This window comes from Lissotriton vulgaris, unplaced genomic scaffold (assembly GCF_964263255.1).
Source record: "Lissotriton vulgaris unplaced genomic scaffold, aLisVul1.2 SCAFFOLD_501, whole genome shotgun sequence".
Classification (NCBI taxonomy): Eukaryota; Metazoa; Chordata; class Amphibia; order Caudata; family Salamandridae; genus Lissotriton; species Lissotriton vulgaris.
In genome coordinates this window covers 129,093-273,271 of record NW_028251408.1, presented here as the reverse complement: position 1 = coordinate 273,271, position 144,179 = coordinate 129,093, and the positions used below count along the sequence as shown (strand labels likewise).

The 144,179-nt window shown below is 45.6% G+C and overlaps 1 protein-coding gene across 3 annotated transcripts; it reads left to right on the top strand.

Moving 5' to 3' along the window:
* The first annotated feature begins 90,116 nt into the window (after nt 1-90,116).
* LOC147662904 (uncharacterized) lies at nt 90,117-143,115 on the top strand. Of its 3 annotated transcripts, none has more exons than XR_015305473.1 (5): nt 90,117-90,385; nt 133,920-133,991; nt 137,180-137,233; nt 137,771-142,136; nt 142,260-143,115. XR_015305473.1 is itself a non-coding variant. In XM_086950802.1 (4 exons), exon 4 carries the CDS (start codon nt 138,886-138,888, stop codon nt 140,281-140,283), a length of 1,398 nt encoding a protein of 465 aa, XP_086806928.1. In that variant the 5' UTR covers nt 129,478-129,659; nt 133,920-133,991; nt 137,180-137,233; nt 137,771-138,885; the 3' UTR covers nt 140,284-143,115. The 3 variants fall into 3 exon arrangements, 1 of the variants encoding a protein (XP_086806928.1); XR_015305472.1 differs by lacking the exon at nt 90,117-90,385 and adding an exon at nt 129,416-129,659; XM_086950802.1 differs by lacking the exon at nt 90,117-90,385 and adding an exon at nt 129,478-129,659 and having other exon boundaries at nt 137,771-143,115.
* The last annotated feature ends 1,064 nt before the right edge of the window (nt 143,116-144,179 follow it).

The window sequence follows — 144,179 nt, the reverse complement described above, 5'->3', positions numbered from 1 at the left end:
CGCCTGCACAGAAAAATCGATAACCAGAGAGTAAAAGGGGGTTTATACAAAGGTGAAATCAATAACGGCCTCACACCCTCTCCTACTAAAGGTGGGAGTAATATCTGTTTTCCCCAGAGGCAGCGTATTTATTACAGATGTTAGATCAAATTCAAGCAAGATGAAGTTAAGCTCAACACCCTTGGGAGTATGTTCCATGTGTAAGCCTGCTTGTCGTGCACAGCCCATAGCTTCCACTCCTTACATGATGTCCCTACACATGTGTTAAAATCCCCTGTTAAAAAAATGTAGTGATAACTCTGACCTTTCAAGATGCTATGCTGAAGTACAGACCCCAGCAGAGTTATATTTCCCTCAACCGGGTGTGTAACTCCAGCGTTGAAAAAGTTACCAGAGCAGCTTGCTCCTTCCACTGGGCAACAACATCACATGTAAATTGAGAGAGACATACAGTGAGGTATTGTAAGAAACTGGCTCTGTATACTGCACCAAAGTGAGGTACAGTGTGTTTAGAGTCCAAGGGTCTCCAGAGGTGGGCAGAGGTTAAAGTTAGATAGAACCTTACTCTCTGAAGTGGTAGCTTGGTCGAGCAGTAAGGCAGTATCAGAGGACAGTGTTAAGCATTTGATGTACACACTCAGTGAGAAAACAAATTCACACACTCAAGAACTGAACTCTAGGCCAATTGTTTTTGTATAAAAAAAAATATTGTTTTATTTCTAGAACCAAGCAAGCCTGGCACAGGAAAGCATAAAAATACTTTGCGGTAATCATTTACTTGTATGAACACAGTTCAAGTAGGCAGTAGAAATTGTACTTTATTTGATTTACAGGGGAGAAGAAGTATGCAACACTTAGCAAATACAGTACATTGATATGAATAGGCATTTTCACTAAATTGCAGTTAATAACTTTTTGCTTTACTTTTCTAATTCAGTGCTGGATGCCTGGATTCAGCACTGGGACATTTCCTAGGAACAGCTAAGTAATTACGTTTTGGTTATTTGCATGATTTTTATAGAATATTTCCAGTTTTCAAAACTCCACACTTGGAAACATTTGGAGCAGTACATTGAAATGAAGGTAAGTTACTTTTCGTGTTACTTTTCTAACTCCGTGCTGGATACCTAGATTCCGTCCATCATCCCCTTTTGTATCGCTTTGTTTGCCCTAAGTTGGCAGGGTATGCTCAGACGTGAGTCCCTTGCTCACTTTGCCACTTGATTCAAGATAGCCTCGTTGATGAGGGTTATGAACCCGAAACCGGTCCCAGGTTGCTTGTTTCCGGTCCAGGAAAGACATGGCTTGGCAGTTCGGGCTGGACTGTTCCCATGAGGCACAGAGTCAGACTGATTTGCATATGGCCATGTCTGAACGGGGGTGGCGGAGTGAGCTAAAGAATGGTGATGGATTAAACCCAGATCAGTTGACTGGGGATGAGTGTTTGATTTGCTCAAACGCTCCGTCCATCATCCCCTTTTGTATCGCTTTGGATACCTAGATTCAGCACTGGGACATTCCCTTGAAACAGGTAAGTAAACATGTTTTGGTTATTTGTGCAATTAAAAAAAATATTTTTAGATTTAAAAACTCCACACTTCGAAACATTTTGGAGAAAAAGTGTCCATGTTATCCAACGGTGGGAAAACAGGTTAACGGTTCTCAGGTAAGTAATTGACTGTCGGAGTTAAGTTTCTGGGGTTAGACTCAGGGGGTCTCCCAGGGTCAGTGATGCACTGTTGTTGCACCCTCAGCGGCACTAGGACAGACGGGTGCAGAGTGTTGAGGCCCAATGTTATCCTATGGAGGATAGGGGGGCTTCGTTTGGTGGCGGCTGGCAAGCAGGCCACAGGATTGTGGGAGCAAAGCTCCTAGGGTTTAGCTCAGGGCAAGTTGGGGACCAAAGGTGCACCCTCAGCGGCACTAGGGCTGTTTTGAGGTCGGGTGCCCTGTTGATTTCAATGGAGATTCTCCGGGACAAAGAAACACTGCAGGCTTGTGCACGAGGATCTTCCAGGAGCGACCACCACTTCGAGTGGTAAGTTGGGATCTTGTAGGTTGGTTAGGCACCGATGGGTTGGGCACACAAGGCCGTGGGGCGTTGGATGTAGGGGTGCCTTTGGACGTCGCATTTTCTTACCCGCTCCGGTCACGGTAGAGGGAGTCCTCTGGATTGAGGCTACAGACGTCTTCTGGAGGCTTGAGGCAAGTCATGGGTCACCAGATCTCGGGTCAGGATCGCCGGGGGGACCTCCTTGTGGTGTTTTTCCACTCGAGCTTGGGTCGGGTTCGGCGGGTGTGGAGTGGGCTGGATTCTCGGTTTCTGGCTGGCACCAGAAGCTGCAGTTTAAATACGTCAGGTGTTCACACGAGAAACAGTCTTGAAAGTGAAGGCAGGCAGGTCCTCTGGGGTCTGTGAGGGTGCTGGCTGCTGGAAAGGCCGGGGTTTCACAGGAGCAGGTTCAAGGGGAGACAGGGCTGGGGCCAAGTCAGTGGACTTCGCCCTCTTGTTAGCTCTGCACGGCTTCTCATCCTTCTTCTCTTCTTTTCTTGTTGTTGCTGGATCTCAGGAAGGAAGGTTCAGGCTGCCACTAAATACTATATTTAGGGGTGTTACAGGTAGGTGAAGGGCAGGGACCAATGGGTCCCTTCCCTGGAGTGGGTACACCCCTTATTCTGTCACTCTCCAGTGGAAGGGGGGCAGGAGCCTGTCCCTGGTTGGCTGGCTCCCCTCCATCCTCAAGATGGTAGGGACTCGAGGTTGTGCTTCACCTCGCCTCCCCCACCTTAGGGGTGGAGTTGGCAGAGGTGGGCACACCTCTCTTCCGCACTTGTTTTTTCCGCCGGTTCTCCCGCCCAAAGTGGGGGGTAGAACCACTGGGGACCCATTGCTGAAAGCGGCAAATGGTCTGGAGAGTCTCAGAAAGGTGAAGCTTCCCCTTCTTGAACCCTGCCTATCCTGGGGGAGGAAGCTTGGCACCTCTTCCCAGGATGTGCATTGTTTCAGGCCCCCGAGAGCAGCAAGCTCTCGACCCAGGCGTCCCGAAACATGTCTGGTGGTGGCAGCCTAAGCAGCCACTCCGTCAGGTCACTAGGAGTTGGTCTGAGTTTCAGGGGGCATCTCGAAGATGCCCTCTGTTGTGCATTTTACATTAAATACCACTCTGGCATCAGTGTGGGTTTAATGTGCTGAGAAGTTTGATACCAAACTTCCCAGTCTTCAGTGTAGCCATTATGGTGCTGTGGAGTTCGTAATGACAAGCTCCCAGCACCATATATACTTAATGGCAGCACTGCACTTACAATGCCCAGGAATAGACCTGGGCACTGTAGGGATATAGGGCTCATGCACCTGTACACTCACCACTGGCATAGGGCACCCAGCTAGAGAGGTGACAGATGTATGCCAGGGCAGTGGTTTGTGGGCATGGCACACAAGGATGTGTGCCATGTCGACTCTTCACTTTGTTCTGCACCAAGTTACTGCAACAGAAACCCACTGTTCGAGGCATATGAGCTGCAGAATTCACACTTTGTGCATAGATCGCCATCTGGTGTTTGATTTGGATGCTTGCACCTTGTTGACTTTGAAGAAGTCTTTTGTAGTCACGACATAGGTGACTCCTCCCTTGGACGATACTGTGCATGGGCATCGACTCCATCCTCAGGTGGTTTTTTCCGCCATCGGATTCGGATGTAACTTCTGCTCTCCGGTTCGGCACCATATCTCCAAACCTTTTCGACGCGCAAACCATCATAAAATTCGACGGTATTGTTTCTCGATCGTGTGACCTTCGACGCGCTCCTCAAATATCCCATTCCGGTCGTCGACACGGGCCGCTGGGCCTATCTACGCCATTCGGGCCTATGGCTCATGGAAAGGACCCCACACAGTGACCACCACAAGGTCTGTAAACTGGGTCTCTCGACAGAGCACGGCGAGAATAATTGCCATACCTGCGCCTCCTTTCTATCCAAAAAGACCACCTGTGATTGCCGGGCCCGATGACACATCATGGCGCAGCAAGCAGCTCTGGTACCGGTGGACATTTTTGATGAAGGCCCAATGTCCCGGAGGAAGATTCTGAGGAACTGGAAATCGTGTCCGAAGCAGACGACTCCAACGCAGACCACAACCCTCCCTCCAGATCAACGAGTGAGTACCACTGCCGCAACCCCAACCCCACCTGCAAAAAAGAAGGCCCTGGTCAAGACTTTGCCTGTTGACCGAAAACAATATTCAGAAGCCCCGCCCCCGGGCTGGCTCCAAAGACAAAGGACAAGTCTTCAGGCAGCTCGTGACCGAGCAAGCTGCATGTTAGTGTCCCACAGGATCCATCGCCACCGAAGTCGGGAGCACAGCCTACTCCCAGAAAGAAATTAGCATCGACCACCCCGACGCCGAAAGAAGAGGCATTTGATCCGGAATGCACACATTCAGAACCGAAAAAGATTTCCGCCTCCACATCGAAGCCGAAGAATCCAAAAATACCTTCCAAGGCTCCGGAGCAGAAATCCAAACCTCGCTTGGACCCGAAAAGATCGGCACCGAAAGCGTCTACCGAAGAGGAAGAACTTTTTCGACCGGATCCTATCGATCCGAATAATAAAAACACTCCACATTCCTGCAGTGCCTGTTGAGGAAAAAAACGGTGCTACTAAACCTATACAACCCTCTTCTCCTTTTCTTCCTACCAATCCTATCTCTCCTCCACACTCTCCTATACTTCCACCAAACTCACCATTACCACAGGTCGATGATGATTTAGAGGATGGGGGAGGCAACAATGACCCTTTTACAGACCCTGATACCAACAGACGTACCACTGGACGACTGGGACGATTATGATGACCCGGTCCACCCTCCAGACCTCCCTGATCCCCAGGCATACCCAACAGGCATACCCAGGCATATCCAACAAAGCCATCTCCCCAGATGACAATATTAGTTTTAGTCAGTTGGTAAATAGGGCAGCTACATACCATGGTGTTTCAATGCATTCAGACACTTTTGAGCAGTCACTGAAGACTGTACAAACCCTGCCAATGTTAAAAGGTGTCATTAAACATGCCCCTGACATATTTAAAGACCCTGTTAGGGCTAGAATTCTCAATGTGAGAATTGACAAAAAATATAAACCTCCTCTCAATGATCCCGCCTACATCAAAGTCCACTCCCTTAAGATTCTCTGGTGGTAGCTAATGCTAGAAAACGGGCTAATTCTCAGACCTCTGGTGAGGCACCACCTACGGCAAGAAGTATAAATTATTAGATGCTTCCGGCAAACGAGTTGCTGCTCAAGCAGCTAATCACTGGCGGATAGCTAACACACAAGCATTACTTGCTAGGTATGATAGGGCTCAATATGACCAACTAGAAACCCTATTGCAACATTTACCAGATCAATACAAGACCAAGGCCAATGATCTCATCCAAGAGGGTAAATTAATAACCAATGCATCAATCAAGTATGCCCTTGATGCAGCAGACACCGCCTCTCGGGCCTTTAACACTAGCATGTTACTCAGACAACATGCTTGGTTGCACATTTCTGGCTTCAAACAGGAGGTACAAACAACTATCCTCAACCAGGTGTTCAATCAGCAACACCTTTTTGGACCGGCTGTAGACACCAAAAAATTAAAAAGGACACGGAGACTGCTAAATCCATGGGAGCATTACAGTCTCCATCCACACGTGGTTCCTTTCGCCGCTCCTTCTACAGAGGATAATCCAAGAACATTAGTAGAGACACTACGTCCTCTTCATACAAAAACACCACACAAACATATACCAGTAGGGGATATTTTAGAGGTGGATACAGGGAAAGTAACAACAAAGGGAGAGGTTGAGGTAACAACAACACTCGCACCTCCCCCGCTAGTAAGCAGGGACTTCCCTCCAGCCCATTCCACTCCGGTCGGAGGAAGACTATCACAGTTCCTACCTGTCTGGAATTCCATCACTATGGACAAGTGGGTAAGACATATTATCCAGTATGGCTACTGCCTAGAACTTTCTGCTACTCCCCTCAACTTACCACCCAAACAGCGTCCAATATCCGGGGAACATCTAACACACCTCAAACAAGAAGTTATTTCACTGCTTCAAAAGCATGCAATAGAACCAGTTCCCATACAACATCAATGAACAGGGGTTTACTCCCTGTATTTCCTAATCCCCCAAAAAGACGGGACTCTAAGACCAATACTGGACCCTAAACCTCTTAATTTCTACGTCCAATCAGATCATTTTCACATGATCACTCTTTAGCAGATCCTTCCACTGCTTCAAAGAGGCGACTTCCTTGCCACACTAGATCTCAAGGACTCCTACTTCCAAATTCCCATTCACCCTGCTCACAGGAAATACCTAAGATTCACAGTGGCCGGCCAGCATTATCAGTTCAAGGTCCTTCCATTTGGGGTGACCACAGCACTCAGGGTGTTCACAAAGTGCCTTGCAGTAGTAGCAGCGCACTTAAGAAGGCAGCAAATCCACGCATTTCCATACCTGGACGACTGGCTCTTAAAAGCCAAGTCATACGTCAGTGTGTTCATCACACTTATCAAATGATCCAGCTATCACACGACTTAGTGATCACACTAAACTACACCAAGTCACACCTTCAACCCGCCTACGTACATCAGTATCTACGAGCTACAACAGACACTTGCAAAGCTCTAGCATACCCTAATCCAGCCAGGATACCCAGCATGCAAACCCTCATCACCAAGTTTCAGCCTCAACACTCTCTCTAAGCACAAGTGTTTATGCAGCTAATAGGGATGATGGCCTCTTGCATTTTCATTGTACCTCACGCAAGACTTCAGATGCGCCCTTTACAAGCATGTTTGGCATGTCAGTGGAATCAGGCTCTGGGACAACTTATAGATCTGATGTTGGTAGACAGCCAAACACATCGCTCTCTGCAGTGGTGGAACACACAAAACCTTTCCAAAGGACGGCCGTTCCTAGTGCCAGTTTCACAAATAGTGCTAACAACAGATGCACCACTCACCGGCTGGAGAGCCCATCTCCTAAATCACACAATTCAGGGCAAGTGGACCACACAACAAAAAGCGCTCCACATCAGTCACCTAGAACCACTGGCAATATTTATAGTTCCAAGTACATCTTCTCAACAAGGCTGCCTTAGTCCGGATGGACAATATGACAGCAATGGACTACATACAAAAGCAACACATTCTTTGCAGCTGTCTCACCTAGCGCAAAGTATATGGAGGTGGGCCATTACACAAAACATATATCTCCTGGTAGAACATCTTCCAGGAGTAAACAATCAGATAGCGGATCTGTTAAGTCGTCAGACTTAACAAATACACAAATGGGAACTTCATCCACAAGTCCTTCAACCTTTCTTCCAAATGTGGGGTCAATCTGAGATAGATCTGTTCGCAACACACTCAAACGCAAAATGCCACACCTTCGCTGCCAGGTTCCCAAACCTGCTGTCCAAGGGCAATGTAATATGGATGAACTGGTCAGGGAGATTTGCGTACGCTTTTCCGCCGCTCCCATTCATCCCACTAGTAGTACGCAAGTTCAAACAGCCGTCTCTCAAGATGATCCTGGTTGCTCCCATATGGGCATGGCAACCATGGTTCACAACACTCCTCGAACTCTCAATAGTTCCACACCAAAAACTACATCTGTCCCCAAAACTGCTGACGCAGAACCATGGAGAGATAAGGCACCCAGATCCAGCACAACTGAATCTAGCAATCTGGCTCCTGAAATCTTAGAGTTTGGTTACCTGAACCTCCCACGGACTGTATGAATATTATTAAAGAAGCCAAACGCCTGACTACTAGAGCTTGCTATGCAGCTAAATGGAAAAGATTTGTCATTTACTACAATAACGACAAAATTGACCCATTAGATGCTTCAATTCAGAACATTATTTGCTATTTACTACATCTACAAAGATGAAATCTTGCATACTCATCAATCAGATCACATCTACCTGCAGCCTACTTACAAAACGGGCAACATTTGTCATTGTTTACGGTACCTGCTATCAAAGCCTTCATGGAAGGCCTTAAAACAATAATTCCAACCAGACTGACACCATCTCCAGTGTGGAACCTAAACATTGTTCTTACTAGGCTCATGGGTCCCCCGTTTGAGCCTTTACACAAATGTGAATTACAATTCCTTACATGGAAAGTAGCTTTCCTTGCCCCAATCACCTCTCTCAGGAGAGTAAGTGAGATTCCGGCTTTAACCGTACAAGAACCATTTTTACAAATACATCGCAACAAAGTGGTTCTTAGAACATTTCTTCCAAAGGTGATTTCTCCATTCCATCTTAATCAATCAGTAGAGTTACCAGTATTTTTCCAAAACCCTGATTCTGTAGCGGAAAGAGGTCTTCACACCCTTGATGTCAAAAGAGCTTTACTTTATTACATAGACAGAACTAAACCCTTTAGGAAAACAAAACAACTGTTTGCGGATTTCTCACCACCTCATAAAGGCAACTCAATTTTCAATGCTGGAATTGCCAGGTGGATAGTAAAATGCATTCAAATATGCTATCAGAAAGCAAAATGCATGTTAACAATTCCCCCTAGAGCGCACTCAACACGCCAACTAGGGACTTCCATGGCATTCTTAGGCAACATTCCCCTAGAAGACATTTGTAAGGCAGCAACATGTTCTACTACATACACCTAAACCAAACACTATTGTGTAGATGTACAGGCAAACACTTTTTCAAACCACTGCAACAGATACAGGCAACCACTGCTAGGGGAGACACAGCTGTACAATCTATGCACAGAGTGTGAATTCTGCGACTCATATGCCTCGAACGGAAAATGCTACTTACCAGTATGCATCGGTTCTTGGCATGTATAGCTGCAGAGATTCACACGCCCCCCACCTCCTCGTAACCTGTATCTGTTCCAGTGTTATCTTAGATACTTTCTCATGGACATCTCTGTTTCTTACAAACTTCATCATTTCCCTTCATGGCGAAAAACAATCTGAGGATGGAGTTGATGCCCATGCCCATCGTCCAAAGGAGAAGTCCCCTATCTTGTGACTACAAAAGACTTCTTCCGAGACAACAACAAGGTGCAAGCATCCGAGCCCCACACCAGATGGCCATCTATGCTCAGAGTGTGAATCTCTGCAGCTCTACATGCCAAGAACAGATGCACACTGGTAAGTAGCATTTTCCTTCCTACAGGGAGCGGAGATTTGTATTTGTATTTGTAGTTGAATTTATAGGGCGCGCAGCTACCCACAAGGGGTCTCCCGGCGCCAATAGAGAAATGATTACACATCGTGATGCTAAGGACAGCTAGAGAAACAAAGGTGATAAGCCCCCTCTTGGCTCTCCCTGACCTGGATGGGGTAGCTGGAACAAAGAGGGTTTTATAGCCATCCAGGTGCTAATTATTGTCTCCAGCCCAAGTTTGCTGGAGGCATATCACATCAAAACTCTTAACAAGGGTGAACCATTCGGTGTTCCCAATCTTACTCTTCAGCCCCGCGATATTCCAAGAAAGAAATGTACACCCTCCATTCACACTCGATACCTGTTCCGGGGGCGATACATTTCCCTGGGATGCGGGTGCCACAGGGTCCGAGGGACCCTCACATCGTCAATCGCAATCTTCCTATGAGCTCATAGGAGTAAACCTATTTGATGTGCTTACCACTATAATCCCCTCTGCTCGACCCCTATGGCCCACCTCTTGGAGCCGCTCGCGCTGGGACAGTAGTTGGTAATAATTGGGTCTGTAGAAGTATCCCAGCGGGAGTGTCAAGATTGCTGAGTTCCATCACCTGTAGTTAGACTGGGCAACCGTGCTTAAGATTCGGTTTACCATGACTGGATTGTTAAAATTGATGATATTGTAGTCCCCAAGCCAGGATTTCTTGGCGCTACCAACCCTCTGTGTCTGGCGCACCATGAGAATTTGGTTTTCCACCCTAAGCACAGGGGCAATGTTTTAATTGAGCCAGTGCACCACCTTATTGTTCAGCTGGTAAAAGTCTTCCTTGGTCCCGGGGTTGAGGCATGGTACTCACACCACAACAAGCGTCGTGGACTCTGGTAGGAGATTAACAGTGCCCAAACTAGGAGAATAGTTATTCTAGTCCCGGGGGTATGGCTTCCAGCCCTTCCCACCTATCATCGGAACTGTACAATCCGCCCACTTTGAAACCCTGAGACTGAAAAGATACTGGGTTCTGGGTGCCCCCGCCCCCCTCCGGTTGGCTAAACGGTGCTGGGGGTCAGTCCTGGGCAATAGTTGCAGTTGTATCTCCTACCATGTGACTAGGCTGCTTCGTGATAGACACTGCTCTGTCTCCTGCTTCTGTGCCACTACTACTGGGACTGGAAATGGTGGTCGAGATCGTAGGCCTTGTAAGAGGGATACTTGTGGAGAGAAGGACACGGTCCCTTTGCAATTAGGTATCAGTGCAGACAGGTTGCTTTCCAGTGCAGAAAGTCGGAGTAGGATGGGGTCCAATTTAGTTCCAAATGCTGACAGCAAGGCTGCTTTGAGCATGTCTAACAAAATTGCATCCAGGTTAGGCACTTCTGGTTGCATGTCAGGAGGACACATTATCCAGTATTAGGAAGCACATAGAGCAGAAGATTGTAGAGCTGGAATTGTTTAACGTAGCCCATGAAAAAACTCAGGTCTTCCCCCTTACTTAATTTTATAGTAACACAATAGAGAGGTTGGGCTCGTTTGTTATTATCAAGGAGCCTAGAACGCTGAAACTGAACCTTGTAAAATCGAGTAACCTCTGCAACCACATGCAGAGGAAAGAGGAAGGCTTTAACTGTAGCTCTGGGCAAGAAAGACTTGACATTAGTAAGAGGAGGCAGAAAGGAGTACTCAAGAGCCACAGTTTTAGCGAAGCGTGACTGGGAGGAACAGCACTGGCAGGAGCTTAAATCTGCCTCCCAGATGAAAGACCCAACCTTATTTTGGGAGTTAATTAATAAAGCCAATAGAAGGGGAGCTGATCCTAACCCAAACCACATTACAGAGCAACAATGGTACACCCATTTTCTCAACCTGTACTGTGGCGTACGAGAATCTCAGTCCCCACAAAGCGCTCCTGTAAGATCTGGATCAGAGAACTCTGTACCAGCAGAACCCTTTTCAATCAAAGAGGTACATGTGGTCATTAAGGGTTGAGGTACTGGGTTTTTCAGAACCGTTACTGATCCGGTAACCCAGCGGTGTCAGGGGCAACACCCAAAGACCTCGAGTACTTTCCTGATTCAGACCACAGAAACACGAGTCTTCTAGGTGAAGTCAAGGATCAAATGTATTGGCTGCAACAAAGTAACAAGCGTCCTAGAAGTACAACAGCATGTAGGTTCTCAGGAGACTGCTCAAATGTACAAAGCCTGGCTTCTTCTTTTATACAGATTTTTAAGCTTCAGGCAAGCATTCTTAGATTTACTGTGCAAACATTCTAGGATTTACAGTGAGCTATTCACATATTTTCATTACAAAAGAAAAAGCAGAGTCATGATGACAAGTATACATTTAGTGTGTCCAGTTCGTGATCAATTACCCGGCAGGGCCCAACATTTCCATCAGATATCGGTGTACCCTCAATAAAACCGGGCTCCTCCTCATCAAAAAAGCAAAAGGAGAGAAAAGAGCAGGGACAGGTGTGAGCAAGATTTAGGCAGGGTGTGTGCGATGGAAACAGTTTATGGCCTGTTGTGCTTTGATGCTATCTTGTTCGGCCACTGGGAGAGAAACTGACCAAACAGGTTTGGCTTGGGGCAATGGTTCCAGCTTGCCCAGGTCACAGAGAAGTCAATTAAGGTGTATGTGTCCTTTGATATCGAATTCAGCTGTGGTTACAAGCCTATGTGAAGGGCAACTCACAAAATGGCTGCCAAGCGTAAAATGGAACCCAAGGGTTCAAAAACGAAAATGGCGATTTCATGGTGAAATCGTTACTCGATTATGACTAGAATGCTTGTGCATAGTGTACTAGCCATTATCGGTCTTTTGACACCAAAATCGTCATGCTACGACAAAGTTTGTTGCACGAGTCCAGAATTTTCAGATCTACAAACCCTGCTTTTGCCCTAACATAGGCAATTTAACCTAATCTCATGCTAGTCTGAGTCCAGGTCTATATTCCTAAAGTCATTGAGATGTTGCTGCAACATCATTCTGGTACTTAGTTTGTCTTTTGACACAGGCTTCCTTACACATGATGTAGCACAGAGGCTACATATTGCAGGAGCGCACTGTACGCACAGACAGAACAGGAAAAGAATGGCTAAGACCATCCCAATGACCATTAGAATTTTCCATCCCCAGCCGGATATCAGTTCCCAGAACCATCCCATAAAAGACCAATCCCCTTTATCCATAAAAATAGATTCGGAAGTTTTATGCAGTTTGGAGATGGCCTGGTACACTGTTGGAGCGTTATCTGGAATGAATACACAGCAACTCGATTGGATCAGTTTACATACCCCACCTCGGTCTGCAAGTATGACATCTAATGCGACCCTGTTCTGAAGGGTCATAAGACGGTCCGATTGGAGATCAGCAGTCAAGTTACTAAGGGCACCAGCAGTTTCAATTACGGTGGATTCAACCACCCTTGCTAATTGCCTTATGTTTCTGCTGTTAACCATGGGCCCCCAAAACGGCAGAAAACCTTTTGCGAAATCCCCAAACTCCTGTTCCGCGGTGTCGTCTTTACTCACAACACCCCTAACTGTCCTTGTCCGATGGTAATCTGCCGCGGCCGTGTAGGTGGGAGGCAACAGGAACGAAACAAAACATGTGCCCGAAAAGTCAGGGGGCAACCATGTATAGGCTCTATCATGGCAGATGAAATAAGTACCCTTAGCTGCTAAAAACGAAGGGGAAGTCTGAGATGCAAAAACATACGTTTCAGTACAGACACTCTTCCCTAACTGAGCTCTGGGATTCTTGCCAGCACCTTGCAGACACAGATGACCCTGATGGGGTACAATCCAAATCGGGGAAGATCTCTTAGCTTGCTGTTTCTCAGTCACAGTAGCTCCATATCCGGTCACGTTCCATCCTATGTATACTAGTGTCTCATCTCTAGGGATAGTCTCATAGGAAATATCTTCCTTAATTATGTCGACTATACCCTTAACTAGAGCACTATTCTTAGGATTGTCGGTTATAGAACGTAGGGGGTAGACTTCACGTGGATAAATGAACATTGTCCTGTATGCCCACACAGAGCCATTGTGACTGAATGGCAGGACACGGTAAGGGGTGCCTTTATCCGTTGTGTGAGGCATAAGACCACACACCCAGCAGTTAGTCGTGTTCATTACTAGTTGGTGTTGGTGCAAGAGCTGGATGAAGGAGTTATTAATAAACTCTAACCTCCTAACTGACTCATGTTCAGGAAGGGGTTGAAAAGAATGTGCAGAAATAGTAGGAGGAGGTATGGGCGATGTAGTTGGTGCAAAGGTTACTTGTAAAGAAAACAGTATATATCCTATTAAAAACATCATTGCACTCAATAACAGGAAAATGCATAATAATAAAAAACGTTTTTTTGTCATCAATCCACATATTCTTGTTTTAAAGTTCGTAGGTCTGGCAGGTCTCTCCATCTTGGGAAACTCCATCCTCTAAGTTGCTGCCCGCGGTGGGAGGTTGATTCTGCTAAGGAGTGCTTCTGTCAACAGAACTGTTGACCTAACCGTCTCCAGCTGCACTCCAAAGACTGTGGCAACCGCGTCCCTAGCAGCAGAACCCGGATGGCAGTTCGAAAAACAAAAATAAGCAAGTTTCTCAGGTGGGAGAGCTGCGCTTTCAAAAATAGTACGTAGGGGAAAAAAAATGTATTAGTCCAATTTTATTAGTTCGTATTTCTCGGCCTCAGATTATACCGTTGTTTTCCCGGTATTGTATGGTCTTGAAACAAGGCTTCAGGTTCTGTAGTGTCCAATCGGGCTGATGATGGTACAGCTGGTTGCAGAATATTGTCACTCTCTTGCTCTGTAATTGTTCCTTTCACACGAGCATCACTGAAAGGGCTGAATCGTGGCACAACACCCTCCTGGACCCACCGGTCATAAGGCAGAGGCAGAGGGATCTGTTTGCAGTGGGTGCCGTGAACCCAGTGTTTTTTACCCTCCACTCGGACGGCGGATCTCGTCGAGAGAAGGACCAAATGAGGACCGGTCCACCGGGGCTGGTCGTTCTTTGTCCGCTGGAAGTTTTTCACGAGGACATATGTTCCAGGATCAATAGGGTGTCCTGGAGCTTCAGAGGCTTGAGGTAGTGAGTCGTGGACCTGTTGGTGTAAAACACGCAATTTAGCCGTCAATTCATACAAATAGTCAAGCAAAACAGGATGCTCTATTTCACTAAACTTTGTGTGTCTGGGCACCCCCCATATGTTGGCCGGACGGCCGAAGACAATTTCATAGGGACTAAGTTTTACTCTAGAATGCACTGTCATTCTGGTGAATATTAGTGCTAAGGGCAGAGCATCAGGTCATTTAAGACCAGTGCTTGCTTGGATCTTGGCTAGTTTTAACTTTAGGGTGCCATTATAGCATTCTACTAATTCAGCTGATTGGGGATGATTTGCAGTGTGGAACTTTTGTCGGATGCCTAGCCCTTCACACACTTCCTTCATCACTCGTCCCACAAATTCACTCCCATTATCACTCCAGGCATTCCGAATCTAGGGAAAAACTCTTTCACAAGGGCTTTCGCGTGTGAACAAGGCAGTATTGTCCTTTAGGGGATATGCTTCTACCCATCTGGAGAAGGCACAGACAACAACGAGTACATATTTTAGATTGTTGCACCTCTCCATGTGTATGAAGTCTAGCTGCAAAACCTCAAACGGATACGTAGGAGGTGCAAAATGACCAGCTGGAGTTGGGGTTCCCTTACCAGGATTGTGTTTCAGACATACCATGCAATTTTTAACCACTTTCTCTGCACACTTCGGGTTTCCAGCATTTTGCCACACTGGAGCCAACAACTTGCAAATCCCTTTCACGCTGATATGAGCCATTCCATGAGCCATTGTAACAACTGCAAGCACGTACGCATCGGGTAGCAACCATCTCTGATGCTCTGACAATTCGACCCAACAACCATTTGCATCCATTCTGCCCGTACTTTCTCTCCACGTGTTCAACTCTCTCTCTGTAGCCTCAGATTGAATCGATTTCACACTCTCTATCGTGTCCTCACACATTCCAACATCGCCAACCCATCTCGCAGAACCTGTAACATACATTCGGCTCATTACATTCCTGGCGGTTTCTTTTGCAACTTCATCAGCAAATGCATTCCCACGACCAACATCATCAGTCACCTTCTTGTGAGCACTACATTTTACAATCGCAACTTGTAGAGGCAAAGTCAGTGATTCAAGAAGCTCATTCACCAACTGACCATGCTGGATCTTCGTGCCATGCGAAATCAGGAACCCACGTTCACACCGCAATCGTCCAAAACTATGAGCCACACCGAACGCATACTGACTGTCAGTGTACACATTTACTTTCATTCCTTTCGACAACACACACGCTCTTGTAAGTGGAATCAATTCTGCTGCTTGGGCGGAATTATGTGGAATACGTGCAGTTTCAACGACTATGCAAAGTGGTGACAGCATATGCTGCAGTCGTGTCACCATTCGGAAGCTTGAAGCATGAACCATCCACCCATAAGGAACCATCACATTCAGCAAGAGGAGTATCTTGGAGGTCTATTCTCCCTTTTGTTTCTTCTTCTGTTCTAAGAAAACAATCGTGCTGTTCTTCAGCACTCTCTGTCTCAACTGAAATTGGCAACAACGTGGCTGGGTTTAATGTGCTACATCTTTTGATGTGCACATGGCTTGCTAACAAAGTTAGTTCGTAACCAGACAATCGAGCACTAGTTAAGTGCTGTGTCTTGGTTCCGTTCAACAACGTGTCCACTGCATGTGGAACCATAACCACTAAAGTGTTATTCATCACTAAACCAGCAGACTGTCGAATAGAAACAGCTGCTGCTGCTGTTGCTCTTAAACAACTTGGCAATGCTTTAGCTACTGGATCCAAAGTCGACGAGAAATATGCACATGGACGCTGCTTGTCTCCAAACAATTGTGTCAACACTGATAATGCACAGCCTTCTTGCTCATGGACATACAATGTAAAGGGCTTACTGTAGTTGGGGGTACCCAACACAGGAGCCGAAGATAATGCTGTGCGCAATTCAGAAAAACTTTTCTGACACTCTTCGGACCAAGGCACGGGATTGGGTGTATCTTTACATGTTAACACCACCAATGGTTTGGCCAGTAAAGAAAAATTTGGAATCCACTGTCTACAGTACGATGTAATACCCAAGAAGGCACGCACGTCTCTCTGTGTTTTTGGCACACTTAATTTTGTTATTGCCTGGATTCTTTCTGGGGTCAGTTTCCTTCCCTCCTTCGATAAGAGATGACCTAAGTAGGTCACTTCTTGTCGACAATATTTATTTATTAGACAGGGACACTTTATGATGCAGATCACACAAATGACGCAACAATGACAACGTGGCTTCTTTACAGATTTCCTCAGAATCTGCAGCAATAAGCAAGTCATCAACATACTGAATGAGTGTAGCGCCTTCAGGTAAAACAATCGTATCAAGCTGCGTTTTTAGAGCTTGACTATATATTGATGGACTTTCACAGTAGCCCTGGGGAGCGCGTTTAAAGCGGAAGCTTCGTCCTCCTAAACTGAAGCCAAAAATATCCCTACTTTCTTCAGCAATTGGGATGCTGAAGAAAGCGTTCTTTAAGTCAATTACCGAAAACCAGGTTGCAGAAACTGGGATCATAGTCAGCAGGGCAGTAATGTCAGGAACAACTGGAAATTGTGGCACTACTATTGTTGCGTGTTTATCTAGGTTCCTGATCGATACTGTGACCTTATGCCCCTATTCGGCTATAAATCCATTTATTCCCTATATTGGCATAACCGTTCAAGTGCGATTTTCAGAAAAGTCATCTCTGGCTTCACACGAACAGAGCCACATTCCAGCATAGTTCTCTGCCACTTCCTTTGCGACCAATTAGTGCAATGACAGAGCAGAAGTCACTATCTGATATTCCTAGATTAACAATCCGAGTTCTTCAACAAGATAAAAACTCAGCAAACCTGGAAATCCCCGCTTGCTGTGTTTTGATTAGTAATGGAACTCTAATGAGCAACTGATAACTATCACTTCCTAGTGACATCTTTAATTGACGTCTTATGTCCAGCAAACTTGCGTCAAACCCGGCACCTGTCAGGTATAAATATTACCAACGTTGCCTTAAGCAATGAGCTACTGTTGCTGATGCTAGCTGCCTGCAAGACCCCGTGTTGGTGAATCTAGCACTCTGTCGCTGCAGCCTGCTGTCCCTGTGGTGGTGAAGCTACTGATACCATTATCGCTGCTAAAGCGCGAACGATGGTGCAGTACGCTTAGGAGCTGAACAGCCGTCCCTCTGCGAAGACATCCAGCAGATTCCAGCTGCCCGCGGACGCTGTCCCCCCTCCTTCCTCGACGCGCTGAAGAGACCCGCTGCCTTTCTCGTGCAGAGAAATCCAGCTCCGGCGTTTCCGGTCTACCCTCGCGGGTGACTGGGATATCGAGAGTGACCCCTGAAGGAGATACCAATCCTCCATCATTCTATTTAGAGGTATGGTGTTGACTAAACCCTTAGACGAGAATTCTTGAAACAAATCTTGGCAAAACCAACTTAACTTAAAGCTACTTACTTACTCCCCTTTCACGTGTTAGGCTTAGGTCAGGCACACTGGAGTAGGCTTAGTTAGAAGCACCAGTTGAGTATGTTAGCCTAATGTATATATGACTGCATATATGTTTTATTACTTTTAAACCATTGTATGGCTAAGAAACCATATCAATGCTTTTACAGTTCTATTTCGCAATACTTATCTTACTGTACGTACTTTTTATAATAACAAGTCTTGCAATTGTGGCAATACATTTCTCTTGTACGAGAAGAAAGACTGTTCAATAAATGTTAACCCTTTATTGACAAACGCCCGTCTCTCTATTCTCTACATCTTGTGAAAGTAAACTGCACTAGACTGACTGAGTGAAATACATGTCTATTGTTTCACACGACCCTAGAGATTGACTCTTGATCTGAGGAGCAAAGTTGTCATGTTGCACGGTTGTTGGAAAACTGAATCCCTTCTTGTCTGTGCCAAGGAAGCTGATCACTTCCTATGCAGAGAAGAAAGTTTCCAGTGACCTCTGTGCTAGTTGGTAACACACCCAATTAGGTTTAGCATAGTCAGTGGAGGCCTGGAATATCCGCAGTTCCACGTCGATACTACTGTTTATGTTATTCCAATGCGCAGGGCCTAGTGGGAAACTAGGAACTACACTACATGGCGCCCAAACGTTTGGTAAGGCGATAAACTAACGCAAGACAGTTAGAGTAACTCAGGCGTGCATATTTCACACAGACCCCTTTCTCCCGTAAATACTCCAATAGACGTCTGGAGTGGGTGAAAGGTTAAAATCCGCCCGACCTTAGTAGGAAGAGATTCCTATGTAAAGCTCTGGTTTATTCAACGTTGAAGGATACAGTGTTCCAAAATATTGTGCACCTAATCTTTGTCTCCTTGGAGACCTACTCTGCAAACCTTGCATTTTTACAATGCCAGAGAATAACGGAACCACTGGGGCCGCAGCAGATGCGACTCAGCAAGGTCCCGAATACACAGACCCGGATGCTATTATCATCCCGGTCCACTTAAGAAGATCTATATCTTTAAAACTTATAGAAAACGGACTGACACCTCAAGGTGGTACAGTAATTTTCGTGATAGAGGCTCACGAGTATCGGCAGACAGAGGTATTCTATTCATGGATAAACTTTCCAGCGGTAAACGCTAGAACAAAAGAGTTTCACTATTACAAAATAGAGAAACCTCCGGAAGAGTACGCTCCTTTTGAGGAGATTGAAATTCCACTCAAATTTCAAGAGCACCTGCTCTGGTTTAATGGCGCCCTAAAACACAATGATCACATTACCAGGCTCGGTCCACTAGGTAGACCAGGAGCCACGTGGCCGGTTCTAGCCAGCTACACACCACATCCTGACATTGTAAAAATGTCTAGAGAAGAGCTGTTAGTACAGCTAAACACATTAATAAAAATACGTAGGCAATTAGTCCAATATGTAATGCGGACTGCAACAGTCCAGCCAGCTGTTAATACACCACAGCTGACCCCTCATCAGGGGAACACAAATAAAATTACACCACAGAACATACAGTCATGTCTTGGTAAAACACCCGTAAAACGGGAACAAATTCCTTTCTGGTTAGCACAGAAAATCACTCAAATAGAGGCAGTATTTCCTGATACTACCCCTATTGAGAAACACAGAATCTTGACCATCTGCCTTCCTATGGGAATCGCACCACACGTGGAGGACTGTGACACTTGGGGCACAGTCTTTGCTTCCATTTACACAAAAACACACGGTGTTCCGTCTATGGCGGTAATACCAGAAGTGCTAAAACAGATTCAAAATGAATTCGGTCCAGAGCCCGCTTTAAATCTAGGTATGAAATTACTGAAAGACTTCAAGCAGGTCACGGCTATATTATTAGCCAAAATTAAAGGAGAAGCAGCATCTGTGGCGATCCGCCAGAAGTTGAAGGAAACAGATATAAAAGATCCTGTTGAGCTTGCCAAAATCATAGAAAAATGCTATGAAGAATTAGGTAGAGACAGCTTGGGTGGAAAATCAGTTAAGCCCCAACTGCTCGAAAATCCTGAAAAAATTATTTATTAAAAATAATTTAAACACTCCTAAAAAGAGCTGGGATGGAAATAAACAATCCACTCCCAAGGAAAAAGTTTTCCAGTCCAGAGGAAGGTCTCCTCGACGGAGGGAAAGATCTCCGACTCGACAACGCCAGTCTCCCCAGAGGGAGCCCTCTGAGAAATGATATAACCTTAGAAATAGGGATAATCTGAAAAAACCTGATAGATATCAATCAATCAATCAATCAGTGACACTTATAAAGCGCGCTACATACCCGTGGGGTCTCAAGGCGCTGGGGGGGGGGGAGCCGCTACTGCTCGAACAGCCAGGTCTTCAGCTTCTTCCTGAAGGAGAGGTGGTCTTGGGTCAGGCGCAGGTCGGTCGGGAGGGAGTTCCAGGTCTTGGCGGCCAGGTGGGAGAAGGACCTTCCTCCTGTAGTCGCTCTTCGGATGCGGGGGACGGCGGCGAGGGCGTGGTTGGCTGATCGGAGGTGGCGTTTGGGAGCGTAGAAGTTGACTCGGCTGTTGAGGTAGCTCGGGCCTTGGTCGTGTAGGGCTTTGTGTGCGTGGGTGAGGAGGCGGAAGGTGATTCTTTTGTTGACGGGGAGCCAGTGAAGGTCTCGCAGATGTCCGGAGATGTGGCTGGTTCGTGGGATGTCGAGGATGAGTCTGGCTGAGGCGTTCTGGATCCGCTGGAGTCTCTTCTGGAGCTTGGCGGTGGTCCCGGCGTAGAGGGCGTTGCCGTAGTCCAGTCGGCTGGTGACGAGGGCCTGGGTGACGGTCTTCCTGGTCTCGGTGGGGATCCACCAGAAGATCTTCCGTAGCATGCGTAGGATGTTGAAGCATGCCGAGGAGACGTTGTTGACTTGCCTGGTCATGGAGAGGGAGGAGTCCAGGATGAAGCCCAGGTTGCGTGCATGGTCTGTCGGTTTGGGTGCGGTGCCCAGGGCGGGAGGCCACCAGGAGTCGTCCCAGGCGGAGGGAGAGGAGCCCAGGATGAGGACCTCCGTCTTGTCCGAGTTCAGTTTCAGGCGGCTGGTCGTCATCCACTCGGCTACCTCTTTCATCCCTTCGTGCAGGTTGGCTCTGGCGGCGGCGGGGTCGTTGGTCAGGGAGAGGATCAGCTGGGTGTCGTCGGCGTAGGAGATTATGCTGAGGTTGTGTTTGCGTACGATGGCCGCGAGGGGGCTCATGTAGACGTTGAAGAGGGTGGGGCTCAGAGATGATCCTTGGGGGACGCCGCAGATGACTTCGGTGGCCTCTGACTTGTACGGTGGTAGGCGGACTCTCTGTGTTCTCCCGTCGAGGAAGGAGGTGATCCACTCCAGCGCCTTGTCCTGGATTCCGACGTTGCTGAGGCGCCGTACTAGGGTGCGGTGGCAGACCGTGTCGAATGCCGCGGAGAGGTCTAGGAGGATGAGGGCCGCTGTTTCTCCGTTGTCCATCAGGGCTCGGATGTCGTCGGTGGCGGCGATGAGGGCGGTCTCGGTGCTGTGGTTGGCTCGGAAGCCGGACTGTGAGGGGTCGAGGGATCCGTTTGTCTCGAGGAAAGCGGCCATCTGCTTGTTGACGGTCTTCTCGATGACTTTGGCTGGAAACGGGAGGAGCGAGATGGGGCGGTAATTCTTGAGGTCGGTGGGGTCCGCTGTTGGTTTCTTGAGTAGGGCGCTGAGTTCGGCGTGTTTCCAGCTCTCGGGGAAGATGGTGGTGTCGAGGGATGTGTTGATGATGTCTCGCAGGTGGGGTGCGATGACAGCGTCGGCTTTGTTGAAGACGTGGTGAGGGCAGGGGTCGGTCGGTGATCCGGAGTGGATGGAGTTCATCGTGCGGATGGTGTCTTCGGTGCTGATCGGGGTCCAGGCGTGGAGGGTGGTGGTGGGGGGTGGTTGTTCGGTCATGGTGTGCGTTGGTTGGTTGTTGAAGCTGTTGTGTATGTCCGCGATCTTGTTGTGGAAGTATGAAGCCAGGGAGTTGCAGAGGTCTTGCGATGGGGTGATGTCGTTGTTTCCTGCGCTGGGGTTGGAAAGCTCTTTGACGATGTTGAAGAGTTCCTTGCAGTTGTGTGCGTTGTTGTCCAACCGGTCCTTGAATGCTGTTTTCTTGGCGGCGCGGATCAGCTGGTGGTGTTTCCGGGTGGCAAGTTTGAAGGAGGTCCTGTTGTCCGGTGTCGGTTCCCTTCTCCAGACTTTCTCGAGGGCTCGGCAGTTCTTCTTGGAGCTCTTGAGTTCGTCGGTGAACCATGGGGCTTTCTTGCTGCCGGGTCTGCTGGGCGGGGTCCTCAGTGGGGCGAGTTCGTCCGCGCAGTTGCTGATCCACTTCGTGAGGTTGTCGGCGGCCTGGCTGGGGTTCGCTGAGCTGGCAGGAGGGTGCTGGCTCAGGGAGGTGGCGAGCTGGTCTGCTGTGATCTTGTTCCAGCTTCTGCGGGCGGTCTGTTGCTGGTGGTGGTGGGTCGTTGTTTTCTTGAAGGTGAAGTGGACGCAGCTGTGGTCCGTCCATTGAAGCTCTGTGGTGTGGCTGAAGTTGATGTCCTTGCTGGATGAGAAGACAGCGTCGAGTGTGTGTCCGGCGAGGTGGGTGGGGGTGGACACCAGTTGCTTGAGTCCCAGGTTGGTGAGGTTGTCGAGCAGGGTGCTGGTGTTGCGGTCGTTGTTTTTCTCCAGATGGAAGTTGAGGTCTCCCAGGAGGATGTAGTCAGCGGAGGGGAGGGCATGTGGGCTGACGAAGTCGGCGATGTCCTCGCTGAATTGTGTGCGTGGTCCAGGGGGTCGGTAGATCAGGGTGCCTCTGAGGGTGGTGTTCGGGTTGGTGTGGATCTGGAAATGCAGGTGTTCGGCGGTGGTCAGGGAGTTGTCGGTGCTGGTCGTGAGACGGATGGTGCTCCTGTGGATGATGGCGATGCCTCCTCCCATCTGGTTGGCGTTTCGGTCCCTCCGGACGATCTTGTAGCCCTCTGGGATGGCGATGGCGATGTCGGGAGCTGAAGAGGCGTTCATCCAGGTCTCCGTGAGGAAGGCAACGTCAGGGGCTGTGGTGTCGAGGAGGTTCCAGAGTTCGATGGCATGTCTGTGGATGGAGCGGGTGTTGAGCAGGATGCACTTGAGGTGGGTACTGCTGGTGTTCGGCTTGGTGGGTGCTGGTGCGAGGCAGGTCCGAATGCAGGTGAACTTGCAGGCGTGGCAGCTGAAGGGTCCGTGGGTACGTCGTGGAGAGGCTTGATGGCATTCTGGGAGTCGGCGGTGTTGAGAGCGGTGAGGGTGGCGGCAGAGTACGTCAGGCGGGTCGGTCGGGGTCTTCGTGGGCCAGGGGTCCTGGCGCTGGTCGCGATCCGGTCGCGGACGGGCGTAGACGGGCTTACCTTTGGCGCGCCTTCGGCGCACAATCGGCGCGCCCGCTGCGCGTGACCGCTGCGCGTCCGCACGGTCGCCATTTAAGGCGAAGTGCGCGGGTGGGCGGAGCAGCTGGGAGGCGGGAGCGGGGAGGGAACAGAAGAGAAAAAGGGGCGGGGCCAATGTCGGTGGCGGGAGGCGAGAGCGGAGGGCGGCGAGGAAGGCGGCCAATCAGGAAGGAAACTGGACACGGCACAGGGGATACAAAGAAATTAACAGGCACAAATTTAGGGCAAAACAAATAAAAACGGCAAAATACGCGAGCAGACGGCAGAAACAGACAAGCACAAATTTAGGGCAAAACAAATAAAAACAGCAAAATACGCGAGCAGACGGCAGAAACAGACAAGCACAAATTACGGGCAAAACGAGGAAAAACAGCAAAATACGCGAGCAGACGGCAGAAACAGACAAGCACAAATTACGGGCAAAACAAGGAAAAACAGCAAAATACGCGAGCAGACGGCAGAAACAGACAAGCACAAATTTAGGGCAAAACAAGGGAAAACAGCAAAATACGCGAGCAGACGGCAGAAACAGACAAGCACAAATTTAGGGCAAAACAACTGGGAAACCAGAGGGGAGCGACCACGGCGTCAGCGAGGCCGCGGCGAGGCAGAAGGCAGGCAGAGGGGAACACACGCAGCAGCTTGATACACGTCCCTCTCGATCTTTTCCACAGAATTCGGAAAGAAGAGGACGGTCAGACCCAGGAGAGCACACCAAGTCCAAAGACAAGGAACCTGCTCAGAGTAAAAAATCTCAATTTAAAAAAAAAGAAGGTAGCCAGTATTAGAGTAATCAACCATGCCGAGAATACTGAGGACACAGTTGAAAAACGGGGAGTGGGCATTGACAATGTTGGACAGTGCAGCAGAAATCAGTATAGCGCGCAAGATCTTGATGAGTCATCTGGAGACAGTGGACACGAATGAATACATTCAGGTTGAAACTGCCGACGCCAGACTTAGCGAGCCCCATAAAATATACGAAATAACATTGCGTATAGAGGGTGATAAGACTAGGAAAATTAAGGGTCTATTTTGGGATAAACTCTCAAAAGGCTAGGATATTCTGTTAGCTGAAAAAGATTGGCCCCCAGAGTTTGTCAGGGAGTGCCCTCGTGGCGAAGAAGTGATTATGCCTGCCTTCTCGAATCACAGTCCGATTCACAAAAAAATATACATATGCAAGGAAATGGGCAGTAGCCCAGGCACCTGCATTATATAAAAATTATGTAGGATGGGATGAGGACTCTCCTCCTCACAAAATCCAATTAAAAAGTGAACCAACTGCCCAACGGCAGTATCCCATAAAGCAAGAAGCTAAAAAACAAGTCAGGGAGATCTTAGATCAACTTCAATACCAGGGGGTGATTAAAACATGCACCTCTCAAATGAACAATCCTTTGTTTCCTGTCTCCAAGCCAGACAATTCATATCGTCTAATTTTGGACTACAGACACCTTAATACATGTTGCAAAACCTTTGCAGTACAAAACTCGCATAGTGCAGCCCTAATGAATAATATAGTTAGGAAAAAATTTAAAACGACATTAGACATATCTAATGGTTTCTTTTGTCAAAACATTGCACCAGAAAGCAGATATTTGACCGCTTTCTCTGCATTTGGGTCACAGAAAAAATTCTGTCGACTCCCACAGGGGTTCAAGAACAGCCCAGGACTATTCTCAGCTAGGGTAACAGAGTTACTACAAATCTATGATGATGAAGCGTTGTCTTACGTAGATGATATTTATCTCACAGACGATGACTTGGATACTCACTTGAAAAGAAGTGAACACCATTATACTTGGGTTTGCAGCAGAGGGTTACAAATTCAACTTTATCAAGTGAAGGGAAAAGCCTAGCGGACAACTTCTTAGAGAAGAGCGCTGTACTCCAAGCTCCAAAAACGCTGAAGAATTTACAATCCATACTAGGTTTTCTGAATTTCGGAAGAACTTACATTCTAAATTACGCAGAGAGGGTTAAACCTCTCTACGAACTAATTAAACCTGATTTTAAACAAATCAATTGGACTCAAAAACACACAGAAATGTTGAGATCGCTGCAAACAGACGTGTTAGCAAAAACAAAATTAGATACACGTGACAACACACGTGATCTTGTAATCCGAGTCATCCCAGGAAGATGCGGATTCACGTACCTAACCTCTAATGAGGGAGAAAAGGTACCAATAGCTTACAAATCACATTTGTACACAAAGGCTGAAATAAAATTCAGTTCAACGGAGAAAATTCTAACTGCGGTTCAGACTACTGTAGCTAAAGAAAGGCCCCTAGCACAAGGTAGACGAATAATAATCGTAACACCTATACCGGCTTTAGAAGCGGTAACTAAAGCAAGCATTCCTAATGCTAAAGCTTTGCATCCGAGATGGATTCAGTGGGTTAATTCTCTTGCTGCAACAGACGTAGTTTACGAATTTGATCCTAACTTAAAAACACAGGAATTTTTACAATATGAATATGAATGTCCTCTGCCAATTGAAATCCTGCCTCTCGAAGAATACGGAAGTATTATATATACTGACGGATCAGCACAACCCGCAGTTGGGGGTAAGCAAGCTTACAGTGCTGCGTGCGCGATTGTTAAAGGTCGATGGCACAAAGGAAAATTTAGACCATTGGTCACTAAAACACAATCTCTAGGAGATTACTCGGCTCAACGAGCTGAATTAGTAGCATTTAAGATGGCGCTAGAAAATACCGATCGCGAATTCCCCACACTAATAGTGTGCGATTCTTTTTATTGCGTACAATCTTATAATGAATACTTGCAGAATTGGGTGGAAAATGGTTTCAAAGATGCAAAAGGTGGCACAATAAAGCATAAAATGCTTTGGGAACAGGTAGTTCTTTTACAGAAAGAACTACAAAAGACTCACGTGATACATACACTGAGTCATCAACGTGATGGCGTTCACGTTGCAGGGAATTCATTGGCTGATGAAGCCGCAAAGGCAGCTGTGCAAACGGCTTCCGTAGCTGCGATAACTCGGTCACAAACAAAAATAGACAGCGATATTCTACAAGCTGTCAGTGCGTCAGTAAACAATGATAAGAAAACACTCCCAAAAGGCTTTCCTGAAAAGTACTTGTACTTAACTGATACAAATAATGTTCCTTTTGCTCGAATCCCTGGAGTGGGGGATAGAGTAATTCCAAACAGGGAACACAGATTAGGACTAATCAAAGCGGCACACGAAGGGCTTGCTTCTGCACACGCTGGCGTTTCCGCAACAATATCACTATTAAAACAGAGATATTGGTGGCCTCGCTTGAGAATACAAACTAAAAAGTATGTATTAGAATGCGACATATGCCAAAGGATAAAAGTATCAACAGTAAAACGACCAGCGCAGACACCCCTTCTCATCTCGGATAAACCATTTGCATGCGTTTACCTGGACCACTGTGGTCCCCTACAAAAGGGACGGCAACTATAGATATATCATGGTAGCAGTGGATTCCTGTACGAGGTTCATATGGATGTGGCCCCAGCGCTCGGCTGACGCTAGAACGGTTATAAAAGATTTGCAAGTCTTTATCGGCACATACGCAATTACCACGTTCCATTCTGGCCTGGGTCCTGCTTTCAGCTCTCGAGCTTATAAGGAGGCCATGGCCAGCATGGGAATTGGGTTGCGGTATTCTTGTCCGTCGCACCCCGAAGGGAACAGTGTGGTAGAAAGAAAAAACCGTGACATAAAGCAATCTATAACAGCGAAGGTATTAGGTTCAGGCGCTGGGTGGGTCAAACATTTAATAAGTGTCCAGACTAGTCTTAACAACATGCCAAGAAATTCTCTAAAAGGTTTCAGCCCATACGAACTATTGTTCGGAATTAGAATGCATGTTCAGGACCTCGATAGTCAGATGTCAGTGGTACAAGAAGAAACAACGCACTTTGATGTAAAGGATCGTTTGGCTGTTTTACAGGAACTGAATGAAACAAGAAAATCATTAAGCAACATAAAGTTAAAGCAACAGCCAAGTACCACTGACGAGGCACCACCAGCAACAGCCCCAGCAAGGCCTGTCTGGATTCCAAAGATTGGGGATCTAGTCAGAGAAAAGATCGCGGTTAAGAAGGAATTTGGGCCTTCTTACAGAAAAGCAGTACCTGTCTTAGCAGTCACCGGAACAAGATCAGTTGTGCTACCGCCCCTTGCTGGTAAAAAGGAGAACAGAGTTGTGTCTATCGATCTGGTAAAACCACAAGCATGTGGCCTATAATCAACAGTAGGCCCAGTGGACTCCCAAGAAACAACAGAATACCCAAACTTGCAACAATCCAAGAGGTTCAAACTGAAAGACTAATCACATTCGATCAGCCTGCAGTGCACAATGAAGGACTATGCAATAATGCCATGGAACTCGTGCCTCTTGAGACACAGATTGAAACAGTTCGTCAAGAAACAACACCAGTCTACAATGATGTGGCATCAGAAAGTGCTACAGAGAGACAGATTGAAAGAACAATCCCATCAATTGACAGAACTGCCTCTGGTTATTTCATCAACTTCAACAACTTCTCTGAAGATTTAAATGACCCCGAAGTGATGCCAGAAACAAAAAAAACTTTTAAAGAAAAAGCAACGGAACTCTTTCATCAACTGAAGGAAATCTACCTAATTTCCCCTTGGATAGAGTTCTGGTTCGGTCTAGGTGTATTTTTCCTCCTGCTTTGGCTCATCATGGTACTGTGTTTGGGAAAATTCATTGAAGGAAAATATATTACAATGGACACAGCAAGTCAGAACATCAACCTAGTCCTGAAACCACACAGATCATCCCACGTGAAAAAAAGAGAACTGTCAACAGTAAATGTCACAGCAATTCCAATACCTGGTGGGGTAGTATGGGAGAAAACAGACTATGAGATCCATGGTCCGGTCGAAATCCTGAAGTATCCTCATCAACTAAAGGTTTCCTTAAGTGACTTTGTAACACCTAGTACATTCTCTGATGATTGGGACTTTAACAGTATTAATGACATGATGTCTGATTTAGTAATGTCAGCTAGATTCACAGATCATGATTATTTACAAGGTTCATCTAGTTATGAGCAATTATTCTGTTACACCCACTATGGGGATCATTACTTGCATAAATCTGCACAGCCTAGAAATGTTTTTATGTATAATCAATGGGAACATTGTTCTACACCACCTAAAAGCAGTTCTAAAGCATTTTTTGAGAAATTCAAACACTTCTCAGGGTTTAACACCAGTGATGCAGAAACGTTTTATTACAAACTGTTAGATAAAACAGGAATGAAAACAATGCTGACAAATTCTAAATTGATATATTCAGAAGCATTTTATGACAAAATGATGACATTTGGTTTTGATTATTGGAAAAATAATATTGAAACGAAAACAATTTGGGGTACAAAAGATTGGCAGGTGCAAGGCATTGAAGCACTATTTAGAACCTGCATGATACCAGAACAAATGTTATTTTTAAATGACACAATACACCAAACATCTTGTCTTGGCCTAGCTAAGATCAAAGACCTTAAAACACCGTCTATACCGAAGCCAATACCTGAGAATACAACCACAGATATTGAGTTAGACGTGTCACAAATTTTACATTTCAACAGAACACATCCTGATTGGAAAAAGTGGTTAATCTGGCCTACAGACACAAATAGCTGTCAAGATAGATTCCTGAATAAAACACAGGGGTTAAAAATGACCAGATTAGATTCGAGATATTCCCAGAGACAACATCCAGGGATTATAACAACATACAGTGTAGGGAAACTCTGCCTTGAATGGCTAAAAACATCCACACTGGCTGAAATTAAGCAACACTTGTCTTTACTAAAAGATGGTGCTGATTTGCGCGATTTCATTCTTGGACCACGCAAACAGCGTCAAAAGCGTTTCATAGCGACCAGTATCTATGCTGCTTACAACGAGGCTTGGAAAGTAAAGCAAATTGAAACTGCTGAAAAAATACGAGAAATTGATCGTATTAAGTTGGAGAAATCACTTTCTGTGGTAGACAATGGGTTAATGACTCTGTCTTCCAGAATATATTCGTTGGACAATATTGTATCCTCTGCCTTTGATGTGATAGACAGAGACTTGCTAATGTTACAACATGGCCAGTCGCAATTACGTTCTATTATAGAATTAGGCTGGATGAAGTAGTGTGGCTCACTGGTTAGAGGCGGCAGACCCGAGAGCAGAGGACGGCCCGGGACCAGGGTTCGATTCCCGGCGCGGCAGGTTTCTGGACCAGGGTCAGCGGACTCGATAATTCTCTCGCCTCGGTGCCCACTCTGATCAGCAATCACACTCGGCAACTCTGGGCATTAGCTTGCCTCATCTTCACTAACGGCCCCACCAGACCGCCGGGGATGCCTGGTCTCACCCTGGAGATACCCATTAAGGGACCATCTCTCAGGGAAGCCAGGAAGGGTTTCGCAGCGGTCGAAGCGCCTTGGGACCCTACGGGTAAGTAGTGCGCTATATAAATGCCTATACATTTACATTTACATTTACGCTGCAAAATCTTCGTTCAGGCTATGTGCCTTGGCGTTTAATCAACACGACGTCATTATTTTCCAGTTTTAACCTTACTGATAAACAGATCAGTTTGGCACAGAAAGGAGCAGACTATACAATCCTGAGCATCGAAAAACTCGAGAGATTACCATTGACAATGTCAGAGAGTCCTGTCATTGAATGGATAATACACGGAATTATCACAATTCCGATAACAACTTTCCGATTTAAAAAGTGCCTTGAGTACATACCTGCTGGCCAATATGAACAATTGGGTAAAGGATATATAAAATCTGAATGGAAATTACCATACACTCATTCTTGCTATAGTGACAGTGACAAAAATGTATTTCTTAGTGGTGAGAACTGTAAACATTCACTAAGCGGTATACTTTTGTGTCAGGGTATTAATTTACACGGAGCATGTGATGGAAATTCAAACAACCTTTCATGCCACCAGCTAGTCACACCTGCGACTCAGATAGAGCCCTTCTTTATGCAACTTTCGAACGGGAGTTACATTCTTAGAACGGATCACAGATGTTGTGGCCTCGTGCCAGGGAAAAGTTATCTAGTAGAAGTAACATCCATGGTCAAATGCTATATGCAAGCATTGTTTCCGAGTGGGCCTGCAGACACAGTGACTCCCATCTGGCCTCGTCTGAATCTCTATTCTATACGAATTGATACATTAAGCACAATGAAATCTGTACTTTTACAGACAACAGTGCCTATAACGTCATCTAAAGAGACGTATGATCTTCTAGTTGCAAGGACAGCTACTGAAGTTCATGACCTTTTATCAACAAATTGCCCCGTGCATTTCGTAGAAATGTTGAACCAACTCCTTAACATGTCTAGTGCAACAAGCATCCCAGGCATATTTAAGACAGTCTTTACGGGACTGCTAACACCCTTCCAGGCAATTTTGGGAATCGTTCCTAATTTTGTACACTCTGTTTTTGGCGGCATACCATTATTTTTGGGACTCGTCGCAGGGATTCTTTTTTTGACCCTCCTGCTTCGTTATGGCAAGCCAAAACTCAGACATAGCTCCCATGGGAATGGAAGAGACAATCCTAGCAATGCGCTACCGGGACAGGATAACTAACGTCCTTGGATTGGCCAGGCTGAGAGATCTAAACATGACCTGGTTCCTTTCATTCAGACCGATATGGCAAAATTGCATTTTACCTGTGCTACGGTGTATGCTTTGCGGCGATGAATGTGTGTTGGACATCTGTCTTTCACTTCCATCAGCAGTACCAATGGACGTCGATACTTTGCTCAGTCCAATAACGGCTCACGCATTGTGTTGTCCCCAGCGGCTACCAATCCTGATGACGGCATTCGTGGAGACTCCTGTGCTACAACCAAGTGGTAACAGTGGAGTGAGTGACAAAAGCAACATCATCCAGGTACAACGTTCTGTGAGCATTGCTGGTCCCGACTATGATGACAGCAATCATTCTCACACCTGCCAAGTTACAGCGCTATCTAATTTGGTTGAACTATCACCTGAATTTGTAGACCAATTCTTTTAGAGCCTGTCTGATACGATGTTCTCACCCGTACAGAAACAATAACTTTTAGAAGCTTTTCCGACACACAGCGTTCCCATGAACTCTGAATTCGGCCTTCAGTTTTGATCAACAAAAACTGCAAAAAGCTTTGGAACTCTATGTTTCCCCGTTCAAGCATTACATTTTTTTTTGATTTGGACAATTTTTCTAATATTGACTTTTTTTTTTGGGCACGAACAATTCTTTGCTTAGCGTAAAAACTATTCTTAGAGAACAGAAGCTTCACACTTCTATTTCTAAACACATCTAGAGACATAACAATATTACACCAGCCTCTAGCACATGTTATTACAATGCATTTATATGTGATGATTTATCTCGCCCTTCTTCTGTCAGAGATACTTCATGTGTAATTCTTTTGCATAATCGTTCAATAATTTCATATGCAATAATTTTTTGAATGATTTCTATGCTTTAAAAAACGTACAGTACCTAAATTTCATGTATTTCAAATACGCCTATTTCGAATGCATTTATGTATTTTGGGGTGGGCAATGTTACACATGCATCTAATTGCTTTAGTTTTAGTAATTTGATGGACATGAATACGTGGAGTGGGTGTTGCGTGTTTATCTAGGTTCCTGATCGATACTGTGACCTTATGCCCCTATTCGGCTATAAATCCATTTATTCCCTATATTGGCATAACCGTTCAAGTGCGATTTTCAGAAAAGTCATCTCTGGCCTCACACGAACAGAGCCACATTCCAGCATAGTTCTCTGCCACTTCCTTTGCGACCAATTAGTGCAATGACAGAGCAGAAGTCACTATCTGATATTCCTAGATTAACACTCCGAGTTCTTCAACAAGATAAAAACTCAGCAAACCTGGAAATCCCCGCTTGCTGTGTTTTGATTAGTAATGGAACTCTAATGAGCAACTGATAACTATCACTTCCTAGTGACATCTTTAATTGACGTCTTATGTCCAGCAAACGTGCGTCAAACCCGGCACCTGTCAGGTATAAATATTACCAACGTTGCCTTAAGCAATGAGCTACTGTTGCTGATGCTAGCTGCCTGCAAGACTCCGTGTTGGTGAATCTAGCACTCTGTCGCTGCAGCCTGCTGTCCCTGTGGTGGTGAAGCTACTGATACCATTATCGCTGCTAAAGCGCGAACGATGGTGCAGTACTCTTAGGAGCTGAACAGCCGTCCCTCTGCGAAGACATCCAGCAGATTCCAGCTGCCCGCGGATGCTGTCCCCCCTCCTTCCTCGACGCGCTGAAGAGACCCGCTGCCTTTCTCGTGCAGAGAAATCCAGCTCCGGCGTTTCCGGTCTACCCTCGCGGGTGACTGGGATATCGAGAGTGACCCCTGAAGGAGATACCAATCCTCCATCATTCTATTCAGAGGTATGGTGTTGACTAAACCCTTAGACGAGAATTCTTGAAACAAACCTTGGCAAAACCAACTTAACTTAAAGCTACTTACGTACTCCCCTTCCACGTGTTAGGCTTAGGTCAGGCACACTGGGGTAGGCTTAGTTAGAAGCACCAGTTGAGTATGTTAGCCTAAGTTATATATGACTTTATATATGTTTTATTACTTTTAAACCATTGTATGGCTAAGAAACCATATCAATGCTTTTACAGTTCTATTTCGCAATACTTATCTTACTGTACGTACTTTTTATAATAACAAGTCTTGCAATTGTGGCAATACATTTCTCTTGTACGAGAAGAAAGACTGTTCAATAAATGTTAACCCTTTATTGACAAACGCCTGTCTCTCTATTCTCTACATCTCGTGAAAGTAAACTGCACTAGTCTGACTGAGTGAAATACATGTCTATTGTTTCACACGACCCTAGAGATTGACTCTTGATCTGAGGAGCAAAGTTGTCATGTTGCACGGTTGTTGGAAAACTGAATCCCTTCTTGTCTGTGCCAAGGAAGCTGATCACTTCCTATGCAGAGAAGAAAGTTTCCAGTGACCTCTGAGCTAGTTGGTAACACACCCAATTAAGTTTAGCATAGTCAGTGGAGGCCTGGAATATCCGCAGTTCCACGTCAATACTACTGTTTATGTTATTCCAATGCGCAGGGCCTAGTGGGAAACTAGGAACTACACTACACTATTTTATTCACCTCTCTAAGGTCAATCACAAATATGTACACAGGTGGCTGGGACGGGTCAGTTTGTTTCAAAACAGGCAGAACAGGACTATTGCAAACATTGCCTCTTGTCTCTTCAATCACATCTTTTTCAATCAAATCATAAATGATCGCTAACAACGCTTTTTCACCTTCACTGGAGATCTTGTATTGGGGAATGCGCGGCATTCTAACATTGGCTTTCAATGTCACAACATATGGTGGTATTTCCAAGAGACCTACATCGTTCGGACCAGTAGCCCAAAGAATATCAGGTAGAGACAGTAATTCTGTTGGAATTCTATCCCTTGACAAATACATTGGAGAAACCACTTTCTTACCTAGTGTAAGTTGTACTCCCGAAGGAGTACAACTGTCCCTCAGACTGAGTGGTCGCTCCCCAGTGTCCCCTCGTGACACTCGGTATCGTTGTGCTGCTTTTGCCCTGATTTCTACCTATTTGCATTTGCCTGCTGTGTGCCTGCCTGCCGAGTTGTTGTATCTGTTAATTAATTAATTAATCGTGCCGCTTTCACCGTACTCGGTAGCGTTGTACCGCTTTTGCCATTGTTTTCTGCCCAATTGCATTAGCCTGCTGTGTGCCTGCCTGCCGAGTTGTTCTCTTTGCTATTTAAATAATTAATAGTGCCGCTTTCACTACATTTGCGCGCTCTGACTAGCGCGACGCTGTGCTCCCCCCTCCGCCTCCATTTTGTTGTTGTTGTGATCCCTGGAGCCCGCCCCGCCTCCCAGCTGAGCCGCCCTCGCCCCTCCCCCTCCACTATCCATATATGACAGTAGTTCCCGCGCGCAGCGTTTACGCGCAGCGACCGCGCCCCATCCGCGCCGAAGGTGCGCCAAAGGTAAGCCCGTCTACGCCCGTCCGCACCTGGACCGCTCCCAGCGCCATACCCCCTGCCCCTCGCGCTGCCCAGCCCTCCCGCATTACCTACGATGCCGCCACCCTCCTAGCCCTTAACCCCGGTCGAGCCCCCAACTGCGTCCAAGCCGCTCCTGGACACACCCATGGACCTTTCTCCTGCTACTCCTGCAAATTCAGCGGCACCGACAACATCTCCGCCACAACTACACCACTGACTCCCGACCCCAACCACCTACAATGCATCCTTCTCAACACCCGATCGGTGCACAGGCACGCCATTGACCTATGGAACCTACTAGACACCTTCTCTCCAGACGTCGCCTTCCTTACGGAAACATGGATGAATGCTTCCTCCGCTCCAGACATCACCATTGCCATCCCTGAAGACTATAAGATCACTCGCAAAGACCGTACCAGCCACACAGGAGGAGGAATCGCTATCGTCCATAAGAAATCTATCCGCATCTCAACCAGCTCTGACACCAACCTCGCCAACTCCGAACACCTTCACTTCCAGATCCACATCGACCCCAAAACCACACTCAGAGGCACTCTCCTCTACAGACCACCAGGACCCCGCGCAAAATTCAGTGAAGACATCACGGACTTCATCTCTCCACACGCGCTCCCCTCCAAAGACTATATTCTTCTGGGAGACCTCAACTTTCACCTTGAAAAGATAAACGACCACAACACCGCCACCCTCGTGGGCAACCTCGCCAACCTCGGACTTAAACAACTAGTCACTTCCCCCACCCACATCGCAGGTCACACACTCGACCCCATCTTCACTTCCAGCAATCATGTCTCCTTCAGCCACACTACGGATCTCCTATGGACCGACCACAGCTGCGTCCACTTCACCTACAACAAGCCGAAACCCATCAACCACTCCCAACCTACCCTGCAAAGAAACTGGAACAAAATCACCACGGACCAAATCTCCGCATCGCTCCTTCGAAACTCCCCAGCCCTCTCCTCTAACGCCAACGAAGCCGCCGCCAACCTCACCCTATGGTTATCCAACACCGCCGACACCTTAGCACCACTGAAAAAACGTCAAAGCAAACCTGGCAGCAAGAAGGCCTCATGGTTCAACGATGATCTTAAGAAATCCAAGAAACTCTGCCGCTCCCTTGAAAAAGCCTGGAAAAAAGACCCAACCACCAGCACCAAAGACGCCTTCAAAAGCGCCACCCGCACTCACCACCAACTGATCCGAAAAGCCAAGAAAACAGCATTCAAGGATCGACTTGACAACAACGCCCACAACAGCAAGGAACTTTTCAACATCGTCAAGGAATTTTCCAACCCCTCGGCCAACTCCAACGACATCACCCCCTCTCAAACCCTCTGCGACTCCCTAGCCTCTTTTTTCCACAACAAGATTGCAGACATCCACAACAGCTTTGACAACCAACCCGGAAACCAACCCACCCTACCATCTGCTGACCATCTTCCCCCCATAAACACCCTTGACGCCTGGAACCCAATCTCCACTGAGGACACCATCCGCCTGATGAATTCCATCCACTCTGGATCCCCCACAGACCCATGCCCTCACCACATCTTCAACAAAGCAGACTCCGTCATAGCACCTCACCTCCGAGACGTCATCAACTGCTCCTTCAACTCCGCTACCTTCCCAGAAGACTGGAAACACGCTGAACTCACCGCCCTTCTGAAAAAACCAACAGCGGACCCCACCGAACTCAAAAATTACCGCCCCATCTCGCTTCTTCCATTCCCGGCCAAAGTCATCGAGAAAGCCGTCAACAACCAGCTCGCCGCCTTCCTCGAAGCCAACAAATCCCTCGACCCCTCACAATCTGGCTTCCGAGCCAAACACAGCACTGAGACCGCCCTCATCGCAGCAACAGACGACATTCGAACTCTACTGGACAATGGAGACACAGTCGCCCTCATCCTCCTCGACCTCTCTGCAGCATTCGACACAGTCTGCCACAGCACCCTTCTACAACGCCTCAATAACATCGGAATCCAAGGAAAAGCACTCGAATGGATCACCTCGTTCCTCACCGGAAGAACCCAGAGAGTCCGCCTTCCCCCATTCAAGTCCGAGGCCTCTGAAGTCATCTGCGGCGTACCTCAAGGATCCTCACTCAGTCCCACCCTCTTCAACGTATACATGAGCCCCCTCGCGGCCATCGCCCGCCAACACAACCTCAACATCATCTCTTACGCGGATGACACTCAACTGATCCTTTCTCTCACCAATGACCCCGGCACCGCCAAAACTAACCTACACGAAGGAATGAAAAAAGTCGCCGAATGGATGAAACAAAGCCGTCTGAAACTGAACTCAGACAAAACTGAAGTCCTCATCTTAGGTACATCCCCCTCTGCTTGGGACGACTCCTGGTGGCCGGAAGCCCTCGGAAAAGCACCCATCCCGACAGACCACGCACGGAACCTTGGCGTCATCCTGGATTCTTCACTCTCAATGAACAGACAAGTCAGCGCCGTATCCTCTTCCTGCTTCAACATTCTTTGCATGCTCAGAAAAACATTCCGCTGGATCCCCTCCGAAACAAGGAAAACAGTCACCCACGCTCTGGTCACGAGCCGACTGGACTACGGAAACACCCTCTACGCAGGTACCACCGCTAAACTCCAGAAGAAACTCCAACGAATCCAAAACGCCTCAGCCAGGATCATATTAGACATCCCACGCAACGAACACATCTCTGGTCACCTTAAAGACCTCCACTGGCTTCCCGTCAATAAGAGGATCACTTTCCGACTGCTTACCCACGCACACAAATCACTCTACGACATTGGACCAGATTGCCTCAACTCTGGACTGTCCTTCTACACCCCCTCCCGTCAACTACGTTCTTCCAGCCAAGCCCTCGCCACTGTACCTCGCATCAACAAGACCACCATGGGAGGCAGATCCTTTTCATACCTGGCTGCTAAAACATGGAACTCACTCCCCGCTTACCTTCGCCTCACCCAGAACCACCTAGCGTTCAGAAAGCAGCTTAAAACGTGGATATTTGACAAATAATCCTCCTCCCCTTCCTAAGCGCCTTGAAACCCCCTGGGTATGTAGTGCACTATACAAATTTTATGACTTGACTTGACTTGACTTGACAATCTTTTTAACAGGTCCAATCCCAACAAGTTTTCACCACAACCTGTTGTTAAAATAAGGGGTGCTTCGAATTCACAAGGACCAACAGACAGGGACATAGGACATGAAATCGGGTTTCTAACCGGGGCGCCAGTAAAACCTACAGAAACATTCATTTCGCCAGACAAAGGTGCGCTAGGGAGTTTTGAGTGCATCATGGAACTCTTTGTAGCACCAGTCTCCAACAGAAAAGGTTCTGACACACCTGATGTAATCACCTCAACGTATGGTCCACTCTGATCTACTGGAACTTAAACAACTCCCTCTCTTTGTCTATGGCTGTCCTAGCAATCATTACCTTCCATGTATTCATCTTCTGCATAGTAATCATCAGCATAGTACTGAGCTGTCCTAGCAGATGCGTTATTCTGCTGATCAAACGTATTCATAGAATCCTGAGGCGGAAAGGAGCATGCATTCTGATGGACGTTTCCACGTCCTCTACCTCTAGGTGTTTGCTGAAAACCTCTACCTCTTGTGTTTGACACACCATTTGCGAGCTGTAACAGGATAGGACAGCTATACTTAAAATGACCCTCTTCCTTGCAATACGAACACTGATTGGGACCCACAGGAACACGTGGCTGAGTATACTCTACTCTTGGCTTTTGAAACTGTTGAGGTTGCTGATAATTATTCTGATAGTTATTCTGACCGCCATGATTCTGGCCACCACCACCACGTGGCGGGTATGCTTGATGTAACAGGACCTTCGTTTTCAACTCTTTAGTTTTCTTTTCTACTCTATCTTTCTCATCTTTGTCTCTATTTTCATAATATTGCACAGTAGCCAATATCTGTGCTGAAGAGGAAACTGCCCATGAACTCTCTGAATCCTTCAACTTCTTACACAACTCTGGAAGCCGATTGTGCACGAATTTATCGACGAACAGTCGCTGACCACCTTCTGTGCTCATATCTTGACCACTGTGGTCGACAAACGTTTTCAAACCTGGTGAAGAAATCCGACACCGTTTCATCTTTCTTCTCCTTACATGCAGACAACTTATCCCAATTTACTCGCAATTCGAGCATCAAAGTCTTCATATACGTAATAATTTTACCAGGGAGCTCTGCTACTAAAGGCTCTGGTTTAGCACCACCAACTTGTCTATCATCAGCAGCGGTAATATTTCCCCATGTGTCGCCTAGCTCTTGATCGTGATCCGTATGACGAATCTTTTCCCATAAAGGCTGTGGAACAACATTTCCAAACAACATGTCTACATCGGCTAAATTCATGATACAGGAGCTTGCAGTCTGGTTTAACTCCTTATAATATCCTGCAGGATTTTTACGGGGATCAGGCAATGTCTGCTTTAAAGCCAAAACCTCAGATCTTTTCCAAGGGACATGTACCCATACACGTTGGAAATGTGGTGGAATGGCTGGATTCGCGTTCGCATCACCTTCCCTCCAAACTGGGGGAACTTCTCTCATGGGATACTGTCTTCCCTTTTTCTTGACAGAGGAATCATAATCAAACAATGACTTGGAAACACCTTCAGTCCTAAGTGATAACAACGTCACAACGGCTTTCCTAACATCTGAACCCACAATTGTACCTTTTGAAAATTTGAACCGCACATGGTTCAACTCGGGCGGGCTAGAGTCCAAATCATTCTCCTCTAAATCCTCGCATAGGAAAACACACATTTTCTCGAAAACGTACCTCTGCTTTGATGCTTCCCACTGATGGAAAACATCCATAACAGATTCTAGATCATATATTGTCGGGTTAGTCACCCATCTATGTGCCAAACGATCCAATATTTCTTTCTACCTAGAATCAGGCTGTTGGCTACGCAACTGCTTGTGTTCAGGGGCATGAGTCGGGCTTGTCACTCCAAACAAAGGATATAGAAGACTAGAAACAGTGCTTGCCACTCTCTGGCGGACAGACGGAGAGGTCGAGGAAAAGACAAGTGGGAAGGCAAGGTGAGACGAGGCAGATGCAGAGGCACTGTCAGTAGGAGTACCAGGAGTGGTAGTTGATACAATAGTTAGAGTTGGAGGAAGTATAGGAAGAGCAGGTGTAAAAGCCGTTGGCCCTTGGGGAGGCTGCACCGGAGGAACAGGAGCCAGCTGAAGAGCAGCTGGTGGGTGCTGTGGAGGAACAGGACTTTTTAATCGTAACAAGGGAACCCAAGAGGTACCTAGGGACCATGGGCAATTGACTATTACAAAGAACAACGGTCCTTAGGATTAAGAACATGAACAATTGAATGAAATATAGACTGCAGTCAGTACTATATCAAAATATTTCAGTGCCCAGCCGGGCCTGAAAAGTTTTATTCGAAAATAGGCATAGATAAGCAAGACCGCCAGAGGGGTCCAATTCATTAACTGATAGGGTACAAGCCTGTACCTATCCAGAGGACACACGAACAAGGTTCGGGAGTGAGAAAAATAGGAAAGGAAAAAAGGTTTAAAGAATATCAGGCAAAGAGAACGTGGGATCCGGATTCTCGCGGAGTCGAAACAGTGCCATTGAGCACGCCGACTGATCTCTGCCTGATTCGTGAGCAAGGCAGCAGCGACTGCAAAATAACGCGAATGGATTAATTTTAGTCCATACCCCCAATTGAAAAAGATTTTACCTCAAGCGACTGATAATAATCAGCTCTCCACTTACTAGGATTTTGAGGAACCATCCCTCAATCCACCGGCGTCAATCCACCCCTATCTAGACCTACTGGAGCATCACAGCTCTGACAGGCTCTTCAAAAGTACAAACAGGCAAATTAATACAAAGTCCTGATGATGATCCATGTTCACTAGGAGCCAGGGATCGAAACGTCGTCGACACTTTTAGCAATTCTGTAATCTTTTCCATTGTGTTAAATTTTGTTACAGTAATTTTCTGTCCGAACTTGCTTTAAAATTGTGGTAATAATGCAAGGGACAGTTGGCTCCCACGTTCTCTTTGCCTGATATTCTTTAAACCTTTTTTCCTTTCCTATTTTTCTCACTCCCGAACCTTGTTCGTGTGTCCTCTGGATAGGTACAGGCTTGTACCCTATCAGTTAATGAATTGGACCCCTCTGGCGGTCTTGCTTATCTATGCCTATTTTCGAATAAAACTTTTCAGGCCCGGCTGGGTACTGAAATATTTTGATATAGTACTGACTGCAGTCTATATTTCATTCAATTGTTCATGTTCTTAATTCTAAGGACCGTTGTTCTTTGTAATAGTGGAGGAACAGGAGGCACAATAACCATGGGTTGCACAACTAAAGGTTGTGGAGGTGCTGTAGCATTTTGCGCATATGGGGGTGGTGAACTTAACAAATGCGACATTAGGGGATCTTTTTCAAGCTCTTTTGCTGCTTCTTGCTGAAGAGGCGGCAAAACTGGATAACATTTATCTATTACCATTTTACGTTGCCTGTGCAACTGCTCACTCATCTGTTCTTCTTCATTGTCTTTATACTGCCTAGCAGCTTGCATTATCGAGATACCCCTTTCTCTCTTATTTGTCTTCTCTAATTTAATTTCTTTTTGTCATCGAGAAAGCGGTCAACAACCAGCTCGCCGCTTTTCTCGAAGCCAACAAATCCCTCGACTCCTCACAATCTGGCTTCCGAGCAAAACACAGCACTGAAACCGCCCTCATCGCAGCAACAGACGACATTCGAACTCTACTGGACAATGGAGACACAGTCGCCCTCATCCTCCTCGACCTCTCTGCAGCATTCGACACAGTCTGCCACAGCACCCTTTTACAACGCCTCAGCAACATCGGAATACATGGAAAAGCACTTGAATGGATCACCTCGTTCCTCACCGGAAGAACCCAGAGAGTCCGCCTTCCACCATTCAAGTCCGAGGCCACCGAAGTCATCTGTGGCGTACCACAAGGATCCTCTCTCAGCCCCACCCTCTTCAACGTATACATGAGCCCCCTCGCGACCATCGCCCGCCAACACAACCTCAACATCATCTCTTACGCGGATGACACTCAACTGATCCTTTCTCTCACCAAGGACCCCAACACCGCCAAAACTAACCTACACGAAGGAATGAAAGAAGTTGCTGAATGGATGAAACACAGCCGTCTGAAACTGAACTCCGATAAAACAGAAGTCCTCATCCTAGGTACATCCCCCTCTGCATGGGACGACTCCTGGTGGCCGGAAGCCCTTGGAAAAGCACCCATCCCGACAGATCACGCACGGAACCTAGGGGTTATCCTGGATTCTTCACTTTCAATGAACAGACAAGTCAGCGCCGTATCCTCATCCTGCTTCAACATTCTTCGCATGCTCAAAAAAACATTTCGCTGGATCCCCACTGAAACCAGGAAAACAGTCACCCATGCTCTGGTCACGAGCCGACTGGACTACGGAAACACCCTCTACGCAGGCACTACCGCTAAACTTCAAAAGAAACTCCAACAAATCCAAAACGCCTCAGCCAGAATCATATTAGACATCCCACGCAACGAACACATCTCTGGTCACCTGAAAGACCTCCACTGGCTACCCGTCATTAAGAGAATCACTTTCCGACTGCTAACCCACGCACACAAATCACTCTACGACATCGGACCAGAATGCCTCAATTCAAGACTGACCTTCTACACCCCCTCCCGCCAACTACGCTCCTCCAGCCAAGCCCTCGCCACTATACCTCGCATCAACAAGACCACCATGGGAGGCAGATCCTTCTCCTACCTGGCTGCTAAAACATGGAACTCACTCCCCACTCACCTTCGCCTTACCCAGAACCACCTAGCTTTCAGAAAGCAACTTAAAACGTGGATATTTGACAAGTAATCCTCCCCCCCCTCCTTAGCGCCTTGAGACCCTCTGGGTATGTAGTGCGCTATATAAATTCTCTGACTTGACTTGACTTGACTCCTTACGCCATAAGCGGAAAGAGTCAAACATTGCCGGCCGGGTTTTCTTCTTAAAAAGTTTAACTTCGAGATTGTCTAGGATTTCCGTATCAAAGCTACCATATTGAGGCCATTTTAAAACACCATCCTTGTGGGTGTATTTGATCCACACTTCATTGTATGTGATGGGGCCTACTCCATGTTTCACATACAATTCATAAGTTGGAGTTCCAATCGGAGGAACCGGACACGAGTCCTCCAGTCGGGAGTCCCTATTATTACAACCAAGACAAAACAAATTTCCAAGTCTGCTAAGACCAGGCATCTTCGCTCTCTAGTCTAGCTTCAAACTTCAAAGGATTATCGATTACGATATTTCTTGTGAATACACGAGTCCTTCGGCTTTGGCGCTTGCAAGTTCCAAATCCAAGCGGTCCCAAAGGGGACACCAAACAAACTAAGGACTGGGAGACGCTCCACTTATACTTAACTGAAATATCGATGACGTCACCAGAAGACTCGTCTATCGTTCCGCTCTACCAAACATCAAGGATCCAAATCAGGGCGATAGTCAGGGCAGCAGTCCTTCGTAGCCGTCGGGAAGCGGGGAACCTCGCAGCAAAGCCCTTCGGAACCACGTCGACATACAGGGGTCGCTGAAGTGGCTGGCCGTCCTCCGGAATTTTCACACAAAGCTCCTCACGAACCTCTGGCTTGGACCGGTACCGCTGATACCGCCCCACGTTGTGCGCCAACTGAGGTACTGGGTTTTTCAGAACCGGTACTGATCCGGTAACCCAGCGGTGTCAGGGGCAACACCCAAAGACCTCGAGTACTTTCCTGATTCAGACCACAGAAACATGAGTCTTCTAGGTGAAGTCAAGGATCAAATTTATTGGCTGCAACCAAGTAACAAGCGTCCTAGAAGTACAACAGCATGTAGGTTCCCAGGAGACTGCTCAAATGTATAAAGCCTGGCTTCTTCTTTTATACAGATTTTTAAGCTTCAGGCAAGCATTCTTAGATTTACAGTGCAAACATTCTAGGATTTACAGTGAGCTATTCACATATTTTCATTACAAAAGAAAAAGCAGAGTCATGATGACAAGTATACATTTAGTGTGTCCAGTTCGTGATCAATTACCCGGCAAGGCCCAACATTTCCATCAGATATCGGTGTACCCTCAATAAAACCGGGTTCCTCCTCATCATAAAGCAAAAGGAGAGAAAAGAGCAGGGAGAGGGGTGAGCAAGATTTATGCAGGGTGTGTGCGATGGAAACAGTTTATGGCCTGTTGTGCTTTGATGCAATCTTGTTCAGCCACTGGGAGAGAAACTGACCAAACAGGTTTGGCTCGGGGCAATGGTTCCAGCTTGCCCAGGTCACAGAGAAGTCAATTAAGGTGTACGTGTCCTTTGATATCGAATTCAGCTGTGGTTACAGGCCTATGTGAAGGGCAAGTCACAAAATGGCTGCCAAGCGTAAAATGGAACCCAAGGGTTCAAAAACGAAAATGGAGATTTCATGGTGAAATTGTTACTCGATTATGACTAGAATGCTTGTGCATAGTGTACTAGCCATTATCGGTCTTTTGACACCAAAATCGTCATGCTACGACAAAGTTTGTTGCACGAGTCCAGAATTTTCAGAACTACAGGGTATAGCCCCGGGAAAGGCTGCCGGCCTGATGGTCTTCCTGGAGATCTACTCTTATATGATCCTGTGCTTTGGTCCACATTTATTTCCCTCCTAATGAATCTTATTGCAAGGGGCCACACCATCCCCGATTCGTGGAAAGGAGCTGAGGTGGTAACCATATATAAAAAAGGTGCTAGAGAGGACCCTGCCAACTACAGGCCGATTAGCTTAATCGATGTAATCCAGAAGGTAGTTGGCAGGGTCATTGTCTCCAGGATAGGGTCTTGGATGAAAGAAGGGAACATTCTCTCACACTTCCAGGCAGGTTTCAGACAGAAGGTGGGCACGATGGACCAGGTATTCAGATTTTTTATGGTTTACTGGAAAATCGTGACCATCGGGAAAGGCAGTCTATACCTGGCCTTTATAGACCCAAAGACCACCCTCGACTTGGTGCCCCGGGATAAACTTTGGCAGGTGCTGCAAGACCTGGGCCTCCCCATTTCTCTTCTTGATTTTATTAAGAAACTTCACGAGGGGAACTGTGCCAAAATCAGATGGGGAATCCGGGGCAGTTGACAGAGAGGGTGGCAGTGAACAGGGGGGTATGCCAGGGCTGTGTGTTGGCCCCGACTTTGTTCTCTCTCTTCGTTAATGGCGTGGTAGACCATTTGAGAGAGGACCCAGCCGATGCCCCAGTCCTGGCGGGGGAGAAAACACCTACCCTGCTCTTTGCCGATGACACCCTCCTGATCTCTAAAAGCCCAGCAGGCCTTCAAAAACTGCTGGATAGGTGTCGGTTGTGAAAAAAAAACTGCTGTTATGTTATGTTATGTTATGTTATGTTAAAAAAATGTATTGAGCGTGACAAACACCATTAGGTTTCTTGGCGCTTGTGCTGAGGGAGCAGTGAAGAGAGCGTGAGAGCAGAAACTAATTATAGGACTCGGTAAAGAGGAAGGTTTTGAGAAGGGATCTGAACCTGGAATATGGAGAAGGCAACCTAAGAGGAAGGGGAAGGGAGTTCCAAAAAGATGGAGCTAAAAATGAAAACCTAAGGCCACCGTGTTTCTTCCTCTTAAATCTGGGAACTGATAGCAGTAAAGTCCTGGAGTCGCATGTAACTCAAACCCTTGGCACTTTTGTTGAGGACTCGTGCGTCTTGGACCCCCAGCAGGCCGGGTTTAGACCTGCGCATTCCACAGAGGCTGGATAGGTTTAGCTCGTTTTGTGTGGAAAGGGGCCTAACCATCAACACCACCAAGACCAAGCTAATGACCCTGTCACCTTCAAAAAGATTTAGGAATAAAATCTCCCTTAATGGTATTCCACTAGAGGTGGTTGAGTCGTTTGACTATTTGGGAGTTCGGGTTAATAACAGGATGAATTGGAACTCCCACATGGCCAAAATGCTTCTCAACCACACACGAGTGTCAGGAGCAATTCTAAGAGAGCAGTGAGCGTCTACTAGTAAACCAATAGCTCTGGCCCTTATGGTGTACGAAGGGAAAGCATTGTCTTCGGCAGTATACAGGTCTGAATTATGGGGGTTTGAGAACACCATTGACCTGGTTAGATCTGAGAATAAGTTCCTTAGAGTTCTGGTTTCTCTTCCAGCCGCCACCCCTTTAAAGCCCCTCTGTCAGGAAAAGGGTAAACGCTTGATTAAAGACATAGTACGTCTTCGCCCTCTATTATTTTGGGTACGTTTAAGAAGGATGCCTGAACTGGCAAATTATGCAGCAGCCTTCGACGAACTCATTAAATTGAACACCTGTAATAAGATCAAGTGGATAAGCAAACTTAGGCAGCTTGTCTCAAATGTAGGGTTGAGCGAAACGTGGGCCAGCCAGCGCCCGCCACCCAAACAAACAATTAAGAAAGTATATTGGGAATGGGTGCAGGTGGAGGAGTTACATAGTTCCAAATGGGGGCCCCTTACCGAGCAGTTTCTGGAGCACAAACCTGTTAGGAAGCTCGAACCATTTCTCGACTACATTCAAAATCCCAGAGACAGGACACTCTATTTAAAGCTGAGGTTTGGAACCCTCCCGATTAATGTAATCACAGCAGGCTGGAACAAGTGTAATTCTCCATCTGTTCCCTGCCCAGGGTGTACAGCTCCCACGGAGTCACTGGCCCATTTTATTTTTGCATGTAAAGCATATAGGGTGGCGAGAAGAACATGGCTGAAACCAATCAGCAAAGAGCTGGGTTTTAGGCACCACAGGATGGCTCAACGTATCTTAGCATCTGATACTACGTCCTTGGTCATTGTCTGCGGGGTAGCAAAGTACCTGGGTAGTGCTTGGCATACCCGTACAAAGTTGTTAAAGAAAAACATGAGTTAGGAGATAGCGGGTCCACTCCGATTGCTTTTCCTCGATTGTACTGTAGCGGTACTTTAGGTTTTTATTGTACATATTCTTTTTATTGCATTTTATTGTCCTGTATATTGGTTGTATCTATAAATGGATTGTTTTTATGATTGGAGGATGTACATACTTATATGATAACATTTTTATCGAATAAAGTACATACAACAACAACACTTCTAGGTGGACTGCTGAAGATGACTGTGATCCAATGTTCTTTTTGCGTTTACAAGGGCCCACAACTGAGGGGCGCTTCCTCTTAGCGCCTCCTGGGCCCCACCCCTTGCCAGGGGTCATGTCAGGGGCTGACCTAAAAATTGGAGACTGGGCACCGACCCGTGTGACAACTGGTGTGAGGGGGACGATACCCCCAGCCTGGTCTTTAGGCATATCTTGAGGTATGTCCACCAAGCCTACTTGAGGAGACTGAGTATGGGAACCAGCATATGGAGCAACAGAAGAAACCCCTAGGGAAGGGTGGGAACGTGAGCGAGATAATTGTCTAATAGCCAGTTCAATCTCCTTGTCCAGAACCCCAGCAGCATGCTGCAAAAAAAGCATCCTATCTATGACTTTTATGGTTTTTTCCATTTATAACACCGAATAAACTTTGTTGAATCCCCTAGTGTTTAGAAGAAACATAGATTAGACAGTACTGGACCTTAAAGTAAGCCTTTTCTGCCTGCTATTGCTGCATTTGGTGAGCCAAGTCTACACAGGAAGTAACTTGATTGGTATGAAATAAAATCTTAGGCATCGCTATCACCTTATTATACCTTTAGGGTCCGATGTAGGTAATCTCAATTTTCCGATTCTTAAATACTGAATTTTACCGATTCGGTATTTAAGAATCGGTAAATATGATGTAGGTAAAAAATAGGTAAAATTTACCGATTCGGTAATATTCCTTATTACCGAATCGGTAATACCGATTCGGTAATGAGGAATACCTTCCCATTCATTCCTATGGGCCTGGAATAAATAGGAAGCCATTCACTATTACCGATTCAGTCAATATCGAATCGGTAATAGCGGAAGCATATTCAAGGGTAAAAGGGTTCATATTGACACCATGTTACACCCCTGAATCGTGCATGTGTGCACATGTGGCGCACATACATGCCCTTTAGGGCATGTATGTCTGCCACATGGCACTTTGAAAAAAGCAAATAATTGCTTTTTTAAAGGTATTTGGTACAACAAGTTGGTGGTAAATAGAGAATGCTTAAAGCAAAAATGAACTCACTTTGTTGTAAATGAATCTCGGACCCTAGTATAAATTTCCCGATTCATGCCCTTATATAGGTATACTTTATCATTCCCTTATAGAGGCATAGAAATCATTACCATATTTGGCCCAAACCATACAGCCCAAATACGGCATGGATACTTCCATTAAGCTCCAAGAATTAACAACGTTTTCTTGGAAAAACCCGCCTTCAGCAGCCCAGGACTTCCCCCTGCTTGAATATTAAGTTCTCCTAGAACTCCCGGCGTTTTCCAAGAAATGAGCCTTTGAGTGACGTTATTAAGTCCAAAATGCGTCAAACTCGGCACCTTCAAAGTATAAATATGCCTTGATTTGCCTAAACAAACACACGATGGTTTGGAGCAGATCGACTATCTACTTGCCCAGCGCCCTGCAGCAGCAAGTGCCAAAGGAAGCCGACCCTCCAGCAGACGCACTGCGAGACTCTGTCATTTCTCTTGCTGAGAAATCCAGCTCCAGTGTTTCCGGGCAACCCTTGCGGGTATCTGGGAAATCGAGTCCTGAGAACGAGATACAAGACCTCCTTCATTCTAGAACAAAGGTACGGAGCTGATTAGACCTCCTAGAGAATTATTGGAATCAGATTCCTGGCAGAGAACTCCTAGACTTAAACTCCTACTCTAATACTCTCTCCCTCTTACCAGACTTAGGTTAGGTACACCGGGGTAGGCGTATTCTAGAAGCACCAGTTGAGTATTTTAGTCATCCTTTTATCACTGTATGTATTTTATACATTTTATACTTTTTATTCACTTTATGGCTTGGAAACCATATCATGCTTTTACAGTACTACTTTATAATACTGTTCGTATTATATGCATTGTACTTCATAGTAAGCTTTGCTATTGTAGCAGTTCATTTTCAATGCTTGAGAAAGAAGACTGTTCAATAAATACCTTTTTATTGAAAATGTCTGTCTCTCTATTTCTCTTGAACCTCTGGTCAAACTAAGCATGCACGATTGACTGAGTGAAATAGTTATCTATTGTTTCCGCGACTCTAGAGATTTAATTTCTTATTCTTGGGAAACAAAGTTGTCATGTTTTATGCGGTTGTCAGAAACTAATCCCTTCTTGTTTATTCGAGAACGTTTCTAGTGACCTCTGAGCTAGCTGGCACTCATAATTAAGTCTAATATAGCCGGTAGAGACCTAGTAGACCTCAGTCCTACATCTCAACTACAGGATATATTATTCCAATGCGCAGAGCCTATTGGGAATATAGGAACTACACTACATGGCGCCCAACGTTGGTAAGGCGATAATTTAACGCTAGATACTAGAGTAACTCAGTTGGGCTTTTCACACAGACCCCTCTTTCCCGTAAAAACTCGAATGGACGTCTGGAGTGGGTAAACGGGCATAATATCCGCCAAAACTTAGAAGGACGAGAATCCTATGTCTTAGTTTTTGGTTTATTCAACGTTGAAGGATACAGTGTTCCAAAAATATTGGGCACCTAATCTTTGTCTCCTTTAACTCAAAATAAATAAAAATGAGTGACGACGAAAGGAAAAGAGCTAGAATAGACGCTCAAGGAGTGTTAGACAACACAACCTTTCCCTGAAACAGACCCGGATGCTAGGGGCATCCCGGCAAATGTAAAGAAAAACCATAACTATAACACTTATAGAAAATGGGGTATCATGGAGAGGTGGTAAAGTCATATTTGTGATAGAGGCACACAAATATCGGCAGACAGAGGTATTCTACTCTTGGATTACTTTTCCACACGCAAATCCAGTAACAAAAGAGTTCCACTACTACAAAGCAGAGGAACCTCCAGAGGAAAATGTTCCTTTTGAGGACATTGAAATTCCACTAACTTACCAGGAGCATCAGCTCTGGTTTAAAGGCACCCTAAAACATCAAAATCACATCACCAGGCTCGGTCCACTAGGTAGACCAGGAGCTATATGGCCGGTTCTAGCCAGCTATACACTTCATCCTGACATTGAAGAAATGTCAGACGGAGAACTTTTTAGCTCAGCTAATACAATTAATAAAAGCATATAGACAATTAGTTCAATTAACAATTGACAGTCCAACCTGCTACCAGAAGTTAAAAGAAACAGATATAGCAGACCAACCTTATGAGCTTGCCAGAATTATTGAAAAATCATATGAAGAATTAGGTAGAGATAGTTTGGGTGGAAAACCATTGACGCCCCAACTAACTGAAAATCCTGAAAAAACATTTATTAAGAATATTCTCATTACTCCAAAAAAGAAGTGGGAGAGTAATAAACAAACTCTTCTTAGAGAAAAATATTCTCAACCCAGAGGAAGATCTCCCCAACAGAGACAAGTCTCCCCGAAGGGAGCCCTCTGAAAAAAGATATAATCTTAGGAATAGGGATAATTTGAAAAAACCTGATAGATAACAAGATAATGATAAACGTCCCTCTCAATCTTTTTCAGACTTCCTCGCAGAAATCGGAAAGAAGAGGACGATCAGAACACAAGAAAGAACGCGTCAAGTCCAAAGACAAGGAACCCGTTCACCAAAGTAAAAAAGCTCAGTTTTCCAAAAAGAAGGTAGCAAGCATAAAAGTCAGACATGCCGAGGATCTTGAGGACACAACTCAAGAACGGGGAATGGGCTCAGAAAATGCTAGACAGCGCAGCAGAAGTAACCATAGTTCGCAAGATCCTGAAGGACCATCTGGAGACAGTGGACTTGAATGAATGCATTGAGGTTGAAACTGAAGACACCAGGGTTAGTATACCCCATAAGTTATATGAAGTAACACTCCGGATGGAGGGGGACATAACTAGAAAAATAAGAGCACTCTTTTGGGAGAAGCTCTCTAAGGGCTATGACATCCTTCTAGACTGGCCACCTGAATTTGTCAGGGAGTGCCCACATGGCGAAGAGATAATTATGCCAGCCTTCTCCAATCATATTCCAATTCATAAAAAAAATACATATGCCGGAAAATGGGCAGTAGCCCAAGCTTCAGAATTCTATAAAAATCACACAGGATGGGATGAGGTTTCTCCTCACCATAAAATCCTGTTAAAAAAACCAGATAACTGCACAAAGGCAGTACCCAGTTAAGCAAGTAGCTAAAAAACAGGTCAGGGAGATTTTAAATCAACTTGAATACCAAGGGGTGATTGAAACATGCACCTCATCTATGAACAATCCTTTGTCTCCTGTATCCAAACCAGACAATTCATATCATCTCGTATTGGATTACAGACACTTAAACTCTTGTTGCAAAACATTTGCAGTACAAAACTCACACAGTACAGCACTGATGAATAACATCGTGCGCAAAAAATATAAAACGACATTTGATATTTCAAATGGATTTTTCTGTCAAAATATTGCACCAGAAAGCAGGCATTTGACCGCTTTCTCAATATTGGGGACAGAGCGACAATTTTGGCGTCTCCCCCAAGGATTCAAGAATAGCCCAGGGTTATTTTCAGCAAACGTATGATGATGAGGCATTATCTTATGTCGATGACATCTATCTTACGGATGAGGACTTGGACAAGCACTTGCGAAGAGTGAACACCATAATACTTTGGTTCGCTTCTGAGGGGTATGAATTAAATTTTTAAAGAATCAAGAATTGCCCACCTTAATGTCATATTCTTGGGATATGAATTGTCAAGTGAAGGCAAAAGCCTAGCAGCAAACTTTCTAGAGAAATGTGCGCTGCTCCAACCCCCAAAAACGCAGAATAATTTACAATCAATTCTAGGTTTCCTGAATTTTGGAAGAACTTACGTTCTGAATTACGCAGAAAGGGTTAAACCTCTCTACGAATTAATCAAACCCGATTTTAAACCAACACATTGGACTCAAACACACACAGAAATGTTGCTTTCAGTCCAAATAGACATGTTAGTAAAAACTAAACTAGACACACTCGAAAACGTGCGTAACCTTGCAATCCGAATCATCCCAGGAAGATGTGGATTTACGTACCTAACCTTTAATGAAGAAGAAACGGTACCAATAGTTTACAAATCACACTTGTACACTCAAGCAGAAATGAAGTTCACTTCTACAAAGAAAATTCTGACAGCGGTTCAAACTGCTGTAGCAAAAGAGAGAGCTCTCGCGCAGGGTAAACGCATAATGATCGTTACACCTGTACCTGCCTTAGAGGCAGTGACAAGAGCAAGCATTCCTAATTCAAAAGCTGTACATCCGAGATGGATACAATCGGTTAACTCTCTTGCTGCAACAGACGTTCAATACTTTTTTGACCCTAGTCTAAAGACACAAGAATTTCTCCAATATGAACACGAATGTCCTCTGCTAACCGAAATTCTTCCTCTTGAACATTATGGCTGTATGATATATACAGATGGATCAGCACAGCCCGCAATTGGGGGTAAACAAGCCTATAGTGCTGTGTGCGCGATTATTAAAGGTCGCTGGTACGAAGGCAAATTTAGACCTATGGTCACAAAAACTCAATCACTCGGAGACTGTACAGCTCAGCGAGCTGAACTACAGGCTTTCAAGATGACACTTGAAAATACCGATCGGGAATTCCCCACACTTATAGTGTGCGATTAGTATTACTGTGTCCAATCTTACAATGAGTATCTGCATAACTGGGTTCAAAACGGATTCAAAGACGCTAAAGCTGGCACAATCAAGCATAAGTTGCTTTGGGAACAAGTAGTTATTTTGCAGAAAGAACTACAAAAGACTCACGTGATACATACACTGAGTCATCAGCGTGATGGCGTTCACGTTGCAGGGAATTCATTGGCTGATGAAGCCTCGAAGTCAGCTGTGCAAGCGGCTTCTGTAGCTACAGTTAAACGCTCAAAAAGATCGATAGATGGTGAAACACTATTAGCTGTAAAAGCCTCAATGGACGGCAATCAAGCAGCGTTACCTCTAAACTATCCACTTGGGAATACATACATAATTGATGCAAACTCCGTTCCTTTTGCTCAAATCCCTGGAGTGGGGGACAGATTAATTCCAAACAGGAAGCAGAGAGTTTTCTTGATTCAAGAAGCACATATGGGAGAGGGTCTAAGACATCAAGGGATCTTGAAATCTTTAATAGAATTACAAGAGCTGTAATGGTGGCCAGGAATGAGCATGCAAGTTTACGAATTTGCAATTAATTGCCCAGGCTGCAACAGAGATCGCAGTAATGAACCGCCCCAGACACCTGACTACAGAGTAGCCAGCCAGATACAGACACCTCTGTTAGACAGCATTAGGCTATCTACCCGCAGGCGTCCCTACAGACAAATGAGGTCCCACAACTACTAGCACAAGATTTATTTGGTTATGGCCCCAGCGCTCGGCTGACGCCAGAACTGTTATAAAGGATTTGCGAGTCTTTATCGGCACATACGCAATAGGCACATTACATTCTGATCAGGATCCTGCGTTTAGCTCTTGAGCTTACAAAAAGGCCATGGTTAGTTTGGGAGTTGCATTGCGGTATTCTAGTCTCTTCCATCCTGAGGGTAATGCGGTAGTGGAAAGAAAAAACCGTGACATAAAGCAATCCATAACAGCAAAGGTATTAGGTTCGGGTGACGGGTGGGTCAAACATCTAATAAGTGTCCAACGTAGTCTTAACAATCTGCCAAGAAATTCTCTGGGGGAATCTCTCCTTATGAGCTACTATTTGGTACTAGAATGATAATCGAGGATCTCAATTGTCAGACTTCAGTGGTAAAACAGAAACCCTTTGATGTCAAAGATCGTTTGGCTGTCTTACAGGACTTAAATGAAACAAGAAGAATTCTGAGTAACACAACACAAAAGCCAACAGCCACTGAAGATAAACCACCTGTCCCAGCAAGACCTGTCTGGATTCCAAAGATTGGGGATCTAGTCAGGGAAAAGATAGCGTGAAGAAGGAATTTGGGCCTTCTTACAGAAAAGCAGTACCTGTCTTAGCAATCAAAGGAACGAGATCAGTAGTACTACCGCCACTTGCTGGTAAAAAGGAGAACAGAGCTGTGTCCATCGACCTGGTAAAACCACAACATGTGGCCAATAATAAGTAGTAGGCCAAGTTGACTCCTAAGATGTAGCAGACAGCCAAATCTTGCTACAATCCAAGAGGTTCAAACTGAAAGACTTATCACCTTTGATAAACCTGCAGTAAGAAAAGAAGGACTATGCAACAAAGCAATGGAACTCGTGCCTCTTGAGACCCAAATATCTGTTCGACCAGTAACACCAGTCTCTGGAACTCATTACCAGTCCATATCCGTGCTCTTAATGACCTTCTTTTGTTTAGGTGGGTGCTCAAGACACACCTTTTTCCATCCAGGATCTAACTTCTGCTACTGCCCCTGCTACTGTTATTGCTGCCCTTTACCTTCGCTGGTAGCTAGCCTCTCTGCTGGTCAAAGCGCCGGGACGCCCCTTTGATGGGGCAGCTGCACGCTATAGAAGTTTAATTAACATAACATAACATAACAATGATGTAGCACCTGAATACACTAACATGACAAAGGAGAAATCAGTTCCAGCAATTTCAACAAACCCCAATGCCATTTAAATAATTGACAGAACTGCATCTGGATATTTCATCAACTTTTCTGAGGATCCAAGTGAACCTGAAGATAAAACAACAAAGAAATCTCTCAAAGAAAAAACGACAGAACTTTTCATGAACTTGAAAAAATATATCTGGTTTCACCATGGACTGAATTTTGGATTGGTTCAGGTGCATTTTTCCTCCTGCTCTGGCTAATATTGGTTTTAAGCCTGGGGCAAATGATAGATGGAAAATACAGTACAATGGACACAGCAGGTCAGAAAATCAACTTGGTCCTAAAACTGCACAAATCATCACATGTTGAAAAAAGAGAACTGTCATCAGTAAACATCACAGCCATCCCTATACCAGGAGGTATAGTATGGGATAGAACTGATTATGATATCTATGGCCCGGTAGAGATGCTGAGGATTCCACATCAGTTCAAGGTTTCTGTGAATGACTTTGTTACACCCAGCAGATTCTCTGATGATTGGGACTTTGAGACAATTAATAATATGATGTCAGATTTAGAAATGTCTGCGAAATATACTGAACATGACTATTTAGAAGGGTCATCAGACTATGAACAAATGTATTGTTTTAACCATTTTGGTCATCACTTTTTGCACAAATCAGCAAGTTTTTAGGTATAATCAATGGGAACATCGTGCAACACTACCAAAAGGCAGTTCTAAAACATTTTATGAAATGTTTCCTTACTTCTCAGGATTTAATGTTACAGATCCAGAAACGTTTTATTTCAAAAATGTAAATAAGACAGAATTGAAAACAATGTTGACTAATACCAAACAAATTTATTCTGCAAACTTTTATGCTAAGTTGTCCACATTGGGTTACGACTTCTGGAAAGACAACATCAAGACAAAAACTGTCTGGGGCACAAAAGAATGGCAGGTGCAAGGTCTGGAAGCTTTATTCAGAGCCTGCATTATACCTGAACAAATAAGGTTTTTAAATGACACTGTGCAACAAACCTCTTGTCTTGGTATAGCAAAAATAAAAGATTTAAATAAACCGTCTATACCAAAGCCCATACCTAAAAATAACAAAACAACAGAAGTGGAGATAGACGTGCAATATGTTTTCAAATTAAACAGAACAAGTCCCAATTGGAAAAAATGGTTAATCTGGCCCACAGACACCAATAACTGTCAAGATAGATTCCTGAACAAAACGCAGGGTTTAATTCTTAACAGGCCAGATCCAAGATACTCCCAGAGACAACATCCAGAGATAGTAACAACATATAGTGTAGGGAAACTATGACTTGAATGGCTGAAAATGTCTACACTTCCCGAAATTAAACAACACTTGACTTTACTTAAAGAAAGCAATGATTTGCGAGATTTCATATTGGGACCTCGCAAACCACGGCAAAAACGTTTCATATACACCGGTATATATGCTGCGTACAACGAAGCTTAGAAAGTGACACAATTAGAAACTGCAGAAAGAATACGAGAAATTGATCGTATTAACTTGGAGAAAGCTCTCTCTGTAGTGGACAATGGGTTAACTACTCTGTCCTCCAGAATATATTCATTGGACAGCATTGTATCCTCTGCAATTGAAATAACCTGAGCTTTCCCGCTCCTGCTCCTGCCGCTGCCTCCCCTGTGGCCCCGCCCCCGCGCCTGATTCACCACCCGCTCCCCCTCCCAGCTGCTCCACCCTCCCTCGCACCCTTCTTAATGAAGGCCGCTGCGCCAGTCCGCGCTTAGACAGACCCACCAAACCTCCTAGAACTAGACCCAACCACCTCCGCTGCATTCTGCTCAACACCCGCTCCGCACGCAAACACGCCATCGAGCTCTGGGACCTGCTCGACACCTTCACCCCAGACATGGCCATCCTCACCGAGACCTGGTGGAACGACTCCTCCGCACCCGACATTACCAAAGCCATCCCGGACGGCTACAAGATCACCCGCAGGGACCGCGCCAATGGAGTCAGAGGAGGAATAGCCATTGTCTACAAGTCCACCCTCAAGGTCACCACCCACGCAGACGACACCCTCAACACCGCCGAACACCTGCACTTCCGGATCCACACCGACCCCAACACCACCCTCAGAGGAACACTCGTCTACAGACCCCCCGGACCCTGGGCTCAGTCCAGCGACTCCATCGCCGACCTCGCCAGCACCCACGCACTCACCTCCACGGACTACATCCTACTCGGGGACCTGAATTGCCACCTCGAGAACAACAATGACGCCAACTCCGCCACTCTGATCGAAAACCTTGCCAACCTCGGCCTCAGACAACTCATCACCGCACCCACCCACACCGCAGGCCACACGCTAGATGCCGTCTTCTCCACAAGCACCCACGTCACCTTCGACCACACCTCCGAACCCCACTGGACCGACCACCGCTGCATCCACTTCACCTTTAAAAAACCAACCACGCACCATCGCACCCAAGAGCCGCCGCGCTGCTGCTGGAACAAAGTCACTGAAGACCAGCTGACCACCCTCACCCAGAACCCACCCATCAACCCCACCTGCCCTGACGCCGCAGCCCGCATCCTCAGACAGTGGATCGACGACTGCGCCAACACCCTCGCCCCACTCAAGAGACCATCCAACAGCAGCGCCAGCAGGAGAGCCACCTGGTTCACCGACGAGCTCCTGACCTCCAAACGCGCCTGCCGTAAGCTGAAGAAGAAATGGCTCCACAAACGAACACCAGAAAACCACGCAGCCCACAGAGACACCACCCGCAGACATCCCCACCTCATCAGACTAGCCAAGAGATCCTCCTTCAAAGACCGCCTGGACAACAACGCACACGACAGCAAAGAGCTCTTCCGCATCGTGAGAGAACTCTCCAATCCCGACGCCAGCGCCAACGACATCCCGCCCTCACAAGAACTGTGCGACTCACTGGCCATCTTCTTCCACTGCAAGATCGCTGACATCCACGACAGCTTCAACTCCACGACCGCACCAACGATGCACGACTCCACCACTCCCACGATCACCAACAGCGCCAACCACCTGTCCTCCTGGACCTACACCAACGACGACGAGACACGCAAGATCATGAACTCCATCCACTCAGGATCTCCGTCAGACCCATGCCCACACCATGTATTCAACAAAGCAGACGCAGCCATTGCACCCCAACTACAGAAGGTCATCAACATCTCCTTCGAAAAAGCAACATTCCCAGAAAGCTGGAAGCACGCCGAAATCAACGCCCTCCTCAAAAAGCCCAAAGCAGACCCCAAGGACCTCAAGAACTTCGGACCCATCTCCCTGCTCCCGTTCCCGGCAAAGGTCATCGAGAAAATCGTCAACATTCAACTGACCCGTCACCTCGAAGACAACAACATCCTGGACCTGTCCCAATCCGGATTCAGACGAAACCACAGCACCGAGACAGCCCTCATCGCCGCCACAGACGACATCAGATGCCAAATGGACAACGGCGAAACATAAGCCCTCATCCTCCTGAACCTGTCAGCCGCATTCGACACAGTCTGACACCGCATTCTAAAGACACGCCTCCAAGAAGCCGGAATCCAAGAGAAGGCCCTTGACTGGACCACGTCCTTCCTCTCCGGCAGAACCCAGAGCGACCACCTCCTACCTTTCTGGTCAGAAGCCACCGACATCATCTGCGGCGTCCCCCAGGGCTCATCCCTCAGCCTGACACTGTTCAACATCTACATGGCCCCCCTTGCACAAGTGGCTCGCCACCACAACCTCAACATCATCTCCTACGCCGACGGCACCCAGCTCATCCTCTCCCTCACCAAGGACCCGCACACCACCAAAATCAACATTCACGAGGGCATGAAGGCCATCACCGACTGGATGAGAAGCAGCCGTCTGAAACTGAACTCGAACAAAACGGAGGTCCTCATCCTCGCACCCACCCCCTCAGCCTGGGACGACTCCTGGTGGCCGACCGCTCTAGGGACAGCACCGACACCAACCGACCACGCACGCAACCGAGGATTCATCCTCAACTCCTCCCTCTCCATATCCAAACAAGTCAACGCTGTCTCCTCCTCCTGCTACAACACCCTATGCTTGCTCCGCCGGATCTACAAATGGATCCCGACCAAAACAAGAAGAACAGTGACACAGGCCCTCGTCAGCAGCAGACTGGACTACGGCAACGCACTCTACGCAGGAATCCCAGCCAAACACCAACGGCGACTACAACGCCTCCAAAACGCCACCGCCCGACTGATCGTCAACGCCCCCCACCGCAGCCACATCACCCCCCTCCTGAGAGACCTGCACTGGATCCCCATCGACAAGAGGATCACCTTCAAGCTCCTCACCCACGCACACAAAGCACTCCACAATGCCGGACCAGCCTACCTGAACAGCAGACTCAACTTCTACACCCCCACCCGCCAGCTCCGCTCCGCCAGCCTCGCTCTAGCAGATGTCCCCCGCATCCAAGGTACGACCACCGGCGGCAGATCGTTCTCTTACCTCGCCGCCAAAACCTGGAACACCCTCCCAACCCACCTATGCCAGACCCAAGACCTACTTTCCTTCAGAAGACTCCTCAAGACCTGGCTCTTCGAGCAGTAGCGGCACCCCCCCCCCCCTCCCCCAGCGCCTTGAGACCCTCACGGGTATGTAGCACGCTTTACAAGTACCCTGATTGATTGATTGGATTAATGGAACAAGACTTGCTAATGTTACAACATGGCCAGTCTCAATTATGTTCTATAATGCAGCTAGGCTGGACATTGCAAAATCTGCGTTCAGGCTACGTGCCATGGAGGCTTATCAACACAACGTAATTGTTTACTGGGTTTAACCTTACAGATAAACAAATCTCTTTGGCACAAAGAGGAGCAGACTATACGGTGCTGAGCTTTGAAAAACTGGAAAGATTACCATTGACAGTTTCTGAGAAACCTGTAATAGAATGGATAATTCATGGCACCATCATGATTCCAGTGACGATTTTCCAGTTTCATTATTGTCTACAGCATATACCAGAAGACCTGTATGAAAGCTTGGGTAAAGAATACATTAAGTGGAAATGGACTTTACCATATACACACAGCTGTTGGAATAAGGGGAAAGAAGTATTACTTAGTGGGAAAAATTTTAAAAATTCACTAAGTGGTACACTTCTGTGCCAGGGTATTAATTTACACGGAGCCTGCGATGGTTCTGCGAATAACCTTTCATGCCACCTGCACGGTACTCCCTCCACACTGATAGAACCTGTTTTCAGGCAGCTATCCAATGGCAGTTAGGTTATGTTAAATGATCACAGCTGCTGTGGAATGGTGCCAGGAAAAGCTTATCTGGTTAGTGTGTCGTCCATGGTCACTTGTTGTATGCAAGTATTGTATCCAACTCGCAAGTCAGACAGTCAGACGGAAATATGGCCTTCATTGAATATGTCTTCTATACGAATTGATACTTTAAGCAGACTAAAGTCTATTCTTTTGCAAAAATCTGTGCCACTGACATCATCAAAAGAAACGTATGATCTGCAAGTTGCAAGGACATCTGCAGAGATACATGCATTATTATCAACAAACTGCCCTGTACATTTCGCAGAAATGTTAAGTCAAATCTTAAACATGTTTGATACCAGTGGCATCGCACATGTATTTAAAATGATTTTTTCGTGACTGTTAGCACCATTTGAAGCAGTCCTCGGCATTTTCCCAAATTTTCGTGCACTCTGTGTTTGGCGGCCTGCCTCTCATCTTAGGACTCGTAGCAGGAATACTATTTTTATTTCTTCTGCCCTGATATGGCAAGTCCAGTAACCGGCGATACCCAGAACCTCATGGAACAGACTGTCCGTGCTCAGAGGTATCATGAGAGGATAACACAGATTCTCGGCTTGGCTCGTTTAAGAGATCTGAATACGACATGGCTTCTATCATTCAGACCAATCTGGCAAGATTGCATCTTACCTGTTCTACGATGCCTGCTTTGCGGAGAGGAATGCGTGTTAGACATTTGTCTTACACTTCCATCAGTCCTGCCATCGGATGTCGACGCCTTGCTAGGTCCTGTAACGGCTCATGCATTGTGTTGCCCCCAACGGCTGCAAATCCTGATGACGGCATTCATTGAGATCTCACCAGTAAGTCTAACTGAGGGTGAGGTACGAGAAAGACCAGGCACACAGGTACCATCTGATATGACCATTGCTAACGCGGCAACAAGCGATGAAAGCAATGCTTCTCATCTATGCACATTTGATCTGCTGGATCAAATGGTTCCACTTTCACGTACTGTGGTAGACGATTTCTTTGCCAGCCAAGACGACTTGATGTTTTCTCCTGACACCAAGAATAACTTTTGAGTCATGCACACAGTGTTCTCTGAACTCTGAAATTCGGCCTTCGTTTTTTTTTTTTTTTTAAACAATGACTTCTAACATTTGGAACTCTATTTTTACAACAAAGTTGTAATTTTTTTCTCTTTCCAAAACATTGAACTTTTTGGCACAGACTAATCTGCTTAAAGTAGAACTATTCCTAGAGAACAAGTCATTTTCTGAAGACTGACTAAAAGAATTATTTAGGCCTCATCCTTATTAATAGAAAGATTGCTATGAGATGTTATGTTATTGAATGATCTCGTCTTTTTCTTCTGTATTTAAGAGACGTTTTTATGAATGTAATCTCATGATTCTTTTCAAATTGCATAAATTAGACTAAAAGACTGTATGCTTAGAAATGTTTCCCTTAAGTATTTTGTGTACTGTAGAAATGCTAAAAATATTTTTCTACTTACCCAGTTCAAATGCATTCTTTGTTTTGGGGTGGGATTGTAAACACTACCTTTAGATATGTTCAGTTCTTGCTATACTAGCTTTATTGAACTTAATATCCGTGGAGTGGGTGTTATAAATGAATCTCGGACCCTAGTATAAATTTCCCGATTCATGCCCTTATATAGGTATACTTTATCGTTCCCTTATATAGGCATAGAAATCATTACCAAAGTTCGCCCAAACCATACAGCCCAAATACGGCATGGTTCTTCAACTAAGCTCCAAGAATTAACAATGTTTTCTTGGAAAAACCTGCCTTCAGCAGCCCGGGACTTCCCCCTGCTTGAATACTAAGTTCTCCTAGAACTCCCAGCGTTTTCCAAGAAATGAGCCTTTGAGTGATGTTATTAAGTCCAAACATGCATCAAACTCGGCACCTTCAAAGTATATATTTGCCTAAACAAACACACGGTGGTTTGGAGCAGATCGACTATCTACTTGCCTGACGCCCTGCAGCAGCAAGTGCCGAAGGAAGCCGACCCTCCAGCAGACGCACTGCGAGACTCTGTAATTTCTCTTGCCGAGAAATCCAGCTCCAGTGTTTCCGGGCTACCCTTGCGGGTATCTGGGAAATCGAGTCCCGAGAACGAGATACAAGACCTCCTTCATTCTAGAACAAAGATAGGGAGCTTATTAGACCTTTTAGAGAATTATTGGAATCAGTTTCCTGGCAGAGAACTCCTACACTTAAACTCCTCCTCTAATCCTCCCTCCCTCTTACCAGACTTAGGTTAGGTACACCGGGGTAGGCGTATTCAAGAAGCACCAGTTGAGTATTTAGTCATCCTTTTATCACTGTATGTATTTTATGTATTTTATACATTTTATTCACTTTATGGCTTAGAAACCATATCATGCTTTTACAGTTCCACTTTATAATACTGTTCATATTATATGCATTGTACTTCATAGTAAGCTTTGCTGTTGTAGCAGTTCATTTTCAATGCTTGAGAAAGAAGACTGTTCAATAAATACCTTTTTATTGAAAACGCCCGTCTCTCTATTTCTCTTGCACCTCTGGTGAAACTAAGCATGCACGATTGACTGAGTGAAATAGTTATCTATTGTTTCCGCAACTCTAGAGATTTGATTTCTTATTCTTGAGAAACAAAGTTGTCATGTTGTATGCGGTTGTCAGAAACTAATCCCTTCTTGTTTATTCAAGAAAGTTTCTAGTGACCTCTGAGCTAGCTGGCACTCACAATTAAGTCTAATATAGCCGGTAGAGACCTAGTAGACCTCAGTCCTACGTCTAAACTACAGGATATATTATTCCAATGCGCAGAGCCTATTGGGAATATAGGAACTACACTACAACTTAAGTGCTACCTACATAGGTTTTAAGGATTCGGTAATTTACTGATTCCTTAAAACAAGGAATCGGTATTTTACCAATTCTTTAAAATAAAAAATCCGTAAATTACCGAATCCTTATTTACAGCCTCCTACATTGGAAAGGGCTAAATACCAGGCTGTAACGGAAAATTCACCGATTTTTGGCTGTTACCGACCGGTATTTAGCTACCTGTATGTGGCCCTTAGACTCTTATCGGTAAACACTTTGAGTGCTTGGAAACTGGCTCTGTTAAAGTAGTGAGTGCTTAAAAAAAATTCTTGTGAACCCCCCCCCACCCCACCCCCCAAGAAGGTGTTCACTGGTTTGGGCAGCCACAAACCTCCCTCATTTATTTGTGGCTTCAACTCCTTTCCAAAATATTGTGGTTGAGAACTCTCTATTCAAGGTCTGGGCAGCTTGCACTTAGTGGCATTTCCATGATAAGAACAGTCCCGAGCTCACCATCACAGACAGTGACATCCACTAAAAAACTTTCATGCCTGCCTAGTCTCCGTGGACGATACAGACGAACTTCCGATACTGAGACCATTCCAAAATGGCCATGCGGCATTGTGCATGCGCGAGGGGTCGAGCCGGAACTTAAGCTCGCTTCCCCAGGTGCTCAGCGCTTCACGCTCTAGTTCTTCTCCTACGAGTTGACGCTTCTGCTGGCCCTTTCCGTTTACTCGCCCTCGTCTCATCTTAGGCACTCGTCCTTTGATTCTAAGCTCGGCCTCCTATTGCTGTGCACCTTGTTTGTTTTTGTCCTGATTCGGGGTTTACAGTATTTCAAGTCATACCTCTCCCGATCTAACAAGCGATTGTTTTCTGTGTGTCAATTCCGTTTTCTTGATTCTTTCGTGTTGCTCATTCCCTTCCTGATCCACCCGCCGAGAGTCGTCAGGCAGCTCACTCTCCTCAAGTGTCACGGAAGGAGTCCTAGGCAATTTCAGCAGTACCAAGTGCCTTTTAGGCATGGGCGGAAAATCCGTTCCGCTCGCGGATTTTGCGGATTTTCGGGAAATCCGCAATCCGCGAGATTTGCGAATCTCCCGCAAAATCCGCAAATCCGCGAGCAGCGGATTTTGCTCGCACTGCTCGCACTGTTCGCGTGAGTTCGCGTGAGTTCGCGCCCCGCGAATAAGTGCAAAATTGCAGAAATACGATCTTAGCAAAACTGAAAGTAACTACTTACCAGGTTCAAAAGTTCAGGCTCATCATTAGTAGCCATTTCCTGTAGTGCTTCCTGAGGGGCCCCTCCAGAGTTCAGTTGCCAGTTGAAACTATTATGTGACCCTGCTCTGAACCTCAGAATAGTTACACATATGCCACAAAGGTCCTGAATTACAGCTAAGGGAGACAAGCAGGAGCCAGGCTGGAAGTTAAAATCCATTAATCAGCCCTTAATTCATTATTGTCAGTTGGGGCAGGGCAGGTGTTGTAACTAATTTTGCAACAATGAAAGCACTTAGCAAGTGCAAAAGATCACTAATCAGGGCGCACTAAGGAAGCAGGTGCCAGCTAAAAAAATATTCTGTGACACATTAATCAGCCCCAAATTAATTCAGGTCACTTGAGGCAGGGAAGGTGTGCTTTGCTTTGCCGAAAATAATGTACACTGGACAACCAGAGGGTGTGGTGATGAAACAGAGGGTGGCATGGGTGGGCCAGAGGGTGGCATGAGTAGTCAGAGAGTGGCAGTGGTGACAGAGAGTGGCAGTGATGAAGAAGAGTGTCCCAAACAGGCTGGACACGTAGAAACAACAAGTTCGCGAAACTTGCGACCCGACAGGTAAGTTCGCAATTTGCGAAAGTGTACAAAACCCTCGCGAACTGGCAGAAACACGGGCGAACACAAAAAAAAAAAATCCGCAAATTCGCGGGAATTCGCGGATTTTGCGGATTGCGAATCCGCAAATCCGCAAAATTCGCGAACGCGAGATCCGCAAAATTCGCTCATGCTTAGTGCCTTTTGCTTAACTTGGGCATTACTTCTTATTTGTCCCCTCGCTCTGCGCCGGCTGTCTTAACCCCGGTGTCACTGTGGTATTCTTCACCCTGTTTCTTGCAGACTCGTCATTGGGCCGGACTATGGTCCCGCCGAACGGCCGGTTTTGTGGATGCAGTGGTGAGGAGTGTTGCGTGGCATTGTGGGCTTAGTGGTCTGCCAAGCGATATCCCGTACTCCCCTTTATTATCCGTATTATCTGTTTGTTTTCTGGACTTCCCGGATTCTGGCATTCATCACAGTACTGAGACAAGAAGAACCGGTAAAGCGCTTGTAGCGCACTCTATTTACATCGTGTTCTTACTATAAAGTCTGTAGGTGTTGATGTATGTAATTTTGACCCTCCAGGCTACTACTTATGTGATCCTGACCTTTTTTACACTACAAAACCTTTCGCCCAGAGATGTTTCTAGTTAGGTAAGAAGTATACTCTGGCCACTATATTGGTATGTACCAAGGTCTTTACCAGAGATAATATCCTACATCCCTTAAATCTAGGCCATAGTCGATGTCCATAGTTCCATGGTCTCATATGAGTTTCCAGGCGGGTTCCTATTTGCGTTGATTGACAAACTTTTGTGCTCTCAGGTAAAGAGTGGTTTATGTATTGATATTGGGGAATTGTGGGGTGACTGTTGTTGTTTTAATCCATTATTCCTTGTAGCTTCACCTTCAGACAGAAGCAGAAGAGAGCAGTGTCCGAAGAGTCCAGTGTTTTATCTCCCCCTACTTTCCTTGTTTTGTTCCCTCCTTTCCCTCCATATCACCCTTGTGTCCTAGAGTTTGATAGGCACAGGTGGTGTAGGGGGGATGGGTTGGGGCTATCGTCGGCTCCTGGCACTCCTGAGGAAACCACATTCAGAGTCTTTACAAAAACAAGATGGCATCTATAAAACCAGGAGATTTGTTGTTTTTCTTAATTCTCAGCCTACCCTTGTGACAAATTGTGTTCTCAAGATCAATCTCTTCGTTTTGAACAGTTACAGGAATAGCTTATCTCAAACAAAACATTTGAAGTAAGTTTGTAATAGAAAAACAGGACTGAAACCTTGAGTAGTCTTAGATGCATACTTCGTATAATCCCACTTGTAGGATACAGCAAGCGGCAGCTAAACCGCCACTCAACTGATCGGCCATCTTACACAAGGCCTTTGAACATTGCAGAAACGTGCATGTACACTCTGCGGCTGCCAGCTGCGTCCTGCTTATGTTGTAGGTCTTCTCTGCCGTGTTTCATTAACCAGAAGCGCAGAGAGAAGCCACAATGATTTATTCGTTCTTCAGAAATCAAAGACTCTAAGTTCCCTGACTGATTGTATCAAAATGTAAATTTGAGCTAGGACAAGTGCCACACTCAACGTGACTTCCTGCAAATTCGTTTTTCTACTGCCCTGCACTGAAAAACTAGGAAAGATTACATCAAAGATGGCATTATGAACTTTGGCACTGTATCTTATATAGCAATCCTAATTTAGCTAATTTTCCAAATTATGTTACTTTGCCCCATGGACAAAACATTGATCCACAGTTTTCATCTCATCCCGGCTGGTAAGTGAGTCTTAACATGCTTTCTAGTGTTGAGATGAATGCATCTAAGGTAGTTGGGTTCTTTCCTGGGAGTAGGGTTGGCGGGCCGGATGCTGGTGAAGCTGCAGTTCCGGCAAGAGAAGGGTCCTTGGGTGCGTTACGGGGCAGCCAGGCAGCAGGTGCATGATCGTCCAGGGTTGAGTGCGTGGAGGGAGCTGAAGTAGTAGCGGAGACGGGCGTCGTGGCGTTCGCGGGGGCCAGGTGTTCTGGCTCTGGGCGCGGCCCAGGCGCGGACGCCATAAGAAGGGGAGGTGGAAGGGAGGAGCAGCTGGGTGGTGGGGGCAGACAAATGGGCGAGCGGGGAGGCGGTGGCGCAGCGGCGGGAAAACGGGGGAGGAACGGCGAGGGTACAGAAGGCAGAAAAGGCACAGAAATGGCACAAGAGGAAAAGGAGGAATGGGAAGGAAAACAACTAACAATCCAACAAAATGCAATACAAAATACACTAAGGCGAAGTGTAGCAAGTGGAGGGGTGGGGCCGGCGGGGACGCAGCGACGGAGAAACCACAGGAGGAACGGCGAGAAGGCAGAAGGGCACTGGGCACAGAAGTAGCGCAAGAGGCAACCGGGGGAATGAAGCAAACAAAATAAACAATACAACAAGCAATACAATTACACAAAGCAACCTACCACTGGTCACCAGGGATGAGGCACGGGTGGTAGCCTGCGGGTGGAGGAGGGCCCGAACTCGTGTCCAAGGCAGCTGCAGCGAGCTGGGAGACACAGGCAGACAGGTGGTGCTGTTGCGGCGTGGGGAGCCACCTGCCTGTGAAAGGGTCAAGGGTCGTTCTCCGCACAGTGCAGCAGCCGCCATAAGTAGGGAAGATGGGAAGGAGGAGCATCTGGGAGGTGGGGGCGCATGAATGGGCGAGGGGGGGTTGGGGCCGCAGGGGGCACAGCGCTGGGAAAACTGGGAACGGCGAGTGTACAGAAGGCAAAAAGGGCACAGAAATGGCACAAGTGGAAAAGGAGGAATGGGAAGGAAAACAACGAACAATCCAACAAAATGCAATACAAAATACACTAAGGCGAAGTGTAGCAAGTGGGGGGGCAGGGCCGCAGGGGACGCAGCGGCAGGGAAACCACAGGAGGAACGGCGAGAAGGCAGAAGGGCACAGGGCACAGAAGTAGCGCAAGAGGTAACAGGGGGAATGAAGCAAACAAAATAAACAATACAAGCAATACAATTACACAAAGCAACCGACCACTGGTTACCAGGGATGGGGCGCAGGTGGTAGCCTGTAGGTGGAGGAGGGCCTTGAACTCGTGTCCGAGGCAACAGCAGCGAGCTGGGAGACACGGGCAGACAGGTGGTACTGTTGCATTGTGGGGAGCGACCTCCCTGTGACAGGAAACCTATTGTCCTACCTTCCCCTGCTCGGCCATGGCCCAGCAGCGGGAGGGCAGAATTGTGTCTGGCATCGGCAGCATACCTAGGTTGCTGTTAGGCTCTGTAACGTTGGTCCCGGGAGCAGGGAGGGTTCCCCGAAAGAGCTCTCCTGTGATTGGAATCATACCTTCAACACCGGATATGGTGTTCATGTATGATTCCAACAGGTTTGATACCAAACATGCCCAGGTTCGTTCCAGTCAGTTTCGAGATTGTCATCGCGTAATGACTCTTGGCCTCTCTATTTCAGGATGGCTGTTCCACTTACAAAGCCTGGAGAATGGACTCCAGAGTTTGTAGGGGTGTCCTGCTCATGCAGGGGCACCTCACACTTAAAACCAAGCACCCTGCCTATGGGGTTGAAAAGGCCTGCCAGAGGGGTGACTTATAGGGTCTAAGTGCAGTGAAGAGAGATATAAGGAGCTTATATCTCTCCTGAAAGGTGCAGGCATCAACTCACACAGTCTGCAATGGCTGGCCTGTAGTCAGGATTTAGAGGGACACTCATGGGTGGCATAATACATGCTTCAGCCCAGGGAGGAACCCTGGCGCACCTATGCCCCAGGTTCTTCAGTACCATATACTAGGGACTTACAAGGGTGCACCAGTAGCCAAACAGGAATGTACCAAGGTACTTGCCATAGCCAATTTAGGGAAGAAAGAACAGAGGCTAAGGTCCTGGTTAGCAGGATGCCAGCTAGTCAGACACAGTATAACACCGGGCAAAAAGGGAAAGGAGCCATAGAAGCAGATCCTACTTTGCTACACTGCTGCAGACAGCCTTTTTTTCGAGCGTCACCATCCACAATTTATGGTGTTTGTTGGAGCAGAGGCTGTGCCTCTCACTCTCTGAGGAGGACTCCCGTGAACTTTGGAAAGACCATGTCATTTCCCTCCAAGAGGCCAGGTTGAATGAATGAATGAATACGCACTTGTATAGTGCATGGCTACCCAAGGGCATCCCAGCGCTTCTTGTGACACCTTATCATTCACCACAGCTTAAGGAAAGAGAAACGTCTTCAACTGCTTCCTGAGCCTAAGATAGTTATGTTCAAGACGAATATGGTCCGGAAGCTGGTTCCAAAACTTGGCCACGTTTTAGGGGAACTGTCGACCTCCTGTCTGTGACTGTTTAATCCTAGGGACTGCAAGAAGTTGTTTATTGTTAGATGTAAGAGTCAGATTGGTGCGATACAATTGCACCAAGGACTGAATCAAAAAGATTGAAATTCAGTTAATTCAAGTTCCTACACCACTGGCACTGGAAGCCAGAGTGGGTCAATAAAGCACATGTGGCAGCGGATTCCAAGTCCTGGAGGTGCTGAAGGTGTGGTTCACTGGCCTGTGACATTTTGCATTTCCTGTGGGACTGTATAGTACTTTTGTGCTACTGGGGCTCAGTTTGGGATACCTTAATGACCAACCTAGGGGTGACACCACAATTCACGACCCGTCTGACCTTGCTTCACAAAATGTCAATATTCCCAGATTTAAGCCACCACGGCCTTCGTAGAGCCAAAGGTGGAATGTTATGCCATTGGTCATCCACCACACTACCGTCTCATAGTACATGGATCTTTGGCATGCACAGCATGGCCACTTACAAAAGACCTATGTGTAAGCTGAAAGACTAACTGCAGAAGTTTGGGGACCCTTCCTACATCGGTAGCAGTATACGCTGACACCAATCGGCCTGGTTCCGTCCTCTTTGCCTGCCCCTTGATTATTATGGGAAGAAGTCGGCTTCTTGAGGGGCTGCCAGGTGGCCTGGCTCCCTGACTTTTCACTCCTGTTCCCATGGCCCTTCCCCTCGTGTCCCCCCTCGTCCTCCTTCCCTAATCATCTGCAGGATCTTCTGGGCCGTATCACCTCTATCTCGAAGGGTTATGCTATTTGTTTTTCCTTTTCTCCATGCATTCTCATAAGTTCCAATTTACACAGTATCTTGGACTCTGCTTCATAGATGATCTTTCATACCTCTTGGGCCGTATCACCTCTATCTCGAAGGGTTATGCTATTTGTTTTTCCTGTTCTCCATGCACTCTCACAAGTTCCGATTTTCACAGTATCTTGGACTCTGCTTCATAGATGATCTTTCGTACCTGTTGGGCCGTATCACCTCTATCTCGAAGGGTTATGCTATTTGTTTTTCCTGTTCTCCATGCATTCTCACAAGTTCCAATTTACACAGTATCTTGGACTCTGCTTCATAGATGATCTTTCGTACCTCTTGGGCCGTATCACCTCTATCTCGAAGGGTTATGCTATTTGTTTTTCCTGTTCTCCATGCATTCTCACAAGTTCCGATTTACACAGTATCTTGGACTCTGCTTCATAGATGATCTTTCGTACCTCTTGGGCCGTATCACCTCTATCTCGAAGGGTTATGCTATTTGTTTTTCCTGTTCTCCATGCATTCTCACAAGTTCCGATTTACACAGTATCTTGGACTCTGCTTCATAGATGATCTTTCGTACCTGTTGATTGTAAATGGAAAATCAATAAAGAATTGAGATATTTCAAAAAGGCCTCTCAAGTGTTTGAAAACGAATTGGCATACTGATGACCTTACAGGGAGTGATGGCACTTAACATTTGACTTTGGCTATGTAAAAGGAAGAGACATTACCGAATTTATAGATATGATGAGAACACGAGTAAAGCGATATAAGTAACAACCAAGTCTCACTAAAATAGACATTCACATCAGCATTCTATTGAACTGTAACATGAGCAGTGCTCAAGGTGAAATATGAGAAAGGTTTTGCCACCAAAATGTAGACGGGGAGTCTGCTCTGTGCCGAAAGTTAGGGCGATGCTACTCAGCACACAGCAGACGTCATGTGTGAAGTTCTAGTTCATCCCCATAGTTTTGAAGAATGAGCCAGGTTTGAGTCAGACTTCAGCACAACCTCTAAATGTGTGAGTGTCACTCGTGATGAGTGAGGCTTGAGAGCCCTGATGTATGCACGTCTGCACTAATGTCAGTGTTGTGTCACCCAAGGCAGCTTGCAGGACAATGCTGCAAAGAGTTGTTGCACTCACTAATAAACGGTGTATTGATGACGAGTGTACTATGATATAGGGGCCTATGTGAAGGAGAACAATATTTTCGAGTAGTGAAATGCCCCTCCCCCGTTCCTCAGAGCAGAAACACCCACTCATTTTGATGATTCAATGCACGCTGTGAGAAATCTTTGGATCAGTATTGATTGCTCTATGATCTTAGGAGTTCATTGTTTCAAAGATATATTGCTTTATTGTTTTGTGATTGAATCTCTGTTGAAAGATGGAGGTGGTTACTGTAAAGACAACAAAGCCTGGAAGAGGCCGCTATCTTAATATTTTAGGAGACAGTTGGCCTCTTAAACCAGAAACTCAAAACCTAATTGGGGCCTACATTCCAGTCTTGTTCGAGGATATAAAACCGTATCAAATATAAGGAATAAGCCACAGACACAGGAAAATTAGAAATAAGCTGTTCCTTTAATTGTCGCTTTGACTCATGGCCTAGGCTGCATTGTCACTGATCTGGTGTTTAAAACACCATGGTATTTTCCTCTGTTTACTTTCCTATGTACCACGCTGTGGATTTGAAAAATCTGCAAATAAATTATTTAAATAAATAAATAAGCTGTCCAGTTTAATTGTAAAACTGACCGATATACTCATATATTCATTTAAATGCAGATATATTCATTGAAATACAGACTGACACTTCCAGTTGTCACCTTTCTGTAAATACTCTTCAGTCCTTTACGCCAGTGATTGGAAGATGCTCATCTGAAGAGAAGCTATACATACTTTTACACAGCAGCAGCCAAGTGTGAGGCCCTGTACTTGAACTGTCTGTGACATCTGAAATCCCAGGTCTTTACAGGTATAAGTGCTTGTTTGTGTGAAATGTATTAACTCCTGGAGGCGCCGGTTCCATCAGCGGCCACCAGAGGGCGCTCCTCTCCTGCTGATGAAACCCACTGAGCTGCACATTGGATGAAACGGAGAAGGGTTTCCTCTTCCGGGTCAGCAGCGGCAGAGACAGCATCAGCAGCAAATGCTGACATCACTTCCTGCCTCTCCTGGTGTGTCCAGCCTGCTGCAGAGGAGGAAGGAGCCCTGTCTGGTGGGCAGTTACCTTCATCTACAGACCCCCCTCAGACCCCAGATCTGCCCCCCTCAGACCCCAAATCTGCACCTGTTCCCCCTCACCACCCCCCAGATCTCCCCCCGCCCCCAAGCCCCAGGGAGAGGAGAGAGCCTGGACACGTCTGCACAGGTCTCTGCTCAGGTAGGAGATTGTCAGCACCTCATGCTTTGTTTGTAGAAATAGACTGAATAATCCTAGAGGGAATCTCTGCAGGAGCCGGGCTGAGCTGGGCTCTTCTATCCGGGGGCCCCTGGGGCTGAGCTGGGCTCTTCTATCTGGGGCACCTGGGGCTGAGCTGGGGTCTTCCATCCGGGGGCCCTGGGGCTGAGCTGGGCTCATCTATCCGGGGCCCCTGGGGCTGAGCTGGGCTCTTCTATTCGGGGCCCCTGGGGCTGTGCTGGGCTCTTCTATCTGGGGCCCCTGGGGCTGAGCTGGGCTCTTCTATCTGGGCGGCCTGAGCTGGGCTCTTCTATCCAGGACCCCTGGGGCTGAGCTGGGCTCTTCTATCCGGGAGCCCATGGGGCTCAGCTGGGCTCTTCTATCCGGGACCCCTGGGGCTGAGCTAGGCTCTTCTATCCGGGGGCCCCTGGGGCTGAGCTGGGCTCTTCTTTCCGGGGGCCCCTGGGGCTGAGCTGGGCTCTTCTATCTGGGGGCCCCTGGGGCTGAGCTGGGCTCTTCTATCTGGGCCCCCTGGGCCTGAGCTGGGCTCTTCTATCCGGGACCCCTGGGGCTGAGCTGGGCTCTTCTATCCGGGGGCCCCTGGGGCTGAGCTGGGCTCTTCTTTCCGGGGGCCCCTGGGGCTGAGCTGGGCTCTTCTATCTGTGGGCCCCTGGGGCTGAGCTGGGCTCTTATATCCGGGGCCCGCGGGCTGAGCTGGGCTCTTCTATCCGGGGCCCCTGGGGCTGAGCAGGGCTCTTCTATCTGTGGGCCCCTGGGGCTGAGCTGGGCTCTTCTATCCGGGGTCTCCTGGGGCTGAGCTGGGCTCTTCTATCCGGGGCCCTCGGGCTGAGCTGGGCTCTTCTATCCGGGGCCCCTGGAGCTGAGCTGGGCTCTTCTATCTTAGGGGCCCTGGGGGCTTTCCTTCCGCCCTGGCGGTGTTTGTGGGCCTCATTTGTGTTAGAGATGGGATCCGTGCACTGGTGCACTGTATCTTACTGCACTATGAGAGGTGTGTGCACACTGCACCTAACTGCAATATAAGGAATCAGTGCACCCAGCACAGCATCTTACTGCACCTATGAATCTGTGTACACTTGACTTCACCTTACTGCACTCTGAAGTCTCTGTGTATACTTCACTTCACCTTACTGCACTCTGAAGTCTCTGTGTACACTTGACTTCACCTTACTGCACTCTGAAGTCTCTGTGTACACTTCACTTCACCTTACTGCACTCTGAAGTCTCTGTGTATACTTCACTTCACCTTACTGCACTCTGAAGTCTCTGTGTATACTTCACTTCACCTTACTGCACTCTGAAGTCTCTGTGTACACTTGACTTCACCTTACTGCACTCTGAAGTCTCTGTGTACACTTCACTTCACCTTACTGCACTCTGAAGTCTCTGTGTATACTTCACTTCACCTTACTGCACTCTGAAGTCTCTGTGTACACTTCACTTCACCTTACTGCACTCTGAAGTCTCTGTGTATACTTCACTTCACCTTACTGCACTCTGAAGTCTCTGTGTATACTTCACTTCACCTTACTGCACTCTGAAGTCTCTGTGTACACTTCACTTCACCTTACTGCACTATGATAAATCTGCATTCCACTGCATCTGACGATACTGCGAGACGTCTGTGCCACTGCTCTGCCGTTTACTGCACTGCACTGTGATGTATCTGTGCACGCTGCTCTGGATCTTATTGCACTGTGAGGAATCTGTACACACCCTGTGCTCTGCTCTCGCTGTTCATTTGTTGTCTCAGTCACCCCTGCCCCTATTTTCAAAGCATGTCCCCAGGCAGTTGACGTCACGGCTACCCGTGCTCTCCCGCGCCCCTTTTCTCCCTTTGTCCTGATTCTATCTCTCAGACTAGGCAGAAGCTTCAGTCATGCATGTGCACAGAGTAGGGCTATCTTTGTAGGCTGTGTGTGTGTTAGTATGAGGCATGTCTGCAGTGTGTCTCTTTGCAGGGTATCTGTCTTGACAGATGTTTGCGGGCTGTCGGTCACTCTTCTTGGCCTCTCTTCTCTGTACAGAGAACTTTAGGATCACTGGCTGAAAAGAAGGTCTGCGCTGTGGAGCATAGACCGTTACTACTCAGCACACAGCAGACGTCTGAGCAACGTCACATGTGAAGTTCTAGTTCTTCCTCATAGTTTGAAGAATAAGACAGATTTGAGTGAGACTTCAGTCTAACCTGACATGAGTTCCCCAAGTGCCCAGCGGTGCTTGTACAGCAATGCTACAAAGGGTTGCGGCACTCTCCCGTCATGCGCTAATGAGGGCTTTACTATGATACAGGAGCCTATGTGAAGGGTCCAAGAGACTCTCGAAGTCATTCTGCTCTGCTTGGCACTTCACCAGGAAGGGGAGAACAAGATGAGTGAGCAGAAACAGCAAGACGAGGCAAGAGAAGAGAGAGAACAGCACAAAGGGTAAAGTAAGTAATAGATATCATCCAAAATATGAAAGAAATAGGTCTGAAGGGGGTGAACCAGAGTTCAAAAACAAGAGCAGAAAAAGAAATGGAATTAATGTTATTTATAAATTGTAAAAAGTTGAATTGTATGTTGTGAACTAAAAATGAGATTTAAGTGCCATGTGAATGTGATTCTTCAAGAGTTATGATGTCATTTGCTGTTGAGTGGGACCAATACTTGGACCAAGTTTAGTGCTATGAATCAGGGAGTTAACTCCAGTCTTCAAACAGTGTAAATGCACCCACTGGAGGGATCCAGTCTTTTCCTGCGGAGTACACATTTCAACTCTAGTGAGATAGCTAAGGGGTCCCAGGTTCCAACCGCCGTCCTGTACAAGTGAGTTAATGCTCAGACTGCACAGATCTGTTACCTTTGCATCACAAGTACCAATGCTAATAAATTCCTAATAAAAGTTTTATTAAAACGTACTCCACTCATTTTGCACCCAAGACCCCCTCAAGCTGTCCTTACTCTAGACATGTTTTACTATTAAAAAAGAGCCATAAATGTGTCTTATGTCCAGCTAATGTTTAGGTAGTAGGTTGCACAAGTGGATTTCTTTAAAGGGGAAGATGATTCCTGAATCAATCTGCCCTTAAAACAAGCAGATTTTAAAAATATTTCCACACCCCTGTAAGGGGTATTTACAGACCCGTACGGTGCACTGATTATCACTCACAGTGAGAGGGTGTTTAGAGATTAAGAAATCTGTGCGCTCGGCGCTGATGTTTGCTCACACTGCAAAGAGCATTTACTTTTTGTGTAAACTTTCACACTCTGTACCACTTATTACTGGCACTCTGAGTGGTTTTAAATAGATGAGGGAGTCTGTGGCCATTGCACTGTGCTGTACTCTTGCTGTATGCAGCGCTAGCAGAAGAGGAAACCTTTACACTGCACTACTTTTTACTTCACTGTGGACTTAATCTGTGCACCTGGCACTGATTTTTACCACAACGGGGGAAAGAAGTTAGGCTATGGATTATGTTGTGTTGTGTTAGTTTATTTGTAGAGCACACTATCACCCGGGAGGGTGTCCTGGAGCTGTGCAGGTGTGGACGTCTAGCCTCGAGGGCGGAGTCATTCGAAGAGCTGGTCTTCAGCTTCTTGCTTAACCCAAGAAGCGAGGAGGCGGCTCTGAGGGAGGTCGCTCCATGCTTTAGCAGCGATGTATGAATAGGCGTGGCCTCCGGGTCTGATTCTGTGTATGTCCGAGTATGAGTCCGGCTGAGCAGGGGTGCCTAGGATGTTGACAGAAGTGGTTGTGGTAGCTAATGTAAGCAGGGCCTTTTTTGCGTAGTGCCGTGAATGTGTGGGTGAGTAGTTTGAACTGTGGGTGCTTATGTATCTGGAGCCAGTGGAGTCCCCTCAGGTGTGGTGTGATTTGTGTTCTGAGTGAGAGGGTGAGGATGAGTCTGGCAGCTGCGTTCTGGGTGGTTTGCAGCCGTCTCGTGAGCTGTTTGATGATTTCTGCAGAGAGAGAGTTCCCGTTGTCCAGGCTACTGGTGTTGAGTGCATGGATGACAGGCTTCTGGTGTTGCTTGGGAGTCATTTGAAGATTTTCTTCAGCATTTTCAGTGTGTGAAAGCAGTGACGACGTTGGCCTGGGCGGACATGTCCAGGCTTTTCTTATTAATGATCCCTAGGTTACTGGTGTGCAAACCTGTGGGTGGGAGTAGATCCTAGGGTGGCTGGCCATCAGGTGGAGTCCCAGGTGTTGTTTCCAAAGATCAACACATCTGTCTCGTCAGTGTTGAGTTTGAGACAGTTGGATTTCATCCATGTCATGCAGGCAGTAAACATATTCCTTGTGTTGTGGGTTTTATTCAGAGAGGGCAGTATTAGTTACATGTCTTCGGTGTAGAAGAGGATGGGGATAAAGTAGGTATGGATGACGTTGGCCAGTGGGGTTATGTCCATTTTTAGGAAGATCCGACTGAGAGATGAACCTTGAGGTGCTCCGCAGATGAGATTTCCGGTTTCTAAGGACTGTGATGTCAGGTTGACTGTCTGAGTTCTTTTTGTCAGGAAGAAGCAGATCAATCAAAAGGCAGGCCCTTGAATCCTGATCTCATTAAGGTGCCCGATGAGGCTGAGGTGTGATACCATGTGAAACGCCGCCAAGAGGTCCAATAGGATTAAGGTCCCACTCGCTCCTCTGTCTATGATTATGTGTATAGCATAAGTTGGTCCGATGAGTGCTGTTTCCATGCTGTGGTTGGGCCTGAATCCGGACTTGGTGGCCTTGAGGAGCTGGTTGTTGATGAGGTAGTTGATCAGACGCCTGTTGATGGTGTACTGTAGGGCTTTGGCTGTGTATAGTAGGAGGGAGATCTGTCAGTAGTTGTAGCATTCTGTGATGTCCACGGAGGGTTTATTCAGCAGGACTGTAACGGCTGCCTCTTTCAAGGCTCCTGGGAAGAGGGCTGCATTATTGGAATCATTTAGGATGGGAGTGAGAAATTCACTGATCGTAATCAGGCCTTTTTTTGAAACTGTGGCGGGGGGTGGATCTAATGGGGCACCGGAGTGGATGGCCTTCATGTTTGTGGCAGTCTCGTTTGTGGTGATGCCGCTCAACATCGCCAATGTCCATTCTTTGGCAGAGATTGGAAGACTGGCTGCGAGGTTGATGGGGTCAGGTGGAGGGTTGACGTTGTCGTATATGGATGTGATCTTGTTCCAAAAGAATTTGCAGAGATTAATGCAGGGGTCTTGTAATGGGGGGATATTGCTGATGGTGGCTGCGGGCACCATGAATTCTGTAATGATGGTCAAGTGGATGGCAAAACACACCGAAACATCCCGTGAGCAGTGGATTGTGTTCTTGCATCCAAATTTGGTGATATATCTGGCTACAAATTAAACACTCATAAAACTCAAATAATAGCTAACTTTGTTCCCCCCCAACCAATGCCTGAAATTTGTAAGACTGCTACCTATTTAGGAGTACAAATCACCTCAAACATTAAAGAGCTAAATAAGATTAATTATAATAAACTTATGAAAACTACTACCTTGAACTTAAAAAAATGGCACCGACTTCCACTAAATTTAATTGGCAGAATAAATTTAATCAAAATGAAAATCATACCCAAATATCTATACTTATTTAGATCAATCCCTTTAGCACAAAATAGGCTTTTTTTCAAACAATTAGATAGCGTATTCTGTAACTTTATTTGGGGATATAAGAAAGCTAGGAGATCGTTGAAGATGTTAAAAAATCAAATCGGATCAGGAGGCCTTAATTTTCCCGATCTGAAACTTTACTTCTGGGCCTCATTTATAAGGCGTATTAGATCTTTATTAGATACACAGAATCTGCTTTTCTACCACCATTTACTTCTAAAAGAAGATTCCAAACAATTTTTACTCCGCATTACAGACCCCAACTTCTACAAAAGGGTCAAATTTAAGACCGCACGGGATTTAGTAAAGATATGGAAAGATATACTTATCCACTGGAAAAGCACCATATTTCACACTCAATTAATCTTATGGGACAATCCTGGACTACCTAGCATATTTAGCGATGGGGAATCCCGAAGGTGGCAATCGAAAGGAATCGAGGTGCTAGGGGACCTATATACTACTCAAGGCATAATGGATTTCTGCACCTTAAAACAAATATATGGATTGTCCGACACACACGAGTTCAAATACAGGCAAATATACGACTTTTTAGTGCGGATGAACAGAATTAAAATCTTATCGAGCGGGGGTATTTGGGACCTCTTAAACTCTAAAAAGGAGAAATCAATAATCAGTCTGGCATATAAGATCTTCATAGATTTAAAAATGGATGATAATGAATTATTAGCTAATAAATGGAATGCAAAACTAGGAACTAACATAACAGGAAAACAAATAAGCATCTCATACACCAATATCCATTATTATGTAAGATCCTCTAGCCTACGTCTACAGCAATATAGAACTATATACATGCTATACTATACCCCAGAAAAGATTTCTAAATGGGTTTCAAACAACACTTCGGGAGAGAAAACCAAGTGCCCAAAATGTGATGAATATGCAGTAGATCTTATACATATGTTGTTCACCTGCCCAAAATTAGGGAAGTTCTGGGAAGAAGTGGGGAAAATTCTAGCTATAAAGAATGTTTCCAACACACCAATAACAGCCCCTATGGTAATACTAGGTCAATATACTACAAACCAACCACACTCCGTATTGTTATCTATCTTACTCTCCTGTGCTAAACTAACTTTAGCTAGAGCCTGGATCAGTCCTAACCCACCCAACGTCTTGGAATGGTGGTATTTGGTTAATGAAATTAAAACTATGGAATGTACGTTAGCAGAACTTAGAGGTATTAAATCGTTGCAGAAGTATGAGAAAATCTGGGGGAAATTAGAACTGAATTGAATTGACACTTAGTTATGATTTATGCTTAGTATTTTTATTTTTTTATAAGATGAGAACAGATTGTGTATGTATATGACGAATTTGCTGAATTTGAAACAATAACTGAATGCATTTTGTAACTTTATACCAGGTGAAAATAATAAAATATTTAAAGAAAAAAAAAAGAAACAGACACGTCTTGAAGTATTTGAAGTAGCTTTATTCAGCTTAACAGCTAACACCACTGGAGTGCATCCTTCCTTCCTGAAGTACGAGTTGCCAATGTCAGTTACCAGCATTTGCAGTTCAACAAGGTGTTGGTATGCACGAGAATGCAATGTAAAACAATACACAATGTGCGCATGCAATAACTGTAACAGGATCATGCATAAACAATAGCGTGCATGCGAGAACGAGAACATGCGCATAACCAAATGGTATTCAGCTCATTAGAACAATAGCGTGCATACGAGAACATGCACATGCACAAATGGTCCACAGCTCATTACAGTGAGCTCCTTGTTAAGTGGCTGCCACTTGTAACTGAACGTGAGCTGATATATTGCCCCATGCTATAAAAAAAATAAAAAAAAGGATTGTGTTCTTGGAACCGTGTGCGTCCTCTGGCAGACGGTATTCCATCCATACTTTTCTGGCACCCATGAAATGGTGGCCACCATATAAACTGCGTCACGCCAGCGGGACTTGAGGCCAGGTCATCAGTGCCTCTCAGACTACAGGGTCAGCAATGAAGATATTCTTTCATAATTACAAAGGTACTGTTTACTACAACTTTTTAAAAATAGTACCATGGTTTTAGATTCTTCATTTAAAATTACTAGAAGTACTAATGTAATTATTCAGTGAAGATTCAAAAATTGCCGCCTCTAAGAGAAATTTTTCTGCGATGTGTTATTTTACCTGGAAGTCTTCAAGCTTGCCTTTGAGTGACAAATCCAACACAGGATCCATTCCCCTGCAAGAACCCCTTGAGGCATTGGAGTGGAGAGATTCCCTGAATGGGATCTTTCCCTCCTATGCCCCTGATTAAGTCTACTGTTGGGTCTGGGAAGGGCTAGCCCTTCTCCATTCCCAGGTAAGCTTAGGTTAGCCTGGCTAAGTCTTCTGACTGATACCTGGCTGTCTACCTCTTCCTCAGAAACTTCTTCTTCCTCCTCCTCTTCCTCTTCAGGGCCAGGGGGGTCATCGTCGGTGGTGGGTATGCCTTCTGCATTACCTGAAGGACCTGGGTTAGAGGCCTTAAGAACCTCAGACTCCTCTAGGAGGTCTGTCAGTTGCTGAAGGGTAGGGTTAGAACCCTGTTTCAGCTTCCTGGTGGTACTCAAGTGTCTCAGTGCTCTGAAGCTGAGTATGTCAAATTTGGAAGTTACCCTGATAGGGACCTCTCCCACAGGTAGAGATACACTAGGCTCACCTGTGGTTGACATTTTCTAGTGAGGTGTGGTGTGTGCACCTACCTACACTATGTGTTTCCTACTTAACCTCTCTAGGAGTTGTAGTCAGGGTGTGCTAGGCCCTTTGGTCTATAACAACTAAGTTCAGTAGAACTTATGTATTCTAAGTCTTGTTATATGTACCTATGGTACCTAATGTGATGTTTCAAATGATATATCAAAGATTACAACTGGCAAAACAACAGCAAGCTTAAATCCCAACCACTGCCCAACAATGAGAGAAGTTGGCCTGGTATATGATGTTCACTATTCTAGTGAGCACCTTGCACCAGTCCAAACAACCCTCATGGTGATGGTTGTAAAGTCAACCTTATAGACCAGCTATCCTAGTGGTAGCATGGACAAAGCAGTCTTAGGCTAAACTCAAGAGGGCTTGTGTAGCCAGCTGTTTTACCATATGCAATCCCTTTAATACCAAGTGAAAGGACACCACACAGGTTATATATATATAAAATATTGCCCCATTATTTACTCTCACTACTCGTCAGACTACACGAAAATAGTTTTGCCCAGATTAGGTGGGGCCCAGGAGGGGAAAAAAGAAGCAGTATCCCGGTTGAGAGAGGGGTCCGCCAGGGATGTGTGTTAGCTCCCACCCTCTTTTCCCTTTACATCAATGGGGTGGTCGAGCATCTCCGGGAACATCCTTCAGACGAACCATCCCCGGCTGGCGAACGTATACCTACCCTCCTCTTCGCGGATGATACGCTTTTAATATCAAAAACCCCAATAGGCCTCCAAAGGCTCCTAAATAACTTTCAATCCTTTTGCTCTAAACGAGGCCTGGTAATTAACACGAGCAAGACAAAATACCTTGTGTTGAATCCTCCAAAAAAAACAGTCCGCTCCCCCACTCTGAATGAGGAACCCTTGGAGAGGGTAGAAGTCTTCGACTATCTTGGTATTCGCTTATCACACAAAATGCAATGGACCCCACACCTGGACAAAATGCTATTAACCCATAAGAGGATAACAGGAGCCCTTCTAAAAGAACAACGCTCCTGCTCAATCAGACTGATAGCTGTTGTCCTCGAAATCTACTCAGCTAAAGGGGTTAGTTCTGCTATTTACGGGGCAGAACTTTGGGGTTCATCTATCACCAACGACCTACCAAGATCAGAGAAGAAATTTTGTAGAGCAATTATGTCACTCCCACAGGGTACTCCTACGGTCCCGCTAATGATGGACCTAGGATGTCGCCCAATTGACGATCTTGCAAAATTCCGTCCACTTTTGCTATGGGCACGCCTGTGGCGAGTGGAGGAACTTGGTAAATACGCGCAAGGTCTTTCAGAAATTATGGCACTACCAGGGTGGCATAAAATCAAATGGTTGAGAGACATGAAAACATTGCTACAAAACCTGGGCTTAAACGACGCGTGGGTAAATAGATCTTCACCCCCAAAGGCAATTCTAAAGAAACTTTATTGGAACTGGATTTCGCTCCAAAGGAATACCAGTACTTCCTTGGGCAGACTTACTGAAGACTTTTTGAAGTTCAAGGACTTACCAAAACAGGAACTATATTTAGACACTATCGAAAAACCCTTTGATAGGGCCCTGTATTTTAAATTTAGAGCAGGAACTTTTCCTTTGTATTCTTTTACCTCACGATGGAAATCCCCTGCACAAACTACAGAGTTTTGCCCAGCATGTCTTGATAGACCAGAGACAGTGGCACGCTTCATGTTTGAATGTGGAGAGTATGCCCTACCCAGGAGGGTATGGCTCAAAAACTTATGCCGGCAGCTGGGCACTAGGAGCCACATGGACGCAATACGCCTACTAATGTCTGATAGTCGCGCCACCTATGCTTGCGCCCTAGCTAAATTCTTATCATGGGCTTGGTCCATCAGAACTAAAAGGCTAAAATTAACTGTTTAATTCCTTTTTAAACTAACTATGGAATGATTCTTCTTAAAAATATTGCAATTTTTAAAAAAATTCTTTTTTCGTTTGCTTATAAATTCTTGTTGCTTGTTTTTGCTTGCTTTTGCCTTTCTTTTTAAACGTAATGTACTTGTGTTTTATGTGAAGCTTTTATGATAACTTTTTATCGAAATAAAGCCTTTTTGACTTGACTCGACTTGATATATAAAATATATGTATTTATTACTAAATTAATCCTCTGAACTCTTTATGAGGTCAGAGGCACAAACATATAACAAGATACTCAATATAACATATCATACGTTGTACAATATACAGTAATGCCCTAGGGGCACTTCAAACCATATACTAAAATAGTGGTATAAGAACCACGTCACAAACAAAGGATAGGCCTAGGGCCTAGGGAATCGATGAGGCTATGCTGTACTACAAAGGGTTAGGAAGCAGGTGGCCCAAGGGGAGCGTGTGCAGTGTCTGAACTCACACGCGGGTTACCCTAGAGTTAGAATGGGAACGAAAGAATTGGAAACTAGTTCTTTTAGGTCACTTCCGACTGGAGTAGGAGAAATCTACTTGAAACTAGGACACTAGGATTGTTACTCTTTGCAGGAGCACCGAAGTACTCGCGTTACCTCACCCACAGGAAGCGGGTGCATAGGTGTCAAAGTGTGTCGGGTTTCGTCGCTGTTTCCTACGGAGCCTTGGAGAAAGAGGCTGCAGGCGACCAGGAGAGAAGTGTCTGGTTGGATTCAAGGGCGGATCGAGGATGAAGAGTACCTGAAAGCAGAGGGGACAGACTCTGGGTCACTAGCCAGGAACCAGGATGGAACCAGGAAGGAACCAGGCGATGTCGGGAAGCAATCAGGTGATGTCGTGAAGCTTGTCTCTGCTGCCACGTGGACCAGGAGGTGTCGATGATGACCAGGAGCTGGGCACGGACTGTCCCACAAAGGATCTCACTGTCGGCGGTGTCGGCTTCCGGATTGGAGTCAACAAGCCTTGGCAAAGGCAACCCACGCAGGATTCGAAGAGAGCTTCTTGATCAGACCAGCAAGGTCTGATGGACTTCTCCTTTTCAGGGAAGCAGGGGCCAGTCTGGAGCAACCAGACCAGCATTGTAGATTCATAGTTTCGTCGTCACAGAGGCCACTAGCCAGTGGGCAAGTGACCGGACAGACACGTCGAGCAGGAAAATGCAGAAGGGCCCCACATAGAACTCATGGAGTGTGGAGGGCTGATCTTCGGTGCAGTTGGTGCTCGGGGATGAGGCTTCTCAATCCCCAACGCACAACTTCGAGGGTGCCTCAGAAGTTGCACAGAAAGCAATTCGCTGGCTTTCCAAGATGGCCGGTCCCACGTCTCGCGTCTCCTCCACGCTTCTCAGCTTTGCAGTGGCTGTGGATCGGGCTGAAGGAAGTGTGGAAGTCTGGGTCTTGTCAGGCTCTGTGTTCGGGCTCTGGCGGGAGCGACGACAAAGCAAACCATTGAGCGCTTGATGGTGCCTGCTTGCACAGGGTGGTCACTCTTTGACCACAAGGGAGATTCTTCAGTCTTCTTTCTTCAGATAGAATGTCGAAGGTTCAGAGTTTTGTTTAAAATTTCAGTCACGATAAATCTAAAGTCTTGGGACTCAGCTCCTACCTATATACCAAATCTAGGGGCTGGATTACCTGCTAGGTCCCTCCTATGGGTGGGACCAGGGAAGGGGGTGGTTACACCCCTTTCCCTTTGTCCAGTTTTGTGCCAGAGCTGGGGCTGGAGTGCCCCAGTAACTGGTTTCAACAAGACTATGCATGGGACACCTTGTGTGCCCCAGGCAGTGTCTCCTTTCATTCAGCCCTCCCTGCCTCAATACACTATGGCTGTCTGGGGTGGCGCTAGCACCTCCCTGTGACAGGAAACCTATTGTCCAAGCCTCCCTCGCTGGGAGGACTCCCAGTAGCAGGAGGTCAGACTTGTGTCTGTGGCAGCAGCATCCATTTTGTGATGCTGAGGCTCTGGTTAACTTTAACTGGGATTAGTAGGAACAACATGTCTTCTCCCTCTAGAAGGGTGGAATGCTACCCCTGTCACCAGAACTGGTGAGGGGGTAGTATTCCAAAGCGTATGACACCTTACACAACATGTTTTGTTAAAGCCAATCAAAGTTAGCATTTAACAGTGATGTTCATAATGCACTTAAGAGTATATGGTATGGCTATATCCTAGAACAGCTATAAGGACATGGTTCCGAAAGCTGCAGACAGGCTCAGCTCATGCTAAAGCCTCATATCACATAAAACCAAGCACTCTGCCTCCAGGATTGTTAAGGCCTTCCATAGGAGTGACTTATAGGTGTATATGTGTCTAGATATAAGGTTAGATATAGGGATACTATACCTAAGCAAGGGGTGATTACACCACCTTGCCCCAGCTGAGTGATCAGCCAGTTGTGTCAGATTGGATGGCCAGCCAGGGGTGGCAAAAGATATGCTGCAGCCCCTGGTAGGCCTTGGGTGCACCTATGCCCTGGGTACCTATGTTACACTGTACAGGGACTCACAAGAGTGACCCAAATCCCAATTGGTGATGTACCTAAAGTACATGGTGTGAAATTTAGAGAGAGAACAGCAGGGCTGTGGGTCTGATTAGCAGGCCCACAGCCACATTAAGTCGAAAACCAGTGAAGCAAAAAGCAAAAAGTGGGGTGACCATAGGAAAGCAGACCCTACTCTCCTACACTCAGCACCATTGAATGCCACAGCACCCCTCAATGCCATGCACCACTCAATGCCACAGCACCACTCAATGCCACAGCACCACTCAGCGCACAGCATCCCTCAACGCCACAGCATCACTCAATGCCACAGCATTACTCAACGCCACAGCATCACTCAATGCCGCAGCACCACTCAGCACCACTCAACGCCACAGCACCACTGAAGGCCACAGCATCACTCAGCACCACTATGCCACTGCATCACTCAGCACCACTGAAGGCCACAGCATCACTCAGTACCACTGAAGGCCACAGCATCACTCAGCACCACTGAAGGCCACAGCATCACTCAGCACCACTGAACGCCACAGCATCACACTGTGCAACCATTCAACAACAACTGGTTCTAATATGTTCTCTCAATGTTTCAAGCTTTATTAGAAATGTCACAAAAAGATGTTAATATTTCACTTCTGTTCTTGGATTTTCATCACAATAAAATACACTGAACATAATCTTCCCAAAAGTTTAAATTTACAAACGTTTAAGCTATTGCCATTATAAATTACAATAACTTTTATTTAAGTATTAATTATTAAAAAAAGTAAAAGCCATTGTTATTTGTAATATTAATACATCTAAGTCATGTAAATACAACACATATTGCATTACAAATGCTATAGGTGTCACATTTGCGAAAGTTAAAACTATTGGCATTGTAAATGACAAAGCTATTAATTTCGCTATTTTCAAAACCAACACATAAATAAAAAAGATTGTCATTTACAATACCAATAACTCAAACTTTCCTAATGCGAGACCTATTGCATTGCAAATGCTTGTTTTAAATATAACTTGTGATAGAAAAATATTTGTAAATCGATGTGTTATATCTATTTTGTGGCGCAATCCATAATGGCCTTGTTTAAGCAAAGGGATTTTTTGGGTAAGCAGTATTTGATGCTGTCTTTGGAAATCAATGTGCAGTTGTTGTTTATTGCCACCATTGTGAAACTGATGTGTTTGGTGAACACTGGGCTATTGATATAGTGTTCGATCAGTGTACATTGAGGATGTTCTGTATGCATAGAGTGCATTGATTGAGGCCACAACAGCTGGAAAGGCTTGGGATGAATTACTCAGTCCATCTAAGTTGTTCAAACGTAAGAGCGGGCGTGCTGGTGTTTCGTGCTAAGGCGGGTACTGTGTGTGATAGTTTGCAGGCTTCTGAAATGAAATGAAAATGAAATGAAATAAGTCTTGTAACGCGCTACTAAGCCCGAAGGCATCAAGGCGCCTACCAAACAAAATCAAAATTAACCAGCTGACAATACTACGGATAGGCCTTTGAAAAAAGCCATGTTTTCAAAGCTTTCCGAAACTCCAGGACCGACAGTTGGGATTTGATTTCAAGGGGAAGGCTGTTCCACAGCTTAGGTGCTACCGTTGAGAACGCCCTACCACCCCATTTACTTCTTCGGACACGGGGCACCACCAACAAGCTCTTAGTTGATGAACGGAGGTCTCTACCCGGTGCATAAGGAAACAACAAATTCCTTATACCACCCGCCCCCTCACCAGCAAGTGCCCCATATGTCAAGCACAAAGTCTTGAAGGCAATCCTGGATTCGATGGGGAGCCAGGACAAGCTTTTCCTCGTGGCAGTGGCGGAGGAGCGTCTGGGAGCATCCAGTACAAATTTGGCCGCAGCATTTTGGGCAGTCTGAAGGCGCTGCACCAGCCCTTTATTAACGCCAACATACAGAGTGTTGCAATAATCGAGTCGCGAAGCGACAAGTGCAACAACAAACTGCTTGCGAGCCCGAGGAGATAGGTAGTGTTTAATTTTCCGCAGAATCTTAATGATGCCCCAGCAGGTAGCAACAGTCCTGTTTACCTGCTGTGTTATTGAAAGAGCTGGGTCAATCATCACTCCCAGGTTTCTCGCAGAGTCTGTTGGTGTGGGACAGACTCCAAGCGAGGGAGGCCACCATTCGGCTGTCCAGATGTTAGAGTTTCCACCAAAGGCCAGAATCTCGGTCTTCTCCCCATTCAGTTGTAGTGAATTGTGAATCATCCACTTAGAAACTGCATCCATGCAGCTTCTAAAATTATGAATGGGGCATTCCCCGAATGAGAGAGGGACACCAGGATCTGAGTATCATCAGCGTAGGAGACTACCTCCATCCCAAACGATCTCACAAGCCTGGCAAGTGGGGCCACATAGATGTTGAACAGGGTCGGACTTAATGCCGACACTTGTGGGACCCCACATTGCACAGGAGTGGGTGGAGATAGAAATTTTCCCAGCTTGACCCTCTGCTCCCTCTGATCCAAAAAAGAGGCCAATAAACTGAAGGCCGCGCCATCTACCCCCATCTCCCTCAGACGAGATGTAAGAACCGAGGGAGATAGGGTATCGAAGGCGGCTGTCAGATCTAATAGGATCAGAAGGGCAGTGTGTCCCTGATCGACCTCAGTGCGATGTTGTCAAGCACTATCGTAAGGGCCGATTCCGTGCTGTGGCCTCTCCTAAAATCATGTTAGGATTGATCTAAGAGACCCGAGGAGTCCAAAATGCCGCCAAATGCTGGTTAAGATGGATCTCCAGCGTCTTTGCTAGTGCAGGAAGCAAAGAGATGGGGCGGTCTTCAGCGGTTTGTAGAAAATGAATCTCTGGGTATTTTGTGTCCGTTGAAAATGCCCTTTGTATAATGTGCTACAGGTGGTTTGATTGAAGTTTTTCTGAAGTTTCCACTTACTATGCTATGCAGCTGTATGCTATAATCATTCAAAAGACGCCACACCTGGCCTGGTGAAGCCGGTGGTCCCCATCCCCCCTCCCCCGAGTGCTTCCAATTGCTCTGCAGGGCAAGGTGTGGCCACAGCTTCTAGCCGGGTTACACCATTTTAGATGCTGACTTGTGGTACTCGGGAACTAAAAGGGCTAAAAGAAAATCCAGAGTAAAGACCTCTGCGTTGAAAAGCTGCACTGATAAATGGACCTTACGCCGGGCAGGGCAGGTAGGCACTAAATCTCAAATTAAAGGTCATTCAGGAAGGCTACTGTCATCTTAGCTGAGCTAGACTTACAGCTCCAAGGTTCTTAACTAATGCGAAGGCGGTTGGTGGCAGTCCATTCCTTGAGGCAATACGATAACAAGCATTGAAAATGCAATAGGTTTCGCCTTTTCTTAAGTTAAAGCCATTTGCTTTTCTAATGGTATTGTATAGCAAAGCAAGAGACCTATTGCATTTTTAATGCTTGTTTGGTAGGCTGTAGGTTCCTAGATCCGTCCCCAAAGCTGTTCCGCGGTGCCAGGCAGCAGCAGAGGCCTCGATGGGCAGAGCACACAGCTCCTGGGCTTGGCTCCTTCACGCCTCCCCCTTATCAGTTGACACAAGTATTTAAGACCTGGTAATGAAGGGCCTCTCTCTCCCCAAGAAAGGTTTAAAAAGCCAAACTGCGCAGCAATTACATAGGGCTCGCTGAGAGGAGTGATGGGGCTACCTCTTAATTGTGGCCTTTGGAAACTCACTTCCTCCAACCCCTCAGAGCAGATAATCAGGTAGAGTCAGCCCTGCGAGAGTCAGGTATGAGGAGGGCGGTTCACCACTCGACAGCGTCACCGAGGCACCGGAGAGCAGGTTCTCTAGGCACTAGTAGGCGCTGCTGCACACCCCGTGTTTTGGTGAGTAAAGCAGCAAGCAGTGTCCGTGGCCAGCAGTTTTAGTGTTTGTGTAGTGTAAACATTCATCTCGAGATTCGCTTATTACGCTAACAAGCAGAAGCTTCACCATTTCACTCTGCTCTCCCACACAGAACAGCAGCCGGTCAGGCAACAGTAGCACAAGCTTCACACACACACACACACACTGGCAGGCTCCCTCTGGCAGAAGCAGTGCTGCACATACATGTGCTTTCACAAGCATACAGAAACACACACACACACACACACATGACTGGCAGGCACCCTCTGGCAGAAGCAGAGCTGCACATACATGTGCTTTCACAAACATACAGAAACACACACACACACACACCCACACACACTGGCAGGCACCCTCTGGCAGAAGCAGTGCTGCACATACATGTGCTTTCACAAACATACAGAAACACACACACACACACACACACACACATGACTGGCAGGCACCCTCTGGCAGAAGCAGAGCTGCACATACATGTGCTTTCACAAACAGACAGAAACACACACACACACACACACTGGCAGGCACCCTCTGGCAGAAGCAGTGCTGCACATACATGTGCTTTCACAAACATACAGAAACACACTCACACACACTGGCAGGCACCCTCTGGCAGAAGCAGTGCTGCACATACATGTGCTTTCACAAACATACAGAAACACACACACACACACACACACACACATGACTGGCAGGCACCCTCTGGCAGAAGCAGAGCTGCACATACATGTGCTTTCACAAACAGACAGAAACACACACACACACACACACTGGCAGGCACCCTCTGGCAGAAGCAGTGCTGCACATACATGTGCTTTCACAAACATACAGAAACACACTCACACACACTGGCAGGCACCCTCCGGCAGAAGCAGTGCTGCACATACATGTGCTTTCACAAACATACAGAAACATACACACACATCAGTATCAGAAAAAGCTTCACTCGCTCTCTCGCTCACTTACATATGACATGCACAGTCAGGCAACAACAGCACAAGCTTAACACACACACACACACACACGACTGGCAGGCACCCTCTGGCAGAAGCAGTGCTGCACATACATGTGCTTTCACAAGCATACAGAAACACACACACACACACATGACTGGCAAGCACCCTCTGGCAGAAGCAGTGCTGCACATACATGTGCTTTCACAAACATACAGATACACACACACACATCAGTATCAGAAAAAGTTTCACTCGCTCTCTCGCTCACTTACATATGACATGCACAGTCAGGCAACAACAGCACAAGCTTTACACACACATAGCAGGTACAGTACAGCAGCTCATGCTTCATACACACTACATGTACACACAATCACAATTACATATACACATTATAAAAGGTACAGTTGTGCACGCAAGTCGGTCAGTTTAAGGAGGCAGTTGCTAGAACTTTTTTAAATTTGTGACCCCATGTCTAATTGCATGTAAAATAATTTTGTATTAAAGTGCACTCTTTTTAAACATCTTCACAGAGGGGACAACCCCCAAATCCCCTTTTGTTGATCAGGCTTTGCTTGGTTCCGATGTAACACTTAGCCCCAACTTTTACACCCCACTACTTTCAAAAGTCACAAGCCGCCACTGCAATGCACCCCAATATGTTTAGGAATATGTGGTTCGTACGGCCATCAGTGGCATAACTAATTAAAAACCTGATACTTTAGAAATCTCTTCCAATGATTCGCATCCACACACAGCCCATGGGTAGAAATCCAAGGGCCTTCAAAACAGAATGACATTAATAAGAACGTATTTTGGTGCAATTGTAAAGCTAGAAAATGTTAGATAGATGCTGTTAAGATAACGTATGGTACAAAGAGATAACACACATGCAAGCAATGCGCTTGGCTGACATTACAATGGCCAGGCCGGAAGCTGATTCTGATCCTTTGGATCACGCACATGCACGTTCTTTCCCGGCGTGTAGGGACCAGAAAGAGCACTCATGGTGTGTCCAGCCTGCTGCAGAGGAGGAAAGAGCCCTGTCTGGTGGGCAGTTACCGCCATCTACAGACCCTCACAGACCCCTCCCTCAGACCCCAGACCTGCCGCTCCCCCCAGACCCCAGATCTGTCCCGGCACCCCCCCTCAGAGCCCAGATCTGCCCCTGCTCCCCCTTCAGACTGCCCCCCTCAGACCCCAGATCTTCCCACCTCCCCCCCCCCCGGCCCCCAGGAGGAGGAGAGAGCCTGGACACGTCTGCACGGGTCTCTGCTCAGGTAGGAGATTGTCAGCACCTTCTGCAGTGTTTGGAAAAATAGACTGAATAATCCTGGAGGGAATCTCTGCAGGAGCCGGGCAGAGCTGAGCTCTTCTATCCGGGGGCCTCATCTCGCCTGTGCTTTACTGCACTTTTATAAGTGTGCCCTAGTACTCTAATGAGGTTAGGATCTCTAGGGGAAGCTGATAGGGCAGCTCTGAGTTCTCTGTTAGCCCTGGAGCAAATGTTATCAAACCACCTAGGGTCGGGTGTAGGTGTAGCTTCGGGTCTGGAGATTAGTTCTTTAATACCTGCGCATAGTAAGATAAAAGCAGAGACTACCTCTGGGGTAGGGTTAGCCAGTGTGAGACAAGTATCACAGAGTGATGGATAGTTTTATACCATCTTTTGGAACACCTTCGTGCAGTCCATGCCCTTCCATTTAACTCTTAGGTTATCAGTGGAAATGTCTAAATTGCCAGCCCCTGCCTCCTTTCTAGTTTTGGGTCTCGGGGCTGCCCAGAAAGAGACTAAGATGGGATTGCGATCCCCAAAAGTCGATGCCCTAACCTCTGCCAAAACCAGATGATCTTCTAATGGGGCAGATATAAAAACATAGTCTATAGTTGAGGCTCGACCAAAACCTCTATAAGTTGGTGTTGAATTTTCCCCATTATTTACAGAAACAATATCCATAACATTTAAAAGGCTGCTATTTGATAGGTGGTTTATTAATTTGTGTCCTCTCTTACATGGATTAACTGAGATATGCTGGGTGGGACTCGCAGTATTTCCCCCTGCTACCTTCGCATTAAAGTCACCTCCCAAACATATCCCAACCGGTTTATGCTTTCCCAGTAGATTATTCGTGTCTGAAATAAAGTTAAAAAGATTAACAAAATTAACGTTAGGTGTGGTTTAGAAGTCATTATTATAAAAATTAATAAAACAAATAGAAACCCCCGTGTATAAATCAGTACTTGAAAGTTAGCGTTTCTAATGGGAATTAATTTCGGTCTGCCACCTGATGCGATACTGACCCATATTGATAAACCGCCAGAGGGTCTACCGTGTTTGGGGTGAGGGGGTATAATATTGCAGCACTCATATCCTTCTAGGTATAATTCTTTAGTTGCCCAGGTCTCCTGGAACATAAGGATATCAAATGTATTTACCATATTAACCCATTCTTCGATGTCTTGTTTAGGAGCCAGACCAGCCACATTCCAGCTCAGCACCAGTAGTAATGAGTCAGAATGATCATTTGGAGAAACAGTTTCCACCTCAGTGTCAATATTAATTTTAGGAGTCTCCATGGGTGCCGCGAATACAGAAACAGTCGGTTGAGATTTAGAAAAAGGTCAATCAAGGGTGTCTAGGTCAGAGATGGGAGAGAACCTATTTACCGATTGGGAAAATGGGCTAATGAATGAGCACTGTGTCGGTGGTGGTCTGTAAAAGAAGCCGAGGGGTCGTGTACATATGTTTGTGGGTAGGGGGCAATTAGTCTCTCTAACAACTAGTATAGATCTAACAATACCTGGTCGGCGAAAGTTGATGACAATACAATCACCCCTAATAGTTTTTTCTGCTGGTCCCACCCAGCCTACCCTTCGTACCATTCGACTATCATGTATATCCCACCTCCTGTACCAATCCACACTTTTGTTCCGAAGTTGTTCCCAGGACTCTAATTTGTTTTTCCCTGATGGAGGTACCCCTGCAAGAACCAAAGCATACGGGCAAGATTCTGGAGGTAGATTTAAAAAGATTTAAAACATCCTTGTTTGGCTCAACATGTTTGCCGATATTAATATCGACAGTATTCGAGCGGACTGTCGTGACGTCATGAGCACAAATGACACTCATGTTTTGAATATTAGCAGGTCCAATGCATGCTTTTTAAAGCTGCAGAATCATTCGTTTTACAGTTAATATCACAGGGGGCAGATAACGACTTTGCAGTTTGAGGTACATATTGCCCACTCTGGGCTAAATTTCCCTGGGGACCGGCCTTTTAAGGCTGCTGATTAGGTTCTCTACAGGGAGATTTTGCCTTAGTGGTTAAGGATTGCAGGCAATCTAGACGCTTCCATAGTTTTGCAAAGCTTTTATCCACAATCCCTTTATCACGTTCATACAGTGTGTCTATAATATTATCTATGGCAGTGTCCCCAAGTGTAAAATTAGAAAAAGCAGCCTGTGTGGACTCCATCTGTGTGTATACTTAAAACATCCAATGAAACTAAATTAATTGAGTCACTACTAGGGATTGGGTCTACCATGGCCTTCAGCCCCTTAATCCATGTATTCAATGTTGTGCATTTTGAGTTCAAGCGTGGATGTTTTTCCGTTTGGCGCAAACTGGTTTCACCGCCTTCCTCTTCCTTTTCACTCCGCATACCTCAGGGTTAGGGGATATGTCTGAATTAACCAAAACTGTAATGTCAATTGGGCAGCTCCTAGATAAAGAGTACACTATTGCACCTATATGGTCAGAGCCTTCCACGTTCAGTAAGTTATCTCCAATCAATGGGTGTTGACAGTGGTCAGCCTCATTGTATACCATTATTTGAGGGTCACTTATATCAGTGTTCTCAACTAGTACTGCAGGTTGGGGTTTCGTGAGACCCAGGGATAAACGTCTCTCTGTCAGTTCGATCTCGGTACTGACTATGTCCATCGCCCTTTCCAACATAGTATCTATAGACGTAGCATTACGAGCTGTGGCGGTTGGATTTCGTTTGCCCAGGGTGTGTTTTACCCCAGCAATTCAATAGGTACTTTAAAAAATAAACCCCACTCACCGCTGCAGGGTCCAGCTGTCCTTGGAATGGCATGGGGGTGGCCCAGCCAGGCCTTGAACGGTCCAGGACGGGCCCAGACGTGCCCGCCCTTGGCCCGGGCTTTGCCTGGGCGAGCCCGAGCCCGTCTTGCGCCACGGGGTCTCCCTGGCAGATTTATGTGGTGGTGACGCGGGTCCTCTCGCGCCTCTTCCCGCGTGACCGCACTGCCTTCTGGGGTATGTAGTTCCCCGGCAGTCCGCGGTCCGCGAGGAAAGCGCGTGGATGGCTTGATGTAAGGATTGAGCCCGCAAATCTCAGGAGGCTCTAGGCGGCAGCAACAACGGGTAAAGGAAGTACTTCAGAAGACCAGGTAATCGGCAAACAGCGTCCCGCGCCGCGGGGTCTCCTGGCAGATTTATGTGGTGGTGACGCGGGTCCTCTCGCTCCTCTTCCCGCGAGACCGCACTGCCTTCTGAGGGATGTAGTTCCCCGGCAGTCCGCGGTCCGCGAGGAAAGCGCGTGGATGGCTTGATGTAAGGATTGAGCCCACAAATCTCAGGAGGCTCTAGGCGGCAGCAACAACGGGCAAAGGAAGTACTTCAGAAGACCAGGTAATCGTCAAACAGCGATATCAAACTGGACCAAGGTGGGCTGCAGACAAAACATGGGGACTGTATCAACCTAGAAAACAATTATATCAGTAATGACGTCCAGTACCAGCTCTTTGATGCAGTCATCTTTAGTAACAAATCTGTAGTGAATAGAAAATATGCGGTCCTGACCATGCATGGGGCTGGTGGAGGAGCCCTTCTCAGTCGGTATTTCTCTTGTTGTTGATGTGTATTTCATGAAGAGTCTAGATTCCTTTCTCTTTCAGGTGCTTTAGATTGTGCTGAAAGGTTTAACCTGCAGACCTTTCATAAGTGATCTCTCTTGTCACATGCATTTCTTTGCCCCTGAAGCACTGGGCATTGGTAAGACATTATCTGCAGCAGGAGCAATTGCTATTCCCATTGACGTCGTCTGATGTGCTAGAATCTGGTTGCTTACGGAACCCGGATGGCTGCAGATGGGCTTGCCTTAGGCTCGCCTTCAGTACACCAATGGCACATCTGCACTTTGAACATCTTAAGAAGCGTTAGAAGAGAAAAGAGTAAGCTGCCCCGCCCACTGCTAAACACTGGAGCGGGGAAGCGAAAGCTTCGCAGTGGAGTTACACCACCGCCATTTGAATGCAGGTAAAAGTGATTCAAGCAGATTCAAATTCAAGCAAATCCAAATCGTATTCAAGCAAATTTGAATTGTATACCCCCCAGTAAATTTAAAAACTAAAAGCTACCCCAAACTTGTATGACAACATCGCCCCGTGGCATGTAAGTACAAATAAGCAATGTACAAATGAGTAAGGTATTTTTAAAATGAGAAAGGTACAATGTAAAGTGTTTGAAAGAGCTTAAAAACGCAGTGCGGGAGGCAAGCGGTGTCTCTTACTTTTGCTCTCTCTTAGGAATTCTTGTTTCAACAATATCTTTTTTAGGTCGAGCCTAGCTCTATGGGAGGCTTCTTGTGAGCACTCTAAACTTCTCCGTATGGGTCTGACTCCTCCCACACATTGGATTGGTCTTTGCATGTGTCTTCCAATAATGGAAGCACACAAACGGACAAAGGGGGGTGCATGTCCCACCTCTTCTCAAAGCTTCACTCCCACCTCGTTTTGCTCTCGGGAGCGAGCAGCGGCGCGCAGGGTGGCAGTTGCATTCCTCATTTTGGATCAGGTTACTAATTAAACACAGTGCAGTCACTTTCACTTTAGCGGCGCACTTGTTTAATTTCCTGTTACTTTGCTCCCACCCCCCACCCTTTGTCCGTGTTCACCAGGCTATCGTCCCCCGCTGTCCGGATACCCTTTGCTCTTGCCCCCCTCCTTTGTCTGTGTTGAACATGCTCCAGCCCTCCTCCCGGTGTCTGCATTTCTTTTTTGTTTCCGCCTGCCTCTTCACTTGCGGCGGCCCGTGAGGTGCTCCCCTGCCCTTGCCCACCCGCGGCACAACACTGTTTATTAAAAGGCTGAACAGAGTCAGCAAAAACCATTGGCAAAGCCAAAAGGTGTGACCTATTGGCTTTGCCAATGCTTGTCTGCCAAGTCGGTACACAAGGGGTGTCAGTGTTGGGGTAACGGATCTGGTGAGGAGAAGGAGGGGGAGGGGAAGGACTGGGGAAAGGGATGTCCGAAAACGCTGCCTCTTCTGCAGGACCCATCTCTCTCTTTCTTCCCTTAAGGGAGATTTGTCACCTTTGCTGTAAAAGCCTTCCCATGGTGTGCCTGGCATGGCAACCTCTCCCCGGCATGGGCACTGGCTGCCAGTTTAGCAATGGCGACAATCATTTAAAAAAAAAGAAAGGCGAGCTGCCAATTAACAATAAACAGTGCCACAGTGCTTGCTGTCTCATTATCCATGATATCATCGATTTAGTCACTCCGGGTAATAAAAGAGACGTGCCTAAGGCATCTGGGGCAGTGTGCGGGTGGCTCTGCTTGGGCAGCACGAGGAGCTGGGCACAGACTCTGGCTGGCAGATCAGGTGCCCGCATGCTCCCTCTTCATTGCCTGCTTGCACGAGTGTGTATGCTTATACATGTGCCTGGATCTGCTTGGTTCTGTTGGTGGTTGATTTGTGTTGCAGCAGCATGACCCCACATACAGTAGCTTCAAAGATTAGTGCTAGTCTTAGCAAACCCACCCCTGCGCTCAAACCCTATTCTCCTGCATGGCTAAACACTTATTAGGTCCCGTCGGCGAGACCTATTGGCTACGCCATTGCTTGTTTATTTTTTTTAAGTGAATCATACTTGAGAGAGGGAGGTTTTTTTTTATGGTCGACTATTATTGGTGTTGTTGAGTGTCCAGTGATAGATGAAGTGGTTATGGTGGAAATATAGGATTATTGACCATCTGGAGAGAAACACAATAGATTATTCAGTTTACTTATGACGGATTGCCTTTTAGGAATTTTTTAAGTCAATTTGTTGCGGGGTTGCTGATCTAAAACAAGCTTGGTAGTGTTGTAATATATTTTTATCCCTATACTGGCACTATTTCATATTTAATGTCTTTTAATTCAATTATTGTAAATGTTTTATGCACTTTTATGCACTTGTATGCGAAACAAAGTATTGAATTGATAGAGAGAGGGAGGTGGTCAATAAAGCAACAAACAAAGAGACAGTCCCAAGTATCTATGCCTGACAGAGTCCGCAAACGTAATATTTTAAGAGGCAATTGTACTCTTAAACCAGAAACTCTACACCTAATTTGGGCCACAATTTCAATCTTGTTCGAAGATGTAAAACCATATTAAATATAAGGAATTTCCCACATACATAGGAAAATGCGCAATCTTTCCTTAAAATGTTTGCTTTGACACATGAACTATGCCACACACTTTATTGGATCTAGTGTATAAAACTGTGTGGTATTTTTCTCTGTTTGCTTTGCTATGAACTGCACTGTGCATTTGAAAAAACCCAATAAAGTTCTTAAAAATTGCACCACTGACCAATACTCTCTTTCATTCCATGAAATACAATCTGTTACTTCCAGTTGTCATCTGAAGAACCGGGCCTTTGGGCCTGGCGGCGCAGGGCACGCCTGAAATCTTCGAGTTCACCTGCCTTGTTGCACAGAGACACGGAATACTCTGTTGTTGTAGAAAACCAAGTTTATTAGCTGCAGCTAAGCACAGTTGTCCAAGAAGTACATCAAGTAGGTTCTCAGGAGATTGCCTATTTTATTAAGGCGAGACGTCTCATTTTATACCCAATATTCACATTAAAAATGTACACCCACTGCACAAAATTCTAACCAATAAGTTACATTTTCAAACAAAGTATCACATAGCAAAAACTCAATTTACAGTATCCCAACCCAAAAGTTAATTATTAGGAATGTCCCAAATTCAATCTCCACAAGCTTGACAAACCTATAATGGAAAGCATAACCCATGTAATGAAGAAACATAAAAAAGAAACAGTAACAGATGCTGAACAAGATAAGACAAGTGCAAGGAAACTAAAAAGGTTAACGATGTCCTGAACATTGATTGGCAATCTCAGACAAAGATCGATCAGGGAGATTGGCTTTGCGAGGTCAGTTTCAGGTGAAGAGGTCAGTTTCTTACAGTTCATTTCAGAGTCGAAAGAAACCTAGTTAATGTATACATGAACTGAAAAGGCCAGGCCACTTTGTTCGCCAGGCTACCTTTACAGGCCTACATGAGGGCAACACAAAATGGAGTCAGACTCGAGAATTACAGAACCTCAGACCCTCCTTTTGCCCTTACGTAGGCAATAACCTAAGACTCATGTTAATCTGAATCTAGGTCTATATCGATATTCATTAGATCATCAAGATGTTGCTGTAGCATCATTTTATTATTCTCTACTTCTCTCGGGACAGATCTCCGAACACACATAGTAGCACAAAGACTACAAATGACGGGACCACACTGGATGCAAAGACAACAAGAGAAAAGGATGGCTAAAACCATATCAAGGAATGTCAAAACCTTCCATCCCCATTCATGTTAGAGGAACTAGAGCTAGCATTAGTTGAGTGTTTCAGATTGCATCATACTTGAATTGCCTAAGGTCTGTTAAGGGTAATAGGTTGTGCTATAATTAACATTGCCAATGCTTGTTGATCATGCTCCTTGTAATGCAGTAGTCAGTATTTATTGTTGCTGCCAGTGCTTGTTGGGTATGATCTTAGAGAAGATTTTCCCCTGGGTTCTGGAAGGCTCACGGCACACGTGCTCGGCGCTCCGAGTGAGCAATATGTAAATAAGTGCAACTGTAAGCCAGCCGAGAGTATTTAAGGGGAGCGCTCCTCGAGACGGTGCTTCGTCTCATTGCTGGTTGTGCCAAGCGCTCCTGTCGGCTGCCGGGACCCCGCCTTCCATTCGGTGACTCTTTTCCTTCGAGCCCCTTCCCCGAAGAGCCCTCGTTGCTGTCCCCTGCCTCTCGTTCCCCTCTCCTCACCTGGGGCGCGCTTCTGGGCTCTTCCTCCTGCTCCAGCGAGACGTCCGCCATCGGAATCTTGGCAAGGACTTCCTGATTTCCTGCTTCCTGCTCATCGGACTTCTGGGGCGGCCTGGACCCGTCATCGGATCGCCGCGGACAGCGAGAAAGGACAGTAAGAATTTAAGTTGCTAAGCAACCAGAAACAATTCACAAACCTGCATTCTCTCTGTTTAAATAATACTGCAACTTCACTTGATTTAAAAGCAAGACAATTTCTCGCGAGTGATTTAAAGGTGGCAAGTTAGCCCACGTGTATTAAAGGAGTTAACCAGGATTCAAGATTAGACTGAGTGGATTCAAGGACACATGATTATTTGAAAGAGACTCCTGTAAATCAAACAAGCCTATGCCAATCCAAATCGAAGAGTATTGTAACATAGGTTTTGTGAATGCTTAAACAACTTGAGTTCAAAAAGCGACTTATGAGGTCAATAAGTTGATTGTAAGAACTGATATAATTGTAAGATAGACCAGATAGTTTGGTTGTTTCTTTCTTTTTTCTTATTTAAACAGAATCCACATTCCAGCCTTGCAACTGGGTTTTCACAGGTATGTGCATGGTGTGCAAGTGTGCTAGTTTGATCCACTAACTAACCTCTAAGTTGTAGAATGTGGTAGGAATAAGTTTCTAGGAATTCTAGTTAACCTCATGACTGCTTCTTTTCAAAGGTAAAAGAGAATCATAACCTCAAAACCCAGTGGAGTGTATACGAGGGCTGGTTCATTTAACGGTTAGTTGGTTTCTTGAATATTGTCATATGTATACACCAGAATTTAGGAGGTTCAAGGAATTGACAATGTGCTTGTATTATTGTATTGTCCAGAGTCTCATAAAGGTTGCCAACTCGTACCAGCCCAGAACACTCGAATGACAAACAGCGACTGAAAGAAGACAGACCAACGTTGTTTTCTCTTCTGTTGTTTGTCAATCCACTTCCCCTTTCCCTTGGTGACTAGAGATTTGGCAAGTGTCTTAAAATCCTTGCTGAGTAGCTAGTTCACAGGGGAGTTGGGAATTAGCGGCATCAAGAAGGAAACACAACAGGAGCGTCTGGCGTAGTTACGCAACAGAAGACGAAGCCTCACACACCCTGTTTCCTCTTGATTCCGTTAATTCATTCCCATGGATGTTCCACAGCTCACCCAGTTGGTACAAAAACTAGCTGAGGAAATGGAGGAGTTGCGAATGGAGAATCAATTCCTTAGGCAGGAGTTAGACAAAACTAAAGCAGGTTTTACTTCTTGGAGGGACACTTCTGCAGACAAAAAACCAATCATAGCTCCTTCCAAGTTTGGTTCCTCAGCCTTCCAGACTGGTTCCTCAAGTACTCAGTCTACTGAGCCTCCAGTACAGGTCACAGTCGTCACACCCAGTCCTGTTCCTCTGGCCAATCCTGAAAGATTCACAGGAGATAGTAGTAAGTTCACTTCCTTCTTAAGTCAATGTCAGTTGCACTTTTTGTGTAAACCCCAGGTGTTTGTTAATGACACTGTCAAGGTAGCTTTCATGATTTCTTATTTGGGAGGAGTAGCTGCCAATTGGGCCATGCCCTTAGTATGACACTGACGACCCACTCCTCCATAATTTGACCGATTTCAAGGCAGCAATGTCAAATTTATTTGCTAAGCATGTGTTCATCCAAGCTTCAGATAACGAACTCTTAAATTTGCGACAGGGATCAAAAAACTTAATTTCCTATGTTACCACCTTTAATAGGCTTCTAGCTGAAACTTGTTGGCCTGAAGGAAAAAGAATTTCTCTATTTTATAGAGGTTTAAGGGATGACCTGAAAGACTCTTTGGCCCACATTGTTAATTTACCAGATGACTTCGCAGAATTTCAGGATTTGGTGGTTAAGCTAGATCATAGACTAGGGGAACGTAGAAATGAAAGACCTAAGGGAGACATTAGAAATCTGCATTTCAGAGTCGATAAAAAAGAGTCCGAAAACAAATCTTCCTCAGTAGAACCTATGCAGATAGGAGGAGTCAGGCGGCCTTTAACCAATGAAGAAAAGGAAAGGAGACGTAAGGGGAAGCTGTGCCTTTATTGTGGAAAGTCAGGACATTTCGCAAAGAATTGTACTGTTAAACTGGCCCAAAAGAGGGCCCTAGCACTTGATGTCATCCCTCATGAACAGTCGGAAAACTAGGGATCTCGGAGAAAGTCGAGATCGATTCCCCGAGAGTAACGGCTACTGAAAAGATCTCACATTATGCTACTAATGTAGATTCTGGTTTCCCAAAACATTTCACGGTAAGGATGATATTTATATTATCTCTTCAGCAAAGACATAGCATTCCAGTGCTTCTTGACTCAGGTGCTACTGGAAACTGCTTTGATTTGGAACTTGCTCGACGGTTACATTTGACTAAGGTTCCTAAGAAGGAACCTGAACCGGTCAGAGCTGTTGATGGTTCCGCGTTGTCATCTGGTCTGATTAGGTTTAATACCGAGCCATTGACTATAGTTGCGGATAATGGTCACACAGAGCACACTGTGTTTGACCTGATTGATACTCCTACCTTTGGAGTTATTCTGGGTATTCCTTGGTTAGAACTACATAATCCCAAGATCGATTGGCAAAAAAGAACAGTGACTTTAGACTCCTCTCATTGTAAGTTACATTGTTACCAAGAAACCAAAGACCCGGTAATGCCCTTGTTCTGTGCTACTGCTACTTCTGAAGTCATTAGTCTTCCATCTAGTTATAGTGACTTTTCAGATGTCTTTGACCCTGTGAAAGCCACTACATTACCGCCTCATCGGGTTTATGACTGTCGAATCGATTTAATACCTGGAGCTGTACTACCGTGTAGTAGAGTCTATGCCCTTACTGAACCAGAAAATGAGTATCTGAAAAAGTATCTTGATGAGCTATTAGAGCTAGGTTTCATTAGACATTCCACCTCCCCAGTCTCATCTCCACTCTTCTTCGTAGCTAAGAAGACGGGCGATCTGAGGGCTTGCATAGACTATCGCGCAGTCAATAAGGCGACTATTAAGAACAGATATCCACTCCCTCTTATTCCAGTTTTACTGAATCGGGTAAAGGGCTCTAGCGTTTACACTAAGTTAGACCTTAGAGGAGCTTACCACCTGATTTGTGTTAAGGAGGGAGACGAATGGAAGACGGCCTTTAGGACCAAGTTTGGTTTATACGAATATACCGTCATGCCATTTGGTCTCTGTAATGCTCCGGCAGCATTCCAGTACTTCATTAATGAAGTGTTACATGATTTTCTGGACACTTATTGTATTGTGTATATTGATGACATCTTAATATACTCCAAAAATACAGCAGATCTTATTCAACACGTCTGCTCAGTTTTACAAAGGTTGAGAGAACATTCATTATTCGTAAAGCTGGAAAAATGTGAGTTCAACAAAAACTCAGTGGAATTTTTAGGATATTGCTTATCACCAAAAGGGATCCATATGGACCCTAGGAAAGTTGATGCAATCCTTAATGGGCCAATCCCCAAGACAGTCAAAGACGTACAACGAATTCTGGGATTCGCAAACTTTTACCGACGGTTTATTGCACGTTTCTCTGACATTGTTGTACCCATCACACAATTACTGAAAAAAGGGAAACCTTTTCTTTGGACAGAACAGGCAAATAATGCCTTTACTTCATTGAAAAAGGCATTCACTTCGGCACCTATCTTGGTTCATCCAGATCCCGATAGACCGTTTTTTGTAGAGGCAGACGCCTCTCAAACTGCACTTGGTGGTGTCCTACTACAAAAGAACCCTGACTCAGGTACTTACATCCAGTAGCTTTTCATTCCAGGAAAGTATTAGAAGCAGAACAGAATTATACAATTGCAGAACGAGAACTGTTGGCGATAAAGGATTTTTTCCAGGAATGGAGACACCATTTATTGGAGGCCAAGCATACCATAACAGTGTATTCCAATCATAAAAATCTTCAATTTTATTCTACTGTAAAAGCTTTCACACCCAGACAAATGCGGTGGTTACAATTCTTCAGCGAATTTGATTTCATAATCACCTACCGGCCCGGAAATAAACCACTGTTATCCGACACTCTCTCTCGTTTAGTATGTAAAAAAGAAAATGACCAGATTAGAGAATCACCAAGTATCCTCCCAAAAGAAAGATTAGTAGTCGCAGTGGACACAAACAATTTCCTTGACTTGGTAAAAAGTGAGCTCCAATTCCATGATTCTGACAAATGGTTAGCCAAAAAGAAAAATACAATTAATGAGGGGGTTTTCTTTCATCAAAACAAACTGTTCATTCCTACCAAAGAATTACAGGAAAAGATCATGCAGTGGAACCATGACTCAGCCATGGCCGCACATCCGGGAGTAAATAAAACCCTAGAATTATGCCAACGATATTTTTGGTGGGAACAGATTGTCCCAGATGTTCAACAATATGTTCGAACCTGTCCAGTTTGTTCTAGGCAGAAATCATTGCACAAACCTCCCATGGGGTTACTTCAACCAATGGATCTACCCCCTCAACCATGGCATACCATTAGCTTAGATTTTATCACCGATCTTCCGAACTCTAATGGTTTTAACACAGTCATAGTGGTTGTAGATTTACTTTCTAAGATGGGACATTTTATTCCATTGTTAAAATTACCAACCGCTATGGAGTTCAGTACCATTTTCTTGTCCACAATAGTTAAGCTACATGGTTTACTGAGTAAAATCATCTCAGACAGAGGTCCACAATTCATATCTATGTTTTGGTCACAGCTCAGTAAACACTTGGGAATATAACTGGCTTTGTCCTCCTCATTTCATCCACAAACAGATGGGCAAACCGAGAAAGTAAATCAATCTGTTGAACAAGGCTTACGCTGTCTGTTGTCCACCACCACTTCCCGATGGGATGAGATGTTACCTTGGGCTGAGTTTTCGTATAACAATACCTCACACTCAGCCTTAGGTTGTTCGCCTTTTTACTTCCTAACTGGACAACATCCTCGGTCTCTTCCCATTTCTCTGCCTACAACTCAAGGAACCATGCCAGCAGTCATGGATAGATTAACCAAATTGCTAGATATTCAAGAACGTGCTTAAAAACAGTGGGTGAAAAGCAAAGACAGGATGAAACACGCAGCAGATAAACATAGAATTCCTGCACCTGAGTATCAAAAAGGGCAAATGGTTTGGCTTTCCAGGAGAAATATTCAAATAGAAGATCCCAAGAAATTAAAACCCAGATTCCTAGGACCCTTTCCTATTGAAAAAATTGTTAACCCAGTATCCGTTAGGTTGACTTTTCCAGAAGAATATGCTATTCACCCTGTGTTCCATGTATCCCTCCTGAAGCCGTATGACCCCGATACACGGCCTGATAATCCTCCTCCTCCAATCATAGTGGGAGACCATCTCGAATATGAAGTTAAAATTTTTTTAGATGCTAAACGTATTCGAGGTCGTCTTTACTATCTCATTGACTGGAAAGGGTACGACCCCTCAGAACGTTCTTGGGAACCAGCGAATAATGTACATGCCCCCAGATTAGTGAGATCATTCCATGCACTACACCCGGATAAACCACGCCCCGTGGGACGACCTTTGGGGGGGGGGAACTGTTAGAGGAACTAGAGCTAGCATCAGTTGAGTGTTTCAGATTGCATCATACTTGAATTGCCTAAGGTCTGTTAAGGGTAATAGGTTGTGCTATAATTAACATTGCCAATGCTTGTTGATCATGCTCCTTGTAATGCAGTAGTCAGTATTTATTGTTGCTGCCAATGCTTGTTGGGTATGATCTTAGAGAAGATTTTCCCCTGGGTTCTGGAAGGCTTACGGCACACGTGCTCGGCGCTCCGCGTGAACAATATGTAAATAAGTGCAACTGTAAGCCAGCCGAGAGTATTTAAGGGGAGCGCTTCTCGAGACGGTGCTTCGTCTCATTGCTGGTTGTGCCAAGCGCTCCTGTCGACTGCCGGGACCCCGCCTTCCATTCGGTGACTCTTTTCCTTCGAGCCCCTTCCCCGAAGAGCCCTCGTTGCTGTTCCCTGCCTCTCGTTCCCCTCTCCTCACCTGGGGCACGCTTCTGGGCTCTTCCTCCTGCTCCAGCGAGACGTCCGCCATCGGAATCTTGGCAAGGACTTCCTGATTTCCTGCTTCCTGCTCATCGGACTTCTGGGGCGGCCTGGACACGTCATCGGATCGCCGCGGACAGCGAGAAAGGACTGTAAGAATTTAAGTTGCTAAGCAACCAGAAACAATTCACATTCTCTCTGTTTAAATAATACTGCAACTTCACTTGATTTAAAAGCAAGACAATTTCTCGCGAGTGATTTAAAGGTGGCAAGTTAGCCCACGTGTATTAAAGGAGTTAACCAGGATTCAAGATTAGACTGAGTGGATTCAAGGACACATGATTATTTGAAAGAGACTCCTGTAAATCAAACAAGCCTATGCCAATCCAAATCGAAGAGTATTGTAACATAGGTTTTGTGAATGCTTAAACAACTTGAGTTCAAAAAGCGACTTATGAGGTCAATAAGTTGATTGTAAGAACTGATATAATTGTAAGAGAGACCAGATAGTTTGGTTGTTTCTTTCTTTTTTCCTATTTTAACAGAATCCACATTCCAGCCTTGCAACTGGGTTTTCACAGGTATGTGCATGGTGTGCAAGTGTGCTAGTTTGATCCACTAACTAACCTCATTAACCAAGTTGTAGAATGTGGTAGGAATAAGTTTCTAGGAATTCTAGTTAACGTCATGACTGCTTCTTTTCAAAGGTAAAAGAGAATCATAACCTCAAAACCCAGTGGAGTGTATACAAGGGCTGGTTCATTTAACGGTTAGTTGGTTTCTTGAATATTGTCATATGTATACACCAGAATTTAGGAGGTTCAAGGAATTGACAATGTGCTTGTATTATTGTATTGTCCAGAGTCTCATAAAGGTTGCCAACTCGTACCAGCCCAGAACACTCGAATGACAAACAGCGACTGAAAGAAGACAGACCAACGTTGTTTTCTCTTCTGTTGTTTGTCAATCCACTTCCCCTTTCCCTAGGTGACTAGAGATTTGGCAAGTGTCTTACAATCCTTGCTGAGTAGCTAGTTCACAGGGGAGTTGGGGATTAGCGGCATCAAGTAGGAAACACAACAGGAGCGTCTGGCGTAATTACGCAACAATTCAGACCGCAGTCCCCAAAACCATCCCGTCAATGACCAGTCTCCTTCGTCTACATGGATAGACTCAGAGATCTTATGCAACCTAGAGATGGCTTGGTACACTGTAGGGGCATTATCTGGTATGTAAACACAGCAATTGGATCCAATTAATTTACATACTCCTCGATCTGCAAGTATGATGTCTAATACCATACGATTCTGCAAAGTCATAAGGCGGTCCGCTTGAAGCTCAGCTGTGACATTACTAAGAGCATCTGCTGTCTCATTAATAGTGGTTTCAACAATGCGGACAAGCTGTCGAATATGCCTACTGTTGATCATTGGACCCCAAAAGGGCAGGAAGCCCTTAAAAAAATCTCCTACTTCGTGTGCTGCAGTATCTTCCTTATCGAAGACACCTCTACCATATCTCATTCTATGATAGTCTGAAGCAGTAGTGTATGTAGGGGGAAGCAAAAACACCACATAACATGTTCCTGAAAAATAAGGTGGCCACCATGTGTAGGCTCTGTCATGACAAGCAAAATATGTGCCTTTAGCTGGCACAAACGATGGAGAAGTCCGGGATGAATAGACATAGGTTTGAGCACACACACTCTTACCTAGCTGAGCTTTCGGATTCTGACCAGTACCTTGCAAACAAAAATGGCCTCGATGGGGTACAATCCGAATAGGAGGAGACCTTTTTCATCTCTCCTTCTCTGTCAAGCTGGTACTATATCCAGTCACATTCCAACCAACATAAGCCTGCACCTCATCCTTAGGGATAGCATTATATGCAACAATATCTCGGATCATAGCTACTATTCCCCTTATCAAGGCACCATTGCTGGAGTTATTTTTAAGGGAACATAAGGGGTGTACCTCATTTGCATAGATAAACATGGTCTGTAAAGCCCACACAGACCCATTAAAAGAAAAGGGCAAAACCAAATATGGTATACCTTTATCCGTCATATGAGGCATAAGACCACAAACCCAACAATTAGTGGTATTTACTACTACCTGATGCAACAACTGTATGAACGAGTTGTTGACAAATTCTGATCTCCTTGTTTGTTCATGTTCAGGCAACAGATAAAACTGGTGCAAAGAAACAGTAGTGAAAGAAAGCATATGTTGGGAGATGGGTGTAGATGTCTGTTGTGTAACATAAACATCCAACCCACACAAGCTAATGTGATACTTAAAAACATCAAGAAGCACAATATTATAAAACATTTGCTATATATTAATGTACAAAATCTTGTCTTAAGGTCTATTCTCTTAAAATCTCTTTCAGTTACAACAGACTCCATCCTCTAACGTGCTGCTCGCGGCAATTTTCCTTCTCACTCAAGTGTGCGTCCAGGCGTCCTAGATATCCCTAGAACCACAGACCTTTCGTCAATACGCGGGCCACCCCCTAAGTCTTATACTGCGACCCTGCAGCTGAACGCGGATGGTGGCTCGAAGAAGAAAAATAGTCTCTCGTCTGAAAGAGTGTAATTCACAAAAAAAATCAGATTTTATTTGTCCTTTTTAGACCTTAAGTTGTACCGTTCTTTACCAGGCACAGTTTGGTCTCGAAAAAGTGTCTCTGGATCAGTTGTATCTATTCTGAGATGCGATGGTACAGCTTCTTGCAAAACATCCTCGTCCTCTTTCTCAGTCCGAGTCCATTCTAGGTGTGCATCGCCAAAAGGTAAAAACCGGGGAACTCTCTCTCCTTTACAATCACCTACTCCTTCGCGGACCCACTCATCAAAAGGCAAAGGCAAGGGTACCTTTTTGCAGTGCACACCATGGATCCAGTTCCTCTTCCCAACGACCTTTACGGCTGTACGTGTCGTCAGCAGGACCTGTCTCGGATCCCGCCAGCGAGGCTCCAAATTCCTCTTCCTTTGGAAGTTTTTCAGACACACCCAGTCGCCAGGTTGGAGGGTGTGCCCAGGATCCGAGGAAGCCTGCGGCAAGGTGTCTTGTACCTGCTGATAGAGAACATGCAATTTAGTGGTGAGGTCATGCAAATAATCAATTAACATCGGGTATTCTATGTCAGAGTACTTCTTGGGTCTAGGGACACCCCAGACATTAGCCGGGCGTCCGAACACGATCTCTCTAAGTTGTCGGGCCAGGCAAGACCTGTGCTGGCTTGTATCTTTCCAAGTTTAAGCTTGAGAGTGCCATTATAGCACTTTACCAAACCCGCTGACTGAGGGTGGTTTGCCGCGTGGAATTTCTGCTTAATACCAAGACCTGCACATACTTTCTGCATAATTTGACCCACTAATTCACTTCCATTGTCACTCCAGACAATTCAAGGTAAACCAAACCTCGGGAAGTATTCTTTCAGAAGGACCTTGGCTGTAGACAAGGCAGTTTTATCCTTTTGAGGATAGGCCTCTATCCATCTAGAAAAGGCACACACCACCACAAGGACATACTTTAGGTTTTTGCATCTCTCCATATGAATGTAGTCTATCTGCAATATCTTAAAAGGATACGTTGGGGGAGCAAAATGGCCTGCTGGGGTTGGTGTCCCTCTTCCTGGGTTGTGCAACAAACAAACAATGCAATGTTTAACAAGATTGTCTGCACATTTAGGAATCCCTGCATTCTGCCATAACAGAGCAGAAAGCTTGCATATTCCTTTCGCACTGATGTGGGCTGGACCATGCGCCATAGTCACTACTGGAAGTACATAGGCATCTGGTAACAGCCAACGTTGGTGTTCAGACAATTCTTTCCAACATCCTGTAGCATCTAACATTCCCATACTATCTCTCCACTTACTCAATTCTTTCTCTGTAGCCTCTTCCTGAATCATTTTCACACTTTCTATTGTGTCCTCACACATTCCTCCTTGACTGACCCATCTAGCAGGTCCAGCAACATACATATGACTCGTTACATCTCTCGCTGTCTCTTTTGCTATCTGATCCGCAAAAGCGTTTCCTTCACCCACATCATCAGTGATCCTCTTATGCGCACTACACTTCACAATTGCTATCTGAGCGGGTAAAGCAAGTGATTCCAAAAGGTCATTCACTAACTGACCATGCTGTATTTTAGTACCATGTGAGGTAAAGAATCCTCTTTCCCTCTAAAGGCGGCCAAAACTGTGGGCCACCCCAAATGCATATTGGCTGTCGGTGAACACATTCACTCTCTTCCCTTCAGCCAATACACAAGCTCTAGTCACAGCTATCAATTCAGCTGCTTGGGCTGAATTCTGCCTAATGTGTGCTGTCTCCACAATCGTATGCAAAGTGGTAACAGCATAGGCTGCAGTCGTTTCACCATTGGGGAGCTTAAAACACGAACCATCTACCCATAGGATCCCATCCGGGTTCAGGAGCGGTGTATCTTTTAAATCGATCCTATCTTTTGTCTCCTCTTCTGTACGGAGAAAACAACCATGTTGCTCTTGAATGTCTTTCTCCACTGAAATTGGCAACAATGTAGCTGGATTTAGGGTATTACATCGCTTGATGTGCACGTGAATAGCAAAAGAGCGTCAGCTCATACACCGATAAACGGGCGCTCGTAAGAGGCTGAGTTTTTGTACTGTTTAGAAGTGTATCCACTGCATGTGGCACCATGACAATAAGCGTATTGTCTAGCACCAATCCAGCAGATTGGCGAATAGAAACTGCTGCTCTAGCTTCCAGACAACTAGGTAATGCTTTAGCTACAGGGTCTAACGTAGCCGAAAAATAAGCACACAGGCGTTGTTTGTCACCAAATTGTTGTGTCAAACCTGACAACGCGCAACCTTCTCTCTCGTGCACATAAAGTGTAAAAGATTTGCTGTAATCCGGAGTACCCAACACAGGAGCAGAACACAAGGAACTATGCAAATCAGTAAAACTTTTCTGGCATTCCTCTGTCCAAGGGAGAGGTTGGGGTGTATCTTTAAGAGTAAGTGCTAACAAAAGTTTCGCTAACAAATAAAAATTCGGAATCCTTTGTCTGCAGTAAGAGGTAATTCCTAAAAAGGCACGCACCTCTCTCTGTGTGCATGGTACAGACATTTGTGCAATCGCTTGGATTCTTTCTGGGGTTAATTGCCGTCCCTCCTTCGACAAGAGATGACCTAAGTAGGTAACCTCTTGGTGACAATATTGTAATTTAGAGGGCGAAACCTTATGATGAAGGTCAGACAAGTGATGCAACAATGAAACAGTAACTCGTTTACAAATTTCCTCCGAATCAGCAGCAACCAGCAGAACATCTACGTACTGAATAAGGGTGGCACCTGGAGGCAAAGTGAAAGCATCGAGCTGAGTTTTCAAAGCCTGACTATAAATGGAGGGACTTTCACAATAGCCTTGAGGTGCACGCTTGAACCGGAAGCTTCAGCCTCCCAAAGAGAAGCCAAAAATATCCCTACTTTCCTCAGCAATGGGAATGCTAAAGAAAGCATTCTTAAGGTCAATGACCGAAAAGCAGGGAGCTGAGGCAGGTATCAGTGTCAATAAAGCAGTGATATCTGGGACGACAGGAAACTGGGGTACAACGAGCTTGTTGACCTCCCGGAGATCGTTCACAAAACGATAAACAGGTGGCTGGGAAGAGTCAGTATATTTAAGGACAGGAAGAACAGGTCTATTGCACACATTTCCTCTAGTCTCTTCAACCACACCTTTCTCAATCAAATCATAAATGATAGCCATCAACGCTCTCTAACCATCACTCGAAATTCTATACTGAGGAATGCAAGGTAACCTAACATTGGACTTGAGGATGACAACATAGGGTGGAATCTGCAAGAGACCAACATCATTGGGGCCTAAAGCCCAAAGAGTAGCAGGCAGGGAACGTAATTCAGAAGGGAGTTGGTCTCTAGACAAATATGTCGGGGACATTAATCTCTTGCCTAAAGTAAGATGCACACCAGAAGGAGAACAATGCAGGGTTGCATACAGTCTCTTTAACAAGTCTAACCCCAACAAATTCTCACCACAACCAGTTGTCAAAATAAGAGGAGCCTCCAAATCATAAGGACCAATGGAGATAGGTAAAGGACAAGAAACTGGGTTACGAACTGGGGTGCCAGAAAATCCTACAGAAACATTTGTTAAGCCAGACAAAGGTGCCCCAGGGAGTTTAGAGTGGATGATAGAGCTCTTCGTTGCACCAGTATCCAAGAGAAATGGCTCTGACACACCAAGCGCAACGACATCAACATAAGGCCCTTTTTGGTCCACTGGAACTAAAATGGCTCCCTCACTTTGTCTACGGCTGTCCTAGCTAGAGAAACCCTGATTCTCATCTTCCATATAATAATCGTCATTATAATAATGGGCAGACTGAGTATTTTGCTGATCAAAATAATTCATGGAATTTTGAGGCGGAAAGGAACGTTGATCCTGGGACATGGTACTTCGCCCCCTCTCCCTAGGTGTTGACTGGAAGCCACCTCGGCCTCGTGGCACAGGCGTACCACGAGCACGCTGCAATAATATCTGGCAATTATTCTTGAAGTGACCTTCTTCCTTACAATAGGCACATTGATTAGGACCCAGTGAAGGCCGTGGGACAAAGGGCTCAGGTTTCTGAAACACCTTCTGAAACTGGGGAGTCGGCTGAAACTGGCGCTGAGCAGGTCGAGGGGGATAAGCCTGTTGCAAAAGAGCCTTCATCTTTAAATCTTTAGTCTTTTTATCCAATTTATCCTTTTCCTCCTTATCCCTATTTTCATAATATTAGGCAGTAGCCAATATCTGGGCTGAAGAAGAAACAGCCCATGAACTTTCGGAATCCTTTAATTTATTAGAGAGCTCGGGAAGCAAATTAAATACAAATTTATCTACGAATAATCGATGTCCCCCCTCTGTGCTCATATCCTGACCACTGTGATCAAGAAACGTTTCTTCAAAACGAGTGAAAAAGTCAGAGACACTCTCATCCTTCTTCTGCTTGCAGGCAGCTAACTTATCCCAATTAACCCACAGAGCGGGCATCATAGTTTTCATTAAGGTGATTATTCTACCAAGAAGTTGCACAATTAAATCAGCAGGTTTAGCACCGCCCACTTGGAGTCTATCAGCAGCAACTATACCATCCCAATCACATCCTAATTCATTGGCGTGGTTCTCTTTCCGAATCCTAGCCCACAATGGTTGTGGAAAAACATTTCCCATCAACATATCTATATCAGCCAAATTCATAATACAAGCATCAACCGTCTGAGACAATTCCTTGTAATAACCCGCAGGGTTTTTACGGGGGTCAGGTAAGGACTGTTTAAGGGCCAGAACCTCAGATCTCTTCCAAGGTACATGTACCCATATACTTTTGAAGTGAGCTGGTATAGGCTGATTACCACCCTGGGCTGGAACCGCATCTCATCCCTGAAGCCCACAGAGTAGTAGGCAGGGAACGTAATTCAGAAGGGAGTTGGTCTCTAGACAAATATGTCGGGGACATTAATCTCTTGCCTAAAGTAAGATGTACACCAGAAGGAGAACAATGCAGGGTCGCATACAGTCTTTTTAACAAGTCTAACCCCAACAAATTCTCACCACAACCAGTTGTCAAAATAAGAGGAGCCTCCAAATCATAAGGACCAATGGAGATAGGTAAAGGACAAGAAACTGGGTTACGAACTGGGGCGCCAGAAAATCCTACAGAAACATATGTTAAGCCAGACAAAGGTGCCCCAGGGAGTTTAGAGTGGATGATAGTGATGGAGCTGGGATTCGCATGTAAAGCGCCTTGCTCGTATGCAAAACCCTTGTCTAAACTGCATAATAATATTAACATCATTGTTCGTCATTCATAAAGTGTTTTTCCCAACACGCGGGTGTCCCCAGGATGCTTGCTTGTATGTCTTTTTTCATACTAACGAAGCTTGCACTAAAATCGGCTGCTTCGCCGAAATTCAGTCTGCGCATGCGTCGGTCATACCCATGTGATGTGACGCACTCGCATTCTGGAGGGATTCTGTGCTCATGCGCACTGTTGCAAATATGGCCGCTTGTCTCTCACCATGCATTCTGCTTGCTACTGCTGCTTTAGCCTATCTGTCTTTTCGCACTAAACCATAATGCTATAGTCATTATAAAGTAAGGGTTGGTTAGAATATTATCATGGTATACAGTGTGATCATTTTATATGTGATTTTAATTTGTTCTCGCTTACTTTTCATGTACCGCGTCTTTGTGGGCTGGGGCATACATGAGCGACGCCATGCTGAGGCTCCTCTGAACCCTGTCAGGTGACCGGGGAAAGTCCTAACTGCGCAGAAGCTAAAACTAGCCAGCTGGCTCCTGAAGCCCGATGCGCCTGGGAACCCATCCCGAAGATGCAAGATTGCACCTTGAATTGTCATACACTGTTGCTATATGCTGTGCTCTTGTATTGTATTCTGTATTCCTATGCCTGGGAACGTGAACCCGGGGGGCGGGTGTGCAAAATTGAATAATTATGATGGGAACGTTGAATTCTAGGAGGTGGTAATGACCGCACCACCTCTCCTGACCAATCACACTGTGGGAAACTGTCACTTGCAACATTAGTGGGTGGTCTGAGGGACCCCAAAACAGTATAACTGCCCTAGTTTAGCTTAGGAAAATTGTCCGACTTGTCCGAGTAGCAGACCTGTCACTGACCCTACGAACTCTATAGGTGCTCAATCCTGAAGTGCTGCGGAGCACTCTGTCCATATTTTCCACAAACTCCTAAGGGGTGGAAATAATCCTAAGTGCTGGCGAAGCACTTTGCTGGGAAATTCGAAAATCCAAACAGGGTTACTGGCGGATTACTTGCGGAGAAGGGTAACGCTGGCGTTGCTTCTGAAGCTGTGGGTGTTGGTCGTGCCTTGGTGAGCCCAGTCCTGATCTCAAATCCTGAGGGGTATCCTGTCCTTACTGTCCGTGAGCTGTACCTGCTCGCATTCTGGCGTTCCTTCCTGAGGGTCCTTGTCCCCGTCCTTCCAACTGACCCGTGGCCAGGGTTAGTCTACTCTCAGACCTAGGTAAATATCAACCTGTGGGTTTGCGTCTCTCTCTCTCTCTCCCTTTCTCGCCTTCACTCTCTACTTTCTTAATAAAGCTCTCTTGCAGAGATATTGCTCTATCACCTTGAGAACAAGTTATATGAAATTGTTTATTAGAAATTGTTCCACTTCTCTCCCCACCTTTAGAGAATTTGCCAATTGTCATATTTTATTAGTATGTTCCAATTTTTTCCTTACCTTTAGTTGATCGCAGTGATCTTAGCAAGAATAGCCTAGTGCACATAGGTTAAGTACATGTTCTAGGTCCCATCCACGTCCTATTGTTTTCTAGTATAAAGTTGCAGTGACTAGCTTGTTCTAAAATTCCTACCTCTAGTCTTCCGATATACTCAATGGTCTTAGCATTACTCTATAGTTATTTTATGGTTTTGATCTTGATGTTAGATGCATTATTCTGCCTCTCACTTATTGCCTTGTCATATTCTCTCTAAACTTATATAAAGTTTTAAACATCCTCAGGTGTCTGTGGTCATTTTACAGAATTGTGGAAAGTATTTACTGATTATAAAGAGTATTTGATGTTAGGCCTGTCTACTATTTTCCCTTATAGCTCCAGGTCCGTCGTAAGAATTGTGCCTGTGGTAAGTCAGGTGCATGGTAAGCAGAGGTAAAGCCAAACCTTAATTGCTCATAGCAGCGTGCAGGAGGAGAAATCAAATAGTCCTCTCCTGGTTCACCCAAATTATTAATGAAGTATTCACGCCAGGGCCCAGTGCGTGTAAAGAATTGGTAACACGGGTGACCCGGGGTAACTGCGCGCTCTATCAGTAATTTTCTGGCAGCCAGAGGATGGTTTGGACTAGTTAGATTAGGTAGACAGGATAGTTCATAAACAAACCGTGAATAAAATGTGCTGCTGATTTTTTACTGTATTGATTCAAAATTTTGAAATGTTTTAAGGATTTATATGTAAATGTATATGATTTTTTCATCGCTGCTATAAATGTTATATTAACGCAAAAGTGTTTGTGAATGTTCAGTGTAGTCCGAATCCCCGGGGAAGTATTTAGCTAACGGTGAGCAGAATCCGGTTAGCTGTTGAAGTCACTAAGTTGGAGGTATTAGTGCAGGGTTAAGGATAACTGGAAGCACTAATTAGGACCTTTTTTGTTTCTAGAGTAAATGATAGCTACGAGTCCCTTATAAAACTTTCAGTGCGATATCACCTAGTAAGGGTCGCATACGGAAGGAGTAGTAGGGTATCCGAGGCTTGTCTGGTAAGTAAAATAGTTCGCTGGTGAAATCCTGGCTCAGTACATATCCCCGACTAAGGTGGATGAGTCAGAAGAATAACGGGTTCTATGTTACTAGTGTGAAGGGACAGGCAAAGAAGTCTATCCAGAGTGAATGAAAAGTAGACAGAAGTGGTTTACTAGTAGCGAAAGAAGAGTCTTTTCTCTCTTTAGAACACTCAGACATAGTGGCAAACGTTGTGTGTTGTTGACTAAAACGTGCACTTGCACTTTAGAGAGAGTAAAAAGTTTCCGTTACCTTGTGAAGGAGGGAGTCAGTCGGAGAGCTGCTCTGACGTCACTCCGTGCCGCGCTGGCATTGGTCAAGACAGCGGGTGTGTAGTGGAGCTGAATTTGTAAAGGAGGGGTGAGTGCCCAAGCGTGAGACTCAGTCTTGCGAAAAGGCCGCGCACCCATTGGTTAACAGTATTTATATTCTCTGACCTGATTGGGTAGTGCGAAATAAAAGTCGCGCTAGCATTGGAAGCACAAAGGTAAACAAAATTAATCAAGCCGAGTTAGAAGAGAGTCTGGAGAGTTGTATGTGGTATCCAGATTTCATACCGAATCCAAAGCACCTAGGATTTCATAAGGAGCAGCTTATACGAGGTAGACCGCACATGATGTATGGAGTAAAGAGGAAACTGTCATTTTCTGATAAATTAAAGAATTTTTTCAAGACTGACAAGCCCATTAGAACGAGGGAAGGCGTGCTCATTCCCCCGCCAAATACCCCTGCTTCTTTCATGCTGTTTGATAAAGGGTACCACACTTGTGTCTGGTTAGAAAATTGGGCAAAGTATACTGCCGATGACGGAGTCCTAGCATTCCCTGTTGAAGGTACATTTAATGGTCGGATCCTGTTTAACTTAAGGACCCGCATGAATGAATTACACCCTAGACCTAGGTTGACCCAGTACGAAGCTCTGGAGGAATGGGAGATTGAGGCTGCAGAGCGAGATAAACCCCGGATGGATAAGGGAGTGAGTAAATGGTATCCGAGGCTTCAAACGCCGACCAAAGAGCAGAAAATGAAACAGTGGAGGCAATCTATGTTGACTGAAGGGCTGTTCCCTATGATGGGGGTATCCGAAGAAAAGAGAGGAAAATGTAAAGAAAAAACCCCTCACCTAGCACCTATGGGGGACGTAGAAGATGAACACCTGGAAGATTTGTTAATGAAAAATCCACCTCCCTATGTTGCAGAATTAGAACCTGTGCATTCTCAAAATCCCTTCACAAATTATCCCAGATGTAGGAGGGACAGTGATACAGATGGAACAGGTACAGGCAGTAAAACCAGTGAAAGGGATGGGTTTTGCAGACCTAAATCCATAGTCCCGAATTATCAGCCATTCGGAGAAAGTCCACCTCGATTGATTGCTCCGACTGCCCCAAGTATTTATCCGTCCTTAGTACCTCAGGTATTGCATGGCAATTCTGCAGAAAGGGGGTTGCAGGAAAAAGAGAAAGAATCCCTGACTAAACAGCGAGAGGATTTAGTTCGAACCATTGCCCAGATGCATCCCCATCCTGATTCCCTGACTATTCCGGTGACTATTGGCCCAGCTATTCCACTATATAGAAATGACCTGACTAATCTCCATCCTCCTGTTATCACTCCGATGCCGCCTACTCCTAGCATCCCGTCTCCGAGGAAGGAGGTATTCATAGATGAGGATCAAGAGAGTGAGTGCGAATCTGTGGTTCTGATGGATCTGCCCATTAGAGAATCGAGGGCTAGTATAGCAGGGACAAGGAGTCAGCCCAGACAAAAAGAGGTGTTGGTTGAAAGTGCAACTGGGATTAGGAGTGCCACCTTAGTTTCCCCTGAAGAATTGGATAAATGGACAAAAGAGCTGGAGAAAGAGACCCCTCCCCAACCCAGAGCATTGGAAATATATAGATTAAGAATAGAAATAGAAGAAATGATGGCTGGGAACGTAGGAGTTGAGCGCCTAGGCTCGTATAATGAAGAAGAGCTACTGTTTATCAGTAAAAGCCTTACCCGGAGTGCTAGGTTGCTCCATGAAAAGATAATGGATACAGCCACAGAAATGGGAATTGATGTTAGTCGCTCCAAAATTCTTCAGAAACCCTACAGAGTAGATTTTTCAGACAAGGATTTAGAAAGCCTGAATGTAATGGGAAAACAGATTCAAGTAAAGGAATTGTTGAAGCTCCTGCAGAAATGGGGCGAGGTGGGGAAATGGAGAACCAGGTGGGCAAAGAAAAAGGAAAGCAGCAGGGCTGGGTCACAGACTTCAGAATTCGTGTTAAAGGAAGTAACACCAACAGAAAAATTGTGCCCCATGAGAGAAGTCCCGGGAGGGAAATACGTCCATGTCCCTTGGTCCAGACAGGATATTGTGTCATTTACAAATGACTTCCCGAAATTACGTGAGAAGCCAGTTGATTGGTACCGGCAGGTAGAACGCTTCATAAAAGTGCAGAAGTGTCTGCTGAAAGACCTGGATGGGTTTTTCGACATTGTGGTCCCTGTAGACCTATGGACTGAATGTAAAATAGAAATTAATTGGCCTAATGATGAATATCCCAGAGATGAGAAAACGGGAGCCCCTTCACCTGAGGTAATGAGGAAATATGACCAGGTCATACAGTACCTTAAGAAAAAGGTGCCAGCAAAGGAGACAGATTGGACCCGAATAGATAGAACCACCCAGGAACGTGATGAAACGGTGCACTCGTTTTATGAAAGGTTACTGCAGGTATTCAAAACTTACAGTGGTATCGACAATGTAGACATGAAAGACATGACCCATTTCAGTTACAGATTTGTGCTAGGATTGAGACCTGAAATCTCACAATGGATTCGAGATAACAAAATAAGTTGGCAGGGAAAGCCCATAGATGATGTCCTGAAATATGCTAAATACTGCGAAGATGAAATCGAAAATAAAAAGAAAGCCCTCAAGGAGAAAGTCATGTGGGCACAGGTGAAATTAGCTGAACAGCAAGAAAAACAGTTAAGTAAATTGACTTCTGATAATAATGTTCAGAATGCCACTACTGGGGGAGGAGGAAAGCCCAGACCTAAAATGAGTCGGGAAGAAGCCATGAAAAAGTTCCCGTGCCATGGGTGCGGCCAGATAGGGCATTGGCGAGACGAGTGTCCACACCTGCAGGCCGGTAATGCCCCTGTAAATGGTTTAAATCCACAGGTACCGAAAGAGGGGACGAGAAAGAACCAGCAACAGGTAAAATTACCTCCCGTACCTCGCGCTCCTAGACAGAATTTTAAGAATCAGGGTCAGCAGAATGAGAGGGCGGAAGTATGGGAAGTTGAGAGTGAAAGAAATGCAATCATTCCACAGTACTTGCTGAATGATACCTTCCTCTGTGAAGATGAAGATTGACGGGGCCTGAGAGGGGAGGATGAGGAGTGCGTACTTGGCGCCTCCTTACCGGTAGACCAGACTGGACCATACATTGAAGGAAAGGTTGAGGGAAAAGACGTCACCTTTCTGTTGGACACTGGTGCTACCAGATCTACTGTAAGAACAGTGGATGTTCCTAACCTACCCCTCTCGGGAGAAGCGATCCAAGTAGTGGGCGTCTCAAATCAAATAATAAGTACTCCAGTAACTGAACCAATGGAGATTTCTATAGGAAATTTCAAAGAAATGCACAGATTTGTAGTCTGCGATTCTAGTCCTGTGAACCTGCTAGGACGTGATTTGTTGTGCAAAATGAATTGTACCATCTATTGCACACCAAAAGGCGTTGAAATTCAGACCCCCGATGAAGATGGTTTGTACAAGCTGATGTTAGTCAGACAAGATTCTGATATCAAAACTTTATCAGTTGAGGATTTACCCGAAGAGCTCCAGTTAAGAGTAGTTCCAGAAGTGTGGGATTTCACAGGAAAGGATGTAGGATTAATGGCAAATGTGGACCCAGTTAAAATAGCAATAAAAACTAATGCAATGTACCCGAAAACCAGACAGTACAAAATGAGTGCAGAAGTAAAAGCTGGAGTAGCGACTGAAATTACCAGGCTGCTCGAAGCCGAAATAATAGAGGAAGTGATGAGCAGTCCCTGTAATTCGCCAATCATTGGGATCAAAAAGCCTAGTGGAAAGTACCGGGTGGTGCAAGATTTGCGCAAGGTAAACCAAATTGTTGTGCCTTTCTGTCCCATTGTGCCCAACCCTGCAGTGATTCTGTATCAGATTCCCTGGAATGCAGAATGGTTCACTGTCATTGACCTGTGCCACGCATTCTTTTCCATCCCATTACATCCCGAAAGCAAATTCCTTTTCAGTTTTGAATTTGACAGCCATATCTATGTCTGGAATCGTGTCCCCCAGGGGTACACCGAAAGTCCATCGATTTTCAACCAGATACTGAAAAAGTGCCTTGAAACCCTAGTATTGCCAAGAGAGTCTGTTTTGGTGCAGTACATAGATGACCTGTTAGTGGCATCTAAAACCCAGACTGACTGTGTCACTGACACCATTGCCTTGCTGAATCACTTGGGAAAAGGAGGACATAACGTGTCACCTGACAAGTTGCAATTCTGTAAAAATTCAGTGAAGTATCTGGGGCACCAGATCGAAAAAGGAATCAGGAAAGTCACTACCGAAAGGATCAAAATAATTAAAGCAATGGAACTGCCCAGAACTCAGAAAGAGGTGAGAATGTTTTTGGGAGTTGTGGGTTACTGCAGACAATGGATTGTAGGATTTGCGGCTCTAGCCAGACCTCTGATAAAAATGACAAAGAAAGGAGTAGAAGACCCCGTCCATTGGGACAGTGAAAGCATGAATGCTTGGGTAACTTTGAGAAACTGTCTATGTACCGCTCCTGCATTGGGTATGCCTGATTACACTAAGCCCTTTGAACTGTTCTATGACACAAGAGAGAATTGTGCTCTTTCAGTCCTGACCCAGGAGCACGGATTAGTTAGAAGACCAGTAGCCTATTTTTCGGCCACCCTAGATCCGGTGGCTGCTGGATTACCTGGATGCTTGAAAGCCGTTGCTGCTACTTGCGTCAGTCTGGAACAGAGTGAGAACATTGTCATGGGACATCACGTCACTGTATATGTTCCTCATTCTGTTGTCATCCTTCTGACTAGAACTAAAACTCAGTACCTCACACCTAGTCGGCTGACTAAGTATGAGAGAATCTTGATTGGTGCTGAAAATGTAACTATTTCCCGGTGCAATGTCCTAAACCCTGCGACACTATTACCTATCCCTCTGAATGTAGAAGCTGAGGAGGAAGGGGAACATAATTGCATCGATCTAACTGAATTTAGCACGAAACCCCGTCCAGACATCCGTGAAATAGCACTACTTGATGGGGATAAGACAATGTTCGTGGATGGCTCGTGTTTGAGACATGAGAGTGGGAGCCTGAGTGCTGCCTATGCTGTGGTTACACTGACAGGAACCATAGAAGCATCTTACATGCGCAAGGTGAAGTCTGCACAAGTGGCGGAGCTCATCGCGTTAACCAGAGCTTGTAAGAGGGGTAAGAACAAGAGAATAACTGTTTACACAGACAGTCAGTATTGTTTCGGGGTCGTTCATGACTTCGGCCAGTTGTGGCTGCAAAGAGAATTCATGACTTCCTCAGGCACACCTATCAGAAATGGGAAGGTGGTGCATGACTTACTGGAAGCTATTCAATTACCCAAAGAATTGGCTGTGGTCAAGTGTGCGGCTCACAAATCTGGAAATGATGATGTGACTGCCGGTAATAGGTACGCTGACCAAATTGCACAGTTTTGTGCCCGACACCATATGTCCCTACAAATTGCGCTGTGGGATGGAACCAGCTGCCAACTTATGTTGTTTGAGAATGTGTCAACGTGGGAGGAATTAAAAGAATTGCAACAGGCAACAGACAGGACAGAAAAAGGAAGGTGGGCAGCAAATGGATGCAAACTGAGAGATGATGGTGTGGTGATAAACTCGACTGGGGTGCCTGTACTGCCTGATAGCTTGGTCGACCCCATGATCAGAATGATACATGAACCAACACATATGGGAAGAGACGCAATGTGTCGGGTGTTTGACAAGGTGTTCTGTAATTCAAAGTTCAGGAACCAGGCGGAAAGGCTTTGCCAGAGGTGCCTAGTGTGTCAGCAATTCAATGCAGGAAAGAGGACTGTCGTGGAGCAGAGTACTATTGGAAAGGCAGTAGGTCCCTTTGTCAGGATGCAGGCAGATTTCATAACCATGCCCAAGTGCAAAGGATATAGATATATCTTAGTCATAGTTTGTCTATTCTCCAGGTGGGTGGAAGCATATCCCGCGAAGAAAAATGATGCTATCACCACAGCCAAGTTATTGCTCAGGGAGTTGATACCTAGGTACGGAATTCCCGAGACAATCGAAACGGACCAAGGTGGGCATTTTGCCAACGATGTCCTATTGGAACTCTGTAAAGCATTCAAAATGAAGCAAAGATTGCACTGTGCCTACCACCCAGAGGCTTCTGGGGTAGTGGAACAAATAAATGGCACCCTGAAGTCCAGATTGGGAAAAATGTGTGATTCCACAAAGATGAACTGGATAGAGGCTTTACCCCTTGTGCTGATGAGTTTGAGAAGTATCCCGAACAGAAAAACTGGCCTGAGTCCCCATGAAGTGTTGATGGGAAGAGTGATGCGACAGGCATGGGTACCCGGACACAAACTGCTAAGCATTTCTGATGATATGGTATTAGAGTACTGCAGGCAGTTGGGTGACCAAGTGCGTTCTCTCTCTCAGCAGATTGGAGAGACAGAAGACGAATGGCCAAAGACTCCAGCGCATAAACTGCAACCCGGAGACTGGGTGACGTTAAAGAAACACACCCGGAGCAGTTGCCTGAAGCCAAGGTGGGGAAAGCCACGACAAGTGATCCTCGTCACTACTACTGCTGTAAAGTGTGCTGGGGTACCGAAGTGGATCCACGCCAGCCACACAAAGCGGGTATCTGGAGAAAACGCGACTGGAGCTGAAGGCAGCGCAGCTGAAGAGGCTTCCGAGGAAGAGAGTCCGGAGCTAGCTGACATCGAACTGCCGAGCACAAGTCGAGACGTTGGATGGTACCCCGCCGACGACCCGGTTCATGATCCAATACGAACCAGGAAATATTCCTACTTAGACAGTGAGTGGGATAGTCCAGGTGAGTTAGAAATAGAGGAAGAAGGTCAGGTCAACGAAAGTCACAATACACCTGATCAGGACGTAGGCCAAGTAGGGTCAGATCAAGACATCGAAACTCCTCCTGAAACTCCTGGGATTGGAGAGGGACAGTTAGAAATTAGAGCTGACGTTCATGCAGAAGAAAGCGAAGAGATCGAAGAGCATGAACAGGAACAGATAGAACTAGATCAAAGTGCTCAGACAACGGAAACAACAGTAACCAGAAATAAAAAGAAAGTGCGATTTGAATCTGAGCAGGGACAGATTAGCGACCAGGCAGAAGAAATAGATGAAAGACCTGGAACTAGTCAGACAGGCAGGGAAACAGAGGTGCCACATCAAAAAGTAAAAAGAGTGCACGAAGAAGGCCAAGTTTCCTCGACAAATGGGAGGCACGGAGGCAGAAGTGCACCCAGATACGTCAAGAGATTGAGGCTCAGATTAAAGACAGTCGAAGAAAATCAGAAAGACAGAAAAAGGGCTCAAAGTGAAAGAAATGCAGCCCAAGGCAAATCGCTAAGAAAGAGCGACAGAATAAAGAAACAGAACCGACTGTATCGGAGCCCTGAATGGACGTACTTTGTGTTGGAGGAAATTGACGAGCCCCATCACAGTGGCAACAGTGACAACGAGTCCATTGCTGATCGGAGTTCGGACGAAGACCCTCCTTGAGAGAGCCCCGAAGTGAGCCTTTGGGGCAAAGAAATGAAGAGGGGTAGCAAAAGCCACCTGTAAGCTAAAAATGTCTGATCCGAATGTCTCTGGGAGATCCCGGTGTGGGTGTCTTAAAACCTGTTGTAAAATATGCTTGTGTAGTGTAGCCATGTTAATAGTAATGTGGATAGGACTAACAGTTTTTCTACCTTTTATGATAAGTAAAAATCCTAACTTGTCCCCTACTGAACCCGAAGCAGTAGACGTAGGGGTTGTACAGACTGCAGAAACACCACGAAGCTTAGAAAGACGCGACAAACGAGTAGGACTGACACACACCCAACCTAAATTAGAAGCACCAGATGAGGATGGACTACATTTTCACAAAATGAAAAACAGGACGCATCTAAATGTTTTTGCTAACTTGTTAGTGCATTATGTAGAAGCTATGGAAATAGAGGACTGTTATGTCTGCATGAAGCTACCAACTTCAGTGGCTGAAGGTGTGACATACCACCATCTACCTTTGACCTATGGAATCTCCTGTAGTATATTAGCTAGCTTGTTTTATAGAAGCACTTTACAGTACTATTATTCAAATGATGACGTAGTATTTTCTGAACTTCCTGTTAGAGGACACTTGAACCGTGTACATACTACAAGTGACGTGACCCGTTATATGGGAGAATATTTCCTGACTATAGGTAACATAGATTTAGACAAAGCAAGGGAAGATATTCTGACCTGTTCTCTGCAAGAGCAGGAAAAGATGTTTATAAAGATGGCAGACAGAAGGAGAGAAAAGTTTCAGAAGAAGGCAAATGACGAAAAGGATAGAGTCCCTAGGTGGGCTGAGCACCTGGATAACACCTCGCAAAGCGAAGCCAGTCCTGCCTTGTTGCTGGATTTTGAACGAAAGGGGAAACTTTGTATCCATAGGGAAAAGACAGAGTACTATAACAATGTATTCATCGGTTCCAGCGAGTGTGAACATAATTACAAGGTAATTGGAGGTTGGGGTTTCAAAAATGGGTCAGAACCTGTGTTTCCCGGAATATATTATATATGTGGGAACAAGGCTTATTTCAAATTGCCGGATCACTGGTATGGAAGCTGCTACTTTGGCATTGTTTTCCCGAAAATATACCATGTAAATAACGCAGCTGGAAGCGATGAAGAAACTAATGGCTTAGTGCGTAGTAGACGTGAAAGTGTAGGTGAAATTATAGGTGATATTTTTAGTGCACTGATACCTGGAATGGGGGTAGTTCTGAACACTCATAGAATCTGCAAATTGTCTACAGTAGTGGACCGGTTATCAACGGACACTGCTGCTGGATTCCTGCTGGTCAATACTGAAATGGTTGCGATCAGATCAATGGTTTTGCAAAACCGTCTTGCCCTTGACACCCTATTAGCAAAAGAGGGCGGAGTCTGTAGAATGCTGAAAGCGCAACATTGTTGCACCTACATTCCTGATAAAAGTATCGAACTAAAACAATATGTGAAAAACATAACTAATTTGGAAAAAGAGCTCAAACCATTGGAGGTTGACAGTGCCTGGACGAGACTGACTGGAGGTCTCTCCTCTATAGGTAGTTGGTTTACTAACCTAGGTAGAAATATTTTGTGGAAAATACTGATGCCAATAGTTATAATAGGTGTAGTTGTATTAATAATTTTTATCTGCTGCAAATGCCAGAAGTGCAAAAAGAAATACACTGTAAATCAGAGGGGGGTGAAAAGAAACATTGATGAATTAGAACTAGAAGAACTAAAGAGTGCAATTTACAAAAAGGCGAAAAATCACCACTCTCATAGAGAAGCTGCAAGAAAACTCAACGACAAATTTGTTGAAATTCAGATGAGTGATATGGATGAATGAGAAAAGTTGGCATCTGTTTCCTTCTATGTGGTGATGATAGTAAATATCATCAAAGAGGGGATTGATGGAGCTGGGATTCGCATGTAAAGCGCCTTGCTCGTATGCAAAACCCTTGTCTAAACTGCATAATAATATTAACATCATTGTTCGTCATTCATAAAGTGTTTTTCCCAACACGCGGGTGTCCCCAGGATGCTTGCTTGTATGTCTTTTTTCATACTAACGAAGCTTGCACTAAAATCGGCTGCTTCGCCGAAATTCAGTCTGCGCATGCGTCGGTCATACCCATGTGATGTGACGCACTCGCATTCTGGAGGGATTCTGTGCTCATGCGCACTGTTGCAAATATGGCCGCTTGTCTCTCACCATGCATTCTGCTTGCTACTGCTGCTTTAGCCTATCTGTCTTTTCGCACTAAACCATAATGCTATAGTCATTATAAAGTAAGGGTTGGTTAGAATATTATCATGGTATACAGTGTGATCATTTTATATGTGATTTTAATTTGTTCTCGCTTACTTTTCATGTACCGCGTCTTTGTGGGCTGGGGCATACATGAGCGACGCCATGCTGAGGCTCCTCTGAACCCTGTCAGGTGACCAGGGAAAGTCCTAACTGCGCAGAAGCTAAAACTAGCCAGCTGGCTCCTGAAGCCCGATGCGCCTGGGAACCCATCCCGAAGATGCAAGATTGCACCTTGAATTGTCATACACTGTTGCTATATGCTGTGCTCTTGTATTGTATTCTGTATTCCTATGCCTGGGAACGTGAACCCGGGGGGCGGGTGTGCAAAATTGAATAATTATGATGGGAACGTTGAATTCTAGGAGGTGGTAATGACCGCACCACCTCTCCTGACCAATCACACTGTGGGAAACTGTCACTTGCAACATTAGTGGGTGGTCTGAGGGACCCCAAAACAGTATAACTGCCCTAGTTTAGCTTAGGAAAATTGTCCGACTTGTCCGAGTAGCAGACCTGTCACTGACCCTACGAACTCTATAGGTGCTCAATCCTGAAGTGCTGCGGAGCACTCTGTCCATATTTTCCACAAACTCCTAAGGGGTGGAAATAATCCTAAGTGCTGGGGAAGCACTTTGCTGGGAAATTCGAAAATCCAATCAGGGTTACTGGCGGATTACTTGCGGAGAAGGGTAACGCTGGCGTTGCTTCTGAAGCTGTGGGTGTTGGTCGTGCCTTGGTGAGCCCAGTCCTGATCTCAAATCCTGAGGGGTATCCTGTCCTTACTGTCCGTGAGCTGTACCTGCTCGCATTCTGGCGTTCCTTCCTGAGGGTCCTTGTCCCCGTCCTTCCAACTGACCCGTGGCCAGGGTTAGTCTACTCTCAGACCTAGGTAAATATCAACCTGTGGGTTTGCGTCTCTCTCTCTCTCTCCCTTTCTCGCCTTCACTCTCTACTTTCTTAATAAAGCTCTCTTGCAGAGATATTGCTCTATCACCTTGAGAACAAGTTATATGAAATTGTTTATTAGAAATTGTTCCACTTCTCTCCCCACCTTTAGAGAATTTGCCAATTGTCATATTTTATTAGTATGTTCCAATTTTTTCCTTACCTTTAGTTGATCGCAGTGATCTTAGCAAGAATAGCCTAGTGCACATAGGTTAAGTACATGTTCTAGGTCCCATCCACGTCCTATTGTTTTCTAGTATAAAGTTGCAGTGACTAGCTTGTTCTAAAATTCCTACCTCTAGTCTTCCGATATACTCAATGGTCTTAGCATTACTCTATAGTTATTTTATGGTTTTGATCTTGATGTTAGATGCATTATTCTGCCTCTCACTTATTGCCTTGTCATATTCTCTCTAAACTTATATAAAGTTTTAAACATCCTCAGGTGTCTGTGGTCATTTTACAGAATTGTGGAAAGTATTTACTGATTATAAAGAGTATTTGATGTTAGGCCTGTCTACTATTTTCCCTTATAGCTCCAGGTCCGTCGTAAGAATTGTGCCTGTGGTAAGTCAGGTGCATGGTAAGCAGAGGTAAAGCCAAACCTTAATTGCTCATAGCAGCGTGCAGGAGGAGAAATCAAATAGTCCTCTCCTGGTTCACCCAAATTATTAATGAAGTATTCACGCCAGGGCCCAGTGCGTGTAAAGAATTGGTAACACGGGTGACCCGGGGTAACTGCGCGCTCTATCAATAGAACTCTTCGTTGCACCAGTATCCAAGAGAAATGGCTCTGACACACCAAGCGCAACGACATCAACATAAGGCCCATTTTGGTCCACTGGAACTAAAATGACTCCCTCACTTTGTCTACGGCTGTCCTAGCTAGAGAAACCCTGATTCTCATCTTCCATATAATAATCGTCATTATAATAATGGGCAGACTGAGTATTTTGCTGATCAAAATAATTCATGGAATTTTGAGGCGGAAAGGAACGTTGATCCTGGTACATGGTACTTTGCCCCCTCCCCCTAGGTGTTGACTGGAAGCCACCTCGGCCTCGCGGCCCAGGCGTACCACCAGCACGATGAAATAATATCGGGCAATTATTCTTGAATAACTCAGTTAGACTTAAGACCAAAACTTTTAAATTAAAGTGAGACAAAAGTCTAACTTTACTACACGTAAATACCTTTTGTGAATACCAAAAGTTACAAAGTTAGACTTTAGTCTCAGTTTACATTTGTGAATCGGGCCCTAAGTGCGGGCCTCTCCCAGGCTGCCAGTTCACAAGTGCCTGGGGGAATGTGCCTGCCCATTGGAGCGCTTCACTGGTGACGTGGCAGTGGTGCTCATTCTGAGGCCCCGGCTCAGGGCTGCTGTAAGTCCACCTGCATGAGAGTCTGCTGGCTGCAGACATGAAGTCATCCCAGTTGTCACTCTGATATCTGGCGCTAGGATGCAGCAGACACTTGACCTGACTATGGCAGGCTCAAGCACACCAGGAAAGAGTACATTCACTGCTGCTGCCTGCTGCAAAGCTAGTGGCCCTTTTGGGTTATGCTGGAATGTCTGCCTCGCTGCAATTATGAATAAGCGTGGCAAGCCTTGCCAGAACATATCAGCAGGCAAAGTGCAGCCTCATGGTTCCACGTGTGCCTCGCGCTGTCTGCAGGTGATGGCAGTTATGTTATCAACATTTGAGGACCAGCTACGCACGCCGATAAGACACTCAGCTTCTAATAATAATTTTGGATTCTTTTTGCCTTCCCCAGAACCCAGACCAGAGTAAAATCGACAACATAATGCAAACGCCCCCCTCCCCAGGATAGGGGCTATAGGACATAAATACCGGTTGTGGCAAGTACTATTGTGATAGAGCAAGCCACGACCCGACTGGAAACCGAAACCGCCCCTGGCCTCGGCACCCTAACATATTTTTTTTCCTGTTCCCATGTCCCTTCCCCTCGCGTTCTCCCTCATCCTCCTTCCTTGATCATCTGCGGGATCTTCTGAGCCACATCACCTCTATCTAGAGGGTTTATTTCATTTCCTGTTTTCAACGTCTTCTCACAAGTTCTAGTTTACACAGTATCTTGGACTCTGCGGAATCGATAAACTTTCATACCTATTATATGCTCATTGTATATGAAAAATCAATAAAGAATTGAGGTATTTAAAAAAAGACACAGGGAGTGGTGTTACTTAACATTTGACTTTGACAATTCCAAAGGAAGAGACATTACTGAATTTATAGACATGATCAGAACACATGTAAAGTGATGAAATTGCAACCAAGTCTCACTAAAATAGACATTCAATTTAACATTCTACTGAACTGTGTGCAGTACTCATGGTGAAATATGAGAAACGTTTGCCACCAAAATGTGGGACAGAGGGTCAGCTCTGTGCAGAATAGTCATGTGTGAAGTTCTAGTTAATCCCCATAGTTTGGAAGAATGGGCCAGGTTTGAGTGAGACTTCAGACCGACCTCCAAATGTGTTAGTGTCACTCATGATGAGTGAGGCTTGAGGGCTCTGATGTAGGCACGTCCAAAATAATGTCACTGTTGAGGCACTCAAGGCTTCTTGCATGACAATGCTACAAAGAGTTGACACCCTCGCTAATCAATGGTGTATTGATGATGAGCGTACTGTGATATAGGGGCCTCTGTGAAGGAGAACAATATTTTAGAGTATTGAATTTCACCTCCCCTGTTCCTCAGACCAGTAACACCCACTCATTTTTATCATACAGTGTAAACTGTGTGAGACATTTCTGGTTCATACTTGATATCTCTATCTTAGGAATTAATTGTTTCAAAGATATATTGCTTTATTGTTTGTCAGTGAATCTTTGTTGAGAGAGGATGGTGGTTACTGGAAACAAAAAAACAAAGCCTGGAAGAGCCCGCTATCTTAATATTTTAGGAGACAGTTGTGCTCTCAAACCAGAAACTCAAAACCTAACTAGAACCTACATTTCAGTCTTGTTTGAGGATATAAAACCGAATTAAATATAAGGAATAAGCCACAGACATAAGAAAATTAGAAATAAGCTCCTTCGATTATCGCTTTGACACATGACCTATGCCTCATTGTCACTGATCTGGTGTCTTAAACTCCATGGTATTTACCTCTGTTTACTTTGCTATCTAGGACATTGTGGATTTGAACAACTGCAAATAAATTATTTAAAAGAATAAATAAGCTGCCCAGTTTAATTGGAAAACTGACTGATATTCTGATATATTCATTGAAATACAGATATATTCATTGAAATACAGATATATTTATTGAAATACAGATATATTCAATAAAATACAGATATATTCATTGAAATACGGACTGTCGCTTCCAGTTGTCACCTTTCTGTAAATACTCTTAAGTCCTATACAACAATGTTTGGAAGATGCTCATCTGAAGTGAAGCTATAAATGCTTTCTTACAGCAGCAGCCAAGGGTGAGGCCCTGTACTTGAACTGTCTGACCCTTAAAAACATTCCCGTCAGAGACATCTGAAATCCCAGGTCTTTACAGGTATAAGTGCTTGTTTATGTGAAATGTATTCACTGCTGGAGCCTGGAGGCGGCGGTTCCGTCAGCGGCCACCAGAGGGCGCTCCTCGCCTGCTGATGAAACCCAGCGAGCTGCACATTGGATGAAAAATAGAAGGGTTTCCTCTTCCGGGTCAGCGGTGGCAGAGACAGCACCAGCAGCAGGGGTGACGTCACTTTCTCCCTGTGCTCTGTGCCCAGCCTGTTGCAGAGGAGGAAGGGGCCCTGTCTGTCTGTGTTTGCAGTTACCTCCATCTTCAGACCCTCACAGACCCCCCTCAGACCCCAGATCTGCCCCTGCCCCCCTCAGACCCCAGATCTGTTCCCCCGCAGGCTCTCAGGAGGAGGAGAGAGCCCGGACAGGTTTCTGATCAGGTAGGAGAGCTGCCAACTCACTTGGCTGCAATTTATGAATCCATGGATCAGATTCCCCCCCAAAACCCTCCCCCCTCCCCCTGGCATTCATGGTGACATCAGGAGAGCTCAGCTCTTCCTGCTGCTGAGGCTGAGTGGGGAGCGAAGGAGGTGAGGCCTGTCCAGCGGTGCAGAGGAGGAGAGGCCTGTCCAGAGGAGGGGCAGAGGAGGAGAGGCCTTGAGGTGGGGTTCAGAGGAGTTGGAGCCTGTCCAGAAGGGGTGAAGAGGAGGTGAGGCCTGTCCAGGGGTGCAGAGGAGGTGAGGCCTGTCCAGGGGAGCAGAGGAGGTGAGGCCTGTCCTGTAGTGCAGAGGAGGAGAGGCCTGTCCAGGGGTGCAGAGGAGGCGAGGCCTGTGAGGCCTGTCCAGGAGTGCAGAGGAGGCGAGGCCTGTCCAGGGGAGCAGAGGAGGTGAGGCCAGATGTGCAGATGAGGTGAGGCCTGTCCAGGGGTGCAGATGAGGTGAGGCCTGTCCAGGAGTGCAGAGGAGGTTAGGCCTGTCCATGTGTGCAGAGGAGGTAAGGCCTGTCCAGGTGGGCAGAGGAGGTGAGGCATGTCCAGGGGTGCAGAGGAGGTGTGGCCTGTCTAGCGGCGCAGAGGAGGAGAGGCCTGTCCAGGGGTGCAGAGGAGGTGAGGCCTGTCAAGGGGTGCAACGGAGGTGAGGCCTGTCCAGGGGTGCAGAGGATATGAGGCCTGTCCAGGGGTCAGAGGAGATGAGGCCTGTCCAGGGGTGCAGAGGAGATGAGGCCTGTCCAGGGGTGCAGAAGGGGAGAGGCCTGTCCAGGGTTGCAGATGAGGTGAGGCCTGTCCTGTGTTTGGGTGGTTCATAGAAGGTGGGGCCTGTCCAGGAGGGATGCAGTGGAGATGAGACCTGTTTGTCCAGGCAGGGTGGTCGAGAGCTGAGTTTAAGTTTGTTAATTGTTGTTCCAAGAGATTTGTGGAATGAGTGTAAGTTGTTTGTAAACTGGCTAATTGAAGAGCCACAGAGTGAAGGGCCTCCAAATATTTTATTATATATTACAAGAGATTATTGCAGATTTGCAGACAATATTGCAAAGTCGAAGACCGGGTAAAAGAGGACGCATCATTTAGCGTTGCATCCAGATGTTAGTGCACATACCCAGCAAAATGTGAGGGGCTGCAGACCAACATTCTGGATGAGATTTTGTTGTAACCAAAGTACTCTAGTGACAATGTTATTACTAAGCAGAAGAAGATCAAAATAAAAATAATGATGGCTCAGACAAAATTTTTCCAAACTGTTGACGAAATTGGTTCTCACGGATTGTATTCATCTTCTGATTCTGGGTTTGTTGCTTTTGTGAATTTGGATATGCACGGCTTTGGTGTGCAGAATAATGATGTTCAGTATATGCAAGAAGGAAATGTTGTTCCTCTGGGTCAGGGCCGTACTGGGAACCCAAACCAGGCCTGACAATTTTGACGGACCCGCCCCCTGCCTCTTTTGTAGCTGGGGGGTGATATAGCAGCACCACAGCAAAACCAGCCCCCAGTGACCAATATGTTTCTCAAGAAAATTACAATTTGTCCCCATGGGAATCACTTAAAAACTTTTCATAAGTTCTTCATTAGTCACAACAGTGATCTATCATTCAAAAAATGCAAGGAAAATACACTTTTTACTGTTATTTATTCTTTATAGATTATTTTCTTTATCAAAAGCATATAAAATGGCAACATAAATACTACTCTGTATACTGATTTCGTTTCTAGTAGTATGTAACACCTTTTGTTTTTAAACACAGAACAACAAAATACCATGTAGAGAGGAATATATCTCAATCAATTTCATTCATTATAACAACACAGAAAAGTGGTATGAATGACAACAAAAAGGTGTTAAGCGTCAACGTTTCGGACGATAAGAAAAATCTTTTTAATGTTTAGTATAGGTAGTAAGAACCACACAGAGCACTGGTTGTCATGTTTTGGTGTGGTGTTGTTTGTACACTTTTAGTCACATGTAGGGTGCATGTCGTTGGCTTGTTTTCCCTTTGTTCCCCTTTGGGTGACTAGACGATACCATTGATGCAAGGAGTGTATTACTGATTTTTGTATTTATTTGTAGATATATTTGTGCAACTTGTCCTGATGATGGTCCTATGGAATTTATAAACCGACGAGGGACCGAAACGTCGACGCAGAATCAAAGACAGGTATATTGGAATATTGGAACATGCCTTCAGTCCTGATAGTCCCACAGTCCAATGCAGAATAGAATGCCAAATTCTCAACAAATTCAGGATTTCAACAAAATCCTTTAGTGATTAGTAAGGATTTTCCACAACTTGCATCTACAATAGGAGTTTCTACTGGACTGAATCAGACACAATGACTGTGCCTGAGACGGGAGAAGGATTGCATGTTTGGTGCAGTCCTGGAGGTCACCCAGAGTGGCCCTTTTGTAAAAGAAGTAAATTGGAATCCAGCATCACTTTTAATCAATAAATGTGCTACCCGTTCCACAGTCAGACTGACGGGAGCTCCCAACCCACCCCTCTTGGGAAAGGAGTCCAAGTTGTAGGCATTTCTAATGAACAACTAATAAGCTGTCAGCAAATGTTCCTGTACAAATTGGGTCATGAATGAATGGCCACAAACTTAAACTGTGATTAAGATCCGGTTATTATGTTAGGGAATAACCTTGTAAAATGACTTGTGGCTTTTAGGGAAAGAGTCACAATTAACTATTCATTTTGTTACTTGAGGTTTATTAATTTACATTTTGTTGTGCCATGTTTTCATGAATATTCATTGATTGCTGTCATTTTTACCTCATCATGAACCATGTCAGTAATGTGTTCTCCCAGTCTAAAATCTTAAGAACTTTTCCTTGATTTCCAACTAAGCAGGTTCCATGTCAGTTTGCTATTTGATATTATAAAAAAAGTTTTCTTATTTCTTAGCACACATTTGTTGTGGTGGTCTGTCTATTGACTTTACAGATAGAGTTAGTTCTGATTCTGGCTTTTGATATACTTTGGAGATTACCTTTATGTGATTCTCGTGCAAATATTATGATAATTATTTCTCTGACTGAGTAACCATATTTATGCCTTCAGTAATTATTTGAAACCTTTAATTTAGCTTTGAAGCTTGTTGTAGCTCCAAGGGAACAGTCCTTTAATGGGCAGTATTGCCTGCTATTGCTGACTATAAGGTCATTACACTGTTTGCCCCATGAGGGCAGAATGTGCTAATTAATAAAACAACAGTGTCCCAGAGACCGAGGGGATTGAAACACCTCTGGTACTCCGAACTGCTGTAAGTGTGAATGTTGAACAGATAACACCCGCATGCAGGACCACAGTGGCTAATTGTTGAACATTCACAGCAATAGCTGTGAAAGGAGGCTGAACTGCTTTTCATCATTCAGGTGAGTCGGGAGATGAGCAGGACCCCCCCCCCCCTCCTTCCGAGATGCCAGTGGAACTGCGAGCTATGGGAGGAGGAAGGGGGGAGGCTACTGTGTGTCCTGCTCCAGGCTCTATCTTCTGCCTTCTCCTGCCCAATCCATGTATTTTGGAGAGGAAGAGGTTGTGTATTAGGACATTGTAATGTTGAGAGCAGCGGGCCTATATCAGGTTGTATAGGCTGCTGCTGCTCCGTTGTCTCCAATAGAGGTCTCAACATTTCAATGTTCCAAGTTTTGTCTCGTGAAGGATTTATTTATACTGACCCTCCGCATCATCCCTTCAGATAAGTTATTGATAAAAAGCACCAACACATTGATTCCTTGTTGCTTCCATTGCTCAGCATTCAAACTCTGCATCAGTTTGACCTTGAAATGCAGTTGCTCAGAGAGCATGGTTTGTATGAATCTAAGAGTCTGGTTGACAGATTTATTAACGGGGCAGAATTATGTACAAGGACATTAACGTACTGTTGAAAACCAGATTGTTCTGATTTGCAAGTTTCATGGTCTGTAAATGGAAAGATGGGGGTTATGAAGACGTGGACTGGGTTGTTAGGGTTTGTTCTCTGAGACTGTGGGTGCACTCTACATTCACAGAGACCTTTTCCAGCAAAGGATCATGGTTCTTGGTGAACCAAAAAAGTATTTATTCATACCCATATTTGCATCACAATGGCCTCCAGAGAACAAGAGATTCTTTTGTTTTGCAAGTACAGGACGTTTTTTTGTAAAATGGGATGAAGTGTGATAGTCGTCTGACGCAAAACTATTTCTTTACTTCCTCTCAAGGTATTCTGGGATGACCAGGCAGTGCAGCGTGGGTGCCACCCTTGGAGGAACAAAATATAACATAACTGTCGGGTAAGGATTCCTATAACTCTTAAGTTTCCTTTTCCCTTGTTTCTTCTTTCTCTATTCCCTTTCTTTTTTTTTTTTTAAATTTTTGAAAACCTTTATTGTGCATGAATAAATGAACAAATACGGGCCTACAACCGCCAGGCCGGCCACCACATTTCGTCAGCACAAGTGCAAGCATTACAGTACCCCGGCAGTATTAAGTAAAGTGTCAAGAAACAATGAGCGTTACACTGGGAAGAAGCATGTCGCCAGGGGAGAGGAGAATTGAAGGTTAATTTTTATGATTTTTTTTGGGTTTTCATCATGAAATAAGTCAGTGAAGAATAAGAACTAAGAAGATTCGAGTCCGCACAGTAACTTCACGACATGGGTAAGCGGCGTTGCAGCTGAAAACAACAATGGAACGTAGCATCAGTTACAATATGGCGGTGCAAACAACGGCAAGTCGTCATCCAGAATTTACGCACCCCAAGTATCGCCGCCCCCACCCTGCCAACCCCAGCCCAGACCCAGATTCGAACCAGAGTAAAAGCGCGGAAAATAGAAAAAAGAAGGCCCATAGAACCAAAAAATGTATAAAGTACCCCACCCACCCTGCATCATTGTGGAGGCTACGGCCTATCCCCCCCCCCACAGAGTGCCTGTCGCCCTGTAAGAACCCGAAATATAGACAAGGAAGAAGAAGGAAGAAAAAGAATAACGTGTATACCTATAATATAGGGAGCAAGAAAGAAAAAATCAACCTAGACTCCCAGAGAGAAAAAGGTGGGGAGGAGCCCACTCAATACCAGGTCACCCGGAAATCCCAGCCCTCGACAAACACCCACATCATAGATCACACCGTTACTAAGCATCGGCACAGACACAATCAGCTATTGCAGTGCAATTGGAGAAGTCATAACATGGTACGTGTTCATGGAATAAGTGAATCAGTGCCAACCCCGTCCCCGGCAGCTAGCAAGTCAATAATAACAAAAAAACCCCCCTGACCCGATAGTGGATGCAACTTTGAACATACTTCCCCACGAAGACCCCCCCCCCCGCGCCTAATAGGACACGAGGAGGGCCAGCTCCTAAGTCCCCCGGGCTACCCCGATCACAATAGTCACCTCCCCCTAATCATCATAAACAATCAAGGAGTATCGAACATAAAGGAAATCGGGAAGGACATCGTGTAGCACAACATCGCGCTGAGGAGGCGCCCATCCCGAGTCCCAGCCATCCGTCAGACACAGTTCGCATGAATATGGGCACTTCTAGCCCTGGCCAGACCGCAAACGTAGTCCCAAACATAGCTCCAGTGAAAGCCCCGCCTCAGGTAGAACAAAGGGACAAGATGGCCGCACTCGGCAGAGAGATGAACCTCCAGGGCAAAATGGCCACGTCCAGTCACACACACTTGTGGCAGCCCAGAAGGACAACATTCCAAAGTCCATATAAAGTGGTAGGTTACAGGGACGTAGAATCACATTGTGCAGGTTGTAAATATTCAATAAAGAAAGAAGCTGTGTCCGCCGATCCACGTGGAATGATGGTGATGCCTTGGTCAGGATAGAACTCGAGGGCAGGATAGGAAACTTTGTGCCAATGTCAGGGTCGACAGACAGCAGTGCATCCAAGGCATCAGAATCAGCAGTGTTTCTCAGTTCACAGGCGCGCTGCAACAATGTAGCCCGCACCTCGTCGTGAGGGGGCCGATCGGTGGGAAAAGGAGAGCAGTAAAGAGATACATCTCTGAGTCCAAGCGCGGCTTCATCTAGTTTCATTTCCAGCGCCCGAGAGCGCTCATACCAATCTGCCCTCAGTTCAGTGATCGCACTCATTATGGAAGCGCAGGTAAATGCAGGCTGGGGAGTCGCCTCGGCCACAGTCTGGTGTGTATCACCGCGTCCCCCCCATCGCCCAAGCGCACTCCGTACAGCCTCTTCAGTAGCCGAGGTAAAGCCCATGCCAAACACAAAGGGGACGGCCGCCATGTTCACTGCGAGGGGTTTCACCGATAACCGAGGCAAGCTATCAGTAAACCGGCGGGGTGCAGACCACGGATAGCTGGATCCGTCTACAGCGGGTAGTGATGAGCAGGAAACCCCCTCGCTTATTTGCCCGCAGGATCGAGGGAAACGGCAGATCCCGGCAGGCGGTCCCACACACGGGAGAAAGGAGCAATGCGGCTCACCTCTGTGTCTCAAACGGACTGTGAAGCTGGATGGACCCACCGTCGGTCGGCGCACACCGTTCAGCAAAGATAAATACAGGCTCTCCCACAGCTTAGAATCCGCATGGGGCATCCAGCACTGCACTGCTCCAGCAGCGCACAGAATGGAAGACTTCTCCGGCGGCGTGCAGGGACACGGAGTCCGGCTCCAGGGCGCTATTACGTGCAGCAGGTCAGCTCGCCCTATCGTCGGAGGTCGGACTGGTAGGGACACCGGAGGAACACCCCCGGTATCAGCGCGATGTGCGCTTCATCCCGCGACGACTCTGCGCCAGGATAGGGAACAGGATGGTGCCGCAGGGAACAAAGGATCGGGGAGCCGGGCGTCTACACGTCCGTCTCCGCCGCCATCTTGGCTCCTCCCCCTCTATTCCCTTTCTTGATCTCTGTTTTGTTTTTGTCTCTTCAGCTTCAACATTTGACTCCCTCTGTGCACTATTCTTGTTGTTATCAAACTTCTGATAATAATATGATGGAGCCACATTCCTCCTGGAAATTTTGGGGCTGTAGTCCAGGTCCAGTTCCTTCTTAGGTCAGTTTTGCCCAGCAGTTCCTTAACTATTGGCACATTTGTCTCCTCCTCTACAGCACGTGATACTCTCCCCCCTCTGACTGTTCTTTCGGCGTCTTTTCTCTCTTGATCTGACTTCCATCTCTTTACTTCCTCCTAAACTATCCTTTTCTGTCTTATCTACTACAACCAAAAGACACAGTATATGTGTGTGGACACACATGCACACAAGGCTTGCTTTAGGGTGGTGCAACCGGTGGAGCCGTACCTGGTGCTGACCTTGGAGGCACTGTGTTTATATGTAACTTATGGGTTCACAAGCATCTGCTGCACAGTTTCCTGTGCTGGACCCCTGAGGTCAAAGTGGAAGATAGCTTTTTTTCCCCTTTGCTCTATTTTGTGTTTTTCTTTTCCTGACCCTTTTTGGTTTCCTTTACTGTTGTGCTGTTTTTTTCTCTTTTTCAGGTGTTGCAGTGCCTGGTTCCTGTCGGAGGAGCATGATGAGTTCTGAGCCTCCAAGTAAGTCCTTATCATCCGCACAATTTGAAATAGTGAATTCCACTGAGCTAACTGGACACAGCGTCAGTCTACAGTGGCATTTAAAGCATTGATTACAACTAGGCGAATTCCTTTTTTCAATAAAATGTCCCTTCCTAGATCACTGGAAAAAGGAATAGATGAATAGTTTAAGTGAGTAGGGGAGTAAGTAACATCTAATAATTCATTAAAAGAATTACAAATATCTCACTATCATGCCAGCCTCTTTCACAGAGAGTGAACATTGATAGAGTTGGCTGCTTCTAAGAATCTATGTTGCAATATATGTGCAACTTGTGTTTCTTTCTTAATTATTAAATACGTTTTCTCTCACATCCATGAGCTCCAGTAATCCGAAGCGCCCAATCTACAGTGTCCCCAAGCTGTTTCACCACTATCAGAAATGATACTCAACAGATTTCCTGACTTGTTTTTGTTAATACTTTCTTTGTGCAAAGTATAAGGTCACATATATTTTTTCTTTGTGTTCATTTACAATTTTTGACTCCATTTCTACAGGTGACTGAAGCATGAACAGAAAAAAGAAGGTTTAAATTTAGTGAAACACAACGAAAAGGATTATTTTAAGGGAGGTTAAAACATTCTCGAGCTCTTGAGAAGAAACACATTCTATGTGCCAGGGATGGTGAGGATGTTGGTGCGGAAGAAACTGGTGAATGAGAAAGTTGTCAAATCCCTATAGTAAAATTGCCATAAATGTTTACCAAGTGTCAGTAACTCAGATTGAGGAGAACATTGGCCACAATTGATCCCCACGCAGTGCACTTGAGAAAACTCAGTGCTATACATTTTGTTTTTATGGTTTATGAGAAATGCTTTTGAGACCTAAACCCTCCCCAACCGATCAGCATCTGTAGACGTGTTGTGATGTGACAGAACTGTCAAAAAGACTAATATTCATGGTCTACAAGCGCAAGCTTTTGTCTCTGTCTCCTGAAGACGAGAGGAGAGAAAAGATTGTTTAAAAGAAAGTCATTGTAAATACTCTTTCTCAGATGTCGTTACAGCAAAGATGCTGGATTATCATTTCCAATATAGGAAGATTTTCTCCACCTGCTCTGTCTCTTGGGTTAATCCGAGTGGTTTCAAAGTGTCCTATAACTCCAAAGTCTATCATGTACCTGTCTTAGCCACTGAGCAAAAAAGCATATACTGGCACAGGAAGTATAAAAGGGGCCAGTGTTACGCTATTGATAATTCATAAACCACCCTGGCATGCCCTAATCATCTGTCATTGCTTGTATGAACAAACATACCTTACAGTCAAACACTAAAGCCCAAAGACCTTATCAGTGCTTTTAAAACTGCTAAATCAAATGTGATCAAACTAGAATCACTAAATGAGACTAATTAAACTTGAGAAAATTCACCCGGGCATAACTTGGAGAAAATGAATCCCTGAGAGGCCTCTTAATCAATTCAAGGGGCTCCTCAGTGAAAGTTAATAAGACAAGTTAGATTGGTGCCTTTAAAGGTAGGAAAATAATTTCCAGGTAAAAACTATAATTAGTTGAATACATATGTTAAGAAGAGCATCTGAAATGTATTTTAGAAGTTAATGCTGAGTTGTAACATAAACAAGTACACAATCAGAAATCAGATTCAGTCTTAAGATGGCATGTAGCCAGGAACAAACCCAACTTGGAGAAACAAACAACTCGAATAAGAGCAATGACTGTGAGAACAGCTTTAGTTATCAATCCCACCTCACTAAACATGAGAAAACTAGCGCTGGACGAAAACCCTATCAATGTCCCGAATGCCAGAAACACTTCAATCACAAATCCAACCTTAATGTACATGAAAGAACCCATAATGGGCATAAACCGTATCAGTGCTCTGAATGCTGTAAAAGCTTCAGTCAGAAATCCAGCCTTACTGTACATAAAAGGACCCACACTGGACAAAAACCTTATCAGTGCTCTGAATGCTGTAAAAGCTTCAGTCATAAATTCAGCCTTACTGTGCATGAAAGAACCCACACTGGGCAAAAACCGTATCAGTGTTCTGAATGCCAAAAAGGTTTCTATCACAAATGCGGTTTAACTCAACATGAGAGAATCCATACTGGGCTCAAACCCTATCAGTGCTCTGAATGCCAGAAAAGCTTCAGTCGGAAAATAACTCTCACTTACCATGAGAGAACTCACACTGGGCAAAAACCTCATCAGTGCACTGAATGCTGTAAAAGCTTCAGTCATAAATTCAGCCTTACTGTACATGAAAGGACCCACACTGGACAAAAACCTTACCAGTGCTCTGAGTGCCGGAAAGGATTCAGTCTGAGATCCAGTTTAATTGAACACGAGAGAACTCACACTGGACTAAAACCTTATCAGTGCTCTGTGTGCCGGAAAAGCTTCAGTCAGAAATCCCACCTTACTGTGCATGAAAGAACCCACACTGGGCAGAAACCGTATCAGTGTTCTGAATGCCAAAAAAGTTTCTATCACAAACGCGGTTTAACTCAACATGAGAGAATCCATACTGGGCTCAAACCCTATCAGTGCTCTGAATGCCAGAAAAGCTTCAGTCGGAAAATAACTCTCACTCACCATGAGAGAACTCACACTGGGCAAAAACCTCATCAGTGCACTGAATGCTGTAAAAGCTTCAGTCAGAAATACAACCTTACTGTGCATGAAAGAACCCACACTGGGCAGAAACCGTATCAGTGTTCTGAATGCCAAAAAAGTTTCTATCTCAAATGCGGTTTAACTCAACATGAGAGAATCCATACTGGGCTCAAACCCTATCAGTGCTCTGAATGCCAGAAAAGCTTTCGTCGGAAAATAACTCTCACTCACCATGAGAGAACTCACACTGGGCAAAAACCTTATCAGTGCTCTGAATGCTGTAAAAGCTTCAGTCATAAATCCAGCCTTACTGTACATGAAAGGACCCACACTGGACAAAAACCTTACCAGTGCTCTGAGTGCCGGAAAGGATTCAGTCAGAGATCCAGTTTAATTGAACATGAGAGAACTCATACTGGACTAAAACCTTATTAGTGCTCTGAGTGCCGGAAAAGCTTCAGTCAGAAATCCAACCTTACTGTGCATGAACGAACCCACACTGGGCATAAGCGGTATCAGTGCTCTGAATGCCACAAAAACTTCAGATTGAAAACAACTCTCACTAGACATGAGAGAACTCACACTGGGGATAAACCTTATTAGCTCTTTGAATGCTGGAAATGTTTCAGTCGGAAATCTGGTCTCACTCAACCTGCGAGGACTTACCTGGAAAAAACCTCATCATTGTTCTAAATGCCAGGGAAGAGTCTGCTGGAGATTCAGTTTCATTCAACAAGAGAGAACCCACAATGAGAAAGAAAATGACTTGTGCTCTCAATGTGACAAAAACTTTAGTTGTAAATGTAACCTTTCTACATAAGAGAGACAATGTGGGAAAATAAAAGGTGCTCACTGTAAACCCTGGGGGAGGAGCTTTCAGACTCGCAAAACATTTACATGAAGCAGCCACAAAGACATTGATTGTCCATCAAACTGTCTACTGAGAAAAGCACACAGCGTGGGATGGAAATGCTTGAATTAACCTCATTCTTTTGTAACTATTTGTGGCCTCATTCCATTCAGCGTGTTTTGTTTGCTGAGTGTTTATAATCCATGGCTCTGACTCACAGAGTTCATTCGATCCTGAACTTTGAGGCCACGCCTCCAAGGATCAGGAATGCTTGAACCTCAAACTGTTTCCAGCCTTAACGAGCCTCACCAGGGGGCTGCAGCAGGAGTCCCTTTGTCATAGATCTCTATGGGACCAACAACTGTTTATGTCTGTACCACGTAGGGTTGATCATTGAGAAAAACTAAAGGTGATGGATGGACTGGTAGTTAATCTCTGCAACATCCCACCACATCATTCTCTAGTCTTTGTGTAACTACAGACGAGGTCAGCCATATGCAAACCATTCTTGTCCCCATCCTAAATAGTCCTAATTGTCACGTCCTCTCTGGCTCCTCAGGATCAGGGTGATACTATATGGAGTCCACCTCCTGACTTCCCCCACACTCTGACTATTGAAATATACAGAGTATAGAGATAATCAAGCGAGGGATGGGAAAGGGTAGGAACTGCGGTGGAAAGGGATTACCTGTAACAGAAAAGCATAACATTAATACTGTACAGCAATCCTTTCTACTCTCATATGTTCTCGCTTTAATCCTAACTATACCTTATAGGTCTTTCCCAACAAGATGTTCTTCTTGCGAACAGATAAACAACACCACCTGTAAAAGACAATAACCATTCATCAACACCACACCAGTAACCGTGTATTAAAACACAAAAAATCCTTTTACTCAATCATACTCACATCCACACCCCGCGGATCCCAGAACAAAAATAGAACAAAATTATCCTTCTCCAAAGATTAAAAATAGGGTTCAAATCCAGTAAGTTCTTGGTGGAAACAACTCAGTCTCAGTCTTGAGCCAAGAAAGAAAAAACACACAGTTTGGGGTTCCACCCAACGTGGAAAAAGCACAAAAGGAAATCCAGAACTTTAGTCTCCCACAAGTATACTGTCTGAACAGGATAGGAAGTCACTCAGGAATATATATATATATATCTTAGCATATATCAATGAGGCCAAGTGTTTGTCAATGAAAAGGTACAACTATACCCTTTGAAGATCGAGTCCAGGGTGAGATGCTGCCGTGGCTCCTTATCTGAAAATCACCAGACACAGAAGGAATCCACAAGTTCTCCGCAGCCGCGAGAGAACTCACTTCTGTGATCCACATGCTCAGAAGAGCGGTGATCAGGAATACAGCCCGACGCAGCCGCGACCGGGAGAGGAACAAGAGCAGTTCACGCTCAGCCGAGCGGAACTCAAGAAGACGCCAGCCGCAGCCACGAGCGGGCAAAAAGGAAGGAATCCGGATCGCGTCCTCACGGAAGATGAGACGCGAGGTGGTACAGCGGCTCAGCCGAGCCTCCAGCGATACATGGATCTAATACCCAGGAAAAAAATGGGAAGGAACACAGGAATCCAATCCTCTAACAGCACGGCTGTTGACAGAGTCCAGGAAAGCCAGAATCACGTACAACGCTATCGCTTTGTCACATGATTTTTATCAACTAGCGCTGCTTCCGCCTGAAGGCATTCTGGGACATGTAGTTCTCGATGTCTGTAACAATGTAGGCGCATGCAGATCTCAGTTCCTGACACTAATGACTTCTGTTCCAAAAGGACACAGCCTCGTATTACAAAGATCCACATGAGTGGCCTCTTTCCATCTTCTTTTTGTTTCAAATGGAACCTGCTATCTCCTTAACCATGCCTCAGGCCTGCTACGTTCCATGCTTTGGCTCTTATCCTCAACCTTGAACCATCTCCATAACTTGGAAGCTCCGAAGACTTCGCAGCTGTTGTAACTGCTTGAAGTTTCACACACATTTTGATGGCCGTGGATTCAGGTTCAACTTGATGACCCAACTCTACTCTGTGGGAATTTTGCACTTCAAGCCACTTCTGTACAGCTCGTCACCTTCTGAGACTGATTCAGCCAAAAACCTTGCATCAAATTCCAGTGTTAATCATTACCTGAGACTAAACTTATCTTTGTCCTCTCGAGCATAGCTCCCAAAGTCAGCTACAATTTTGTAGGTGACTTCCTGATTGATTCAATAGAACTGCTTGTTTTTTATTTATTTACCTTTTTGTTTGGATTTGACAGTTGTTTTTGCTAATTAATAATCCTTAAATCACAGCCCACCTTTAGATTTTGTTTCTGAATAATTATTAAATATTCTTTTTGCTCTAAACTTGGTTTGAATCTTACAGTTCCTTGTCTATTTTTAATAAACTGTATTGAAATGTGTGACTTCCACTGTTTTGCTTTTCCTTCGAGCGTGTCTTAGGCCATACTGTTCAAGCCACGTTACCAAAAGCGTGCTAAGAACACTTTAGTAGAAGACACATTTACCTTTGCTGGCCAAAGTTTGGAAAAAGCAAAGCAGGCTGACTCCAGAAAGCACTCTAAGGTTACGGTCTTAGGTGGCGTCTGCACCACCTGTAGATGCAAAAATCAAAGATTATGAGGGAAGCTGTTGGTAGCTGTGCCCCGGGAATTTGAGACTGCCTCTCAAACAGTTGAAAGAGCGCAAGAGGCAGATTCATGTCCTAGCAACTAAGACTGCTCGCTCCTGTCATACAACACTCAGACTGAATCACACTCCCTGTGCAATGTACGAACTTTTACATAAAGAAGTTGTGTTGTGCTTTGTGAACAGGCTTTCACCCCCCTTTGTATGTAAATGAGTTTCTGTGATCAGACACCCCAGGCTCCCATCTCTTCTAGTGCAGATGATAATGTGAGAACTAACGAGATCACAAACAAGGGCTGTATTGAGAAATAATTGTCTTCCAAGTCACACAGTAGTTTGTAGTTCTTTATTAGTATTTTAAATGTACATCCCCCATCCCGTTCCAAGGTAGAGTAAAGTTTGCGAAGCGTGACTCTCTTGTGGCCCGCTCCCCAGATTAAGTCCATAAGAACAGAAACAGAGTCCAATTTCCTGAAGAAGTGCAGAGGCAGGTGAACTAGAGTGGTCGAGAAGCAGTATAAATGTATTAACCGCATTTTTGCATTTCCACTCTACCCATGGGTTGATAGTTGCAGGGAGACCCAAAACAACAGGGAGCTGCAAACCTTGGATATCACCTAAGTTGCCCTGTACACGTTCATTGTCGTTTGGTAAGTTCATCGCTTAATACCTGAAGATGTTAGGGTGCCACCCCAGTGCTAATTTGGGTAGCACTTCCTGTTTTAAGTTGTTAGTTTGCGCATGGGATACAGGCTGGATTTGGTCAAATTTAGCCTTAGTCTAGAAACCCTACCAAAATCGTCTAGAACATCCATCACCTGTGGTAGATACGAAT

Coding starts and splice junctions, on each gene's coding strand:
- LOC147662904 (XM_086950802.1), top strand. CDS start 138,886: ATGGCATGTAGCCAGGAACAAACCCAACTTGGAGAAACAAACAACTCG.